The sequence below is a fragment of the Oncorhynchus mykiss genome, chromosome 2 (genome assembly GCF_057628025.1).
Source record: "Oncorhynchus mykiss isolate SJ-2025 chromosome 2, ASM5762802v1, whole genome shotgun sequence".
NCBI classification, from domain to species: domain Eukaryota; kingdom Metazoa; phylum Chordata; class Actinopteri; order Salmoniformes; family Salmonidae; genus Oncorhynchus; species Oncorhynchus mykiss.
The window spans coordinates 40,942,089-41,063,984 of NC_143023.1; the positions used below are offsets into that span (position 1 = coordinate 40,942,089).

Consider the following 121,896-nt stretch of genomic DNA (forward strand, 5'->3'; position numbering starts at 1 on the left):
CTCCCTCATAGTCGTCTTACCACACACACCACACACACACACACCCATACATGCAAGCACACACACCTGAACAACACAAAGCCTTCAAGTGAAGGACAGGGTTCCCAGCAACAAATCTATCCCTCATAAAAGCCTCCACCTTCCCTGACCCCTATCAGAACATAGTGTCCCATCTCACCACAGCTCTCCAAACAGGCTTGCATTGATTAACTCAGGGGGGGTTCTCTGCCACCCACCTATTAATTATATGGCCTTCATTAACACTGGCCTGATGAATGGCTTCTGCTGGAAAGCCGAGTTAAGAGGTGTTAACACAGCACCTGCCTGCACTCATGTGGCAACTTATTAACCAACAATGACCTTCCACACCGTAAAGCCACTTGCTGTCTATTTGCTGTCTAATAAACAGGCCCCCATGTCTCTCTCCCCTCCCTTGTCCCCTTAATTAAGCCTCTCTGACTTTATTGTGCTTTAAAGCAAAAAAAATGACCCATAAACATTGAACACCTGGAATCAACTAAAATACTGATCGGGGCACACACACCCCCAGAAAGTGAAGTACTCTAGGTGGTTAATGGGCTAATGAACAACCTCTCTACGCTGTAGTTTAATAAGGGGAGAGACCCAGGTATGAGGAGCCATAAGGGTCAGCTTTTCTCTGTTGACATTGTAATGGTACCAGCCAAACACCTCTTAGGCTCTTCAAGACCAATCTGTCGTAATAGTAGGGAAATTCCCACCGTCCCCTCAATGTTTTTTGGAACTCAGGGATGGTTGGACTAGAGTATTGTTAGACATAGGATTAACCAGTTTTATGATTAAGCATCTTTCGGAGCACAATGACTAAAGGCAGTAAGTGATCTGATCCCCAGCCTTTTCTGTTAAGGGCGCTGCATACCTACCTGTGCAAGAAATTCATCTTTAAAACAATAACCAATCTGTGATCACTTTATATACTGTACGTTTCTATTGAAACCAGTGGGGACGGGTTAGGAAACATGACAAGTGAGCTGTAGGACCATAGTTAATTTCTCCCATTGTCAGAATGAGTGGTTTGGGCCAATTGCACAAGTTAGGAGTCAGTGTGATATGTGACTGGATTGGTCTGTTGGTTGCCAAGATGGCATGCTCTCAACAGAGAGAGGCAGTAGGTCTGAGGGGGCCCTAATGATTTGGAGCAGGCTCCCTGAGTGAACAAGGAAAAAAACAGTAGAGCGAGATGGTAATGGCTCGTAATGTGAGGACGTATTTATTTCATCCATTGGCCCAAGTAATTGGCCATCTTTCAGTGTGGCCGGGGTTAAAACGCTGAGTGATGGATGGGAGTTTTGACAGAGGTTAGCCGGCTTCCGCTTTCACTGCAATTCTTCTCTGTGAGAGAAAGCTCCTGTCACTGCTTTAGTAGACTGATCCACTATGAGACCCCCATTCCAAACCCTCCGAGCCACTTTGAGTCAAATCAGTAAGTGAGTATTAAAACCTGAATTGAGAAAAACAAGAGAGCTATTAGCAAGGAGTACAATTCACATACTTCACTGTGTCTGGGGCATTATTCTCTGAATTTGAGGTTAACATGTCAAATAGAAATTCCTCTATGAAATACGACTGCATTATTAGAGACTTGAAATTACTCATGGGGCAGGAGAGTATTAATGTCCATGTCAAACCATTTAGCAACTAATCTTAATGAATATCACTGTTGAAGAGGAATAAATCAAGGAAAACGTAAACTGAACCAATTACGAAAAACTATTTCTATGCTGGTAGGTTACAGAAACAACAACATTTAGAGTAAGGTTTCCTTTTCAATCTATTAAAATGTTGAGATATGATCCTATACAAAATATTTTCAATTGAACATTTAATTGACTCTTAGCTGTGCCAAAGCAGCGCAGAGCAAGAGTAAAATGACTAATTTAATATGGCAAGTAAAGTCAACAGAATGACTTTAGAGATTGGAGTGAGTTTCCCCTGGCTCACAATCCCTCAGGTGGATGGGGGGATGCATTGTACAGGGAATGTAGGGAGGGAGCCATAAAAAAAATAATGTGGTCCAGCAAGCCAACAGTGCGCGCGTGTGTGTGTGTGTGTGTGTGTGTGTGTGTGTATGCTTGTGTATGTGTGTGTGCGTGCATTAGTTAGCTAGTTTGTGAAAAGCAGGTAACCTTGAAGTCCAACCCCTTCCCCTGTGTCCCCCTATTCTTCGGCCTTGGCACAGCCAGTTCCCTGGCAGGTGTACCTAACCATCACAGTGGAAGGGGTGGGGCGGGCACTTAAATTATGGCTTGGGCAAAGCGCTCTTTCACAGCTCCCTGGCCACCTAACCCTTCCAGCTAAATAAATGCAATTTTATGCACTTACATAAATCTAATCAAACAAGGCCTTCTCTCTTATTATTTCATCTGATTCACCAGCGCTCCTTTATGCCATGCATTGTGACCAATGCCAGGACAGCTGGAAAATCAGGAACTGGAACCAAAGACAATCCCTGGACTTTTAAAAATAGAGTCAGATACAGTATACTTTGCTGAGAGCACGCTTCTATGAGTGTTAAGTGTTACTATCTTTATGTAGGTTTATTTAAAGTTAAAGTAAAGCATAGCTAGTCTAAGTAAAGCATAGGTTAGTATAATATTGGGTTGCACCCCCTTTTGTCATCAGTTTTATTTTATTACTTTTGATTTTATTATTTTTGACTTTAGTTTATTGAGTAAATATTTTCCTAACATTATGTTCTTAAAACTGCAATGTTGGTTAATGGCTAGTAAGTAAGCATTTCACGGTACGGTCTACACCTGTTGTATTCGGGGCATGTGACAAATCAAATTTTATTTGATTTGATTTTGGACAGCCTAAATTTGTCAGGGCATTCCTAACATTTTGTAAACTTTAGTCTTAAGTAGCTAAATACTTAACAAAATGGGGGAAAGGATACCAATAAGTGATAGTCTTGATTTTACTTCGCTAGACTAAAAAATATAACCAATCTTAAACTGAAAAAAATTATGTTTTACTAGTTAGTGTTATTACTAAGTGTCTGTTTTTGTCTCTCTTTGTTCTCGTAAGCTGCCATGTCAGCCACAGCTGAACCCGAGAGCAATGCACTGGCTCAGTGCTAAGCGTGGGCCACAGGCATATTAGACGGGACAGGCAATAGTGTTGATTACTCATTGGCCATTAGATTGCTTTCACTGCAGTGGCTAAGCCTCCTGCATCATGAGCTCACTTGGCTGAGCGCAAGATTAGAGAGGGTGCTTCACCCGCCCGCCTTCTACACTCCCCCCCCCCCCCCCCCTATAAAGTTCATCTGGCTCGCCTCAGGTCAGCGCAACAGCGCAACAGCAACAAAGGTTGACTCGCTGTGTAGTCCTTATTACCTAATTTCCTGTGACCAGGATTTTACCCCCTTTCTTTTCTGGTGCAGGGACATGTTTTATGATGGTTATGCATACTTAATGGTCCCTGCGACTTAATTGTTTTCAGGGTCAATTTAGATTGACAAATTCTGTTTATGATTTTAGAAAGCACCCCCCCCCTCCTCCCTCCCCCTCCCCTCACCACTGCTATCCCACTGCTGGCTTCTTAATGATCGGCTGGATTTAGCGGAAAACCAATACAGATTTACGTCCTTACATTAAAAAAGCAACAGCCCCAAACTCACCATCACGTCAACATCACTTCATAGTTAAACAGTGTGGTTCAAAAAGCATACCAGTTCACTCCCAGTCATCTGGTGGAGCTGAAACACTGAGCTGAACACTAGAGCCAGCCTTTCGGGAGGATTCAGGCTAATATCAAGAGTTATAGTCTGGGTTCTCCACTTCCTAATAACCTAGGACTTGAAAGGTGGACAGAGAATAGCATACATAGCGCTGCAGCTTAAAGCTCATTAACCTCTCTCTCCGGCACCTTGCTGAGTTGAAAAGGCTTGGCTGCCTCTCGTAGACACATTCACTGGCAGATAATCAGGTCAACAGCAGAATTAACCAATCTTTTAGATTTGGTCACTGATGCTTGCAGGTTGTAAAAATACTTGCTTTTGAGTGTCATTGTGACTTACGATGATATAGTAGCCGTCTTGTCATTTGGAACAATGAGGGATATTTCGAGAAAGTTAAGGACAAGGGCAAACATCAGAGGGTTTAGTGGCATGATGGCAAGGGAGATATCATGCTATGTAAATCTTACAGGGAACACTATCAATCACTGGCGATGATGTGAAGGCCTGTCACAGATATAAAAGCCAAGATGTAGCCAGTGTAGCAAGGGGGGGAAAAAAATCATTTTTTTCCTATATCTTTTCTGGGTATTTTTTGTTGCTAAAACTTGCATTACTATACAGTTTTGTCGGGGCGACCACCCACATATCATAATATTATGCATACCGGCACCACAGTAGAATACTATATGTATATATATTTTAAACGGTTGTCACGGCCGTGAGCGTACATTTTCCTTTTTATTTAAAATGTCGCCAACAACACAACAAACGAACAAACGAACGAAGCAACAACCATGACACTTACAGGGCTATAGTGCCACTAACAAAAGTCAACTTCCCACACCGAAAGGAGGGTAAAAAGGGCTACCTAAGTATGATTCCCAATCAGAGACAACGATAGACAGCTGTCCCTGATTGAGAACCATACCCGGCCAAAACATAGAAATAAAGAAACATAGAAAACAAAACATAGAATACCCACCCCACATCCCACCCTGACCGAACCAAATAGAGAAATAAAACAGCTCTCTGAGGTCAGCGCGTGACAACGGTTTTAATGAGTTTACAGTTCATATAAGGAAATCAGACAACTGAAATACATTAATTAGGCCCTAATCTATGGATTTCACATGACTGGGAATACACATATGCATCTGTTGGTCACAGATACCAGAAAAAATAGGTAGGGACGTGGATCGGAAAACCAGTCAGTATCTGGTGTGACCACCATTTGCCTCATGAACAGGACACATCTCCTTCACATAGAGTTGATCGGGCTGTTGATTGTGGCCTGTGGAATGTTGTCCCACTCCTCTTCAATGGCTTGGCGAAGTTGCTGGATATTGGCGGGAACTGGAATACGCTGTTGTACATGTTGATCCAGAGGATACCAAAAATGCTCAATGGGTGACATGTTTGGTGGGTATGCAGGCCATGGAAGAACTAGGACATCTTCAGCTTCCAGGAATTGTGTACAGATTCTTGCTACATGGGGCCGTGCATTATCATGCTGAAACATGAGGTGATGGCGGTGGATGAATGGCACAACAATTGGCCTCAGGAACTCTTCACAGTATCTCTGTGCATTCAAATTGTCATATGCCTGCCCATACCATAACCCCACCGCCACCATGGGGCACTCTGTTTACAATGTTGACATCAGCAAACCGCTTGCCCACACAACGCCATACATGTGGTCTGCAGTTGTGAGGCTGGTTGGACGTACGGCCAAATTCTGTAAAACGATGTTGGAGGCAGTTTATGGTAGAGAAATTAACATTCCATTCTCTGGCAACAGCTCTGGTGGACATTCCTACAGTCAGCATGCCATTTGCACGCTCCCTTTAAAACTTGAGACATCTCTGGCATTGTGTCATGTGACAAATCTGCACATTTTAGAGTGGCCTTTTATTTTTCCCAGCACAAGGTGCACCTGTATAATGATCATACTGTTTAATCAGCTTCTTGATATGCCACACCTGTCAGGGGGATGGATTATCTTGGCAAAGGAGAAATGCTCACTAACAGGGATGTATACAAATTTGTGCACAACATTTTTGAGAAATTAGCTTTTTTTGTGTATGGAACATTTCTGGGATCTTTTATTTCAGCTCATGAAACACGGGACCAACACGTTTATATTTTTGTTCATACATTATACCTATCCCATCAAACAAACTATTTTGTAACAAATTCATTCCAGTATTTGTTGCATAATAATTCTGGCTTTATATTATTTGCTACACAAACAGCTAAACATCTTAATATGACTGAATCAAAATGCCTTGATATACAGAGGTTTCCATTCAAAAGCATCGGGAAAGGGACTTATGATTGTATGCACATGCACATTTACGCAGGTGTGTGCTCACACACGTGCATACACACTCACTGGCACATACACGCAGGCAGAGAAGCAGGTTTATTTGTGTGCTGAGCGTGCTGGACCGCCCCTGACCCACATGGTCATAGCAGGTTGTCCTAACAGGGAAGAACATAAATCTCTCCCATGTAGCAGGGCGCTAAAGGCAGCCGTTAAACTGCTCAAACACTGACTGGTGTGTGTTTGTCACAGAGGAATTTTTACAGGAGTTTGTTTTTGAGAATCGTCAACCTACCTTCCTTCTCTTGCCCATCCTAAACACACAAAGCTCATTTTACTAACACACGTGTCACCTGACAGAAATGTATTGTTATTTTTGTCTGAGGTATTTTCCAGACATTTCGAGATCATTTTCGAATAGATTGAAGGTAATAAAGTAATGTGTGTAAAATGAGCTCAATTCTAGCCATTCTTTAGACTTTTAGGTTGATATATCTATCTATCAGCTAACATTCGTTAATACCCATATCATGGGGATCAACTCAGAGAGGAGAATATTCAACTCTCAACCCCCCACCTCCTGCTGTTTCACCCCTGCAGTCATGCGGCCTGGGGGGCACCAGTGGGAGTGTTCTATGCAGAGGGGGTGGGGCATGACTGAGAGCTGGTGGGGCAGGAGGGGGGCAGTGGCAAGCCCAAGGGGTGATTGCTGCTGAACTGTGGGAATGTGGGATATGCTCCCTGACATCTCTGTGTGGATTACGGCTCACGAGCCGTCGCTCCCAATCGTCCGGGCTCTACATCACCCTCCACCCAGGCCATCAGGGAGCAGTAGGCCTGGGCCCGGCCTGGGTTCCTTAGCCCCTCAGCTCAAACCCTGAGCCCCCTACAAGACTGGAGCAAGGGGAGGGGAGGATGGTCAGATGGGTGGGTGAGGCAGGTTCTGTAACAACACGGGGTATCTGAGTGCGCTGCACAGAGGAGTGGTAGGAGAAGAGGGGAGAGGGGGGCTATAGACAGAATTTGGGCCAAGAAAATCTGTCTTGCTCCGATTTACCTCCCATGAATCCTTCCAAGGAGCTAATGCATAAGAAAACTGAGGGAAATCAAATAAATAGAAAGACCTTAAGATGGAATTTGGCCATTTGGGGTGATGTCATTTGTTTTGTGAGCAATATACTGTATGGTGGACATGCTTCTCTGGCTTTGCAGGGGAATAGGGAGACGGACATGCTATATAAATTATAAATGTAATGTTCCACATTAATTCATCATACACACACACACACACACACACACACACACAAGGCACAGTCAGTCTAAGCTATCATGGTTATAGTTGTTTGTTTGAGAGAAGGCATGTACACTTATTTAAAAGGAGTGTTCTGCTGAACTGACTTGACCTTGGATGAGTTACAGTACAGTACAGCGCAGTAGACATGGCCTCAGCAATGATATCAGGTGAAAAGTGTCCACTGCTGTGGTGGTGTGGGTTAGTCATGGCCATTACAGCTAATGCTCGTCATCCACTAAGTCTCATGAAAAAGCATATAATCACAGACCATTCTCAGGACAGGCAGGGCTGTGAAACTGTGACTCGCTCCAGCTCTGTTCTGTCTGTCTCACAATCCCGGCGCATGGAAGGAGGGGGAAGGAAAGGAAACACAGAGAAACCCGAAGTAAAGGAAAAAGGACAGAGTGACAGCAACAAGAAAGCGCTTGAGAAAGAAAAGGGTAATAAATGGAAATGCTCAAATTTGGCTCACAGGCTGTGACCCTCTGATCCAGCAAGTAAAGAGAAAGAGAGAAAGGTACAGACACAGAGAGAAAGGTACAGACACAGAGAGAAAGGTACAGACACAGAGAGAAAGGTACATACACAGAGAGAAAGGTACAGACACAGAGAGAAAGGTACAGACACAGAGAGAAAGGTACAGACACAGAGAGAAAGGTACAGACACAGAGAGAAAGGTACAGACAGAAAGAAAGAACGAAATAAAGAAAGAAAGAACGAAAGAACGAAAGAACGAAAGAACGAAAGAAAGAAAGAAAGAAAGAGAAGAAGGTTGTCTGAGTGCTGTGGTTCCTCAATCAGGCACTCACCCGGCGAGTTCATTCCTTGCATTCCAGCGAGAGGCAGGCGCAAGTCTCACCACTAGGTCATTTGGCTTGATTGACATTATTTGCTACCATTAGCCAATACTATGTGGTTGCCCTCTGACCCCCTGCGAGCGCGTTGTTTGAAACAACTTTAAACAGTTTGTTTTAATCTTCATGGGAAAAAAGCCCCTGGATCCTGCCAGGGCCCCCTAAGATCAATCACCAATTAGAGGGGAGATAATGGAACCCCTATCTTCAATGATTCAACTCTATTCTTTATCTCTTTTTCGTTCAGTCTCTCTCTCTTTCTACCACAAACTCCTTTGCTCTTACAGGCACTCTATCTTGCTCTCTTACAAGCTCTATCCCTCTCTCTTTACCTCTCTCTCTCTTCACCTCTCTCTCTCTCTCTCTCTCTCTCTCTCTCAATCTCTCTCTCAATCTCTCTCTCTTTCTCTCTCTCAATCTCTCTCTCTCTTTCTGTCTCTCTGGTCGTTTCTACACTATGTGAAACTTCTGCTATCAGAATACAAAGATTGCATTGAAAAGACAGGCAAAGATCCACTTTCTGGTCTGACTATGTTCAGATCTGGCTGACCACTTCAGGAGGTGATCAGGGATGCATTGTGTGTGGCTGTACAAGTCTTCCCGAAAACGTGCATTTTGGGACCGAGAGGCACCTTTTCCTGATGTTGCAGGAATTACATTCCTAGTGTGTGAGGAATTTGTTTGCTGGCCTCTAAATGCTAGCCAGCTAGCTAATATTTAGACCGTTTATTCTTTGTTTGGCTAGAGTTATACTAACCGTTTGCAATCCCTTTAGTGTTGCTTGCTAGCTTACTGGCTAGTTAGCAGGCTAGTTAGCTACAGTAGTTAGCTACTGCCATCAGTTAGTGTTGTGTTATTATCATATTTGACCTATTCCACTGTTTGTAGAATGCATACTGCCATTTGAATATAGCGTGGGAAAAGGGAATCCGGACACACTGTGGACACGGTAGACACATTTAAATGTAGGTGTAGATCGAAATTCCATGATCAGAACTTTAGAATACTAAAGCTGCATGAACTGTCAAGTCTAGACAAGGCCTCCTCTCTCTCGCTCTCTCCCTCTCTCTTCCCCTTCTACGTTTACTGCTCCCTCTCCCTCTATCACCACCGACAAAATAATGACCGTGAAGGAAGTTATAAGATGTACGTGTGCGGTTTGACATAACAAAAGCGAAACTCCTCTTTTCTGTTTGAACGACAGACAGAAACCTGTGAGCCAAGTGCTCCCCTTGCCTCATCATACTGATGTAAGTGTGAATGAACGAGGCACAGTGGGTTTCAAATCTGAGTTAAAGCATTTAAAAAAAAAACACAATGAATGTTTCGATTGACAATTCAATCCTACAGTTGAAAGAAAGTCTACCATATACCATACATGGCCTTTGGTTGTGTTGAAACATGTATAATTCAATAGAAGAGGTAAGGAAGGTACTGGTGTTTAAAACAAAAGCAAGGAAAACAACCATAAACTGTAAGACAGTTAAAAAGACATCTAACCTAATTCTTCTCTATTGGTGTTTTGCCAAATAAATAAAGTTGTAAAAACCCAGCTTCGATTATATATGAATGCCTACTTTTTAAGTGTAAAATGTATAACGACTCACGGCATTCCCTCACCGCTGAAAAAAAAATAGTAATGTAGGCCTATTTGACCTTTACATTACAGGAACATGGTCACAGCCCGGTGCGCGTGCGTGTGTGTGGAAATGAAGAACACCTGAGATAAATTAAGTTTGCAACAGGCTGAACTATGACCCTCCCACATTGAGCAGCTGGTGTGAAACAAGGGTTAACAACAGTACCCCCCCCCCCCCCCCCACACACACACACACACACACACACACATCCCACAAAAACCCTAGTCTTCACGCCCAAAAAGAGGGCTGTGGCCTTACATGAGGTGAAGAGAACAGAATGAGGAAGGGAAACAATGTTTCATTGACACACATTACAGGGCTACCAAGGCGAGTTGATTGGATGTGACATCTTACAATAAGCAAAGTGTTTGAGCTCGGGTATAGTCATGTGACTTGATATGTCATTTTGCTCTTGTCCATCAGCGTAGTGTGTCATTATTTTTCCTTCACCCAACCTCTAAGCCAACAGACAGGTAACTGCCAAAATAAAGGAAACACCAACATAAAGTGTCTTAATAGGGTGTTGGACCACAACGAGCCTCCAGATCAGCTTCAATGGTTTACATTGTTTTCATGCTCATCAAACCATTGTGACCATTCGTGCCCTGTGGATGGGGGCATTGCCATCCTATCGGGGCCTAGCCATGGTAGCCAAAACAATGTCCAAAATTAATGGCCTGTCCACCATTTTATGCAGTACATGACTCTAAGCATGATGGGATGTTAAATGGTTAATTAACTAAGAAACCACAACTATGTGGATGCAACTGCTTTCAATATACAATGCACAAAAATATAAACGCAACATGTAGTGTTGGTCCCATGGTTCATGAGCTGAAATACAAGATCCCAGAAATTGTCCATACACACAAAGAGCGTATTTCTCTCAAAATCTGTGCACAAATTTGTTTACATCCCTGTTAGTGAGCATTTCTCCTTCGCCAAGATAATCCATCCATCTGACAGTTGTGGTATATGAAGAAGCACAGGTGCACCTTGTGCTGAGAACAATAAAAGGCCACTAAAATGTGCAGTTTTGTCATATAGCATAATGCCACAGATGTCTCAAGTTTTGAGGGAGCGTGCAATTGGCATGCTGACTGCAGGAATGTCCACCAGAGCTGTTGATCGATAATTTAATGTTAATTTCTCTACCATAAGCCGCCTCCAACGTCATTTTAGAGAATTAGGCAGTACGTCCAACCGCCCTTACAACCGCAGACCAAGTGTAACCACACCAGCCCAGGACCTCCACATCTGGCTTCTTCACCTGCGGGATTGTCTGAGTCCAGCCACAGGGACAGCTGATGAAACTGTAGGTTTGCACAACCAAAGAATTTCTGCACAAACTGTCAGAAACCATCTCAGGGAAGCTCATCTGCATGCTCGTTGTCCTCAAAAGTGTCTTGACCTGACTGAGGTTTGGTGTCTAACCAACTTCAGTGGGCGAGCGGTTTTGCTGACGTCAACATTGTGAACAGTGCGCCCACTGGTGGCGGTGGGGTTATGGTATGGGCAGGCACAAGCTATGGACAACAAACACAATTGCAATTTATCGATGGCAATATGAATGCACAGAGATACCATGGTGAGATCCTGAGGCCAATTGTCGTGGTATTCATCCGCCAACATCACCTCATGTTTCAGCATGATAATGCATGGGCCCCATGTCGCAAGGATCTGTACACAAATCCTGGAAGCTGAAAATGTCCCAGTTCTTCCATGGCCTGCATACTCACCAGACATGTCACCCATTGAGCATGTTTGGGATCCTCTGGATCGACGTGTACGACAGCGTGTTCCAGTTCCCGCCAATGTCCACCTAATTCGCAAAGCCATTGAAGGGGAGTGGGACAACATTCCACAGGCAACAATCAACAGCCTAATCAACTCTATGCGAAGGAGTTGTGTCGTGCTGCATGAGGCAAACGGTGATCACACCAGATACTGACTGGTTTTCTGATCCACGTCCCTAGCTATTTTTATGACACCTGTGACCAACAGATGCATATCTGTGTTCCCAGTCATGTGAAATCCATAGAATAGGGCCTAATTAATGTATTTCAATCGTCTGATTGTCTTATGTGAACTGTAACTCAGTAAAGTCTTTTAAATTGTTATATGTTGTGTTTACATTTTGTTCAGTGTACTTCCGTATTCCTCATCTGCTAGTGATGAGCGAAGGAATGGTTTTTGAGGTCGGTTCGGTTTCGGTTGGATTATTAAAAATAATCCCGGTTTTCGTTTTCGATAATTTTTTTAAACATTCAATATTTCAGTTTTGTATGTTACTTATTATATTTCATTCCTTAAAGTCATCATCTCATCTCCAGTCAGGCAGTAGCAGCCAAACAGACAGACAGCGTTATCTCCATGATCCCCATACTGTACTGTCTTTAGTCATTCTACTTAGCTAGGCTAGCTTTCTGACTAAATCATTTTACTTCAAAGTAGAGAAGCCATACTTTCACGCACTGACTCTATCCCTCTCTCTCATTGTTGTGTTGTGTATAATCCTCTCTCATTCGGTGTATGCTGTCTGTGTGTACCTAACCTAACGGAGCAGGCGTAAAACGTGTATCTGGAACCAAGATGGAAAAAACAGGCCCAAAGTCCCCCATAAACTCAGTCCCTTTTTCAGGACCCTGTCTTTCAAAGATAATTCATAAAATTCCAAATAACTTCACTGATCTTCATTGTAAAGGGTTTAACCACTTTTTCCCATGCTTGTTTAATGAACCACAAACAATTAATGAACATGTACCTGAGAAACAGTCGTTAAGATAACACCTAACAGACGGTAGGCAATTGAGGTCACGGTTATGAAAACTTAGGACACTAAAGAGTACTTTCTACTGACTCTGAAAAACACCAAAAGAGAGATGTCCAGGGTCCCTGCTCATCTGTGTGAACGTGCCTTAGGCATGCTGCAAGGAGGCATGAGGTGTGGCCAGGCAGATGTGGCCAGGGCAATAAATTGCAATGTCCGTAGACGCCTAAGACAGCGCTACAGGGAGAAAGGCCGGACAGCTGATCATCCTCTCAGTGACAGACCACGTGTAACAACACCTGCACATGATCAGTACATCCGAACATCACACCTGCAGGACAGGTACAGGATGGCAACAACAACTGCCCGAGTTACACCAGGAACGCACAGGAACTCCATCAGTGCTCAGACTGTCTGCAATAGGCTGAGAGAGGCTGAACTGAGGGCTTGTAGGCCTGTAAGGCAGGTCCTCACCAGACATCACCGGCAACAATGTTGTCTATGGGCACAAACCCTTCGTCGCTGGACCAGACAGGACTGGCAAAAAGTGGTCTTCACTGACGAGTCGCGGTTTTGTCTAACCAGGGGTGATGGTCGGATTCACCTTTATCGTCGAAGGAATGAGCATTACACTGAGGCCTGTACTCTGGAGTGGGATTGAGTTGGAGGTGGAGAGTCCGTCATGGTCTGGGGCGGTGTGTCACAGCATCATTGGACTGAGCCTGTTGTCATTGCAGGCAATCTCAACTCTGTGCGTTACAGGGAAGACATCCTCCTCCCTTATGTGGTACCCTTCCTACAGGCTCATCCTGACATGACTCTCCAGCATGACAATGCCACCAGCCATACTGCTCGTTCTGGACGTGATTTCCTGCAAGACAGCAATGTCTGTGTTCTGCCATGGCCAGCGAAGAGCCCGGATCTCAATCCCATTGAGCACGTCTGGGACCTGTTGGATCGGAGGGTGAGGGCTATGGCCATTCACCCCAGAAATGTTCGGGAACTTGCAGGTGCCTTGGTGGAAGAGTGGGGTAACATCTCACAGCAAGAACTGGCCGATCTGGTGCAGTCCATGAGGAGGAGATGCACTGCAGTACTTAATGTAGCTGGTGGCCACACCAGATACTGACTGTTACTTTTGATTTTAACCCCCCCTTTGTTCAGGGACACATTATTCAATTTCTGTTAGTCACATGTCTGTGGAACTCTTTCACTTTATGTCTCAGTTGCTGAATCTTGTTATGTTCATACAAATATTTACATGTTAAGTTTGCTGAAAATAGACGCATTTGACAGTGAGAGGACATTTCTTTTTTTTGCTGAGTTTAGTTCTTGACTTGATTTATCTCGTGAAAAATTTGATTTCTCTCTAGAGAAATGGTGCGTTGGGCTCACAAAAACCTGAACTTAATGGAATGGGATATCGATTCCAATTTTTTTTTTTGGGGGGGGGGGGTTCAAAACATACCACTACCAATATCTCTGCTTACATACTGTTTATCCACACTTAATTATCATAAATTGTTATCCAATAGAGCCATTGTCCAGTAACTTTGATTCAACGTTGATTTCATACATTGTGAAAATAATGACACATCGTGAGAATGGCTGCTAGGGTTCAGATAAGCATGAGATTCCCTTTTTTCATCCTATTTATTGAATATCAGTTATCAGTGGAGTTATCGGCTGACACCAATATAGCGTTAAAAGACCAATATCGGCCAATAATATCAGTGAACTGATATATCAGTTGGCCTAGTAATGAGCTTTGTTATTCAATGGCTAATCGTGAACATAGAGCAAGATACACTGAATGTATAGTAAATAATAGTAAATTCATCAAAAGTATGAAATAACACATGGAATCATTTAGTAACTCAAAAATTGTTAAACGAATCAAAATATATTTTATATTTGAGATTCTTCAAAGTAGCCACCCTTTGCCTTGATGACAGCTTTGCACACTCTTGGCATTCTCTCAACCAGCTTCAACTGGAAGGCTTTTCCAACCGTCTTGAAGGAGTTCCCACAGATGTTGAGAACTTGTTGGCTGCTTTTCCTTCACTCCGAGGTCCAACTCATCCTAAACCATCTCAATTGGGCTAAGGTCGGGTGCTTTGTGGAGGCAAGGTCACCTGATGCAGCACTCCGACAGCACTCCGACAGATGTCCTTTCGGTCCACCACCGAAAGGACATCCAGCAACTTGACACAACTGTGCTAAGCATTGGAGTCAACATGGGCCAGCATCTCTGTGGAACACTTTCAACACCTTGTAAAGTCCATGCCTCGATGAAATTAGGCTGTTCTGAGGGCAAAGTGGGTGCAACTCAATATTAGGAAGGTGTTCCTAGTGTTTTGTACACTCAGTACCACATATTTTGTTCTTTAGCATAGAAAACAACATAAACAGCAACATCTTAGTGAGACAGAGAACCTCCTGGGGAAATCCTAGTTGAATCAACGTTGTTTCCACATCATTTCAACCAGAAAATGCAATGTGAAGATGTTGAATCAACATAAAAAACTGAATGGACTTGCAAAAAGTCCTCAACATAAGGATTTTGAACCTAAATCCAATGACGGTGAAATGTTTTGTTTATTTCAAGTTACATTTCCATTAGTTTATAACTCAACCAAATGTAAATCAAAATTAGACGTTGAACTGACGTCTGTGCCCAGTGGGAACCAACATGGTGGAAAGGAAACTGTGCTCCTGTTGACTCGAGCAGCACTACACCGCAAGGAGGAGAGAGGAGCTGAGAGACATTACTTATGTCATGACCTGCGTCTGAAATGGCACCCTATTCCCTATATAGTGCACTAGTTTTGGCCAGGGTCCATCAGACTTTGTTCAAAGGTAGTGCACTATGTTGGGAATAAGGTGCCATTTGGGACGCAAACATGCACAATATGTTCCTTCCTTGAGGTATCGCCTCATTTCCTCGGACAGTTTAAGCACTGTAATTTAGGGAGCATCTTTGTGTGCTGTGGACGTACAGTAGCCTGATAATTGTTTAAATCAGTTTTTTTCCCCCCAGAGAGCCCTTCATGTGTAGAGTGGGGAAGGTTATTAAAAGCCCTTTTCCATACTGCGGGGAACATTCCCCTAGTCTTAGGAAGTGTTAATAAGCTCTCTTTAATACGGTTGCAGCGCATTTCCCAGGTGATGCAAGGCAGTTGTGAAGCATTCGCCAGAACCAGCCTGCGTTGCTAGTTAACCCTTTCTGGTGTAGCCTTTGTTATTTTTAAGCGTTTACTTCTGCTATGGAAATTATAGCCATGAGTGAAATCTGTGTTCTGTGTTCTTCGGGACGGCATAGTGCCGTCGTAGACAGGGGGAGAGCAACATGGAACCAGAATGTAGTCCACCTCAATGATTAGAGTGGAACTGGTCAAAGGGTGTGAGCTTCAAACCTGGGTTCAAATAGAATTTGTTTTACTTTCAAACGTTGTAGCTGTGGAATCAATGGAATACTCCCAAAAGTGCAAGCCCCTCCAATCTGGCAGTTCAGCTGGTTCAATACAATCCTCAAAGTAGCTATTCACATCCAGATGTGGTGTTCTTATGCACATGTGAGAACATGCAGGGTGTGGGTATGTATGGAGAGCGGCGGAGATAGCTGTGGTCCTCTGTTTGTCCTTCTTGTCTCAAGAGACAGACGCTATATCCCAGTGTGACTGAGCCTCCATATGGAACCACTCCACAAAGCAAACAGAAAAGGCTATATCACCAGAGCGAATAGTCCTTTGAGTAATAAGGAGGAGAACTAAGCTGACCATACGACAACTCTTCCAGTTACCGCCCCCAGCTCTCCGAACTGAAACCCTTCTTTCCCCCTAGCAAAATCTACAGCTACGCACATGTACATGAGCAGGTTCACAGGAAGTGGAGCTATCTATCTTCTAGTATTTGTAGGCCTGAGGCCCCCTGCACTTACCCCTTAAACACATGCACTGACTATATGAAAAGTCCACATGAAAATGTTTATCCCACAATAAATTATGACATAGTAAACCATAACTCAATACCCCCACCTGCTCTTTGATCATATAGGATCCCATCTCTTGTCCTCTGGTCACAAACAGACAGGACTGTCTCGCTCTCGTTCTAGCGCTCTCTGTCTCTCTCCTTCCCCCCTCTATCTCACCCTCTCGCTCCATGCCTTCCCTGGCCAGAGAGAAGACAGGGCTGTGTTTGCCCTCTCCCCTGGGATGTAACTGAGAAGCCTCATATCAGCGCCCCTCCACTCTGAGCCAACAGAGCCTATATTACAAAAGATGATTTATAGCCCCTAAATACAGCGGTGAAATGTCTGTAATAAGACAGGGGGCTTATAAAGACAGACAGGTGATTAAGAGCAGAGCAGATCATCTGCCTAGGTCACCGCGGAGAGAGAGACTAGCAAAGTCCCTGTGCACCAGATGTACAAAGGTCTCAAAGGTAAAAGACCTTGGATATTAGGAAGACATGTAGTCAGACACCGCCCAGTGCACTGCACAGGCCCTCGTGGGAGAGTACAATACATAACAGAGAAAGACTGCGTCTCTCTACACTGTACAATAAGCTGCAGCAGCAGTATTTATCTAGGCATGTAATCAGCCCAGACATTGAAAAACAATGCATGCACACAGGGGTCACAGAATTCAATTGGACCACTGAGAAACACCTCCTTTTTCTTCCTGCGTCTGTCTAGAAACCCAGACCGTTTTACTCCTCAACAATTACAAATGGCAACTGTGATGTAATCCAGGACGCACTTCCTTAATTGTGGCATTTTGTTGGAGGGCAGTGGCTCCCAGGGATCATCTGAGAAGCCTGGTCCCCCCCACACCCACTCTCCCTTATCCCCTCTCTCTCCCCTCTCTCCCCCACCCCTTGCCTCCTGGGAGCAGGGACTGAGTCTGGCTTCAGTCACATGTAGAGAGGCAGTCTGGTGGTCGTGGCTGTTAGAGTCAGGCCCTGCTCTACACTGCTTTGAGCTGGGCTGGGCTATATTGGAATGTGTCTGTGCTGTGAGGCGGGGCAGAGGCCCCTCTGCTGCAGACCGACCGAAGGGGGAAAGATCTGATTTAAGTCTGCCCCCCGTGGGACTCGTTGAGCTAATGAGAGGGATACACGTCCCTCAAGCCGCCTGTCAGAGGACAGACCACAGCAGAGATTTCCTCTCCTCTCCTCTCCTCTCCTCTTCACACCTTTCCTCTCCCTCTCTCAAGCTCAGGCAGGAGAATGGGGAAAGCATTATAGTTCATGCATCAGTATAATGGGACTTCTTTAGCAGAAGTGGCCTCAATGCAATGCACAGACAGGGCTGGTAAAGGCCCTGGCTATGAGTCTTGAGGCGTGTGTCAGGCATGGTCGCATAATGATCACGTCTCTCTGTGTGGTCTAAAGAGTTTACTACATCTGGCTGGAATGGATGGTAGAAAAGGACAGGAAGATTCCAGTCCAAAGTCTGCCAGTAAGTCTGGGGCATTTCCCCACTCTGTGTCTGTGTGTGTGAGAGAGTCATACTCACTATGACTAAGAGCGTCTGCTTCTGCAAGCCTCCCCTGGTCCTGCATTGCCTCATCATATACTGTATGAGCTCAAAATGGGTTGGAGCCCCAAGGGTCTCGCTATGGGGACTAGGCTTGGCCTGAAAGCCTGGGAAACATGTAGATACTTGACCATATAGACGCCAAGAACACATATTCGTGTATGCACACACACAAAGACTCACACACACACACACACACACACACACACACACACACACACTCCATACAGCTAGTGAGCTAACAATCAGTCTGGAGGTACAGTATATGACAGGGGGAAAACTGGTCAGAGGAAGACCATCTGTAGTTAAGCAGGGTGGGGAGCGTCACTAATATGAGCAGCAGGTAGCCCAGCGGTTAGAGAGACGAGCCAGCAACAGTTGCCCCCTTATGTACGGAACTTGACCCCTCAAAAGAACAGCTCCCCAGGCACCCTGTGTGGCAGCCCCCCGCACCTCTCCAAATACATGCATGTGTGTCTTTTGGAGGGGTTGGGTTAAAATGGGAAGTCAAATGTTGGTTGGACCTCGCTCGCAAATGACCAATAAAGCCATCTTAATATGAAACACGCTTCCACTTTTCCATCCTCAAATCCCTTTCCTCACAACACATAGTGGCTCTACTCCCAAAATACTGCTTATTCCTCCAAACTAAACATCATGGGAAGCCTTCAGAGGGCACCGATTGCAAGTTAATTATAGATGTAGACAGTACATCAATAATATATTCACAAGTTCACTTTTACTGTTACCTACGATCTACTCAGAGGAGAGATCCCGTTAGGCGTCTGCTTTGACATGTCAGATTGGATCACTGGGGATGAATTGAGGATCGTTCATCCCCATCTATGCCTGTGAGGACCGAACAGGAGGGTTCGAAAGTCTCATTACATAATGAGAGTGTCGTGTCAAAGCCCAGCTCTCACGACATGTCATTCGGTCATTGAGCGGTCAAATTCACACCGGCCCAGAATAAGGTGGGAACGGAGATGAAAGGAGTGAGACAGCAACCGCAGAGAGAGAGAGAGAACAGAAAAGGAGGGGGGGGGGGGGGGGGGGACTGAAACAGTCAAAATTGGCAGGAGATAATTACAGGGGAGAATCCTCTCATGCCACGCGATTACTCTATTCCTGTGATAACCAAGAAATGCCACAGTCAGGTCAGGTCTATAATCTGGCCAGGCTAAACGCTGGTAGGAAAGAGGAGAGCTAAGGGACAAACAAATGCAGTACGATGAGAGAGTTCACACTGTCAGGAGTACATACTATTACAATAGATTGAGAGAGGTCACACTGTCAGGAGTACATACTATTACAATAGATTGAGAGAGGTCACACTGTCAGGAGTACATACTATTACAATAGATTGAGAGAGGTCACACTGTCAGGAGTACATACTATTATGATAGATTGAGAGAGGTCACACTGTCAGGAGTACATACTATTACAATAGATTGAGAGAGGTCACACTGTCAGGAGTACATACTATTACAATAGATTGAGAGAGGTCACACTGTCAGGAGTACATACTATTATGATAGATTGAGAGAGGTCACACTGTCAGGAGTACATACTATTACGATAGATTGAGAGAGGTCACACTGTCAGGAGTACATACTATTACAATAGATTGAGAGAGGTCACACTGTCAGGAGTACATACTATTACAATAGATTGAGAGAGGTCACACTGTCAGGAGTACATACTATTACAATAGATTGAGAGAGGTCACACTGTCAGGAGTACATACTATTACAATAGATTGAGAGAGGTCACACTGTCAGGAGTACATACTATTACAATAGATAGAGAGAGGTCACACTGTCAGGAGTACATACTATTATGATAGGTTGAGAGAGGTCACACTGTCAGGAGTACATACTATTACGATAGATTGAGAGAGTTGACACTGTCAGGAGTACATACTATTACGATAGATTGAGAGAGGTCACACTGTCAGGAGTACATACTATTACGATAGATTGAGAGAGTTCACACTGTCAGGAGTACATACTATTACGATAGATTGAGAGAGTTCACACTGTCAGGAGTACATACTATTACGATAGATTGAGAGAGGTCACACTGTCAGGAGTACATACTATTACGATAGATTGAGAGAGTTCACACTGTCAGGAATACATACTATTACGATAGATTGAGAGAGTTCACACTGTCAGGAGTACATACTATTACGATAGATTGAGAGAGGTCACACTGTCAGGAGTACATACTATTACGATAGATTGAGAGAGGTCACACTGTCAGGAGTACATACTATTACGATAGATTGAGAGAGGTCACACTGTCAGGAGTACATACTATTATGATAGATTGAGAGAGGTCACACTGTCAGGAGTACATACTATTACGATAGATTGAGAGAGTTCACACTGTCAGGAGTACATACTATTACGATAGATTGAGAGAGGTCACACTGTCAGGAGTACATACTATTATGATAGATTGAGAGAGGTCACACTGTCAGGAGTACATACTATTACGATAGATTGAGATAGTTGCGTGAGTAGATGTAACTCAGTGAAAGTGGTGTGTTAGTGGTACACACTGGAACACACTAGTATACCACAACAGCAAGAGAGTTTTGCAAGTAGTGTCCACATGATATAATTGCCCAAAAGGGAACATGGGAGGCTCCAGTGACACCATTTCCCCACCCCCTGACACTCACACATCTAACCCCTCGTACAGAGCTTGTGAGTGAGAAAATCCGTTGAGAACCAAAACAAATGAAGAGCCTTAAAATACAGAGATGGCAGCATCAGTTACACACACACTATTAAAAAAAAAAACGAACGAACAGTCAGATCAGGTTAAGAATAAGATATCCATTTTTAGAGTGACTCATGCAGCCTCTGGGAGGATCGAACCTTATTAAAGCCTCGTAAAGTGGGAACATCTAAGTTACATCTTTAAATATGAATGACCAAAGAGTAACCCACCAATTTAGTATCCATGTCGTCCGGTGATGGACTGGCTCATTCAGTGATTCAGAACCGCGTGGGGCGGCAGGGTAGCCTAGTGGTTAGAGCGGTGGTTAGAGTTCAAACCCCCGAGCTGACAAGGTACAAATCTGTCGTTCTGCCCCTGAACAGGCAGTTAACCCACTGTTCCTAGGCCGTCATTAAAAATAAGAATTTGTTCTTACCTGACTTACCTAGTTAAATAAAGGTTAAATAAAAATGTGCCATGGGAAACAGGTTGCACTGACAAATCACACCAGGGCAGGAAGCTTAACCAGTCCCTCCAGAATTGTACGTAATATTTGCAGGCACAAATGCTTGATTTTGCTGAGGCAATTCTGAGATTTGCAATGATTTGTCCAATTTGTCGTGCATTGACGAGGGAAAAAGTTTAGAGTGTGGCTTGATTAAACCATATTATGCAGTAATGGGTCAGGGATCTGTCAGTTTTATGCAACAATATTGCGATGATTTAACTGTTTTATGCAGAAATACTGTGGTGATTGGTCCAATTTGTAAGCGAAGTAGTATGCAGCGAGTTGATGATTTTGCACGAAAAATTGCAATCACAGAATGGCAGAATCGTTGACAGAATGCTTAATGATGTTCAAAAGCCCCATCACACAGACATGGGAGGAAACATGAGAATTGTGCTTGTGGTAAAGAGAGAGAACACTACACCAAAATGGGTCCGCTGTCAGTGACAGAATCCTATACACATCGGTTGGTTTGATTCAGACCCGCTTGACTTCTGTGGATCAATTAGCACTTTCCCTCAGTAGTAGGTTAGAAAAGGCAGAGTGATCAGGCAGGCGGATTCGACGTCAGGACAGGCAAGGGTCAAAAACCAGGAGGGCTAGGGGAAAACCAGCGACTAGGAAAAATAGGAACAAGACAAACTGGCACAAAGAACCAGGAAACACAGGAATAAATACACCGGGGACTAATGGGGAAAACCGGTGACACCTGGAGGTGGGTGGAGACAATCACAAAGACAGGTGAAACAGATCAGGGCGTGACAACACTGAACCTATGATAAACACCAGTGTCGCTCTGAAGCTCGCTCGCTCGCTCGCTCTCTCTCTCTCTCTCTCTCTCTCTCTCTCTCTCTCTCTCTCTCTCTCTCTCTCTCTCTCTCTCTCGATTGCGCGATTGTTCTCTCTCAATTCAATTCATTAGACTTTGTTGACATGGCAAATTATATTTATTGCGGGTGTACCGAAATGCTTCTGTTGCTGTGAAATACAACAATATTAATGAGAATAACAATACTGCATTAAAGTAATACTAGTAGACCAGTCTCAACACGACTGAGAAGCCACATGACATGGTATGAAAGCTGAAACAAAACCAAAATGGGAAATATTATTGACATTAAATTGCACTTTTCCCTGGCTGTCCCTCAGGTTGTGGCAGGAGGACACATATTTGGCTTTTCAACCAATAAATATAAAACATTTTCTTGTACAGTTTCAAATTCTTTGTACGTAATAATACTTTTAGGAAAGAAGGATTCTCTTAAGTCTGAGTATTTGTCACGGTGTAATAGGAAATGCGCCTCTGTCTCTACCTGTCCCCTGGAGCAGAGTGAGCACAGCCTGTCCTCTCTGGGCAGCCAGGTTTACCTGTGACGACTGGTCACTATAGCCAGACTGTGCTCACTGAGTCTGTACCTAGTCGGTGTTTCCCTCAGTTTTCTATCAATCACAGTGGTCAGATAGTATGCCACCATGTACTGTCTGTTTGGAACATTGAAGATTGCTTAGATGTTTTGTGGTGTTTTTTGCTTAGTGATCCTTTGGTTGGGCCAGATTTTCTCAGTGCTGTCCTGAGGCACTAAATCAAATCAAATCTAATTTTATTGGTCACATACAAATGTTTAGCAGATGTTATTGCGGGTGTAGCGAAATGCTTGTGCTTCTAGCTCCAACTGTGCAGTAATATCTAACAATTTCACAACAATACACACAATACACACAAATCTAAAGTAAAGGAATGGAATTAAGAATATATAAATATGTTGTACGAGCAATGTCGGAGCGGCATAGAATACAATACTTTAGAATAGAATACAGTACATACAGTTGAAGTCGAAAGTTTACATACACTTAGGTTGGAGTCATTAAAACTTGTTTTTCAACCACTCCACAAATGTCTTGTTAACAAACTATAGTTTTGGCAAGTCGGTTAGGACATCTACTTTGTGCATGACACAAGTAATCTTTCCAACAATTGTTTACAGACAGATTATTTCACTTATAATTCAACGCATCACAAATGCAGTGGGTCAGAAGTTTACATACACTATGTTGACTGTGCCTTTAAACAGCGTGGAATATTCCAGAAAATTATGTCCTGCCTTTAGAAGCTTCTGATAGGCTAATTGACATTATTTGAGTCAATTGGATGTGTACCTGTGGATGTATTTCAAGGCCTACCTTCAAACACAATGCCTCTATTGTAGACCTCCACAAGTATGGTTCATCCTTAGGGGTATTTTCCAAACGCCTGAAGGTACCACGTTCATCTGTATAGACAATAGTGTGCAACTATAAACACCATGGGACCAGGCAGCCGTCATACCGCTCAGGAAGGAGATGCATTCTGTCTCCTAGAGATGAACTTACTTTGGTGCGAAAAAGTGCAAATCAGTCCCAGAACAACAGCAAAGGACCTTGTGAAGATGCAGTAGGAAAAAGGTTCCAAAGTATATATATCCACAGTAAAACGTGTCCTATATTGACATAACCTGAAAGGCCACTTAACAAGGAAGAAGCCACTGCTCCAAAACCGCCATAAAAAAAACAGACTACGGTTTGCAACTGCATATGGGGACAAAGATCGTACTTTTTGGAGAAATGTCCTCTGGTCTGATGAAACAAAAATACAACTGTTTGGCCATAATAACCATCGTTATGTTTGGAGGAAAAAGGGGAACGCTTGCAAGCCGAAAAACACCATCCCAACCGTGAAGCACGAGGGCGGCAGCATCATGTTGTGGGGGTGCTTTGCTGCAGGACGGACTGGTACACTTCACAAAATAGATGGCATCATGAGGGAGGAAAATTACATGGGTATATTGAAGCAACATCTCAAGACATCAGTCAGGAAGTTAAAACTTGGTCGCAAATGGGTCTTCCTAATGGACAATGACCCCAAGCATACTTCCAAAGTTGTGGCAAAATGGCTTAAGGACAATAAAGTCAAGGTATTGGAGTGGCCATCACAAAGACCTGACCTCAACGCTATAGAAAATTGGTGGGCAGAACTGAAAAAGCGTGTGCGAGCAAGGAGGCCTACAAACCGCACTCAGTTACACCAGCTCTGTCAGGAGGAATGGGCCAAAATTCACCCAACTTATTGTGGGAAGCTTGTGGAAGGCTACCCGAAACGTTTGACCCAAGTTAAACAATTTAAAGGCATTGCTACCAAATACTAAAGGAGTGTATGTAAACTTCTGACCCACTGGGAATGTGATGAAAGAAATAAATAATTCTCTCTACTATTATTCTGACATTTCACATTCTTAAAATAAAGTGGTGATCCTATCTGACCTAAGACAGGGAATTTTTACTAGGATCAAATGTCAGGAATTGTGAAAAACTGAGTTTATATGTATTTGGCTAAGGTGCATATAACTTTCCGACTTCAACTGTACATATGAGATAAGTAATGCAAAATATGTAAACATTATTAAAGTGACTAGTGTTCCATTATTAAAGTGGCCAGTGATTTCAAGTCTATGTAAATAGGGCAGCAGCCTCTAAGGTGCTAGTGAAGGCTATTTAACAGTCTGATGGCCTGTTTTTCAGTCTCTCAGTCCCAGCTTTGATGCACCTGTACTGACCTCGCCTACTGAATGATAACAGGGTGAACGGGCAGTGTCTCGGGTGGTTGTTGTCCTTGAAGATAATTTTGGCCTTCCTGTGACATCGGGTGATGTAGGTGTCCTGGAGGGCAGGTAGTTTGCCCCCGGTGATGCGTTGGGCAGACCGCACCACCCTCTGGAGAGCCCTGCGGTTGTGGACGGTGCAGTTGCCTTACCAGGCGGTGATACAGCCCAACAGGATGCTCTCAATTGTGCATCTGTAAAAGTTTGTGTGGGTTTTAGGTTTCAAACCAAATTTATTCAGCCTCCTGAGGTTGAAGAGGTGTTGTAGCAAATGCTCCCTCTGCTGTTTCCTGAAGTCTTAGATCAGGTCCTTTGTTTTTTGTTTTTTGAGTGAGAGGTTATTTTCCTGGTACCACATTCCCAGGGCCCTCAGCTCCTCCCTGTAGGCTGTCTCGTCATTGTTGGTAATCAGGCCTACAACTGTTGTGTCGTCTGCAAACTTGATGTTGGAGGCATGCGTGACCCATGGGTGAACAGGAAGAACAGGAAGGGGCTGAGCACGCACCCTTGTGGGGCCCCTGTGTTGAGGATCAGCGAAGTGGAGGTGTTGTTTCCTACCTTTACCACCTGGGGGCGGCCCGTCAGGAATTCCAGGACCCAGTTGCACAGGCCAGGGTTCAGACCCTCTGTGGGTTGGGTTTGGATTAGTGAACTGAGCCTCAGAACCAGCTGACTGAGGGGACTCTTCTCTCTCTCTCTTTCCACATCAATCAAACTCCAACAGCCCTGTACTGTCAGACACAGGAAGTGTCTGACAGTACAGAACCCCCTGAGAAACATCCCCATCCACTAAACAGACACACAGGCGCACACGCAGGCGCACGCACAGGAGCACACACAGGCGCACACGCAGGCGCGCCCACACACACACATGCATGCGCACAAACAAACCACTAAAAACTATTTCTCACACACACACACACACACACACACACACACACACACACACACACACACACACACACACACACACACACACACACACACACACACACACACACACACATACTACAACACACTATCTCTTTTTCTCTCTCTCTCACACACACACATGTGCACACACACACACAAACACACACACACACAGCACCGTAGGGTTGCACACACACACACACACACACACACACACTCACACAAAGAAACTGCTGGGACACACTTCACTGAGCAGAGGTAGCTGGACTGTAGGCACAAACAGTTAACAAATCTCACAGGAGGCAGGTAAAGAAAGAATGGGCCTGCAACAGGATTCCAGGGCCACAGTGCTCCATTTACACTTTCAACTCCCCCTTCCTTATCTCTGAGATTAGCGTCGATAAGAGAATTTTAAACCCAGCCGAGCATCTAAAGCTTCCTGGGGGGTCAATGGCGTGATGAGAGACAGCCATGAGGAGACGGCTGCCTCAGAAGCGCTTACCCCCACCCGCCCGCCCTCCACCCAACCTCCTAACCCCCACCCCATGGCCCCACTCATATGGGGTACCTCATGTGCCTGTGCTCCCCTCCTCTCTCCTTTATCAGGGAGAGGAGGAGAGGGGGGGAATGAGTGGGGCTCTTTCAGATAGCCTTGCATCCGTGACTTCCTTCCTGAACATTCCAGGTTTTGTGACCCTACTTCAAGGACAAAGAGCTAAAACACTTTCTTATTTCCTCAAGATTCAGAAGGACAAGGAAAAAAATAGAGTTTCTCCCCTAGTCACAGGCTGTAAGGGAGACCACGTAAATCCTAGGGGTCAGTGCCCCCCCATATCAAAATATCATAGCAGTGAGTCTGAAATAAAATAACAAAATAATAGCAGTAAGTCTGGAATGAAATGTAATATTTTGTCAGGCAATATTTGAAGAGCTGGCTTAAAGATGTTTCATTCAAGATGTTTCAGCTGGAAAATTAGGCGAGTTTTCGAGATTCCACTAATTGATGGAGAATGTCTATATGTTGTTACTAATTGGACAAATAAATCCCACAGATTGCACCCCCTAATGACCTTTAGCTACAGTGCCTTGCGAAAGTATTCGGCCCCCTTGAACTTTGCGACCTTTTGCCACATTTCAGGCTTCAAACATAAAGATATAAAACTGTATTTTTTTGTGAAGAATCAACAACAAGTGGGACACAATCATGAAGTGGAACGACATTTATTGGATATTTCAAACTTTTTTAACAAATCAAAAACTGAAAAATTGGGCGTGCAAAATTATTCAGCCCCTTTACTTTCAGTGCAGCAAACTCTCTCCAGAAGTTCAGTGAGGATCTCTGAATGATCCAATGTTGACCTAAATGACTAATGATGATAAATACAATCCACCTGTGTGTAATCAAGTCTCCGTATAAATGCACCTGCACTGTGATAGTCTCAGAGGTCCGTTAAAAGCGCAGAGAGCATCATGAAGAACAAGGAACAGACCAGGCAGGTCCGAGATACTGTTGTGAAGAAGTTTAAGGCCGGATTTGGATACAAAAAGATTTCCCAAGCTTTAAACATCCCAAGGAGCACTGTGCAAGCGATAATATTGAAATGGAAGGAGTATCAGACCACTGCAAATCTACCAAGACCTGGCCGTCCCTCTAAACTTTCAGCTCATACAAGGAGAAGACTGATCAGAGATGCAGCCAAGAGGCCCATGATCACTCTGGATGAACTGCAGAGATCTACAGCTGAGGTGGGAGACTCTGTCCATAGGACAACAATCAGTCGTATATTGCACAAATCTGGCCTTTATGGAAGAGTGGCAAGAAGAAAGCCATTTCTTAAAGATATCCATAAAAAGTATTGTTTAAAGTTTGCCACAAGCCACCTCGGAGACACACCAAACATGTGGAAGAAGGTGCTCTGGTCAGATGAAACCAAAATTGAACTTTTTGGCAACAATGCAAAACGTTATGTTTGGCGTAAAAGCAACACAGCTCATCACCCTGAACACACCATCCCCACTGTCAAACATGGTGGTGGCAGCATCATGGTTTGGGCCTGCTTTTCTTCAGCAGGGACAGGGAAGATGGTTAAAATTGATGGGAAGATGGATGGAGCCAAATACAGGACCATTCTGGAAGAAAACCTGATGGAGTCTGCAAAAGACCTGAGACTGGGACGGAGATTTGTCTTCCAACAAGACAATGATCCAAAACATAAAGCAAACTCTACAATGGAATGGTTCAAAAATAAACATATCCAGGTGTTAGAATGGCCAAGTCAAAGTCCAGACCTGAATCCAATCGAGAATCTGTGGAAAGAACTGAAAACTGCTGTTCACAAATGCTCTCCATCCAACCTCACTGAGCTCGAGCTGTTTTGCAAGGAGGAATGGGAAAAAAATTCAGTCTCTCGATATGCAAAACTGATAGAGACATACCCCAAGCAACTTACAGCTGTAATCGCAGCAAAAGGTGGCGCTACAAAGTATTAACTTAAGGGGGCTGAATAATTTTGCACGCCCAATTTTTCAGTTTTTGAAATATCCAATAAATGTCGTTCCACTTCATGATTGTGTCCCACTTGTTGTTGATTCTTCACAAAAAAATACAGTTTTATATCTTTATGTTTGAAGCCTGAAATGTGGCAAAAGGTCGCAAAGTTCAAGGGGGCCGAATACTTTTGCAAGGCACTGTATGTCACTTTCAGCTGCAGAGCAAAGAAAAATAACGAAAGACTGAAAATATTTCAATAGATGAAATTGATCTGTAAAAAAATAAAGCAGAAGGTACTGTACAATGGAGCTCAGTATTTTTCTATTTGGATCACATTGGTCTCTCATCTATTTCAGTTACAGTTTGTACAGAAAGACACACACAGAGAGAGAGAGAGAGAGAGAGAGAGAGAGAGAATGTGTGTGTGTGCATGCGTGCATGCGTGCGTGTGTGTGTGTGTGTGTGTGTGTGTGTGTGTGTGTGTGTGTGTGTGTGTGTGTGTGTGTGTGTGTGTGTGTGTGTGTGTGTGTGTGCGCTTGCGTGTGTGTGAGAAAGAGATAGTTTACTGACCCTCTATCCTCTGGGGATGCTGTCAACTGCAGGCTAATATTGATCTGTATGAAGTGATGCTGAGTCTGAGGAACTAGCATGCTCGCTTTATTAGCCTCGTCTCGTTTTGGATTTGACTATGAAATGTTCTGGGAAGTTCACCAGAGAACCAGAGAGCAACTCATCCACCAGAGGACAATTCATCCTGCCAGTCATCTAACCATGAGACATACTGTATGTTGTTGGCATATGTTAAACAGTTCCTTGAAACCTCAAACCACCTGCATTGACCATTTTTTGCACTAACTTTCTTGCCATTGACTATGCACACACACTGGACTCTACCCACACATTCACAAAGACTGACACTGACATCCTAACACACACACACACACACACACACACACACACACACACACACACACACACACACACACACACACACACACACACACACACACACACACACACACACACTTACCACATACACTGCTGCTACTATCTCCTATCTATCCTGTTGCCTAGTCACATTACCCCTACCTACAAAGGCTCCGTAACGGTAGCTAACTTCGTTCCGTACACATGTGAGCAACCGTGGCATTCAAACAAGGCTGCAATGAAAACTAAAGGGACTGTGGCGACTGTGTTGGCATAAAAATCCTGGGTGTGAACTAAGTCTCGATTCAGCATTGATTGACATGGTAATGGACCAATAGTATTGGAGAAAAGTTGAAGAAACGGACCGCGCTGACACTATGTTAAAGTGTGATGTGTCAAGACATAACGTATGCATTATTCAACTCACTCTGTGCCATACAGCCTCTTTCCACCAGATGTAGCGCTTCTCTCGCAGATTAAAAACAAGAAATGATCAATGGTGAGTTTACAGTTAATTACTCGTGAGTTCATCAATAGTTAATTCAATCAAGAGCCATAATGACTCTCAAAAACCGTTGACACCCACAGTTTTTAATTGTGAAGATAAATTTAGCGCCACCCTAAAAACCCTATTCAAATTCGACACCAACCTTCAAATAGGAATGTAAAATGAGACATTATAGGGTTATGGTGTTTAATTTACATTTTAGAGGTGATAAGTTGGACAAATCGAGTGAAAAAAGCTGTTTCCCCATAGAACATATCTCCCCTTTCTACTAGGATGCAGTAGCTTTCGCTTCCCCACCTGCCATTTTTAAAAAGACCCGGTGGAGTTCCATTGCCTTCTTCAATCATGCAGAGACGGGCAGCAGGAAGGTCTCGTCATTGATTTTGCTGGAAAGGGGAGAAATTGTGCTATACAATGGTATTCATATTACAGTTGACCTGGAAGTATTACGTTTTTAGGGTGCTAAAATAAGGTCACATGTATGGACAGCGCGATGTACAAAAGTGCGTTATTTACCGTTATTGGTACTCACTGTACGGTAGCCATGTTACACTATTTTTACTTGTTATTGTGATTTGTCATTCACCGTGTATTTATTCCCTGTGTCACAATTTCAATATAGATATATTTTTTTCTTTAATTCTGCATTGTTGGGAAAGGACCCAGAAGTAAGCATTTCACTGTTAGTCTACACCTGTTGTTTTACAAAGTGTTTGACAATCGATTTGAAACAAAATGACAGTGGAGTCAACTGTACATGTGGACGTGGGAGAGGTGGCATGGAGACAACGGGCGCCAACTGCACTGAATTATTTTCGGGGGAAACCAACTGACAGCGGACAGGGTCGGCATTCGGCACCATAGAGATTTATCACACCACAGGGTTCTCACAAGGCGCACGTTATTTCAGAATTGGGTTTTCTCCAACAGCAGGGAATAGCTAGGTGCCCATACTCATCTCCCCTGCCTTGGGCACATCCTTACATAATGAGGATGTTTTTAAGGGAGTCACAGGGAAACCCGTGTCATATCTACAGGTCCGCCACACCTTCCTATACTCTTCTTCTCCTCCACTCCAGAACAACAAGTCTCGGAGTCAGTCCGTCAGTGATTCATCCTTCAATTCTGTCATCTCCATTCAATGGCACACCCTGTGCCCAGGGCATAATTAAATAACGTTTTCAAATAGTGAATGAGATTGCAGCTGCATCCTCATGGAACGCACCTCTCTTGCTCTGAGCCATCTCCTGTTCACCAATTGGCTCTCTCGCTCGGATTATCTTGCTTTTGGACTGGCACCAGCAGTACCACTGGCAAATCATATTCATCCTGAATCTGATACCCCCCCCCCCAAAAAAAAATCTGCCCCCTCACCAACCACCCGCAGGGGCCGCACCATGTTAATTTAATCCAACAACACTTCCTATAGCAGCCTGTTAATGTCAGAATGAATTTCCTCTGCGTTCTCTGTAACCCAGAAAAGAGCACCACCCTACCACTTTGCCAGGAACCTTCCTTGGTTTAGTGTTTCCCAACAAACGGCAAATATGCTTCAGTACCAATAAACGTACCCCTGATATTTATTGGGCTGTAATACAGGTATTCCCTCCCTTCTCAGCAAAATCCCCCCCCCCCCCTCCCCATCTCCTACACAAACACACACACACACACACACATGATCATGCACATGCACACACACACACCGGCCACAAGATATTTGCAATTCTAATGAGGGACAGAAGATTAAAGGGCTGTTATGTTCTGCGTTACAGTACTTGGGTAAGCTTAGTGTGATTGTGAGAGGTGAGGGAGAGGAACACAGAGGGAGGAGGTTGAGGACGCTGCTTGATTAAAGAGCTCTTTAATATCTAACCTTTGACTGCACTAAGAGTCATTTTAACACAGTGCTGCCCAGACCTCATATGCCATGCTATTCATGTGTATGAAGGGTACACTGGGGAATGAGAGGTGTAGGGTGGGTGACGGGTCCTCAAATTTGACCTGGAAGTCCTCTACTTCAGAATATCCCTCTCAGACATGTGGGAATGCTGCAGTAAAACCACTGAAGGAAACTGGCGGTAATTATTCTGTGTATAATATTACTCTGTGGACCGACAGAGAAGGCAACATACTACACCTACACTGTGCTATGAAGGAAGACAATTTGCACATCGGGAGAATTGGGCTTACCTGAACGCACTTTGTCTTTGGTAGTTCTTTCTATGGATTAAAAGGTTTGTTTTGCATAGAGTAATGTATAATGTATAAAACTTCCCTTGCCTTCCCTCTATGCAAAACAAACCTTTTAATCATTTTTATATATCTGTGTCCAGTATGATGGAGGTCAGATGTAGTTTTGTGAGCCAATGCTAACTGGTTAGCAATTGCGCTAGCGCTAGCTAGCGACTTCCTCCAAACTGTACACAGATACAGAAAAATGGTATCCACGAGTTTCTCCCATGTGCAAATTGTCTACCTTTATAGCAACAGGCTACCTTTGTAGCCTGTTGCCTTCCCTGCCGTTCTGCAGAGTAATATTCCCCACAGAATATATTTGACCTTTAATTAACTAGGCAAGTCAGTTAAGAACACATTTTTATTTTCAATGACGGCCTGTTCAGGGGCAGAACGACAGATTTGTACCTTGTCAGCTCGTGGGTTTGAACTTGCAACCTTCCGGTTACTAGTCCAACGCTCTAACCACTAGGCTAACCTGCCGCCCCTGTTGGTGGTTATACTGCAGCGTTCCCAGATATCTGTGTCAGGGATATGAAATAGAGGACTTCTAGTTCAAATTTGAGGACCCGTCACCCACCCTACACCTCTCATTCCCCAGTGTACCCTTCATACACATGAATAGCATGGCATATGAGGCAGCACTGTGTTAAAGTGACTCTTTGTGCAGTCAAAAGTTAGATATTCCAGGGCTCTTTAATCAAGCAGTGTTCTCAATTTCCTCCCTCTGTGTTCCTCTCCCTCACCTCTCACCCTCACATCAAGCTTACCCATGTACTGTAACGCAGAACATAACAGCCCTTTAATATTCTATCCATCATTAGAATTGCATACACTTTGTGGCCTGGTGTGTGTGTGCGTTTGCGCGTACATGTGTGTTTGTGTGTGTAGGAGATGGGGGTGGGCATTTGGCTGAGATGGGAGGGAATACTTGTATAAAAGTCCAATAAATATCAGGGGTACGTTACTTGTTTCTGAAACATATTTGCTGTTTGTAATCCCAAAGTATCCCTTTAAGTAAACAAATAATAGGGCTACAACAAACAATACCCACCTATTCAGTTTAGACTAAAATGTCTCCTCCACTAACCATCCTTAAACATGGCCAATATCTGTCTTGTTGTTCACTTGCGCTTTTTACCAGTTGGAAGCAAAGAATTATACATTTTTTAACTAACACAATAGCGTAAAATGTTTAGTTGTCTGAGCAGCAGCACATACATTCCTACAGTACATGCATAGAGGACTTCCGGCCACGTGACTGCCTATTTTCCCCTTGTTGATTTGATATTGCATTTACTAGATACTCTTATCCAGAGTGACTTACAGGATAAATTAGGGTTAAGTGCCTTGCTCACAGGCACAGCCACAGATTTTTCACCTAGTTGGCTCAGGGAGTTGAACCAGCGACCTTTCGGTTATTGGACCAGCACTCTGAATTGCTAGGCTACCATGCCACCCAGATTGAGATTTGAGATGCTAATCAAAACAACTTATGTTTCCGTAAGTACATGCAAATACTGTATTTCTTTTTTACATTTCTAAGTGTTTGGTTACTATTCTGTATCGTTCCAAGGTTAAGATTAAAAATTCTGAAGGTTGGGCATTAACTCCGATATTCTCAAGGTTAGGCATTAACTCTGAATGGTTAAGGTAAGAGCTTAAGTTTGGGTTAGGTTTAGGCTTAAAACAAAAATATCAAAAGCAACTTCCTATTGCTGCATTCAAACATGCAACCTGAGGCAGATAATCACACACATCCGCCATCCCCATCCACCACGGCATAGTAAAACCAAAGCCCACTTGAAGGTAACAGCACTCACTGTTGCCCCTAGCGGCAGGTTTTCACGTCATCTCCTGACGTCCTCAGACATGGATGGACATCGAATACTGACTTGTATCACGGGTGACCTGCCTGGGTAGGGGTGCATTTGCTTGTAGGTTATACTTGTTAATTTCAGTATAGATTGGCCTACAAATCAAATACTAGCATATAATGCACATATAGGTAAGTTTATATTAGAAACTACTACAAATAAATATGCAAATGTGCAACCATGGTTACTCAGTCAGAAATAATGTCAACCCTCTGAACTGACTGAGGTGTGTACAAACACTTATTTCACACCAAAACAAGTTTACTGCTGAAAATATCCACATCCTCTCCTTGAGCCCAACCCAGACATTGTTCTATGGGTCCCCTCTCCCCTACACCCGCAAATAGTTGCTTATCAATACTCTTTCAGCCCCCTCATCAATCACACAGTAAAAACTCTTTACTTCTCCGGAGCAACAGTGGTTTCCTCGCAGGCTAGTCTGTTGCTAAGGTCCGGCAACTGCTCTCCCTTTCCTGCCTGCTGGCCAGAAGGCTAATAAAAATGTCCTGGTCATTCAGGAGACACCCAGTGAGGTGGGAAGGTGCAGGGTCACAGATTAGGACAGCCTGGACACCACTGGTATGAGGGGAAGGGAGTGGGAAGGTCCCGTTGTAACTGGACCTCCAAACTCCCAGAGAATGATAAATAACATATAAAGGAGACAGTAAAACACAACTATTGCATTAAGTCATCAGCTAAAGTTAATTAGAAAATGTATGGGGGTTTGATTGAATGGGTCTCATGGGGGTGATCACGGAGAGGAGGCGCAGGCCAGCCATAGACAGTTGTCCGTGAGCGGCCCTGGCCGGCAGTGACTCACACACATTCCCAGGAAGGGGACCTGGTCTGTGTAAAGGCCAGTTGAGTGTGGATGATTCATTCTGGGGCTTTATAAAACCAAACCAAAGGGCGGCTGTTGGTCACTTATCCACAGTGGCCCCGATGAACATTTTGGACATGTTACCGCAATGTTCTGCAGACAATTGGTTTTCCCTCTCTAATGAGTCAAGGTTCATGTATATTTCTGTGTTCTGAAAATGCGTTGGATTGGATTTTGTTCCTGTACCATATGTTTGTGTCACGTTCCTTTGCTTGGTTGGGTTGGTGCAGTTCACCACAAATTCCTTTGATCACCAGGCTTGAATGAATCACTGGAATGAATAGGTGTTCCTGTTATAATGAGAATCCATAGGAAAACATTGTGATGATGATATAGGAGGATATTCCCACTGGGCACAAACTGGTTAAATCCCCCCCCAAATTCACCATCATTTGTCAATGTATTGTGACGTGGAATCTACGTGGAAAATAGATTGGATTTAGAAAAAAGTCGTCATCATAAACTGTTGTTTTGTGAAATTTCGACCACAGGATTATGTCATAATGGAAAGCAACTTTCAACATAGACAAACCATGTATAAAATATGTTGAATATTTGCCTTTGTATAGTATAATTAGTATAGTAGAGTAAATATCAGCATTTCAAAAATAGTCTGGGCAGCACCTCCTACTGGAGAGTTGAGCTATCTACAGCTATCCCATCCAAGGTTTTAACTAAGCCCTGCTTAGCTTTGATATTTTTCACTGACTATTACCTGTCTGCTATCGTGAGAATGATTGTTGAGAAATCTCCACTTAATAGATGTACCATTTCTGTCAAAGTCATTCCAAAGGCTAGGTGTAACAGAGCAAATTAAATGTAACCATATTGGTTCAACCATATACAGTATCATCAATAATGCTATTGTTTCAATTCAGCCCAGGATTAAACAAAATAGACCATACAGAAAGGCCTAGGGTTTGAAGCTTTGGTTGATATCAAATGGAATTTACAAGTTAATAATAAACGTATTGGATTCAAGTCTTCATCGCAACCAAAAATCTAAGTTAAAGAATAGGACTAAATCAAATCAAACTGTATTTAAAGTGCATGTGAATCCAACACGTGAATGATTCATTTGGAGACCAACTGGATTTAAAGCCAGACTCAGTGGCACAGATGGAACTATCCGAACAGAAGATACATCTCCTTCAAATGTTGATATTTGGTAGCATTGACAACCAAACAATATTCAATATCACTTTTGCATTACAGTAAATGGCCTATTAACTTGTCGAAAAGTTGACAAATGATATGTTGGGACTCACTTCTCCATCTCAACCAAAAATTACAGTTAACGAATAGGATTAAGCCAGTAGCTCAGATAGAACTATCTAAGCAATAAATACACCTCCTTTAAATGTTGACATTTGATTGCATTGTCAACCAAATACAGCCAAACACAATATTACCTTTGTAATATTACAGTAAGTAGCCTACAGTTAAGGCTATCTTACAAACTAATATAACAGTATTTATTCAACCTTAAAATGTGTAACACATCATGGCCACGTTTTGAGGTTACTGTAACAACAAATGTCTTCTCACGTAATCATAGAAGGTGTGCATATTCAATATAGCATGCAAAGGTTGCAGGTCTGTGGAAATATTCACAGATGCTATAATAATCTGCAACGGCATTGGTCACTTGCACCATGTACTTTAATGTAATCTCATCTGCAATCCAGGTCATTTGGTTGTGCTATTAGACGAAGCACAGTGATTACACATTAAGTTGTTGTATAAATAAACACAATATCTGACGTTGTATTCCCATTTTAAGTTTGATGTGTTTTTAAATAGTTGAAATCATAGTGATCACACATTGGGAATTAAACAAACTTCTGGCTGTCTTTCTGAGTTTGTGAAAATAGGTTGTAATGTCACATTTCAGTTGAATACATTCAGTTGAACAACTGGTATCCCCCCTTTCCCTTTCCATTGATCAACGTATCAACCAAATATTACCCTATTCTCCACGTTGAAATGATGTGGTGTTCCCAGTGGGCTGTGTGTGTGTGTGTGTGTGTGTGTGTGTGTGTGTGTGTGTGTGTGTGTGTGTGTGTGTGTGTGTGTGTGTGTGTGTGTGTGTGTGTGTGTGCGCGTGTTCATACATGTGTGTGTGTGTCTGTAATAAGGGATCTGTTGTGTCTCAGACAGATGGCTTTGTGACTGATTTTGAGTGTTAGGTTGGAGCAATGCGGGCAATCAGTGTATGTTTCTTTACATTTTAGAGCCAGGCTGTTGTTGGCCCCCCGTAACTCAATACATACACACAGACAGACACTATCACAGACACACACATACATACAGAGATACACACATTCGTGCAGTCAAACAACACACACAGAAATGCCTCTGCCAATTTGATCCCATGATTTAATCTTATTCGATATGTACTTGATATTATAAACTGGGTGGTTTGAGCCCTGAATGCTGATTGGCTGACAGCTGTGGTATAAATGTACTGCTCTAATTACGTTGGTAACCGGTTTATAATAGCAATAAGGCACCTCTGGGATTTGTGGTATGTGGCCAGTATACCACGACTAAGGGCTGTGTCCAGGCACTCGGCGATGCATCGTGCCTAAGAACAGCCCTTAGCCATAGTATGTTGGCCATATACCACACCCCCTTGTGCCTTATAGCTTAATTAAACCAGCGGGAGCCACATGTTTTCAATGTTTGTCTGATGGTCGCTCTTGGTGAATTCTCCATGTTTTATTTCAGAGTAAAGGGGACAGAAAATACAATTTCTTGGTATCATGTTATAATGTCGAAATCACTCTGAAGGATAATGGGGAAAAAGAGGGGGCATAAATCTTCCCTGGTATGGGTTGCAGGGAAGGAAACTGTTATGTTGAAGAACAAGAAGCACATGTAGCGAGCAAGCTACCAGGAAATTGGTATAGTCTTGTATGATTTTATAGGGATCTTGGGCATGCCCTTCAGATTAATTAGGATGTGGAGTGCGGAGGTATTTTTTACAGGAAACTAAGTTTGGAACCCCTGCTGTCTGCCTCAGGGCTCCAATCGTGAGTCAAAAACATGGAAGACTTTGTAACCACAGAAAAGGGGATAATGCAGGTCATATGCACCCACGGATACACACACATGGACACACACACTCTCACACACACACAAACACGCACACACACATATGTGTGTTTACACACACATGTAAATGCACACAGTCTCCAACAAATACAAAAGTATAGAAAGATTGTGGTGTTTGTCAACATTCTATGGACCGTACTCATCCAGGTAGTAAGTACATAGTCTATGGGATTTATGACCTTTGGGTTTCAATAACATGGAGTTTCCAGTAAACCTATTTAACTGGGAGACCACACCACACAACAGTTGTTTGTTTTTTTACGCCTTGGATATGTTGTTAAGGAAATGTTTGCTAATGACAACCCATGCCCACTGGGGAGGGATAATATCTTGGTCTAGTACAGATCATTTATTGATTTGTTCAGTTTGTAGTGTGTGTGTGTGTGTGTGTGTGTGTGTGCGTGCGTGCCTGCGTGCCTGCGTGCGTGCGTGCGTGTGTGCGTGTGTGAGTGTAATGCTTTAAGCCATCCGTAAAACTTAAGTACTAATGCAGAATCTCAGAACAACTTTCCTAATCTAGTACCTGTCTCTATTACATTATCCCTTTGTGTGTTGTCTACTGCCATGTGCAGGGTTTTCTCTGCCCACCCAGGTAGTTCTTCAAAAGTACACAGTGGTAACTTCGTCTTCTGTGTACTCAAATATGGCACTTCGGAAATGCCTTTGATTAATCGCAATCTAAATCAAACAGAGTTTAAAATCGTAGTTTGCAATCCTAATTTAACAAGATCTCTACGAGAAGTCAAATAGAACTGTGTGTGTGTATGACCCATGGCACTCTCAACATAAAGGGTGACTTGTGAATGGCGAAGAGGAAGACGATCGTCAGAGTGTGTAGCACAGTGTCAGGACAAGCAGTTTCTAAATGTATGTTTACACAATCTAATGCACAAGGGGAAAAGGGCTTTTAATGTTTCCGGGTTTATTTATCCAACCCAGTGCCTGGCTAGGAGGAAAACCCCCACACACACCCCCACGCACCCGAGTACAACCACGGCCTCTTTGCAGTCTCACTGTTCTCCCACCTCTTGCAAACCCTCCCATGACATCACAAACTCGAATAGACACCCCATAATCTGATTGGCTAAGAGCAAAATATGGTTAGTGTAGGAAAAAACATGCAGTTATCCCTCTTCACAGTGAAGTGGGTTTTTTTTCTTACAAGGGAAATAAAGAGTATATTGTACAGTATATAAGAGCTATGAATCTGCCTCAGTAAGAAAAACATTTGCCATATTGGAGAAAGTCACTTTACAATTGATTACTCCTTTACTTGTGTAATTGTATTTTTATATGCAGTCAGATGAAGAAAGGGAAAAATGATGTGACCTCATTTTGAAGGAGAATAAAGAAATCTAAATTATGTAAGATAATACCTAAACATCTGCATGCATCTGTTTCACATTTCATATGTAATCTGAATGTTGTAAAAAAAAACAAAGAAAAAAAAACATCCCATTGCCATCACTGAGCACTGAGCAAAGCTCTCGATCCTGATTTCTTGTGTCTAGTTTTTTATTATTATTTGCGTACTGTCTGACGTTTCTGCTAAACTGTTAGGGGCTAGTAACACAATCATTTCGCTGAACACACTAAAGTGTATATGCGACCAATGACCTTGATTTGATTTGATTTAATGCACCTCTCGTGACTCGCGAACTCACTCCCATACAGTATGCACACACTCCTGCACGCACGCACACACACACACACAAAGCGTAATGTTGTAAATACCCCAAAATAATCCTTTGCTGTCAATCTGAGCAGGGCTCTAATGTGACAATTGTAACTTGCACAAACACACACACACGCACTCACGCACACACACACAAACACACACACATGCACTCACTCACGCACACACACACAAACACACACACACACATGCAGCATCTCTTATACCCTGCACTGCTTCCCATACTTCCCACAAGTTGATGTTAATGGTTTCTTTACCCGACATAGAATCCTCCAGGCAAACATGTCATGCCTTAGCTGTTGTGACTGAGAGCAGTACAAGCCACTGGCTGCATAACATAAACACTTGAGCCATTTTACGTGGCCAACCAGCAGTAAGTGGATAGTGTTGGTCCTCGGACTGAAGAGTTGTAAAATCGACATGTCTATAAATCCACACTTTTATTGACACAACTGAATGGCTCCAATGCTTTTGTCAGTTCGTTTACTGTTATTTTCTAAGAATTCTGAAATGCTTGTCGCATTTTGGCAATGGTTCTTTGGCTTGCTGTGTTTTGTTTGAGGTAGCAAATTGCAACATCTTCCAGCAGAAGTGGAGAGAAGACTAAACACTGAATAGAAATCCCAAGCTCTAAGTACATGGGTCACCCAGGGGTCAGGGAGTCAAGCCAAATAGACATGGCTAAGTCCTCACAGGCCCTCTGGTCGATCCTCTTCGGGATGTGACCTTGTATTGTGTAATAGCGATGATGGTTCAGATATCATGCTTCAGTTTGCTGCAAGACACCACACATAACAACTACATCAATCATTGACAATTAGAATGACATTTCGCAATATGCTGTCCCATTATTCTGTCTCGTCATTAGACCTCTCATCATACGTGTAAAAGCGCCTCAGTGTACTGCTATTGGAGGGCCATACTACCGATCTCTCTCTCTCTCTCTCTCTCTTTCTCTATCCCATATTTTCTTTCTCTCTTCATCCATCTTTCCCCCACCTCCCCCCATGTTAAGCAGATGTGCCCGTCAGAGGGCACCCTGCTGGCAGTAGTGGTGCATCGCCTTGGAGGGACGAGAGGAGCAGCCACTGCCGGTCAGCCTGGCGGGAACTCTGGAATGCCCTTCTCGCTGACGGCTCATACCAAACCCACCAGGAGCTCTTAGCCTATGCCATCATCATGGCTAGCTAGCCCATGGGAAAATACAGCCACCACTACTTTCTCCAAGGTGGATGGAGGCATGTGTTCTTTTGGCATCTGTGTGTGTGTGCGTGCGTGCTTGTGTGTAGGTATTGTCCAATGGGAAGCGTTCCCACCCAGGCACAGATAAACTGTGCTAATTGGATGTAGTATGTGAACTTCCATGGGCATTCTTTGGTTATGTTGATACAAGTTCTTTTTGGTTTTCTTGCTGGGCTGTTTGTGAACTAGTGAGGCAATCCTCCTTACTTTGACAGATCCATTCCTCCACACACCCACAGTCTCTCTGTCACAGTACACTTGCTCCTCCTAGGAGAGACCAATGGAAGAAAAAAAAAGATGTGATCCAGTGATCTACCATCCATTTGACCAATTATACTGCTTCTGAATAGATTTGTTGTAGTTGCTTGTGGTGACAAAATGTGTCACCCATAATAACTCCATTCATATCTCACATTACAAATTCAGGGGTATTTACTTATAGGGAAACCCAATACTTCCATTGATCAGGTCTGTGAGGTGAGCGGTTAAGCATCCTAAATATGACCAGAGCAATTTAATAGGACTCATAGACATTTAAATGGACCTGTGTTATGAAACCATACCCATTAATGCAGGCTTGTTTAAGGGTTTTATTAAGAAAAATGAAAAGGTGTTGCACTACCGTTCTGATATTTTTATGTTCTATTTTTACGAGAGCTAGATTTGTTTCTGTCTCACTCTCTCTTTTCTTTCCTGATTCAGTTAACATTCACTTTACTGCCTCTGTTCCGGAGTTTTCTCTGAGAGCCCTTTATTGTTCACCAACGGTGTGTTGGGACACAGAATACTCAACTAGCTTTGCACTGGGCAAAAACTGGTGGAATCAACATTGTTTCCACATCATTTCAATCAGAAAAAAATTCAATCAACGTGGAAAACTGATTGGATTTGCAAAAAGCCATCAATTTAAGGGAATTTCATATTTGTTCTAATTTCGGCATTCAAAATATATTTGTTTCAAAGGGGACGTTATTGCACCATTAGAGGCGTATTCAGAAACGTATTTCATGTATTGCTGTTAAATGATTGCTGGGATCATCTTGCAAGAGAGTTAGTCATAAAAACATTGTACCTGTCACGTTCTGACCTTAGTTTCTTTTTTATGTCTTTGTGTTAGGTTGGTCAGGGCGTGAGTTGGGGTGGGTTGTCTATGTTCCTTTTTCTATGTTATATTTTCTACGTGTTTGGCCTGGTATGGTTCTCAATCAGAGGCAGGTGTCGTTTGTTGTCTCTGATTGAAATCAAACTTAGGTAGCCTTTTCCCACCTGTGCTTTGTGGGTCATTATTTTCTGTTTAGTGTTTTCTGCACCTTACAGGACTGTTTCGTTTTTTTCACGTTGTTATTTTGTAGTTCAGTAAATAAAACAACATGAACACGTACCACGCTGCGCTTTGGTCCACACCTTCTTCATACTACGACCGTTGCAGTACCTTACTGCAGCAAGTCATTTTGAGAAAGTAAGCTTTTAATGCCCAGAACTGTATTATACATCAGATACTAACTACCCTGTTGCTTTCACTTGGGCGTTGCTGCTGAACTTGGTAGATCGGTTAGCATCTCTCTGCAGAGAGCCAAGTTCTTCCATCAAGATGCTGGATATGGATCAGTTTTATTTGACATTTTCATTGTTTTCAATGTTATGCTTGTGATGCAATCCATTTGGCCCAATTTGTTACAAGCAGATTGTTTTTACAATGAAATGGAACAGCTAAGCATAGCTGTTATTGGTTTAACGACTTGACTGAGACGTTGATGAACTAAACCAAAGAACCAACTTCTCAGGTTGAAAACGGCTAATGTGGCATCGATATGAGTTAGGAACATTTATTCTAGTGTCAAAATTGACTACAAAGTGTAAGTAGGATATTTTTGGTCATAAAGTCAGTATAGTCCAAAACTGAGATGTGCAAGATGGTTAAGGAAAAAAGGCTTAGTCAGGAAATAAGGGTACACTTGAATGTTGGGTTGGATACAAGTATGTCAAAAATCATGCCCCCTTTTGCCCAGTAACACATGTTGGCAATGCCTAGGGAGAAATTGTCATGCACAGAGAAACAGCTGCAGTGATTGCTCTCTATCTTCTGAGGCACTGAGTATTGTGGACAGGTCTGTCTCATGGTCAGTGCTCTGCGCCTCGGACTTGTTCACATAAGACAACACGTCACACATTGTTTTTACTTGAGAAATACTGCACCAAACATCTTGGCTAGATGTAAAATTGCACGACTAAAATCTCGGTAAAAACGTCAACATGAATTACTGATTTCTTGATTTATATTAGATTCATTCTGACTATTTTCAGGAAGTGGCACTGGCTATGTTGTTGCTACGGTGCCTTAAGAGGCACAAACATCAGTGGCTGCCAGGGTATGATAACACACCCGTATCAAACCATACCCCGAAGACTGAAATCACATTTTTTATGATGATCAGCAGAAAAACAGATGCGGAATCGGTGTGTTCAGTCGCTTTTTAAAACGTACTGTTAAATGTAAATATATCTACATACCAACTTAAGCAGTGGAGAAGAGGAAGTGAAGGACCATACTCAGTGAATTTCATAAAAATAAAAATATTGAAAATTTTTAGATAAAACTATACTAAATGTGTTCACATGTTACCAAATAATTTATTAAAACACACTGTTTTGCAATGAAGGTCTACAGTAGCCTCAACAGCACTCTAGCATGAACTGACGTGTTGTCCACCCAATCAAAGGATCAGAGAATAAATCTAGTACTGAAAGATTAAGCTATAGCTAGCTAGCACTGCAGGTGAGTAGTTGACTCAAAGCAAGAGAAAGACCATCGTTGAACAATTTTGAACAAATTAAGTTCCTCAAAAATGAAGACCAAAGCAAGAGAGAGAGATATACAGTACCTGTCAAAAGTTTTAGAGCACCTACTCATTCAAGGGTTTTCTATATTTTTCTATTTTATACATTGTAGAATAATAGTGAAGACATCAAATCTATGAAATAACAGGTATGGAATCATGTAGTACAGCTGATGTGTTGTGCATTTAAGTCCAGGTGAGAGGAGGAGAGCGAGAAGGAATACAATGTGGCTGCTATGAAAGTGATCTGTGTTTACGTGTGATCAAGGTTGTATTCAATTCTGTTGAAAAAAACTGTTCTTAAATGGAAGCAAAAGGAACAAAACCTGGGATAAATATATCAGAATTTGTCAAATGGAAACTCTAGTTTGCAACTGTTGGACACATTTTTCTCTCAACCTGTTTGCACCTACATTGTAAACTTTCATTCATAGGTTAGGTTGTAGCAACGTCATGATGATTATAGGGCAAATTTGTGTATCATGTAGTAGCCTAACCCTATCACTGTTAAATTGAGCTGGGTGAATGGAATATGAATGACAGTCATCCAATATGCTGTTATGGAAATATGGCCATTTTCATGAAAAAAAAATGATCGTCCTCCCTCATCTTAAACGACACTGACCACCACTGGATGTTTTCATATCACAAAACACATTTCCATCCACAATTTTTATGTGTGTAAAGGCATGCTGTATATATTTTTAAATGGTACAGCTGTGATGGAAACCGCAAGTTTCGGTCCAAATGTATAAATGCCTGTTTGTTCACCATGGTGGGATCTTTTTGTGCCGGTTAAATTAAGTATGCGACAAATGGCGTTGGAAACGCTTTATGCGCAAATACTGATACAATAACCATCATATCGAACTAAACTTGGATTCACACAATGAAATGGTGTGTGGTCCACCCACTATAACTTGTGAAAACATGCAGTTTATTAGGTTACAGATCAAATAAGTTATTATGAACTTCAGAGGTGAAAGTGCACAGTGATGAATTTGATGCTCCTTTCCAATAAATGTTGAGGGTCTTATTCTGGTGACATGATGATCGATGCTTGACTGCCATTTGACAAATACAAATATTCTCGCTCTTATCCATAATAATATCCTAATGTAGGCTAGCCTACCCGCACAGCCTACTCATCTGTGAGCTGTTGACTAGAGCACACGTGCCAAAACCAGAGTAGGCACATTTGCTATTTAACAGTTTTTGTGACAAAACTATGGGTATAGTTGAAAATGCAATAGAAACACATTGAACTTTAAATTTTAATTCGGTATATGAAAACTTAGTGTGCACTACGTCATAAAGCACTGATTTTTTATCTGCAACAAGTCCATTTGGTGAAAACACACCACTTGTGGAAGAATTTGCATGTTTTCTTCATGCGGATTTTAGAATATTTGCATTAAAAATGTCCACCAACTGGATGGAAACCTAGCTACTAACATGTTAATTTCTACATCAGCTTGTGACAGTTTATTAACACAACTAATGGTTTAATGTAGAGCAACTCAGCACCATCTGTTAGGGGGTAGGGGGGTGTGTGTGTGCATGTTTAAGGCCAGGGAGAGCAGAGAAGGTGGGTTGATGTGGAAGTAGTCCCAAATTAATCTGATTCAGTGCAATATTCTTGCAATCCTAGAAGGTTGAAGAGAAACTCCAGATCTTAATTCAGACTTGCATTTCAAGCCCCCTCTGAAATAGACAAAGAGCTAATTGGTGAAGGCATCTGGATCCTGTGGCAGACCAGGCAGGGCCATACCATGGTGTACATTCCCATCCAACACCCGCCCCCCTCCTCCCACTAACATCCCAGCAACCACCCCCAGTCTGTTTATCATACAATCTCCAACACAGGATCAAACATGAAAGGATGAGTGCTCACGAGAGCCTTTTTAGATTTTGGGGAAATGTGACATCTCTGGAAACATTTAGCCTGTCATTCCTGCTGGTGCTCTTCAAAGAGCGCAGAGAGGAATGAATTAATGTTGCTTCTGTACAAACATACTTCCTGTCCTCCACATCCCCTGCTACAAAGAATGTCTGATCCCCCTTTCATAATGGAACTGAAAGACAGATTATAGGGCTGTATTGTAATGGGGTAGCAAATCATTTTTCATTTGGCACGTTTATCAACCCTGTGTATCAACTCTTGAGCTTGAATCACATTAGGGTTTTGTGAGGCTCTTTGCCATCCAAATATTATATTGTATCAGAGAAACAAATGGCAGTTCATTCTAAATACAACTACACTTTAGAACGTGTATTTGTCACATACACATCAATTAGTAGCTATCCTGCCATGCAAAAAGCCTACACCAAGTTCTGCACTTCATACACCAATGTGTTTTACCATAAATAAACTCTAAAGATAACTTTAAGACTCTGCTCTGTATCACAGCAGCATTGTGACTGAGTAGCTAGCTTCCATTTGATGCCAAAGTGGTTGGTGAGTCATTGGCCCAGTCTGACACGGACATAGTCTTCAAGAGCAGGATGAGATTTGTCAGTCAGGACTCAGTGAGCACAGGGTCAAGTGGAGCAAATCAGACATCAGATCCAGACCGACCTGGAGCTCTGAACATCTTCACTGAAACCAAGCACGTTACACACTCACACACACAAACAAGCACTGATGCACGCATGTACACACACACACACACACACACATAGATATATACACAGACTCACACATACAGACACACACGCTTGCACAGAGAGAGAGAAAGGAATGCTGTTTGCTCACTGTTTGCTCACTGTTTTCTCACTGCACTCGTCCATGAAAAAAATGTCCATCTCAGTTAGACATTCTCTTCTGTTCTCTCCTTCTGTTCCGCAGCATGTCCAGCTACCACTGCCCCTTCCCACCCCCCTCCCCGCACCCCAACACCACCACCACTTTACCAGCACAAAAAGATACGGCACGGCACTTTCCTTTTCACCCTAGCATGCAAGCCCCGGCCCCCACCCCATTTCTCCCACCTTTGTATCAGTTGAAAGGCATATGGTTACTGCCATTTGATTCCACCGGCTGAAAGTGCCTTTCACTTAACCGCAGTTCACAAAGAGGTCAGACTAGAGCAAGCCGAAATATTGTGTGAGAGCTCTTTTTTTGTTTTGCTTAAGCTAAGAGATGTGAGAGACACAAGAATAGAAAAAAAGAGTGAATACCTGATAAGGTTACATCTGGTCAAACAAAACTCACTACATTCCTCATGCCATAAAAGACCACAATACTTTATGTCGCTCTAAGCAGAAAGTGGTATTTGAAGGAATTAATCCAAATAAAAATCTAAAGTTATGGCAACTACATATCATATAATTGAACTTTGATTAAATGCCCAATTTGAACCATGTTGGATGTCATAACATAAAGCAAAAATGATCCTGAGGTATTACGCCGTCTAGAAAGAAGATCTGAGAACAACAGTGGCTACAGTCTTTCTGTCTAAGTAATGTCATATGGTGACATGTTCAGTGACCGACGAAGGCCTGACATCTCAAACATCATGTCACAATGGAAAAATCAATCAGCAATTTGACATTTTTTCCCCCAGGATTGATTAGAGAGCGGCATCAAAAATGTCACTGTGGTCACTCTGTGTGTAGCACGACAAGCCTGTGCTTAGGTCACAAAGGCCTCTGGGTCCTCTGGGCTATCTAGTCTCGCCAGACCTCTTTGTCTCCGTCTGGTAAATGATTCATATCAACTGTTCCTCTGCTGACCTTGTTTGTTAAAAGACTTGTACCTGACAACTTTCCACAGTTTGTTCTCTGAAGAGAAACTGTTGGTGACACGCACAAGCCTTCTCCTGTTTCAAAATGTCTCCTTGTGTTGGTTATGACTTGTCAAATAAGTTCAGCACTTTAAAGCTCTTTGGGTCCCCACTGCCTGCCATATAGTCTCTTTTGTAAACCTTAATAATTGTAGCCATGACTCGGAGGGGGACTTTTTAGTATGTAGCCCTGTAATTAGACTGCTGCTCATCCATCAATTTATGGCCAATATTTTGCTAAGGCATAAAAGCTACTGAACTGTAGATTTGATTCACAGTCCAACTTTAGGGGAACCGCACCAAAACAGCCTCTGAAAAGAAACCACAGCAAGAGACCTCGGCACATCAAACACGTCACTGAGAACCCAAAGAGATTACTGTTGGAAAAAAGTTCACTGGTCTTTACTGTTTGCTTTTTTACGATGGTTACTTTCAGCAGGATAACATTTGGTGTGAATGTGTCATAGTTGGTTTGATTCTCTGCCTGATATCTGTCCACAGACCAGGGGCTCTCCGAGGAGGTCTCCTCAGTTTACTCCCTCCCGTGAAAAGAGGCTGTCGGCCAGCCTGGAAGCCTACCTATTGGAGGGGCCATCAAACATGTATTTTTCTTTTAGACTGCTGCCAACAACCTCGGTGACCATATAGGCCAGCCCGGTAGGAGGAGAAAACTGCTCTTGAAACATTTTGACTTACTCCTAATTTGAATATGCACTTTTTTTCCCATGTTTCATCCACTTTAGGGGAGAAGCCTTACAAAAACGTAACAACTCCTGAACTTCTCATCCTTGTGTGTGTGTGTAAAAGGGAAAAGGGGGTGGGAAGGGGATGGCATTCCTGAATAGAGGACTGAGTTGCACCATAAATCTGTCTCTCATCGGGAAGACAAAATGAAAAGGGCCCCCGTCATAAAACATCTGTAACAGTTCCATCCGCCACCAACGCGTAATGGGGTAATTGCTCTGAGGGGGCTGGGACAGCGTGAAGCCTTTTACTCTCTTTTGTACACCATGCAGTGTGTGTACGTGCTCTCCTGCTACCCAACCCACCACCCCATGACACAAGAGCTATAAAACAGACAGTATCGGAGAATCCAAAGACTCCAAATCCAAATGCTTATTGAGCTTTGCCTAGAAAGACTGTGCGTGTGTGTGTGTGTGTGTGTGGGGGGGGGGGGGGGGGGGACTTAGCAAACTGTCAAAGACCTGGGGTATGTTCCCCTTGCTCTGTTGCTTTGGTAACAGACAGGCTCATCCAATCTGAAGCTGCATTATTGATGTCTGATCTTTTCTGGAGGCTGGGCCTGGGCGCTGTGTCTTCCACACCTCGTAATCAAGCGTAATTGAGGTTAACTGTACGGCGTGGCTGAAACGCTAGACAGGTAAGCCGCAACGGCTCATGATTAATGTAGTGTGTTAGTGTTCTGGGCTCTGACCTTTTGAGATACCCCAGGCACCATTTTTAAGTGAAAGCTTTGCCTTTGCAGAGCTGTGGAGTTGGCCATCAAGTATTCCTAACACCCCACCACCCTGCCCCTCCATCTCCTACTCAGTGAGATGCTAGTCTTCCTGAATCGTTGCCCCTGACCCATGTTAGTTTTTCTCCCTGTCTCGTTTTACAGTACAGAACAAAGACCTCTGTCTGTTTCTCCCATCTGGTCCATTGGTTTAATCAGGGGCTATGTTCTCACTAAATATGAATCAAACCAGGTTAATGTTCTATGTTGAAATGATTTGATATGGCTACCTGATGTATGGTTTCCAAATCACTCTGTTGGGTTGGACAAGCTCCCCTTATGGTGTGTGCTTGAGGTCTTGACCAATGAAAAGCATGCCCAGCCCCCTGGCAAATCATCATCCTCCTGCCACCACCACTCCCTTTGCTATCACAAATGTGAATTGACAGGGAGGTCGTGTGCTGGCTTTGCATAAGCATTGTCAAACATAAGCATTGTCAAAGTTACTGAGAAAATTTACTCTGGTCTTCAGCACATTCAGATTCACATACAAACACACACCGACACTAGTCAGTCTCACACACAGATACTCAGACACATGCCCTCACAAAAAAACGATCTATACGCACACACAGGACAAGCGCTCAGTGAGGTGCATCTATTTGCATATGCTTATATGTCTACGGTAACGCCTGTGCTTAAGCCTTTGGTACACTGTCAATTTGAGGAAATGTTGCTTTCCTGGCAATAAGACAGTTCACCATCAGAGACATACTCCTGGTTAGTAGCAACAAGATGAAGAGAGATGAAAGGGCACTCTGGGACATTCCTTGAGAAAATAAACAGGCGCTTGAAAGGTGCCCCCATATAGATCAATCAACATCACCCAATTGACATTCTGTTTCTGGTGGAGTCTTCAGTCAGTGCTTTTATTTTAAAACCTTTCCCTCGGGATCAAGTCTTCCAAACGCCCCTCCCTCACCCCAATTTACAGCACCCCTCGCAAAAATCTATCCATGCTCCAATTTGATTTGGGATATTGAGATAGGATAGATAGTAAAGTATAGAGGGCCTCAAAGGGTGTGATGTAATACAATTAGCAGGTGATCTGCAGGGAAGTGGAGGTGTCCGCCAGTCTGTCCCCCGTATGGCCTGATGGTACCCCTGATGGTGGGGTAGGGTGGGCTACCATAGGGCCACAGAGGGTCCTGGCTAACCTCCGCAGGGCTGGAGAAAAAAGAAGCCCAGCAGATGCCCCATCAGATGCCCCATCAGAGGGAACACCGTAGTCCTTTGTTATGCTACTCCTGTGCTTTCCTTTTTTTTCTTACTTAGTGAGCAGCTGCCAAGGGCAACCACCTCTCTTTACAGCATCTCTTGTGAGTCAATCGCAGGAAATATAAAGGTTAAAATCATGATAGATAGAAAAGGGTTCAATCATTTCTTCTTTTCTCTCTCATTCCCTCTTGGTTGCCCCGCTCAACACGCTCGACTGTCTGCCTCAGAAGAAAATAAGTATATGGACAAAATGGGACCTCTGGCATTAAGGCACAAGCAAGTATATTTAATGTTTGGATCTGCCCCTGCCTTTGTGTGCAGGCCAGTGGTTCAATGCAGGGTGTCAGTGGGGGTCAGTCCAGGCATCTGCCGCTACTCTGCAGCACTCATCTGCCCATCTGTGTATGCTGCTGTCGTTCTGTCTTCCAGCACACGCTCACACACACACACACACACACACACACACACACACACACACACACACACATACACACACACACACACATTACACAATATACATGCATGTTCACTCTCACATTCAAATATACTTGTACACTCTAAACCAACACAATGCGTGTGCGCACGCACACACTCTGGGGTTCTGAGTATTTATTTTCTTTCATAGGGAAAGAAACCACCTTGCACTGGCCTGTGAGGTAAAGGGGAGGTTGGGGGAATGAGCCACAACCCAGCCAGGCTCTATTAGATGCAAGGAATTAAAAAAGGAATAAGGAGGAATCTCTTTCCAGAGATAAACAGAAATCTCTGAGAGGAGAAACAGACACTGAAAATCCATGATAAAGAAATTCCAATTTGATGTCATCAATAGTGTCATGAACAGTTTGAGTTCAGGCCTTTGCACTGTCCAAGCATTCCCTTTCCCTGCATCCCAAATGCAGCCATTCAACAAATCACAATGAGAGTTCTCGTACTTAACAAAAATTATATCATATTTCACTATGCCAATTTCCCTATATACTCACTGAAAAGTTGCTTGCAGCCTAAATGTTAAGTTTGATTTATCTCCTCACTGCACAGTTTATGAGGACATCACTGATAACAGTGGGGTTAGGTATGGGGGAAATGTCTATCTCTATTGGAGCCAACTTGTGTTTTTAGACATTGGAGAGACTCCCGGACGGTTTGGAGAAACACATTGTAGATCTTGACTTTGTTATCATGCATCATCATGGACCATGAAGAGGCGGTCCACAGATGTGGGGTGTCAAGGCTATTTGTGTTAAACATTCTCCGCATATTCTGATGAAAAAGGAGCTGTGCCTTTGCCAATACAACACTGGTTAAATAAATATATTAGATAGAAATGTTAAACAAGGCACTCTCTCGGAATGGCTTCGCCATACTGGTGACTAAGACAATTATGCATCTATGAGGACGAACCTGTTATTCTTTATGAAACCATTAAAGCTAACGAGTGAGTGATGGAGACGACTAAACTAAAGCATTCCTTCCTTTTCATCGGCATGCAACCATTCTCAAAACTTCCTCCATCAACCCAGCGTCCAAACCAGAGATATAATGCCTGTGTCCAATAAGATAAAGGGACCTAAAATGTAAGGGGAATTGAAATTCCAAGTCCTCATTTTTCACAGAAGCAGCGTACGCCATCTCACAGGTAAGGTAAGAGCATAGAGGACATTTGACTAATGGCAGTCAACTTGTCACACACATTATGTCTTTCCTTTTAGACCTGTGTCTGGGTTTAAACTTGTACTGCACGTCTGCTAGTAAGGTGTCAACATGCTATGGGTATCACCAACAGACTGCACTTTAGGGGAGTTAGCAAGTAGGACCTGGCATTAGCCACATAGCATCCTGATGCTATTCAATGCTGACACACAGACATAGCCTAAAGGGCCATTTGGTTTTTGCTCAGGGAAGTGGTTGCTGTGTCAGTCATTTGCAGGGGCAACTAAAGAGTGCACTTAGTGTCCTCTCTTTCCCCCTGCAACCATGCGGGGAGTGACATGATACTGTACAAGAGCCTGGACAACGTATAACATTTCAAAGTAATTTCCTAATTGTTTCCAGGCCAAGGTCGATAGCCTATATGGAAGCAATCCCTGCTTTCAAACTTTTTTCATCCTCAGATTGGGAAACATTAAAGTGTTAAGTAAACTTGACCCAGGGGGGTGGCTAATTCATTGGGAAATAGCTGCGGTTCATCCATTCAGCACCATATCAGTGACAGTCAATGCATTTCCTTCTACTTGAATGGCCACCACATGTTAACATAGTTTTAGCATCGCGCTGAGCCGGCAAAACACTGAACAATGATACTCATTGTCTGTTTACATGTTAGTGAAAACACTAAATTATCTTGTGGCTTGAATCAGAGAGCCCTATGACTTCCAATAAGTTCATGACCTACACAGTACCATTAGATCAATCATAGCCTAAAGTGCCTTCAGAAAGTATTCAGACCCCTTGACTTTTTCCACATTTTGTGACGTTACAGCCTTATTCTAAAATTGATTAAATAAATAAAAAATCTCAGCAATCTACACACATTAGCCCATAATAACGAAGTGAAAACAGGTAATGTTTTTTTTAGAAATGTTTGCAAATGTATTCAAAAATATAACAGCAATACCTTATTTACATATGTATTCAGACTATTTGTATGAGACTCGAAATTGAGCTCAGGTGCATCCTGTTTCCATTGATCATCCTTCAGATGTTTCTACAACTGATTGGAGTCCACCTGTGGTGATTTCAATTGATTGGACATGATTTGGAAAGCACACACCTGTCTATATAAGGTCCCACAGTTGACAGTGCATGTCAGAGAAAAAAACAAGCTGTGAAGTAAAATAAATTGTCCATAGAGCTCCGAGACAGGCTTGTGTCAAGGCACAGATCTGGGGAAGGGAACCAGCATTGAAGGTCCCCAAGAACACAGTGGCCTCCATCATTCTTAAATGGAAGAAGTTTGGAACCACCAAGACTCTTCCAGTGTTGACCGCCAGGCCAAACTGAGCAATCAGGGGAGGAAGGGCCTTTTTTCAGGGAGGTGACCAAGAACCCGATGGTCACTCTAACAGAGCTCCAGAGTTCCTCTGATGGGAGAAAAATGGAGAAGGACAACTATCTCTGCAGCACTCTACCAAGCATGCCTTTATGGTAAAGTGGCCAGATGGAAGCCACTCTTCAGTAAAAGGCACATGACAGCCTGCTTGGAGTTTGGCAAAGGCACCTAAGGACTTTCAGACCATGAGAAACAAGATTCTCTGGTCTGATGAAACCAAGATTGAACTCTTTGGCCTGAATGCCAAGCGTCACGTCTGAAGTAAACCTGGCACGATCCCTATGGTGAAGCATGGTGGTGGCAGCATCATGCTGTGGGGATGTTTTTCAGTGGCAGGGACTGGGAGACTAGTCAGGATCGAGGCAAAGATGAATGGAGAAAAGTACAGAGAGATCCTTGATGAAAACCTACTCCAGAGTGTTCAGGACCTCTGAATGGGGCGAAGGTTCATCTTCCAGCAGGACAACAACCCAAATCACACAGCCAAGACAACACTGGAGTGGCTTTGGGACAAGTCTATGAATGTCCTTGAGTGGCCCATCCAGAGCCTGGCCTTGAACCCGATCAAACATCTCTGGAGGGACCAGAAAAAAGCTGTGCAGCAACGCTACCCATCCAACCTGACATAGCTTGTTAGGATCTGCAGAGAAGAATGGGAGAAACTACCCAATTACAGGTGTGCCAAGCTTGTAGCGTCATACCCAAGAAGACTCGATGCTCTAATCACTGCCAAAGGTGCTTCAACAAAGTACTGAGTAAAGGGTCTAAATACTTTTGCAAATGCGATATTTTATTTTTTATAAATTAGCAAACATTTCTAAAAACCTGTTTTTGCGTTGTCATTATGGGCTATTGTGTGTAGATTGATGAGGGAAAACAACAATGTTATCGATTTTAGAATAAGACTGTATAGTAACAAAATGTGTAAAAAATCAACGGGTCTGAATACTTCCCGAAGGCACTGTATATCAACTCCTACCAATAAGATGAATGCTTTGTTTACATTGCATACATTTTTAAAGGAAGCTGAACTCCATTGCCACCACCACTGAGTTCTACTGCATGAGTTCTACAACAACTATAACTCTCAATGTCAAACACTTCGGTGCTGTCACCAGCAGCACTAACTATAATCCTACATGGGTAGAATGATCTGTATCCTCTGCTAGAAATAAAACACCATGCCTTGCTAAAAGCTAGTTTTGTAATTCAAGCACATTTAATGGTTAAAATTTGGAAGTACATCGTGGATTCATTGTGATCCGATAAGACTGATATTAATGAAATATGCATAGATAGGGTTGAGCAACAGAACACTATACAAACAAACAGCATATCTGCTTATATACAGGCGTTGAAAGAAAGGGTAAAACAAGTGATTATTTTTCCATAGTTAATATAATCCAATGATCAAAGGAGACATTCTTCTCACTTCTTATTTTGGTCAACATGAAAAAATGCACAAAGGCCTGATTGAAGTGTGAATTTTTACCATTATTCAAATCAAATCCATGTAGACCACTTGATTTAGCATGATATGTACAATAACGTTAGGTACTGTAATTAGTGTGATTCATATCTGTAACTTCATTAGAAACAAGCAGAGTTATAAATCACCTAAAAACGATGTTTTCTCTCTGTCACAGAGGACCAACTCACAGATTTCTGGGAAATTAATTATAGGGGGGAGTTAAGTCATCCGAAGCACAAGAGTGTTGGATGCACCTCAGAACTCAGAACCTAGGTAATTATGAGGTAGACATCAATAATGGTATTTTCACCCTCAACATTTTTTTATACAGCTTAAATTACTCTCGTCAATGTAAGAAATATATGATTATCATGAAACTCTGTACATCACAATTAATAAAATTATTATAGAATAGATATTATAACGATTTGAGTGCATTTAAAGTATGTACATTTACAAAGAAATGCCTTTTGTCATTTCTTCATAAGTTGCACTTGTAAAGTTTTAACTATACAAATATTTACAGCTCAAATAATGAACAGCAGTGCATTCAAAGCTAATGTGCATTTAAATATCTCGTTTGCGAGTCTTTTCTGGTCAGTCGATTATCAGGAAAAAAAAGGTGTTCTTCCTGACTACATGACATTGGCGCAGTCAGTTGTGGAAGTGCCTTTAGTAAAGATGCAGACGTTGAAGATGCAAATGTTTGTCTTGATTATTTAACGTGGCCTTTGGTGTCCCCACGTGCTCCTGTGCGCAACCGGGTCCAACTGCCTTTCAGTGTGCCTTCAGCAAGTCATCGAAATACAGTCAGCTGTCAATGGCAGGCACAATACGAATGCCTATGTCCATGTCCATGTTAAGAATCGTCTGTTTAGTCTTGCATTCGATGCCCGAGGGCTGTGATGACTCGAGCGCGCACTCCATTCTGATGAAACAGGACGCACAGGGAAATCTCTTGTAGGCATGTCTGCGCTATCTCTTTTCCTCAGCGCCCATTGTGTGTTTGGTAGATTACATTCACCTTTTAGAGAGAGAGAGAGAGAAAGAGAGAGAGAGAGAGAGAGAGAGAGAGAGAGAGAGAGAGAGAGAGAGAGAGAGAGAGAGAAAGAAATAGATTTGAAAGAGAGAGATTGGAGAGAGGGGGGGTGCTAGGGCCGATTGATAACGCATCAGAAGAGCTCGATAGTTTCAGCTGGACACTGGCAGTGAGCCTGGAAACACCCGCTACAAATGAGTCCTCTTTACAAGACCGTTGCAGGGAGCTGCAACAATGCACAAGGGCTATCCCGTGACTGCGGCCTAGTTTGAACAGGTGCATTCCACTGTGCCCATTTCGGACAGAATCCACTGATGGAACATCAAGAATTCCAAGTCTGCTCAGAAAAATTACAAATAATAGCATATCACTAGTATGTTGATACCCACTCCTCTACTGCGGACTAATGGTTTATGACGACCTGCCTATCCATGTCCGGGCCTCGCAAAACAATAGACTATGCTCTTGAAAAACATATCAGATGGACGCAAATGTAGGCTAGGAGTAGGTATTAGTTTAACACAACAATTGGACATCTAAGGCTATGTGAGATTGTACGGAGTTTAAATTTGATCAAAAATAAATATGCTTGCATAGGCCTACGCTACAAATGATGTCTCTCGCGGATCCCTTTTGAGTGAAGTTTAGGCGCACCATGATATGGCAAGAACGCATGGGTCTATATGCTTAAGATATGCCACAACTTTCATATCCTGACCTGGACCGAGTGACTTATCTTTGATTTTGCGGGGTTTAAATACGCAGAAGAAAAGGACGCTACCTGCAGCCACACTGCTCTACCACCATGTCCTCATACTGTTTGTACACAACGTTATTGCCCGAGTCTATGTAAAGAATGCTGATGGGACTGAGTTTGGTGGGAACACAACAGCTAGGAGGTGTGCTATTGGGATCCATTGAATTCATGAGAGTTTGAATGATGGCATGGTTTGTTGGCTCTAAATGCGATCTCAAAGGGAAGTCGCACACGCCCTCACAGTGGTACGCCTCGTAATCCAATGGCGCAATGATCCAGTCATCCCACCCTAGCTCTTTGAAATTAACATGCAGAGCCTTTTTGCTGCATCTAGATTTGGACTTTTTGCCATGTCTTTTCCCATGCCGATTGTTCAATGCAGTCCTCCGTCGGCGCCTGGCTTTGAACCGCAGGCCCCTCTCCTCCTCCGACCTGCTCCCCGATCCACGAGACCTGATCTTCTCTTTCATTTCGTTGAACAGGTTCTCCCTTTTCTTGGACCTGGTGTAAACCACCAAGATGGCCTTCTCTTGCTGAGTTCGACCGGTTCTGTCAAATCCCATCTGTTTTAAATCGATTTCCATTTCTGATTTACCAAGAGTGCCCTTGAGCTGGAGACAAAGCTGGCTCCCCTGGGCAGAGTGATGCCGGTTTTTAAACATTTCCCACACGTTCAAAACCTCCCATCCTGGTTTTCGGGAATCCAGAGGATCAAGGGATCTTGCATCCAGTAGCCGTTCTGATCGACAGGAGAGTAATTGAATGTCATAGAGACCTGTCGGGGACGTTTGCAAATCCCCGGGTACTTTTCTAAATATCCTTAATTCAGCTCCAACCAACTCCTCTTTGTCTGAAAGGGTTGAGACATCAAACAGATACTTTTGTCTTCGCAAAGGAGAGTGCAAGAGATCGTCTGCAAGATAAAAAGAAATAATTGCAGTCAGATTCACTTAGGGTGTACAGTGTTCAGGAGAGGGAGTGGGAGGAGGAGGGTTCACATTCTCACAAAAAGGCCAGATCCACTGGCCTTCTTTCTTGTTTTTCAGTGCCCATTCAAAAGTCGAGCTGAGACAAACTACGACTGACACGACATTTCTGAGCAGAAAGGGTGCATTATAATTTACTGTATAATAACCATCTTCACTCTTAACATCAATAATCAACAGATGCAAACTTAGCAGAACAACTACCATAACAACTACCATAATAATTAATTATTTAGATTTGCCCATTATGCATAATATGATAAGGTAAGATGAGCCTGTTTGAATCAATTTATTTCCATGTTAGTAAGATATAATTGTTGAGACAGTAGCCTGAATATTGTAGGCTAAGCCTATGATCATAATACAACAGCTGGCAATTACCTTTTTCGGTCTCTCTCTCTCTCTCTCTCTCTCTCTCTCTCTCTCTCTCTCTCTCTCTCTCTCTCTCTCTCTCTCTCTCTCTCTCTCGCTCTCTCTCTCTCTCACACACACACTGTCCTTTTGGATCTTATACCCGTTCGATGTGCAAAATACCGTTCAGTAGCCTATAATCCTATAATTTTGCCCTGTACTTTAAATGTTGTACATTTTTACTATTAGATCAGACTCGAAATATAGCCTATGTATTTTAATTATTTTGGGGAGAAATGTGAAATTCGGAAGCAAACTTCAATTGAATTGTCAATTGAATCTTATCATCATTTTTGTATGTTAATGTAGGCTATTGTTTTCTAATAACGCCCCAAATGAATCACTTCAGAGAATAATTTTCTTTTTCAATGTAGGTCTATCATCACTAAACGAAGAGCCTGATTACATTTGTGACTATTTTATCAAACCAGTTTATTAATTATTCTTTGCTTGGGAAAAATTACTTCTGAAACGATTATCAAAGTTGTGGAGCATAGAAACGAGGGGCCTAGTGATATGACGGGAGGGGATTCTGCCAGACTCAACCGACCGAAGGCGACATAGGTTACTGTACACTCAACTGAACAATACACAATTAATATATTACTCCCTGCTCGAGACCCACGAGGCCCAGGCTACACATTTTTGATCCCAGCGAAGCAATGTGCTCTCATATAAGTTAAAATATTGTTAATTTCTGCTGTAAAGGGTTTACTGGCGGTATGCAGTGTTTTTTTTATTTTATATCTAAAACCCAAGGTTTCATAAAATACATTAGAGCTTTTAAAACACAGTTTTCTAAAGATTTTTCGATTACTTACGAGACATTTAGATTTTTGTCATATTTTATCAGTCAAATATAATTATACATAGGCATAATAGGGTAAATGCTCAAAAAGGCTGAAGTAAAAACGAATCTGTTTTACTTTGAAGGCTACCATGAATAAATGTGTTGCCCAAACACAGTGCGATTTTCTTCAGCATTCACGATAACAGGAAGATACTAGGCATAAGACAGATCAACCTGTGGTCTTGGGAAATATCAATCAAATGTGATTCCGTCCATCAAATTAAATGCACTGGAAAATGTGTTCCTTAATAAAAACAACATTTGTGGGTAGCCTGTTCTAGGCCTAAACAATTGCTCCCTGTGTATAGGCTATTAATCTATAAATCCAACATAGATGCCATATTTCAAAATAATATGAGTTTATTCGAAATAGATATTTGAATTTGGTTGCCAATACTTTCCCCCCTCTGTGAACCCTGCATAGTTTAATAGTAAACGTAGAGTGAAACCTTGTGTTTGTTTCAGTAACTTTGCGCGTATGGTCTGCATTAAGGTTTTTTATAAGACCTCAAACAAATCGTATACAAGGTCACCAAATAATTAACAGTTCTGAATTCCCCTCTTCCTCATTAAAATACTTCCCTGCTTATATTTCATCTCCTCTTGCCAACGACAACATTCCCGGTTCAAAAGTGCTTGGCCTGATTATGCTGACTTTAAGTTACAGCGCAAATCTGTTTTAAATAACTTGACAATGCAGTTTGTTGATTTTGAGATATGATTCGACAAAATTAAGATACACATTTCGATTCACCTCATTTGCTTGGAAAATATAAACATTTGGACATAATGGAGCTTGTGCGTAATTTACATATTTATCTGACCAAAATATGAACGATACGGCGTCAACCACTTATGTTAGGCCTATTGTTGTATTATCTGAGGTTGTGGACAACATATAACATTGATGTTACGCTTTCCTCTATGTATTAGGCTACGACTTTCTAAAGGCTGAGAAAGAGAGCGAAGAGAGGAGCGAAAGAGAGAGAGAGACTTCTAGTGCTGTGGCTTCCGAGGCCAGCGAGCACCATCTGCGTTTTAATGAGTTACTTCAAGTGCCAAAAGTAATTTTCATACATTTGGTTTATTCTTGTCTGACCTTGCGACCACAACGAACATAGGGACGTCTCCTATTCTGTTTTGCATAAATTGTTTTCATTTTACCTGCAGAGGGGAAAAGCTACACAATATAAAATATTTCAGTTTTATACAAAAAATGTAGTCTATCGTACAAGTGTTTCCAAAAACAGCTGTGCGTAATAGCTGAAAAACGCAAAATTCAAATATTACGCACAAACGTTGTCGCTTGAGTATTACTTTTCGGACTTTTTAAAGTGCAAAAAATAGTATGTTGTAGTCTATTATACAATACAACTCAACACTCGAGGGCCTGGTAGAATCTTAACAGAAACCACCAATGTGCTGAGAGAACGGAATAAAAAAATATTTTCAGCAATTAAAGTGGCGGTCGCACAGCGAGGTACACAGTAAAATACTAACCACTTCGTAGCGAAGGACATGGTCTTACATTTTTTCCCTTTGTTTTTGGTGATGTGCCATTGGCTGAGCTGGGTCATTATGGGAGAATAGACAGTATTTGATATGTTATGACATGAACACTCAATTAGATCACGAGTTCAAATACTCCAATCAGCGGTTCGATGCTAAGCAACCATCAGAGAGTCCAGAGAAGGGTCAGAGCCAGTGACACATCAAATCAAAATCAGGGGGAAAGTGAGGCTTTTTCACCAAATCAGCTCTATGTTACAGATGGGAAATAATGCCAATAATGACGTTAACTGAATATATTTCTCCTCTAAAGATAAAGCTGACTTACATGTGTTCGGTTTGTTGGTGTTTGTCTGCTGTTGTTTGTCTAATCAAATCCGTCAAATCAATTGGTTACAGAGTTAACTGTCCCTAATCACCTGCAGCCAACCACCTGCAGCCCACCCTAACCCATTAAAATATAACAGTTTATTAACTGCAGAGTTGGCCATACAGATTGCACTGATGGCATGAAGATCTGTAACACAAAATGTTAATTCCTATCTTGATGCAAGCCAACTGTAATTTCCTGTTTGACGTGTTCACTGAGTCCTACACCAATGTGTAAATTAATGCACAAGTTCTGTGGAAATATAACTTTTTCTATGAGTATCTCAATTGGCCCTGTTTTGAGTCTAGTCTGACGACAAGGCAAGGTTTGAACAGGATGGGTTTGGTGCAAGCGGGGACTCATAGAGAATGATTTACTACCTTCATGTAGATAGGGCCTCAATTAGTGTTTTATTGTCGTGTAACCTGGGGGTCAATGTAAGTCTAATATAACTTTATACTTTGCAAAACTGACGTACTCCTATGGCTCTTTAAACTGTGTCCCAAGGGCTCAAATGGAACTGAATGCGACAACAAAACGTAATGCGTCCCTCATAAACGGTCCTAATGCTCCAGTGCAACTAAAATCACTTTTAGGCTGACAAGATAATTGCACTTTAGCTTGTGAAATATCGTTTTATGCATTAATTAATGGTACATTTTACAATTCAAGCTGTTAAATATTTAGATTGGATCACATCTAAATCTGCACCAAAGAGTGATAGGCCAGCACACTATTTTGATGTGGTTATTTTATGTTATTTTATGCCAGTCTTTGTGGGTCAAGAGTAGAACAGGAACACAATTGTTCCACATTTCAACTTGCAACTCCAGCATGTCGTTCAATAAGAGAGACATTGTAAAATTAATAGTTTATGTTATTGTGAAAGGGGCTTTATTTTCCAGATTAAAAAATGCATACCATGGCTGCAGCGATGTGTGCAAATCTAGAACAAATGTAGCAAGATTCTCACTTGGTCGTATGCAACGGTAGTAGACTACATAGCTAAGTCATTTTAGTTGAGACCAACCTGTTCCTCTGTCCACAAAACTTGTTATGGTGTTTGCAGACTTTGAGGAGCGGAAAAAACTTGCGTTTAGTCCGAGTCTCTCTGCAGCCGAATACGTCCTGTATATGGAGAGCATGTAATCGTGGGGCACAATTGCGTCCTTATTAAAGTCTTCTCCGTGATGGCTTAAGATAGGAGAAGATGCGAAGATCTCTTTGGGAAATTTGGTTGACCTTTGTCCATCATGAAGGATCTTGGCTCCCTTGTTTCTCCTTGGCACAGAGGGAGATATGATGGCAGCTGACTGAAAACATGGTATATTCCAAATGAAGATCAGTAACATATATAACGATAGTACTTGAAATGCGTCCATGGTGGTAGTGTCCCAAATATGTTTCAAAGCCCTCTCCACAATGAAGCGATTTTAGATAGCAAGAGCTGAAGATAGACTTCGCGTCAGAACTAGACTTCTGCGTTCCCTTCTCACCAGAAAAGTGCGTTCGCGCCCTCGACATCGCACAAGAGCCGAGACTGTTGAATCAACAGAGAAACACGCCCACTTGCAGACGCTCATGTAGGCTACTTGTTGGATAACTTTCCCCAGTCTTTCTATGGACGTTGAGACGGAAGAGACATCTCCGACGGCCGAGGAGTCGTGTCTCACCGCCATAAGTTACGCCACAGGATGCCAAGTTTAAAGGTACAATAACACGTTGACAAAGGTCAAGAGGTGGACAAAGATTTCAACAGAGCAGAGGTCATGGAACGTTCCAACCCAGCTGACAGAGTAGCCTATTGGCCTATATTGATGAATGTACCCAATTATCTAAGACCCCCTATAAACTTTTATGCACGAAAACATGAAGATCAGTGATTTATACATTTTTTGGGGCCATTTTGTTTTACACCTTAGCAATAGTTCAGCTATTTGGGGCGATGTTCTACATCCCTAACGAAGGTCACAGATGCAATTTTGACTTTTCAAGACAAAGGGCCTCGGTTATATATATATATATTGTATTTATGTCCGTAAACCAAACTGGCAATGTCCCCGAGGGCATCAATAGATTATGAAAGTACCGAAGAGAATATGTTCCATTCAATAAAATATATGGCAAGAAGAACACTATTCATTACGCTATTCAGCCTCTCTTTTTGCTGTACTCTACCGACCTCCAACGGTATTTCCGTGAACTGCAAGTGGCTTCAAAATCATACGAACCATACTTCTCTTAATATCTAGGCCCACTTGATGAAGACATGATAATAATTTATCCTCAAAAATGTGTCATTCAGATCATGATAAGGCCACCATGTCTCCAGATAAAGGACTTAATGAAAATCCCTTGTGGAAATCTCCACTCTTGAACGGATTAGTGTTAAGATGTGTACACAGGCCTTGTCAGTAACATATTGACTAACTGTGGTGTTAGTAGGTCAACAAACAGACAAGGTCCTTCACAGTGATAAGATGTCAAATTGTTATGAGACAGGAAACAACTTCACAATGTTTGATAATGCATGCAGGCGTTGATGCATGCACTAATTGTGTCTGCCATAGCTTTTACTCTGTGTATGTTTAGGACTATAGCCTATTTCTATGCAGACCCTATTTCTAATGACAGTTGGGTAAGATTGGATCCAGGGGATCCACCTACCGAATACCGTACCTACTTTTTGAAAAACTCCACAAAATCCATTTCTGATGCTGATTTTTTGTAGTATGTCAAGTTTTCGCTTTTATCTACATTACCGGTCAACAGTTTTAAAACACCTACTCATTGTCTATTTGCAATACTATAAATTGGTACGTGGAGGAATCAACGTGATTAAATCAGTCCATAAAATAGCATGTGGTTGAAATAGCATTATTTGGTATTCCTTTGTCTAGCAGTACACTCCAGCAGAGGGCAGCATTTGCCCACCATCGAGCTTTCACTCTTTAAATTTACTCTTAAAACACATGGACGGGGTCAGTATTTTATTCCAAATGTTTCAAATGAGAATAGGCCTTAGATGTCTCACACAATTAAGTAGCCGTTGGTCACAGGGGTAGGCTACTTTAATCTACTCAGTATCCTCCACCTCTTTGACCTGGGCTTTTTGACAGCCTCCCTCCGCTGCATTATGTTTTTCATCTCTGCAATCTGAACATTGAGTTTGGATAGCTTGTCCTCAAATAAATGTTGCTCTCAACAGCCAGTCACCCACGAAGCATCGTTACCCATCGCTCCACAAAAGCTGCGGCCCTTGCAGAGCAAGGGGAACCACTACTTCAAGGTCACAGAGCAAGTGACGTCTCCGATTGGAACGCTATTAGCGCGCACCACCGCTAACTAGCTAGCCATTTCACATCCGTTACAAAAGCAGATTTTTTTTTAATAATACAAATTGAATTGTGATGTCTTGCGAAGGATGCACTGCAGAGTCTACTCACAGGCGCTATCCCACTACTGGACGGACCCTGGGATTTGAGCTGCTTCTTTTCCGACCTGGGCCAGTGCAGCCCACCGTAGACGATCTGGTGGGCCCGGGCTACCCCATGAGTACTATATCGACACTGAATTTAGTGCGGATACCCGTTCGACATAGAACGCCAACCTCAGCTTCCGGGGGACTTGGGTTACAGGCACGCGCCACCGCGCCCGGCGCCATCCCCAGCTGCAAGTAGAGGTGATACCGGGAGTAGTGTGTGACTCCATTTCAAATGAACGCTTACAATCCTTTTCAAAGTCGACGAGTAGAACTAAAGACTATATAGTTTTCTATAAACTAGGCTTCAAGCGCTTCAAATTACCCTCAGATTTGACAATATTTTAATAGAAAGTCGGAGTACAGAAAATCTCTGATAGTCATTTTTTTCTCTTTGTAAGATGATGGAAGGTTATCTGTGCTGCTGAAGGTTGTAAGAAATAAAGTAAGGTTAATGCATTTATGCTTTACCAAACATTGTGGAAGAGTACAGTAACAAAAAAAACACCTTGAACCAATGAGATTGTAGTATTGTATTTGTATTTTTTAAATTTTAAAACAGTTACATAAATGCAATATATATTTTTTGAAAAATCCTTCATTTATTTTTACTTTTGCTAAGGCAAAAACAAGATTTGATAAACACAACCACATAATTTCTCTATGCGGATTTCATTCACAATGGACAGAAAATAAAAACCAAACGTAGACCTATCATTCACATTACCCATATTTTGCTTTAAATACATTGATTAATGTTGCCAATTATTCACCCTTACTGTTACTTTAGAAATATGAATTATTTTCACATTATAGTCAAAGACATAAATAACTGAATTTCTGTATTGACAATATTGTAAGACACGTGGACAGGGTGAGTTCTTTATTTCAACTGTTTCAAATGAGACAAGTAGGCATTGATCACAGTAGTGCATTCGAATGTTCTGGTCACTGCTGCGAAGCAGCTCAGTATCCCCACCTCGGGATTTTTTTTTTTGACAGCCCCTCTCTGATGATCTGCAATCTGAACATTACATTTGGAGAGTTTTGACAGTTCCTTGACCTCAAATTAATTTTGCTCTCAACGGGCCCTGCTGCATTATACACTTCATTCATCAATCGGGAGTCAGTTGAACCATAATCTGTGTTTATAGGATACGTTGAATATGGCGATTCTATTCAACCGACTCCCGTAAACCCAGATTCTGGTTCAGGAGTCAGTAGGCCCTATAACTCTCAGAAGAACAACAGAAGGTAAACTGATGACGAGTTTGGTCGACTGGTTACTGTAGAGGGAATTTTCATCCTTGAAGCAGGTTTTTTTAAACAAAACAAAAAAATGATAAAGTAGACTGGGTTTCGATGTCTTGCCAAGGCTGCACTATCGTGTCTACTCACTACTAGACGGAACCGGGGCTTTGACCTGGTTTGTTTCCGACCTGGGCCGGTGTACCCCTCTTTAGACGACCTGGTGGTCTCGGGCAGGAGCACCATATCACGAGCAAACTTGGTGCGGACAGCCGTTCTGCATAGCGTACTACAGCCCAGAGCTCATCAACTAACTCGATTCGCCAACTTCAGCCTCCCAGTGACTTGGATTACAGGGACGAGCCACTGTGTCAGGAGAAAAATGTAGCTGAAGGTAAAATTGATAAAAGGGGTAATCTGTGACGTCATTTCAAGAGAAGAACTAAAGACTGGTTGTCTATAAACTAGGCTTCAAAACTGTCTCAAATTACCCTAAAATTTGATATTTTTTTCATACACAGTCGAAGTACAGAAAACGTCTTATGGTCAGTTATTTATCTTTGTAAGAGGATGGAATGTCTGTGATGTTGACTAGCATGTTGTAAGAAATAAAATCACGTTAATGTTTTTATGCTTTACCATACATTTTGGAAGAGCACATAAAACCCTCCACTTGTAACTGATAATAAGATTGTATTTGTATTACTTTATTTTAAAACAGTTACATGAATTCAATATAATTTTCAGAACAAGCAATATTTTCATTTTAAATCTGCTTAGGCAAAACATGATTTGATAAACACAACCACAGTGTCACGTTCTGACCTTTATTTCCTTTGTTTTCTCTTTATTTAGTATGGTCAGGGCGTAAGTTGGGGTGGGCAGTCTATGTTTGTTTTTCTGTGTTTGGTTTCTGTTTCGGCCTAGTATGGTTCTCAATCAGAGGCAGGTGTCGTTCGTTGTCTCTGATTGAGAATCATACTTAGGTAGCCTGGGTTTCACTGTTAGTTTGTGGGTGTTTGTTTTCCGAGTCAGTGTTTGTCACCACACGGAACTGTTTCATTGATGCACGTTATTTTTGTTTTGTTCGAGTGTTCAGTTGTTTTCGTAATAAATCATTATGGACACTTACCAACGCTGCATCTTGGTCCGATCCTTACTCCTCTTCAGAAGAGGAGGAGGAATGCCGTTACAGAAACACCCACCAACCAAGGACCAAGCAGCGTGGTAAAGGACAGCAGCAGCAGCGGCAAAGTACACAGGACTCTCGGACATGGGAGGAGATTCTGGATGGCAAAGGACCCTGGACTCAGCCAGGGGAATATCGCCGTCCCAAGGCAGAGCTGGAGGCAGCAAAGGCGGAGAGGTGCTGGTATGCGGAGGCAGCACGGCAGCGCGGCCGGAAGCCCCAAACATTTCTTGGGGGGGCCACACAGGGAGTGTGGTGAAGCCAGGTAGGAGACCTGCGCCAACTTCCCGTGCTTACCGGAGAGAGAGAGGGACCGGGCAAGCACCGTGTTATGCGGTGGAGCGCACAGTTTCCCCAGTGCGTGTGCATAGCCCGGTGCGGTACATTCCAGTTCCTCGTGCCGGCCGGGCTAGAGTGGGCATCGAGCCAGGTGCTATGAAGCCGGCTCTATGCATCTGGTCTTCAGTGCGTCTCCTTGGGCCGGTGTACATGGCATCAGCCTTACGCATGGTGTCCCCGGTTCGCCAGCACAGCCCAGTGTGGGCTATTCCACCTCGCCGCACTGGCCTGGCTACCGTCTTCTGCCTACAGGTGCTCCCACCTGTTCAGCGCTGCCAGAGCCTTCCGTCTGTCCTGAGTCGCCAGAGTCACCCATCTGTCCTGAGCCACCAGAGTCTCCAGTCTGTCCTGCGCCGCCAGAGTCTCCAGTCTGTCCTGAGACGCCAGAGTCTCCCGTCTGTCCTGAGCCGCCTAGGTCTCCCGTCTGTCCTGAGCCACCAGAGTCTCCCGTCTGTCCTGAGCCGCCAGAGTCTCCCGTCTGTCCTGAGCTGCTAGAGTCTCCCGTCTGTCCTGAGCTGCTAGTCTCCAGTCTGTCCTGAGCCGTCAGAGCCGCCAGTCTGTCCTGAGCCGTCAGAGCCGCCAGTCTGTCCTGAGCCGTCAGAGCCGCCAGTCTGTCATGAGCCGCCAGTCAGCCAGGAGCTGCCAGAGCCGTCAGCCAGCCAGGAGCTGCCAGAGCCGTCAGCCAGCCAGGAGCTGCCATAGCCGTCAGTCAGCCAGGAGCTGCCAGAGCCGTCAGTCAGCCAGGAGCTGCCAGAGCCGCCAGCCAGCCAGGAGCTGCCAGAGCCGTCAGTCAGCCAGGAGCTGCCAGAGCCGCCAGCCAGGAGCTGCCAGAGCCGCCAGAGCCGTCAGTCAGCCAGGAGCTGCCAGAGCCGCCAGCCAGCCAGGAGCTGCCAGAGCCGCCAGCCAGCCAGGAGCTGCCAGAGCCGCCAGTCAGCCAGGAGCTGCCAGAGCCGCCAGACAGCCAAGAGCTGCCAGAGCCGTAAGTCAGCCAGGAGCTGCCAGAGTCGTCAGTCAGCCAGGAGCTGCCAGAGCCTGTTCTGTTCTTCTGGTGTCTCTCTCCATCACCTATTCTTCTGTTGCTGTCTCTGTGTCTTGTCTGGTGTGTCTTTTTAGTTTTGCAATCCAAAACGGTCAAGGGGATACTTGAGTAGCTTAACTTGTTTTGTGCCTGTGTCTTGGTCACACATCATCCTCTTCCCTACCATTTGGCCCTAGCTGCTGCTGTTCTAAGTGCTCCACTGGCCTCCTGTTCTCATCTGTCCTCCTTCTTGGCTCATCTGAAAGGTAGCAAGGTAGAGGTGCAGCATGTCCTTAGTTAGTTTTAAAGGGAGACTGCACTTCCTGATTTGGCTTCATTTTAGATTTGGTTAATTAAGAAATGCTAGAGGCCATGAATAAATTCAAACGTGAGTTGGTTTTGGGGTGTAGTTTGACGTGGGTGTCTGGTGTGTGTGTGTTCGCAGATGGGAAGAGTAAGCCAAATTATTTAGCCAATTATCTTCAGCCGGCTGGTGTGCAACCTGACTTTGACAGACATTAAATTACACAATGTAAATGAGACAATATTTTCATGTTGCACACCTTTAAGTTGGGGCTTGCACTCTTTCGGGAAGAAGTTTCTGAATATCCAGACTCTGACTGAGTGACAGGCATTTTGCTGAGTGATGATGTTGACATCTAACCGGTGCTGCAAGGGTGGGCGAGGGGTCAAGGGACGTGAGTGGTCCCCTGCGATGTGAAATTTCGATCAATCACAGCAGACACTGTGTCATTCTAGGGGCTTCTTTCAGTGCCTTCTGCCTAGGGCATTATATTGTATTGTTTATTTATATCACAAAAATAAGTCTTAGAAAAATTCTGCATAGTGCAAGTGATGTGTGGTTATGGAAACTCATATCAGACTGAAATATAAGGTTGACGGCTGGAGCAAAAAAAAGGCCTAATGATGCCACTGCTCAATTCCTGTACTCGCCCAGTGACTTCAGCACCATGGACAGGAAACTCTAAACCGCGCCCCAATCATACTGGCATTGCCTGAGATGCAACTATATTGTTTCAACATGTAGATATGTTGTTGTTATTTCATGCATTTCTTGTTGTCACACACCCTGATATTATTGTCTGTGTCATTCTACATAGGCTATGGGAGGTGGAAGTAGGCGATTCCAGGACGGAACAATCATGCCTGCGTTATGTAACCCAACACTGTTCGAACATTGGTCATATTTGACTTCGAGAGCGCGCTGTCACTGTTGGTGCGTGTTTAGCAGCTTCATCCTCGTCCAATCCTGTGTGCACAGTGTAATTTCCACATATCAAAACACAGAGTGGGATGGGCTCGACAGTCAGACTCGTGATGAACACTGGAGTAACGAGGGACTCGTTGTGGTGTCCGTGATTTAGGCTACACCCGCATCATTTGCAACTGGGGGAATCATCACCAAACATCCAGGCTAGTACAATTATATGTTTATGTAAATAGTTGGATGAAAACATTTAGGAAAAAATAGGAATAGGAAAAAACGATACGCATGTAATTCTGATTTCAAGCTAGCCCATGATGTTGTTTACTTTCCCATTTCTCATCACAATTTGCTATCCATTGGCATATTGTCGTATTTAGTTAAATTCGAAATTATGATTGTAAAATACATGTAATTTAGTTAAGCTATTGCGAATTAACCAAATGTTAAAGGTGGGGCTGGTTGAAAAAATGGTCAGGTTAAGTTTGAACTCATACATCGCTTGATCATATTCAGCACCACGAGACGGTGGACAGCGCCAAAGATTTCAACTGCGTGTTAAATTAATCCCATGGGCGACCATCCCCATATGCATTGATATCTTTCTTCTGGGATTACAAAACATATTTTGGTAGCTATATTTCAGTAAGTTTATGGGCTAGACTATATGTTTTGCATTCGTTGCTGGATTTTGTGAGAATGGTCTAAAATCATTGACAAACCATTAAGAATTCATAAATGTGGCGGGAAACTTGATTTTAGGCCTGCCTTTGATATTCAACTTGGGCAGAGCAGGTTAGAAAAAAAAGAAATAAAACTACAATAACCTTCATTCAAGTCACCATGAAGCACATCACATACTGTAACCTCTACATGGACAAACATGGTCAGCATTTGCAGAAACTGATATAAGGATATCAAGGAACATTTTGCCATTATAAATTGGCTGATGTGAGCCGTCTGTATTCTCTCTGTAAATAATGTGTATTTAGAGTATTTAGAGTGTATTTAGAATGCACTGAATTGGATGTTATTGACCACCAATAGCAAGTGAAAGCTTTTACACCTTGCCATTGTTATGGGTCTTTTATGGGTATTTACACACACCATAAGGTTCAGGTTGATAAGGATAATCTATGTTGGATTTGGGGAAAATCTATCAAAACACTATAATAGAACTGGATATTTTCAGATGTGGTTTTATTGGAGAAACTGTAATGTATTCCTTTGTGAACATTATCAAAAGACAGAAAATTAGACACCTTGAAACACAGCTTCTATCATCATCCTGAATGCTCACACATGTTTGCATGTACACATACACACATACACAATATGTAATGTCCAATAAACTTATGTTCTCTGTTTTTATATGGTTTTAAATATATGATTATGTGCCATACCATATGTAAACCCTCTCAGAGGAAAATATTGGATTATATCATGCTTCTTACAGTTGACTGCCCGAAAGTGCACACTCAAACCAAGCAGGCAGACTAAATACAGATTGATCAGATTAAGGACGCAGTATCGTGAGATAATTCCCAGCTAAGAAATAACCTTCATGTCTTAGTGCAACGTAAAAAAACAAATAAAACTACTTGAATTAAATGAAACCATTATACCCACTAAATAGGCTTTCATAACTAAATTATTTATCTTGTTAAAATATGAGCTTGCCATACCCTGTAGATCTGTGCAGCTATTTAAAGGCCCAGAGGTCTTATATATTTCCACACTGTGTTGGAAAAATACTGTGAAATTGTGAAAATTATAATAATACACTTTTAGTGTAAGAGCTGTTTGAAAAGACCACCTGAAATGTCAGCCTGTTTTGCTGGGATGGCATTTTGGTGACACCACCAGGTGTTAAATATGTGAATAGACCATGTACAAAGAGCGTTCCAAACCTCTCTGCCAATGACAGCTCATTTCAGTTTTCCCCTCCCCACCCAGACAGTCCTAGCTACATTTTTGTTTGAGAAATTGCTCTTTGCTAAGAAGCTATTTTTTGGACCATTTTCATTTAAATCAATCACAGCAAGGTACATAAATTGTTACCCAGAAATGATTTGATATTGCGATAAACGACTGCAAACCACTAGAAGGGATGAGTAACGTTGCCTGCAGAACAGAACATTATGTTAACTTCCAAAGACCTTAGCCTGGTGGGCTAACACAGTCTTGAGTTATGCAGAACACCCGGATTTGATACCCAGTTGATTGCGTAAGTTCCAGCCGTAGGACCAATGCCAGGAACATTGTGAACAACACAGCCAGGTCACCCGTGATACAAGTCAGTATTAGACGTCCATCCATGTCTGAGGACGTCAGGAGATGATGTGGAAACCAGCCACAAGGGGCAACAGTGAGAGCTGTTAGTCTCAAATTGGCTTATGTTTTTGAAAGTGGACAGGGATGGGGATGGGTGTAAGCATCTACCTCTAATGCCAAAGGTTGCATGTTCAATCCAGCTATAGAAAGTTGTTTTTGAGATTTGTTTCCCTTACCTTAACCATTAAAAAAAAAAAATCCTAACCTTAAGATTTCAACGCTTGGGAAACATGGACGAATTCTGACGTGAGACTGTGAGAGCTTGTTGCAGATGGTCACGTTGTTTTGCATCTTATCTACTGAGAGCATGCATGGGCAGGCTTAGATGAAAACATCTCTCTGTGAATCTGAGGCTGTCAACCTTCCACCCAGGATTCTATCTGCTAAGGGACCACCTTTACCTGCAAGGGAAATGAAATATTTTGAAACGGAGTGAAAATATGCGCTTCTTATTTGACAAGTCCAGGTAGTCTCTCACCGTTTCAGTCCGTTTTCTTTGATCTTTTCTTCTACCTGGGTCATTCCTCATGACCCAGGAAAAGGATATTTACAAGCCCTGCTGAGATTCAATCAGCATTGAGACACTGTATGGACATTATATGATAACAACTATTGAGTATAGTAATGCACAAACTTGATTGCATTTTCCTGACATTGATTGCTGCTGATGTGCACAGAGACAATGGCTCACGTGCGCTTGCTCATATGGGAGCACACCTGACCTTGTTGTAACACTCCCCCCACACTGCCCTAGGCCACACCCAAAGTAAACCACATTGACCTTTGTTATGTTGCAGGAGGAAAACCCTCCTATTGCACGCTTGTTAGATGCAGAACTGTCTGCAAATTTCATTGGCCCCATTTAGCCTGTCTTCCTTGCAGTAATTTTCCTCTGTTGCTAAGTATGTTGCTAGGGCATGGTTTGGTTGGTAGCTCTGAGACTGTGCCTGCTGCCTAATCTGATTCCACTTTGAAGCTGTGTGCCAGCTATCCAGAGGCGGGTAGAAACAAAAGGAAAACATATCGAGGCATAAAATGCTGGCATACTGCTGTTTTATTGTGATGCTCATGACACACTTCTCAGTTGCCTTAAGAGGTACAAAAAGCTGAGCTAATTTCAGGTGAACTTTTGGGGTGTTCTCATATCATATCAGGGCTGTAGGACCTAGAAGACTAAAAGTGCCTAAAATCTGATATAAAACCTGCCTTCAAGTATAATTTTTTTGTGGTTTAGCTGTTTAACTTATTTCTTCACTCTTACGTGCTGAAAACATACCTGTAGTGTAAGACATGATAGTCACGGTACACAGTGTTTTTCAAGATGGGTGTTTGCTTGGGGACAGGGACAGCAGATGTCCTGAGCTACATTTACCAACATCCTGGGTGCCATGCAGTCAAAATAAAGAGATACAGTCCAGATGCTAAGGGGGGAAAGTCAGGATTCAGTAAAGTGATAACGAATCAGAGCTTAGGAGTCAATTCCGTCATTTGTTATATAAAAAAAAGAGAAGATCAAACACGTTCACACTTACATAACCAACTCCTTAAAGCAATGATGCTAAGAGAGGCACAACATTCAACAGGAGAGGAGGAATGGATAAGGAATTGAGTGATGTCATAATGTGCAGTCAGGCATTATGTGAACCATGATTTATTCAGCCATCAAACATTAATAAAACATACCATTTTGTGCATGTACTGGAGCCTGGATGTCTTTGTATGTCTATGTCAAAATGGAGAGGGTGAATTCAACTACGTGTATAGGGTCTGTGAAAATCAATATAAACTCAAAACACCATACACTATTATTCTGTCATTCTTATCTCAATATTCAGTGAGCGGTTTGCCGGTGCTACTCTCTGGTGTCATCTTGTTGACAGCAAAAAGGCTATTTGGCACAGGATCCCAAAATGGAAGAAATGTCATAATTCTATTATGTTTTTTTGGCAGAATGAATCATGGCGCTGAGGAAAACCTTAGTCAGCCCCTCTCTAATAGATGTGCCCCCGCACTTTGATTCTGTACATAGCCTCGCTATTTTTTTTACTTAACACTTATTTTTCTTAAAACTGCATTGTTGGTTAAGGGCTTGCAAGTAAGCATTTCACTGTAAATGTCTAAACCGGTTGTATTCGGCACATGTGACAAATACAATTTGATTTGAGATGTTTGAAGATGCTGCTGTGTGCTTTCCACCTAGTGGGACATAATTTATTCATTCATTTCTAAATGAAGAGTTAGAAACACACCCAGATCCTCTCTGCAGCATCATTCACAACTAGATAATAGAGGTTGTATTTAGGTTGTATTTTCTCTGGCACATGCATGTGAAGGACTGTAAGCCTGGGTTTTATTGGATTTAAGAAACGGTCTCATGCCTTTGTTCCATGTTTGAGGAAATACATGCAAAATATTTTAAAGTAAAACAAAAATGTTTTCAATCTGGTAGCCTATATTTGATGTGGGGCTCACTGGTTTAATGACCAAGGTCCGGTCAGTATCTGTGCCATCTGTGCCAGGCAGGGGTGGACGTAGGCGGAGGTGACATTATTTACATAACCAATTTCGGAGAGTCGGCCTTGTTCGTAAATGGTGCAGTGCCAGTGTGCCACATCAGGATGCCTTGGACAGAAATACATCTCACCGTTACTTTTCTCACAGATCCAAAGGGGAAAACACAGCGTTAAGCACAATGGGACCATTCCAGGAATATGAGGTGGGTGTCATGGCAACACTTTGAAAGTTGATCATTTTTAATCTTAACAATTCCACTAATATTTTTGTTCAAATTTCATGAGAATAAAAGTGATAGCATGATAATCTAATCTAGACTGTCACATACGTAGACTATAATTATTTAATGATTGTGCTGCTGGGACAGAGCTAATGTAGCAAGGCAAAAACAAAATGCGCAAAGTTGTATTTACACACACCGAATCACGTATGAATTTGATTTGTTCTTGTGGCAAAAATTAAAGTGCTGAGTTGTGATAGTTGTTATACCTGTATGGTTCTCAGGAAAAGAAGTCATCAGGGAAGGAAAGCCCCCGCAGCCGCATCCCACGCTTGATCCTTCATCCTTTCCACCCTAATGGGAAAGGGTCACCCTTGTCTGAATCACCCATTTCAGAGGAGGAAGGTAAGGACCGTGACATCAGCTCGGACAACTCCAAACGGACCATCAGCTTTTGCTCAGGTAAGTTGTTCCCGTGTTTCAGATCAAGGTTAAGGTGCATCATAAAAGTCTAAAAATAGTTATTCTAATCTCACTAAATTGATCTGAAAACATAAAATGAATAGGAATTTGCTTTCACTTGTCAGTATTGTCACTAGCAGCCAGGGCAGTACTGGCAATGGCAGATGGGCTGGTCTATCTTTAGCCCAGTGGGCCTTCCTAAATCTAATTTGTGTGTGCAGAATTAATGGCCGCCAGTGTGCTAGAAATGCCCAGGACGATTTCTGATCCAAAGGTTCAGTCCCTCTTAATGATTGACTGCTGTGTGTTCCATGCATATTCTTGGCTCTACCTGTCTACATAGATGACACTGGCTGCCCCAGTAGTCAGTCTGTGTCCCCCTCCAAAACCCTGTCAGGGTCAGACAACAGTCCACATGGCTCCCCCACGCCCACTGCAGAGTGCAAGACCAAGGTGAAGAGGGTGAGGTTGATGGCAGAGTGGCACGCACCACCGCCGAGGCACAAGAGGGAGCAGCGATCGTCCACATTGCCCAGAGGTAGGCCACTGCAGGGAATGGCTTCAGGTTTTTTTTGTAGGTGGGGTTAGGAGGCACGTACATACTATAAGGGCACAGGGAGAGACCCAGATGTAGACACGGGAGGCAGATGGTTTGAGTCTCTGATATTTATTATAATCCAAGGGGCAGGCAAGAGAATTGTCGTGGACAGGCAAAAAAGTAAAAACCAGATCAGAGTTCAGGAGGTACAAAGTGGCAGGCAGGCTCGAGGTCAGGGCAGGCAGCATGGTCAGGCAGGCAGGTTCAGAGTCAAGGCAGGCAAGGGTCAAAATCGGGAGGACTAGAAAAGCAAGAGCACGGAAAACCACGCTGGTTGACTTGACAAGAAGAACTAGCAACATACAAACAGGGAACACCAGAATAAATACCCAGGCACTAATGGGGAAGACAGGTGATACCCAGAGGTGGGTGGAGACAATCACAAAGACAGGTCACAGACTGGCTCCAGGTGGTGGGGTTACTAGCAGCAAGACGCCAAAGTGTTGTCTCCATGTCTTGATTGGTTCGCGGCGATTATCCATTGGATTGGGGATGAAACCCAGAGGACAGACTGGCCGATGACCTGATAAGGATGCAAAGCGCCTTCAAGAATCGGGAAGAGAACTGAGGACCCCGATCCGAGATCATGTCGACCGGGAGTCCATTTGGAAGACGTACTGAACCATGAGCTGGGCCATCTCCTTGAATGAAGGTAACTTGTGAAGAGGGATAAAATGGAAAACCTATCCACCACCATCAGAATGGTGGGGTTACCATCTGATGGGGGGGGGGGGGGGGGGGGGGGCCCAGTGACAAAATCCAGGGAAATAATGGGACCAGGAGCAATGAGGGACAGGGAGTGGCTGAAGGAGGCCAGACGGAGCTGCACCATGCACCATGCATGCGACAATGAAGGCTGAGACATCAGGAGCCATAGTGGGCCACCAGAAGCATTGTCGGAGGAAAGCCAGGGTACGACGAGCCCCAGGATGACAGGTAAGCCCGGAGGAGTGAGCCCATTCCAGGATTTGAGGCAATGTCAAATCAGGAACGAACATCTGGTTAGCCAGGCCCCTCCCAGGGTATGGCTGGGAACATTGTGTCTTACGGACCAGAGCCTCAATACCCCAAACAACCAAAGCCACCAAACATTAGGCAGGGAGGATGTCTCAGATTCAGAGGGCATGGCAGTGGAATTGTACAGATGGGAGAGAGTGTCCGGCTTCATGTTTTTGGAACCTGGGCGGTAGGAGATGGTGAAATTGAACCTGGTAAATAACAGGGCCCAACGAGCTTGCCTTGGGTTGAAGCGCTTGGCATTCTAAATTCTAAAGGTCCATCCATACCAAAAATGGATGTTCCACCCCTGTCAGCCAGTGCCTCCACTCCTCCAGAGCCATCTTAACCACTAGGATTTCCCAGTTCCCAATGTCATAGTTCCTTTCCACAGGGTTGAGACATGAAGGCACAGGGATGAAGCTTATGGTCCTGGACAGATCGCTGGGAAAGGACAGCCCCTACTCCCACATCGGCAGTGTCAACCTCAACCACAAACTGATGAGTTGGGTCCGGATGGATGAAGATGGGGCAGTAGTGAATCGCTGCTTTAGATCCCCAAAAGCCTTGTCCGCTGCTAGAGACCATGTGAATGGTACCTTGGGAGAGGTGAGTGCAGAGAGGGGGGCAGCCATGTTGCTGTAGCCCTGAATTAAACTGCGGTAGAAATTAGCAAACCCCAGAAACTATTGTAGCTGCTCCCTGGACAGAACGAGAGAACCAGGATGTCGTAGGGGTAGACAAAACCACGACTCAACATGTCCCGGAGCACATCGTTGACCAGGGCCTGGAAGACAGCGGGCACGTTGATGAGTCCAAACGGCATGACCAGGTACTCAGTGTCCACCAACAGTATTGAATGCCATCTTCTACTCGTGCGGATACGTGAAGGAGACAAGGTGGTAGGCATTCCGAAGGGCCAGTTTGGAAAAAATGGTAGCCCCCTGGACAGGTTTGAAAGCTGAGGAGAGGAGTGGTAGAGGGTAACGATTTTTGAACGTAATGTCATTGAGGCCCCGGTAATCAATGCATGGACGCAGGGTCTTGTCCTTCTTCCCCGCAAAGAATCCTGCACCAGCAGGAGAGTCAGAAGGACGAACGCTCCCAACAGCCAGAGAGTCCTCTATGTACTCCTCCATGGCCTTGGTCTCAGGACCAGACAGGGAATATAGCCAGCCTCGAGGTGGTGTGGTGCCCAGGAGGAGGTCAATAGCACAATCGTAAAGACGATGTGGAGGAAGAGAGATAGCACGAGCCTTGCTGAAAACCTCCAGGAGGTCATGGTACTCTGCAGGAATGGCAGAGAGATCCAAGGCTGTACTCAAACCTGGAGGCAGACATTCCGGGGAAGGCTGCGCCGCCTTCAGGCAATGTGAATGGCAGAACATGCCCCAACCCAGGACTGAACCCGTGGTCCAGTCAATGTCAGGGTTGTGCTTCTGGAGCCAAGAAAATACCAAAACAATACGGATGTGGGGAGACTCAATGAGGAGAATCTGTATTGACTCACTGCAGTTTACAGATACCTGCATATTAATGGGAATTGTGCGTGACGCTTCCAATGTAGCGGCCTTTCAGTGCCCTGGCATCCATGTGAATGGAGAAGATTTGAGTAGGGATACTTAGTTCCGATACCAGGGTAGCAACCATGAAACTCTCATCTGCCCCAGAGTCAATGAGCACCCGGAGAGACTTAGACTGGCCTCCCCACAGCAAGATCACATAAAAAGTTTGGGTAATGGGAATTAGAGGGTTCCCAGTCAGGCTCACCAATGTACTTGTACCTATTAAGGATTCAGGTCTCTTCACTGGGCAGGTGGCTATGTAATGTCCTACAGCAGCACAATACAGACAACTATTAGAGCTTAGCCTGCGTGAATGTTCCCTAGGCGATAATCTAGCTATTCCCAGTTGCATAGGTTCCGGTGTATCCAACTCACCTGTCGTCGATGATTCGCGAGGGAGCTCGGGTGGCCTCAAATCATCTCGGAAAATCAGCCTTCTGGGACTTCCGGATTCCTTCGGAAGTGAACAAGCCGCAGCGGCTGGACGAGTGTGACATAGGTCAGACCTCTCACACCTGCGTTCCTGTAGATGTCCATAAATCCTAATGGTGAGGGCGATGAGGGAATCGAGATCCACTGGTAACACCCAAGCAGCTAGTTAATCTTTTATCACCTCTGATAATCCGTGAAGGTAGGTATCGAATAGGGACTCCGGATTCCAGGCACTCTCGGCGGCCAATTTACGAAAGTCAACAGTGTAGCTTGCCACACTACGGGAGTCGGCAGGGTAGTCTAGTGGTTAGAGCGTTGGACTAGTAACCGGAAGGTTGCAAGTTCAAATACCCGAGCTGACAAGGTACAAATCTGTCGTTCTACTCCTGAACTAGGCCGTCATTGAAAATAAGAATTTGTTCTTAACTGACTTAACTGAATTTTAAAAAAATAATTCAAGATGTTTTTGGGCCACCTCTCTCGCGGATACCAAAGAATCAAAAAACCTTCCTCACCTCTGTTTGAATGTTAAATGATGAGATTACCCATTACAACCTCTGCCACGAAGTCTTCCAGATCATGACAAATAGCGGATTGTTGCTCCCAAACTGCCGTAGCCCAGGAGAGCGCCCTTCCCGACATTAGCGTAATAATATACGCTATTGTCGACCGAGCCAAACATGGCTGCAACTCAAAAATGAGGGAGCACTGAGAAAAAAAACCCTGGCAGATTCCACAATCCCCAGAATATCACCCCGGAGGTGGTAAGCGAGGTTCTCTGGGAGCCGGGGTAGGCTGTACAAACCCACGACTAATAGTAAAAAGGTTACTGGGTGGTGGTGGTGGGGGGGAGGAGACACGGGAGGCAGATGGTTCGAGTCTCTGATATTTACTATAATCCAAGGGGCAGGCAAAATAATGGTTGTGGACAGGTAAAAGATCATAAACAAGTGGCAGGCAGGCAGGCAGTATGGTCATAAACAAGTGGCAGGCAAGGTCAGAGCAGGCAGGCAGGCAGGCAGGCAGGCAGGCAGGCAGGCAGGCAGGCAGGCAGGCAGGCAGGCAGGCAGGCAGGCAGGCAGGTGAGTTCAGCGTTAAGGCATGCAGGGGACTAGCAAAAGCGAGATAAGAAAAAGCAGGCACATGGAAAACCACACTGGTTGACTTGACAAGACAAACAGGGAACACCGGAATAAATACCCAGTGACTAAATGAGTGACACCTGGAGGTGGATGGAGACCATCACAAAGACAGGTGAAACAGATCAGGGCGTGACACATATGGTGTCCTAGTAGATCTTAGGCTTTCCTCTCAATTCTGATTCTGTTTATATTTATTTGTTTGATTGAAGTACTTGTCTAACTATCAATTGAAATAGATCTAGAAAATAGATCTACGTCAGATTAAAATATATATGAAATAACCATGTGAAATGGTTTCTTGTAGACCAGGGTTGGGCTCAATTCAAATTGAAGGCAGTCAATTCAGGAAGTAAACTAAAATCACAATCCAATAATAGAAAAACTGGCATTCATTTTCAATTACTTCTCAATAAACTCAAAAGTAGAAGCTATTTATTTCAAAAGTTTTTAAATGTCTGCATTTTAAATTAAAATAATTTATTGATTGACTGCCTTTAATTCAAATTGAGCCCAACCCTGATTTCTACATGCTTTGTGTGCATACACAATCTGCAAAGTATTGTTTTCATGTAATTTGAGCAGTAGAAGGTAAGCAACAATGATTTGCTTGGTGAGAGAATGGGAGAATCTCAATTGCACAACACCGATTGGAGGAGACAGTCAGAGTGGCAGGACCTCTGGCTTTCTCATCCAATGGTGTTTGAGAAGGAGGCGAGACGCTGTTACCATTTTGTTTTTTTATGAGAATGCAATTGAGATTAATCGAATCCCCTCAATGTTGGCATTCCTCTGCACAGACGTTGCTGACGCATGCCAGATTTTTAAAAGGCCTGGATAACTATTTTACATATCAGCTAACCACATCATATGACATATGTTATAGCAATCTGGTGCCCACCTATGACAACATCCTAAATATCTCTCACAGTGTACACTTGTTCACTTCCCTTCATGGATTTGAAAGGAACTGACTGGTATAAGAAATATGGTAGAAACTTCCTCTAGCCCGTGCCTACACCAATCCAATGCTTTTACATTTCTGGGGAATACTGAACGAGTGCAGGAAGAAGGAGATATTATTGGGACGCATTCAATGGTTGTGTTCCCCTGCTCAGACATTGTATGCATTAATCAATTGTTGCATGACACTTCATCAACTGTGCCTTTGGGCACCAGATTGCTATAACATATGTCATATGATGTGGTTAGCTGATATGTAAAATAGTTATCCAGGCCTTGTAAAAATCTGGCATGTGTCAGCAACGTCTGTGCAGAGGAACGCCAACATTGAGGGGATTTGATTAATCTGGCCCGGGCACCCCGTTTGAAACCCACATTGATGTTGGCTCAAAACAAAAGTGACGTAAATAAGCACGTGGAGTATTGAGTAGGATTCTGTGTTTTCACATGCAGAAGTTATTGCTTTTGATAGAAATACTTTATCTGCCTTCTAAATTAAAAACAGTTTGAAAATTCAAACATATACTATATGGAAAGGAGATTGTTTCTGGACCATGCGCCATGCTGCCTTGTTGACGACATGACCGAGCAGCGCAGATTACTGTTTGATTTAAGCAGGGCACTCCTCCCTCACTCCTTTTGCCCGTGCAGGTCACGGGCCATGTACTGGTGCCCCCCGAGGCTCAGCATAATTGAATCCGCCCAACGACTTGAGCAAGGTTCCAATCCAGAGAGGCTGCTGATTGGATAATTAATGTTGGACCTGAGGTTTTTCAATTTGGCTGATTAGTAGTCGTTAACAGTCAGACTTCACGTATTGGTTGGCAGCACATTGTACCTGCAATTGACTCACTCAGCGTTGAAGGTTCCGTTTTGTTGTTAGTTCATCACAAATTCACAGTGAGCACTTTACTATGGTTTTATCAAATGGAAAGAGGTGCAATTCAGTGTGTCTGACTGCAGGTAGCGAAGCAGACTTCAGCTCCTCCAGCAGCACGGGCAGCCTAAAGAGAGGGGAGTGCCTGGCCCACAACGCCACAGGGAAGAAGATCTCCTCACGCAGGTGATATGGGGTGGCTCTGTTTCTCTACTGCCTCCATTCTAAAAGCAGACGCTCCATTACCAATATCTTACCCCACCAGTGTGTGTTTACATTTAAAGGGCCAGTTTCCCAGACCCATATTCAGCCTTATCCTAAACTAAAATGCACTTCAACAAAAATGTAATTGGGTCTGGGAAACCGTTTCAAAACGTATAGCTCTGCTATTTCTTTATTGCTGTTTCTTTTCCTGCTGGTATGTTTTATTTATGAAAAATTACAATAAATCCTTCCCCAATGATAAATGGACATTACAAGACTGTTGTGGAAAATGTAATCTCCTTAGGCAAAGCTAACTACTGCATGTATCTTCCCACAGTCGTGGTGCCCACATCAGGAGCCTCCCGATGTTCAAGCTGGCAGGGAGCCCGTCAGCATCCCATGATGCAGAGCTCTATGCCCCATACAGGACAGTCCCCTCATCCACCAACAGCAGCAGCAACTCCAGCCCCAAAATACCCTCCAGGTAAACAGCCATGTCACACCCATACACTGGCCAGTTCCAGAAACAACCTCCAGTGTTACCCCTTCTGGTATTTTTGTTGCCATATTGCTTATGTGGACAGGGCCTAGATCTGAAATGATTGGATAGCTCAAAGCAGTATGGCAATAATTCCGCCTAGCCTATCAAAGTACAAGAGCAACTACCATGTTCCTATCATTTCAACATGAAATTCCCTAGGAAGAAGGGGCTAGGGGTCCATTTTGTAATGGTGCATCTGTTGCTCTGGGAGGGGTGGGCGTTCACTAGGTGGGGAAATGGTGGATGGATTAGGCTCTATGCCAGGACTGTCCTCTCCTTTTCTGAGACAGGGATTATATCGGTCAGGATTGGGCATGCCAAGATTATATCATTTTATGAACAGTCTGGATTTTGTTATTGTGTCTGTGTGCACGGGTGTCAACCTTGGGTTTATAGGAGAGGAGGAGGTCATGAATATTTCATTACTCAGTCAATAGCCAGACTGGCTTGCCTGGCTGCATTCCTGCCTTTTCTTCCCCCCCACTAACTGTCTCACATTTGGTGGTAGTGCTTCTGGGATCTCGTGTTGCTATGTGGCAGAATATTCACTCGAGGGTTCCTGTGCTGCCATGACGGCAGCACTGCACGAACAAGCTCAACCTTGCCTTTCTGCTCGGACTGTAAAATGACTAACCAGAGCCCTCTTGAATTCAGCCCACAGGCTTAATGTGAGTCATTCCCTATGCAACACAATCCCTACTTATGTATCTTATGCGGACGTGAGAACGTCCATGACTGCATTTCTGTTGCTACAGGTAGTTCCCCCCCCCCCCCCCCCCTTGTTCCCCGCAGCTCTCTTCTGCCTGGCTGGGTTTTGTGTGATGTCCTTGTTCTTTCGCTACGTTCTGCTAGCCTGTTCTATTTCTGTCAGGGATGCAGAGACTCCCATCAAAGCACAAGTCCCAGGTTGTTGCTAGGATATAGTGCTAGCTTTTAAGCCTGTTTGTAAGAGGGGCTGCTCTGCATATTAGCCAAATCCATCCTCTGACACGTTTCATCATTCTTCCTTTAGGCCTGATCACAGGGATATTTCAGAACTGCTCATGTATAATTGTTTAATGTACATGTAGTCAATATAAAAAGTTTGAGGTATTTCAGGGAATTCTCACGCGAAAACACGGTTAACTTGTAGACTACAGCCAAGCAAATGTAAATTGGGCTTTCCCTCATTGCTTCCCTATCCATCCCTGACCGCTTTTGACCAACCTGCCATTTTAGCTTTTTGCAGCATGAAGTTGGCTGGCTGGTTAGCTTATGTCCTGACAGTGCTATCCCCAGTCAGACAGAATCGACTAAGTAATAGCATTGCCCAGCAGCTTTTTTTTCCTCCCTAAAACGAGCTGTTTTGCGTCATGCACGTTGCACCAATCCCTTTATTTTTTTCCATGGCCTAGTTCCTTCCCCAAATCACTGATGGAGCCTCCTGTAGATGGGGCTCAGCACTGCTCGTTGTACTGAACACCGTACAGGATGGTGTGTACAATACATGGGGTGTCTTCTTCCTCAGTATCCATGTTGAGAAAAAGATGGTGTCTCACCAGCAGAACATACAGTATGTGATTCAGGGAAAACGTGTCATTTCCTGTCTCCTCTCCCCATAAGGATGCCCCCCGGACGTTACCACTCCTGTGGGGACAGCCATGGGCTCAGAACCCCCAATCCAGAGCAGTATCTCACCCCCCTGCAGCAGAAGGAGGTGGCCATTCGCCACCTGAGAAGCAAGCTGAGGGAAGCGGAGAACATCGTCCATGACAGGTTACCTTCTCAGTGAACAGCTCATGTTTAGCTTGTTTCCTAAATGCATCCCATAAGCGTACATTCCACCTACAGTGTAGAAAAACATTGCAATCCTGCACAGCTGTAACTACTAGCTTAACACTATTTTCTCCTTCAGGGAGTCCGAGATCGAGGAGCTCAAGTCCCAGCTGGGCAGGATGAGGGAGGACTGGATCGAGGAGGAGTGCCACCGTGTAGAGGCGCAGCTGGCCCTGAAGGAGGCACGCAAGGAGATCAAGCAGCTCCGGCAGGTTGTGGAGACCATGAAGAGCAGTCTGATGGAGAAGGACAAGGGCATCCAGAAGTACTTTGTCGACATCAACATCCAGAACCGCAAGCTGGAGTGCCTGCTGCACAGCATGGAGATGGCCCAGAGCGGCTCCACGCTGCAAGACGAGCCAACCATGGACTTCATCTGTGGTGACTCCCCTGTCAATGATAAGCAGGGGGAGGTGGGTGACCAGGCGGTGGAGGAGATGGCAGACTGTGGGCTGCTGGTCAACGACAACCTGGCACACATGCTCATGTCCACAGAAGTGGACTCTAGCGGTAAGCTACGCTGCCACCCAGAGGCTGGTCCTGGGGTGTCCACTCTACTCCACAGTCTGGAGGAGGAGAAGATCGCACCACTGCCTCCACCACCCTCCAACACGTTCTGTTGCAGCACACTCCCCTTCCCTGCTCCAGAGGAGAAGGCCGTTCAGACCGAGATGGTATCCTTCCCTCCTGACCTGCACACCCTCCTGCTGCAGCTGCTGAAGTTCCATGGTGGTGCAGTTGGAGATGCTCTCCTTCCAGCTTCTACCAGCCTCCTAGAAATCCCAGCACAGCAGGGCCCAGACTTGGCCCCTATCCCGTCCACCTTAAGCCTGCCTAGCTCCTGCCAGCCCATTCCAGTTCTGCCAGTGAGCCCTTATATGTTAAGTAATTCAGGGTTGTGTTGCTCAGACCCTGAGGTGGTCTCCATGCGCTTCATGGAGGAGCTGGATTTTGAGGTGAGCAGTGAGGAGCCCTGCAAGGCCCTCGGGGTGGCTGTGGTCAACAAAAGCTATTGGAGCAGCAGCTTCCTTGTTGATCTTGTTGCTGTGGCCGTACCAGTGTTGCCCACAGTGGCCTGGCTGTATTCCCGGCATGGCGTGGATGGGGCGGCGCCAGTCTACAACATCGCAGCATTGATCCGGGGCTGTTGCATCATGGGATTGCATTCTCTCCGTCATGTCACTCATCATGGGGCAGATGTGTAACGGTCTACGACCCCTGCGTGCACAGCCCGTCCCCTCCAATTAAAGCACTTCAACATTCGTTAATCAAAGAGTATTTGAATATTTAGTTTTTCTACACTTGTGAATATTAATGCTACAGTTATTACTTTAGGTTCCCACGTGGTTACTTTGCACTGTGTACAGTTGTTGCGGTGAGTTAAGTCATTGTTTATGGTGAAAGGATTTTGTTAATTGTATTTATTTTTCCTCTGTTCTCTTGTGTATAATCTGAGTAGGTGGTTATGCATCATTGATGTCCTGGGCTGGCACTAGTTACCCCTACTTAAAGCAGCCATGTTTTTTTTCTGAAAGTATTAGGATTTCTGAGGGTGGGGATGAAATAGAATGTTCGTTTGAACGAGTGTTTGTAGTGGTTTATGTTCCAAAATAATCTTAAACCTGCAGCCAAAGCTTTATTAATGAACGTTCACTCTTTATTTTTCTACCTGGGAGTAGAGCGTACATGTGTAACAAATTGATAGGTGTCAGACCAACGCTTCAAGACAACTCATACTTGTTTGTGCCTGAGCTACTGTGTGTAATACTCATAACATCAAATGTCCTAATATATTTACTATTAAAGCATGATAATCCCATCCATGTCTGATTCCTCTTGGGCGTGTTCTGGTGCCAAGGGTTTAGCAGACTTTAATCCCAAGCATTTTATAGTGAATATACATTCTAAATGGCATATATCCACAACTCTTCTGTTTCATTGTTCTACAACCAATTGAGATGTGTTGTCCTCATGGGTGCCATTTTCAATTGGTGATTTTCAGCTTCTCTTTAAATGCCAACAAGAAGGATATTTGAGTGAGCAAATTAAACAAAATACTTGGATTTACTGTTTAATCTCCGGTTTAGAAGGGGATCCTTAATTGCAAAGCCACATGTCTGAGGCCAGCTCTGAAAACAGCAGAACACAATGTTCTCGGCCCTGAACGCGAGGGCACATGTTTCTGCATCCGCACAACAGCTCTTAACTACGGAACAAGTTCACATTAATTAAACAGAGCTCTGTCTGAGCCTTTGCATATTACGCTGAACCAAAAATAAACACTGTAGTGTTGGTTTCATGAGCTGAAATAAGATGTTTCCATGTGCACAAAAAGCTTATTTTTGAGCCCCTGTTAGTGAGCATTTCTCCTTTGCCAAAATAATTAATCCACCTGACCGGTGTGGCATATCAAGAAGCTGATTAAACGGCATGATCATTACGCAGGTGCACCTTGTGCTGGGGACAAAAGGCCACTCAAATGTGTAATTTTGTCACATGACATCTGTGGCATTACATTTTGAGGGATCGTGCAATTGTCATGCTGACTGCAAGAATGTCAACCAGAACTGTTGCCAGAGAATTCAATGTTCATTTCTCTACCATAAGCCACCCCATAGTTGTGGAGAATTTGGCAGTATGTCCAACTGGCCTCACAACCCCAGACCATATGTAACCACGCCCGCCCAGGACCTCCACATCCGGCTTCTTCACCTGCGGGATTGTCTCGTCCTCACCAGGGTCTTGACCTGACTGCAGTTCAGTGTTGTAACTGACTTCAGTGGGCAAATGCTCACCTTCGATGGCCACTGGCACGCCGGAGAAGTGTGTTCTTCACGGATGAATCCCGGTTTCAACTGTACTGGGCAGATAGCAGCGTGTATGGCATCATGTTGGCGTTGTGCCCCATGGTGGCGGTGGGGTTATGGTACGGCCAGGCATAAGCTGCTGGCAACAAACACAAATGCATTTTATCGAATTCACAGAGATACCGTGATGAGAACCTGAAGCCCATTGTGATGCCAATCATCTGCCGCCATAACATGTTTCAGCAAGATAAATCACAGCCCCATGTCACAAGGATCTGTACACATTTCCTGGAAGCTGAAAATGTCCCAGTTCTCCCATGGCCTGCATACTCACCAGACATGTCACCCGCTGAGCATGTTTGGAATGCTCTGGATCGACATGTATGACAGTGTGTTCCAGTTCCTGCCAATATCCAGCAACTTCACACAGCCATTGAAGAGGAGTGGGACAACATTCCACAGGCCATAATCAACAGCCTGATCAACTCTATTCGAAGTAGATGTGTCGTACTGCATGAGGCAAATGGTGGTCACACCAGATACTGACTGGTTTTCTGATCCATGACCCTACACCCCACAGGTATCTGTGACTAACAGATGCATTTCTGTATTCCCAGTCATGTGAAATCCATAGAATAGGGACTAATTCAGTTATTCAATTGACTGATTTCCTAATATGAACTGTAACTCAGTAGAATCTTTGAAAGTGTTGCATGTACATTTTTGTTCAGTGTTTATCAAACAAAAAATGCAATGGCTTTTTCAGGCTGTGTTCAATGTCCCCTGGGCAGTTTACAATGGAAGTGCATTAGACTTGCCAGAGTGGAACTTCAAGATGGTGGTGGTGCAAGATGGTGGTTCTGAGTCCGACAATCTTTGAAGAAAGGTCATGCCACAGATCAGCAGAGACTGTTTACACACACAGACTATGTTTTCACATGTCACGATACATCTATGTTTGTGTGAGGATTAAAGTAAATCTAATCACCTGGCAGACTGATGCATTGAGACTGGAGTTGGAATGAGAAGTCCCATGCGATGCTAAATAACCCATTTCCCCTACTGCCATATGGGGTTGTTCCGTTACATAACCATGATCCTCTGTTCATTAGAGTGCAAGCAGACTGATGAATCATTCCATCTGCTGTAATCTCTCTCTGCAACCAGGCCTGGTAGCAAAGAGAAGGAATAATCAATATGGGGAGGGAGGGTGGAGTCAAGCTGCATTCGTTACCAGTGGGAATTTACCACATTCGAATGGCCCTCCAACAGGTAATTACTAGTGGGGAACTCATTTATCATCCTGAGCTCTCATTTCTCTCACCTGCTGACCTCTGACATAAACTACTAAGGAAATTACCTTGATAACAGCATTTTCGGCAGTTAAATGCAATAAAACTTTATTTATAAAATGCTATCTATTAATATGGTTTTTGAACATAATTTGTTTACAGGCATGATAGCCAAACTTTTAGTTTATGGTTTACTCAGCTTGTTGGCCATTAGCCAATTAGCATTTCTCAACGAGTTCATAGCATGTGAATGCATTCAACTGTTATTTATGACTTCACAACTGGCAAATTCCCACCTCCCACTTGGTTACGAATGCAGCATTAGCTGAGTTCAGGGCTGTCTCAATTTGTCTTTCTTTGAATCCATGCATCCTATCTCCCTGCATCCTTCTCAATTGTACTTGAGGAGACGGACCAAGGTCCCTCCCCTCTGACCTTCTCCAATGCATTTTGAGGAGGGGAGGCGATCGGATGTGAGGAATCAAGGAAAGATGGATTGAGATAGTGCCAGAGAGAGCTAGTAGTGGTTAACATACCAGCAGGATAAAATATGGATAGTTTACTTAGAATGGCTATTACTGACACAGATGAGACAATTACATTTTTACAATGGAAAAATAATTATAATTCTGCAGGAACCGAGCAGATTATCCCTCAGCGATGTCTACCCCAACTCTTCCCGAAAAACTGATGAGTGAGACATTTAGTTCCCTAAAAGTAGGTCATGATCAGTCTTTGAGTGGTTTGGTCAAGCAGGGGTGTTTTTGAGAGACATTGAAATTGTGATGATGTTGTTACATGTCTGACCTTGGATTTGAAAAGCATTTGAAAGGAATTTGCCTTGCACAAGATTAAAATGCCCTATTAATCTACTTAGAGAACAAGCATATCTAATGACACTGGGCTACAGGCACGTAAAAGGTTTATTCATAATGGGAGTTTTTCCTAATGCAATAAATCATGGGTGGTTCAGAGAAATAATATGGCTTGAGTGAATCTTGGGAGGACATTTTATTCCAATACTAAAAATTCACACAAGTATGAAAAGAGCAAAAGTGATTTAATCTTGAAATTCACTTGCTTCATTGGTTTTGTATCTTTGTTTCTGTCATGACTCTAATATTGGTTAACATTTAGACACAATTGAAAAGGGATCCAGAGATTTACCATAGAAAAATAAAGAATGTGCAAAAAAAGAGATCTTTATTGACAAAGAAAAACATTTTCATGTATCCCCATCATGCTGACTTTGATAACAATTGGAAGAAGAATTTGCAAAGAAAGCAAAAGCACAAAGGTCAGCAGTATTTTCATAATTGTCTGTGGCTAACAATCTCTTTCTTCCTGATCCAATGTTCCATGCAATGGGCAATATAATACTATCAATATTCTTTATTATCAATATCATCGATATCAATATTCTCTGCAAAAAATAAATGAATCCCTCATTTACCACAAAGCCCCACCTAAAATAACCATGAAAACACCAATGTTTAAAAGGTATCGTTCACTTAGACATTCAATATAAAAACTACTTTTGCCAGAATCCCCATATTATATACAGGATACCCCACTGATGGTATAAGGAAAACACAAATTTGGAAAAGGTACTATCAATTGTTATTCTAATCCAACAGGTCTGTTTGATTGCAAATGCCTTATGTCAGTTCTACAGCGCCATCTCTGCAAATATGTTTCTATGGCAACTAGACCCTTCTGCTTGACATTCCAGTCTCATACACCAGTTGCTGGGCACTCGCACACAACACACACTTCCTTCACAAAAAGATCCACTTGATTCGACACCGATTGACCATACCAAAATCATATTGATACGTAACAGGTTATTGGTCCAGGCAATGGAAAAGGCTTTAACTTATGAAATATTTTGACTGATTCTGTTATTAACCATCTGCAAATTAAATGAGGAGGGGAGCACAGAGCTTTGCATCTTTTTATTTGCTATGATCACTGATCAAGGATGTGAGTTGGCCATGTCTGATAACCAAACTTTCTCAGATAACACAGAGACAGAGTTTGTATGCGTTATGCTACATTGAACGTGTAAAATAAAAAAATAAAAACACATTCAACATAATAATAAAAGACAAAAGTCGTTAGAGTCGCCGCTTCTATTTTGGTGTATTAAAAAGCAGGGATAAGAACAAACAGGAAAATGTTTTGATTATTCAAGACGTCAAAAATGTTGAGCCTGGCCGATCAGTAACCATAGGATTACCATAGGAATCCACAGCCAACTCTTGAGTAAGGCTCAATTAAATTCCCAAATCCCCTTGACAGTGTCCACACCCTCAGTCTGAAACTCTTCTTTTAAAGCCTTCAATTCAAAAATGTGCAATTCAGCATATTGAAGGCTGTACAGCAAAAGTACATCAGGAATATCAAGCAACGTCAATGAGAGAATGTGTTTTCGAACAACGATGACGAGAAACGTAATTAAAAAGCACAATAACCAAGCCAACAAAGGGATGTATGTAACTGATACACAGTGAGACTTACATTTAATTACACACCTTTGTCCTTCATGTTATAAATAAGACAAATGTCATAGAAATAAGTCTCTTTTGAGACTCCACTTGTACTATAGGTACCAGTATATTTACACATATTCCTGGGAAATACAAATGGACAACTCAAAACTATCTACCTGAACCCAGTGTCATACTTAGCCAGAGTGACATTTGATACCCAGTCTCTGACATAGGGCATTACCAAAGGGCATTGCGCAGAGTATGGTAGTGTTCATTCAGCGCAAAACAGAAGAAAATGGACTGAATCAGGGAGTGACTTCCTGGACTTGTCAGATAAGAAATACTCATTTCCGTTTTCCGTTGCGTGCCCTAATGAACACATCCCAGGAATGAAGTGCCTTCCGATAGCTGAATGCAACAGTCACTGAACAAACATCACACTGGCCAAGCCATGCCTCAAATGATGGCTGGTGGACAGAGATTTATTTTAAATGACCGCTTTGTGGAGTAGAGATGATCTTCGTGTGGAGATGACTAGAGGATGGCATGATGAAGTTTGTCTCAGTGTTTCTTTTTTTGCCTTCTGGCTCAAGGGACGAGTGCTCTAAAAAATGTTACGAGAGCTTGACAGCAATCTTCTGGTCCTTCTTCATCATCCTCTGAACCTCCTTCTCCATCTTCTTCCTCTGCTGTTCCATGGAACGCTTTTCTCTCTCTGCCATCTTCTGTTGTCTGGAAGACATTGAAACGACAGAAAAGGGTATGAGTTTAAAATGATTGCAACAAACCTCATTACTAAGCTTTTTGAGAGAGCAAAGGTGATGGTTCACAGAGGTAGAGAGAGCAAAAAACCTCACAAAAAGTACTGCCAGACAAGTCTCCCTGAAGCCAGAATTTTCTTTGTGAAAATAATGCCGTTCTTTCGTGTTGAAGCTGTTGAACATTCTTAATATACTGCCATCTGCTGGATAACAATTAAACTTTTAGATCAACTATATGACAGCAATATGACACTGAACATGACAGGAGTTTCACATTGAACTAGGGCTGTCCCCAACTAAAACAAATATTGGTCGAACTTGAGTTGTCTAGTCTAGTTCTAAATGTGTATTCTTCCATAAAATGACACATCCTATGTGTTTTAACCAAATCAACTATACGCACTGAGCTTGTCTGATGCTTTAAGCGCACCGTTTGATGAGATAATTAAAAGATACAAATGACTAGAGGGAGTACGACCGCATTTGATTTGATTGTGTAGGGCAGGGCTCAGACTTGCTGCGCTGGTAAAAAATAAAAAATGACAGCGAGTGACTGTGTGACTTGCAACCATTGTCTCCCTCTCCTCCCTGCTGTAGTGAACACCACAGAACAGCAACAGTGTTTGTTGCGCTGTCCATGTTGCTGAAGCTGCAACATAATTACAGCCATTTCTGACTGAAAAGTTCTGTTACTGACATCCCTAACTTGTTTAGGAGAAACATGCCCTATTCCCTCAACCCTTGCTCTAGTTAGGTGACAAATGTATGCATCACATGCACGTGACCAATGGGGCCTGACCTATAGCATATTATAATCACATCAAACAATTGGTTATAACAAACTCTGAACATGTGACAGCAAAATGGATGCAGAGGACGGGACAAGTAAACTCGAAACGAGGGGAATGTTTTAATGGTTGCTCAGGAGGTAAAGGGGAAGTCAGATGTGTGGAATAAATGTTACTTTTTGTGGAAAATATTGGAGATCAACAAAAATGTTTTATTTGTAAAGCCTTTATCACAGCAAAGACTAAAAACAGTCGCATTCATTTGTGAATGCAATTTCCGAAATGGAACGGTTTATTTATTGTTTACAGTAATAATTTAAAAACGAAAATGCTTGATTGCATATCAAATCATGAATGATTTGTATGCTGTGTGATGACATGAACAAATTAATGATTGATACAGTAGCCTATATAAAGTATTGAAATACAGGCCTAAGTAAGTTACGGTATAAAGCCTAAACAGGATGAGCTCTTAACTCCTAACTCCGTTGCTGCCTCCGCCCATTGTTCTCAACAGTGGTGTAAAGTACTTATGTTTTTGGGGGGTATCTGTACTTTACTATTTATATTTTTGACAACTTTTAATTCACCACTTTCGTAAAGAAAATAATGTACTTTTTACTCCATTCAATTTCCCTGACACCCAAAAGTACTTGCTACGTTTTGAATGCTTTGCAGGACTAGACCAATTCACGCACTTATTAAAGAGAACATCCCTGGTCATCCCACTGCCTCTGATCTGGCGGACTCACTAAACACACGCTATGTTTGTAAATTATGTGTGAGTGTTTTAGTGTGCCCTGGCTATCCTACATTTTTTTTTACATTTATAAAACAAATACAATAAAAACGGTGCCATTAAAGGTATCTTTTACAATTGGTTACTTTTTTCACCATTGGTTCTTGTATAATGACAATTACAACAATACTGAATGAACACTTTTAGTTTAACTTAATATAATATATAATTACAATCAATTTAGCCTCAAATATATAATGAAACGTGTTCAATTTGGTTTAAACAATGCAAAAACAAAGTGTTGGAGAAGAAAGTAAAAATGCAATATGTGCCATGTAAAAAAGCTAACGTTTAAGTTCCTTGCTCAGAACATAAGAACATATGAAAGCTGGTGGTTCCTTTTCACATGAGTCTTCAATATTCCCAGGTAAGAAGTTTTAGATTGTAGTTATTATAGGAATTATAGGACTATTTCTCTCTATATCATTTGTATTTTCATATACCTTTGACTATTGGATGTTCTTATAGGCACTTTAGTATTGCCAGTGTAACAGTATAGCTTTCGTCCCTCTCCTCGCCCCTACCTGGGCTCGAACCAGGAACACATCGACAAAAGTTACCCACGAAGCATCGTTACCCATGGCTCCACAAAAGCCGCGGCCCTTGCAGAGCAAGGGGAACAACTACTTCAAGGTCTCGGAGGGAGTGATGTCACCGATTGAAACGCTATTAGCGCGCAACTCGCTAACTAGCGCGGGAGTTGATAGGCTTGAAGTCATAAACAGCTCAATGCTTGAAGCACAGCGAAGAGCTGCTGGCAAACGCACGAAAGTGCTGTTTGAATGAATGCTTACGGGGCTGCTGCTGCCTAACACCGCTCATTCAGACTGCTTTATCCAAGCATATACTTAATTATAACATAATAACACACAGAAATACGAGCCTTAGGTCATTAATATGGTCAAATCCGGAAACTATAATGTAGAAAACAAAACGTTTACTCTTTCAGTGAAATACGGAACCGTTCCGTATTTTATCTAACGGGTGGCATCCCATAAGTGTAAATATTCCTGTTACATTGCACAACTTTCAATGTTATGTCATAATTACGTAAAATTCTGACAAATTAGTTCGCAACGAGCCAGGCGGCCCAAACTGTTGCATATACCCTGACTCTGCGTGCAATGAACACAAGAGAAGTGACACAATTTCCCTAGTTTAATATTGCCTGCTAACCTGGATTTATTTTAACGAAATATGCAGGTTTAATAAAATATACTTCTGTGTATTGATTTTAAGAAGGGCATTGATGTTTATGGTTAGGTACATTCGTGCAAATGCGCTTTTGTTAAATCATCCCCCGTTTGGCGAAGTTGGTTGTCTTTGTTAGGAATAAATAGTCTTCACACAGTTCGCAACGAGCCAGGCGGCCCAAACTGCTGCATATACCCTGACTCTGTAGCACAGAACGCTAAGAGAAGTGACAATTTCCCTTGTTAAAAGAAATTCATGTTAGCAGGCAATTTTAACTAAATATGCAGGTTAAAAAAAGATATACTTGTGTATTGATTTTAAGAAAGGCATTGATGTTTATGGTTAGGTACACATTGGTGCAACGACAGTGCTTTTTTTTCACGAATGCGCTGGTTAAATCACCCGTTTGGCGAAGTAGGCTGTGATTCAATGATAAATTAACAGGCACCGCATTGATTGTATGCAACACAGGACAAGCCAGATAAACTAGTAATATCATCAACCATGTGTAGTTAACTAGTGATTATGTTATGATTGTTTTTTATAAAGATATGTTTAATGCTAGCTAGCACCTTGCCTTGGCTCCTTGCTGCACTCGCATAACAGGTAGTCAAGCCTGCCACGCAGTCTCCTCGTGGAGTGCAATGTAATCGGCCATGATCGGTGTCCAAAAATGCCGATTACCAATTGTTATGAAAACTTGAAAATCGGCCCAAATTAAATCGGCCATTCCGATTAATTGGTCGACCTCTATTCTCAACACCAATATGCCGGTTAACTTTGATATTACTCACATAGCAACAAGGTCTAGGAAAAGGCGCCAATTCAACATTGCACATATGTGTTCCAAAACCGCAGAGAGTGACTGCTATCCAACACGGGAGAAAGCGCATTTGTTAGAAAATAATATAATTTTTTATTAATGTTGCACCATTGTTCTTACGTAATATAACCATATATATTTTATTTCTAGATGATTTTGTGGTTCCAACATTGTTTCAACAGTTTGGGGAAGGCCCTTTCCTGTTTCAGCATGACAATCAAATCCAATGTATTTATATAGCCCTTCTTACATCACGCGATATATCAAAGTGCTGTACAGAAACCCAGCCTAAAACCCCAAACAGCAACCAATGCAGGTGTAGAAGCACGGTGGCTAAAACTCCCTAGAAAGGCCAAAACCTAGGAAGAAACCTAGAGAGGATGCCCCCATGCACAAAGCGAGGTCCATACAGAAATGGTTTGTCGAGATCGGTGTGGAAGAACATGACTGGTCTGCACAGAACCCTGACCTCAATCCCATTGAACACCTTTGGGATGAATTGGAACGCCGACAGTGAGCCAGGCCTAATCGCCCAATATCAGTGCCCAACAACACTAATGCTCGTGGCTGAATGGAAGCAAGTCCCCTCAGCAATGTTCCAACATCTAGTGGAAAGCGTCCCAAGAAGAGTGGAGGCTGTTATAGCAGAAAAGGGGGGAACAACTCCATATTAATGCCCATGAGATTGGAATGAGATGTTCGATGAGCAGGTGTCCACATACTTTTGGTCATATAGTGTATATGTTTGGTCTCATTGAAATAGAGTAGGCTGCCAATGCATGGGTGAAGAATCACTGGCAGTTATCTTTCCAAGGAAATGTACGACCTGAATATGATGAGGCTATAGTTTACTACATTGCCTAGAAATAAATATTTATAACCGATATTTGTCTTAGTCTGAAAATCTTCCCACTCATAAAAAAGTTAGGCTATAAAAATAGCTCAAGAGAAAGTGCAAGTCTCTCCAACTCTGCTCTCTTCAAACTATGTCTAGCATATTGGCTGATACAGCCCAGTAATACCGATAGCTTAATATAATGGGACATGCAAGAATCTCAGGAAATTTAACCTAAGCTATTTCCTGGGTTATTTCTGCACATTTTGATATTGCCTAATGGTGCAAAATTGCTGGGACCAATGCTGGCAAGCGAGCTGCATCACATATGCCTAAAATAACATTGCAGGTCTGCAGTTGGGTTCAGAACCAGCTATGAGGTAGCGGTTGGGAGCAGGATGAAGCAATCAGTCCCGCGCAGACTACATTGAAACCCGTTCCACTGCTTTTTCCCCCCACATTCTTCCCCTCCAATCAGGGACTGATTTGGACCTGGGACACCAGGGTAGGTGCAATTCATTATCAGGTAAAACAAAAAACCAGCAGGCTTCGGACATTGTAGGGTAATATTTGAATACCTCTGCTTTAGACAATATAGTAATAATAATAGAAAGTGCTATCACCTGAGCACTAAATCGGCCTCCCAGGCAGCATCTGACGACTCATCCTCCCAGGCGTTGGTATCCTCGTGCCAGGTATCCATGTCTCCAAGCTCAGACTGTGGGACAGAGAGGAGGACAGGAATTCAGTCAGGACACAGTCACTGACACAGTATAGGATGGCAGTGGTGACCTAATCTCCATTAGCAACTATTCTTCACACCGCTATAAACCTTAATTCAACCTGAATACAGAGAACTGTGGCCCTGGAGGACTTGTGCACTCCTGGAAATGTGCACTTTTGGGAATGAACAAATGTCACAGCACTGGTCCAACTAAAGCAAACTACTTTTGAGATGGTGAACTAAAAAGAAACCCAGACTTCATCATAGTGCAGTTGTGAGCTGGTCTGTAATCCTTGGAACAAGAAATTGGACAGGCGCTGGCTAGCTTCTCAGCTTTTGGTGGCTGAGGTTTTGAAATCTGGAAACAGTGGATGGAGCAGTGCAACCCCTCTACAAGCCTCTCCCAAAGCCCCTCCCCAGCACGTCCCCTTTCAAAAGTCCACCTATGTTTACAATCCAGGCTGTACAACAATTTTAGGATGTTATCAGTGACCATTCAAGTTTTTTTTTTTTAAACCCACCCTAACTTCAAATACCACCTCTGCAAAATCAGTATTCATCAAAAAATAATTAGTGACACTAATCCATCGTACAAGGAGCTCACCTCACCCCCATCTTAGAATCAGCAGAGGTCAACAGATGATAATATAAATGTTAACAGTCTATCACAAGAGACTAGTGGTACAGTGCCTATAGAAAGTCAACACCCCCTTGAACTTTTTTCCACAGTTTGCTGCCTTAAATGTAAGAAGAGATTCAATTAGACACAACCTACTCCACAGTTTTAAAGTGAAAGTTATAGAACATTTTCCAAATTAAGAAAAAATTGCAAAACTGAAGTATCATAATTGGATAAGTCTCCACCCCCATGTGTCAATACTTGGTGGAAGCACCTTTGGCAGCCATTACAGCTGTGAATAACTTGGAATAAGATTCTTCCAACTTTGCACAACTCTTAGGGCAACATATATTCATTGTTTTTGTCAAAATTGCTCAAGCTCTTTACATTTGGTTGGAAATATTTTATGGACAGCCATATTCAAACCTTGTCTTCGATTTTTTTTAAGCAGATTTAAGTCAGGACTGAGACTAGACCACTCAGTAACACTCAACACCTCTTGGAAAGCCGTTCTAGTGTGTCTATCCCAGAGTTAGGTTTTCAGAAACTGAAAGAAACAACATTGCATTCACTCCATATTCCTGGCCTGTATGACAAAGTGAAAATAAATAAGCTTGTGTAAAAATAAAAAATAAATCACTGCAAATGATCCACTCTGTTTGTAACGAGGCTGTTAAGTAATATTAAAAATGACAGGGTTGGGTCAAATCCAATACAACACAAAGTGAAACCCTCTCCATTTCCAAGTATTGTGGTGGCAGCATCATGTTATGGGTATGCTTGTCATCGGCAGGGACTGCGAATTTTGTCAGGATCAAAAAGTTAGAGGAAAACCCGACTCAGTCTACTGTAACCCTAAACCTGAGATATACTTAACCTTTTTCAGGGAGACAATTACACACATTTTAATGCCAAAGACACGCCAGAATAGCTTTCCAAGAGGTGTTGAGTGTTCCAGTGTGGTCTAGTCTCAGTCCTGACTTTAACCTGCTACAAAAGAATCTAAGACAAAGTTTAAATATCGCTGTCCCTCAATGATCCCCAGCTAAATGTTATGAGTTTGAGCAATTTTGACAAAAACAATGGATATATGTTGCCCTAAGATTTGTGCAAAATTGGTCTAATCTTATTCCAAATAATTAACAGCTGCAATGGCTGCCAAAGGTGCTTCCACCAAGTATTAACACAGGGGAGTGGAGACTTATCCAATTATGATATTTCAGTTGTTTTTTCTTCATTTAGAACATTTTCTATAACTTTCTTTGACTTTGAAAATGAGGTGTGGTTTGTGTAGCTCTGTAGGAAGAACAAAATAAAAAAAATAAAATAAAAAATGTAATTTTATGGGAGCAAAATGTGAAAAAAAGTTCAAGGGGTTGTAAACTGTCTATAGACACTGTACATTGGTCGGTGGTACACGAACTCACAGATGGCTGGATGAAGGAGGTGTCCTGAGTGGCTGCCAGTCTGCTGGAGAAGCCCGCACTGCCATCGGGTACCAAGTAGTTGAGTGGCTCCCTCTTCTTCAGCACAATCTGGGGTGGGGACAGAGCGAGAAAGGAGACAAGTTAAAACTACTAAGACTCAACAATATGATATGGCATGACTACAAGCAGCAGCGTGGCCAGCGATATTGTCGACAGAGTGTGAGGCAAGAGGCTGCACTCATCATCACCAATACAGATACTGTTAAGCATCAGCGCATGTGCACGGGAGTTTTCTTCACTCTCTCATGCCATGTGATAGCTGGGTGATAACAAAATGTTGAACAGTGCAGCCTCGCCCATTAGACAATTTTTGTTTGTGTTGGGAATTACCCTGCTCCTCCCTTTTGGTAAATGTATATTGCTAAGTCTACCTTCAATTAGTGTTGAGAAGTGCACTTAAAGCTGGAATCTGTACTTAGTGAAAATGCCTCTTCCATTTGGGATACTTGAACAACAAACACGGTTTCCCCCCCCCTCGGACATCATTGCATGCGCATCACACCACGCTGCAGGACACTCCTCTCCTGAGTTTCAACTAAACTAAACAAAACAAACACAACAACAAAAGATGCTGGGGCGAACAGTGGCACTTTACACAGATTTCAGCTTGAAATGAAGACCCAGCCTACTTTCTGTGTTTTCCTGATGGTGGGAGCCATGTCTTTGAAGTAGTCTGGTTCCTCTTCCTCGCCAGGCTGAGGTGGCACGTTGCCGTTACCGCCCTCGATCTTGATACTTGTGGGACCTTCTTCATCCCACGAGCTCCATTCTTCAATCTCTGGCTGCACAGGGTTTGGTTAAAGGTGTAAATTAAGTTTATTGTAAAAAATAATATGACAAAAATAAAGAGAAAGCATTTAAGTGTGCCACAATGTAAACACTGACTGTTGGTTGCACAATAAATGTTTGATGATGTAATTAATGACAACAGGTTTGTTAGGGATGTAAAGGGAATCGACTAAGCACTTGCCTCATGTTAGCAATAATAGGCTGTAGCTTATAAACTTGTATATCACTGACCTGTTTGGGCACCGATGAAAAATCAACCGTAATTGGAAGAGATATCTGATCGCCGCTTAGCTTACGCAACCTCCCAGATCTATGTCAAAAAACACAATGTGCTTACCATCAAACTGTGGGCCACCACAAAAACATACATTTTAGAGCAAAGGCATTCCATGGGATGCAATTTTCACATGCAAATAGGATTTCATTTCTATGCTAATGTGTTTGTTGTCCTCAAGGAATAACGTTCCAGGAGATTAAACATACATTTCAACCAAGTAAAATGACTGGAAATCCTACACACTGTGGCTTTAAGATGTGTCAAAATCTATCCAGACATAGTTTGACACGGCAAAGGGTTCTAGATCAGTTTTGCTTCTTTCAATTCAACATAATGGTTGTTCCTTACCTGCACATTAACCTTCTGAAGAATGAAAGGAAGGTTGCAAGCCATGTGCAAATCTTGAAAAGGCGAAACTGAGAGATGGCCATGGTGAAGTTGAGCTAAAAGGAGGACATACCATTGTTCACAAATCCATTGCATTTATATTCAGAATTTTCCAGCAAGACTGTCATCAACATCTATCTAATAATGAGTAAGCTTGCTAGTTGTTATAGCTTTTGTCATTAGCATAGCTAGAAAGTTAGCTAGATATTTTCTTCCAGGTTACTTCTTCCTCCTGGCAAGTTAAAGAATACACAGTATGTGTCACAATACCCATAAAACCTAGTGGTCAAATAGGGAAACGGTTCCAATTGTTCTTCCACCATTAATACATTTTTCCCATAGAGGATTTTAGAAACACTTAAAATAAGGACTGTATTTAGTGTAGGCTTACCCTGGCATGATGTTTTCATAACCGTGTAAATCTCTCTAGGACAAGGTGACTTTTATCAATATATCCGCCTGTATTTACCCACCAAAAATGAAACGCTAAATAGCTGCCAATGTTGCTATCATAAATAACTACAAGTGTCAAGATGATCTGGATGACTGTTAAATTGGGGCAAAGGTAAGCAATCTCTGGATTAACTATCTAATGTTAGCTAAATGTAGTAATGAACAAATTGGCTACATTTCTTTAAATGAGAAATTCTGTGAATGGTCTTGTGCAAGTTTAAAAAATGTACAATGTCTGTCAGCAAAGGTGTCAGCTGGAGATGACATGCAGGAGCTTGCAGGGATTAAAGAAGTCTTGAGGTATTGCTCTCCTGAGGAAGAGTACCTTATGATAAGCTGTTGACCGCACTATCTGTATTATTCGTAGCCGTCTATTTACCAACCACAAAATAAAGCTGGCACTAAGACCGCTCTCAACCAACTCTACAAGGCTATAAACAAACAAGAACATTCTCACCCAGAAGCAGCGTTCCTAGTGACCGGGGACGTTAATGCAGACGTTACATCAGTTTTACCAGCAGGGCACATGTTCAACCAGGGGGGGTATCCAAGACCATCTTTACTCCACACACAGAGATGCATTCAAAGCTCTCCATTTGGCAAATCTGACCATAATTGTATCCTCCTGATTCCTGCTAACAAGCAAAAACTAAAGCAGGAAGTGCCAGTGTCTCGCTCAATACGGAAGTGGTCAGATGACGCAGATGCTACACTACAGGACTGTTTTGCTAGCACAGACTGGAATATGTTCCGGGTTTCATCCAATGGCATTGAGGAATACACCACCTCAGTCATCGGCTTCATCAATAAGTGCATCGAGGACGTCGTCCCCTCAGTGACTGTACGTACAGTGCCTTGCGAAAGTATCCGGCCCCCTTGAACTTTGCGACCTTTTGCCACATTTCAGGCTTCAAACATAAAGGTATAAAACTGTATTTTTTGTGAAGAATCAACAACAAGTGGGACACAATCATGAAGTGGAACGACATTTATTGGATATTTCAAACTTTTTTAACAAATCAAAAACTGAAAAATTGGGCGTGCAAAATTTGCATTTGTGAACAGCAGTTTTCAGTTCTTTCCACAGATTCTCGATTGGATTCAGGTCTGGACTTTGACTTGGCCATTCTAACACCTGGATATGTTTATTTTTGAACCATTCCATTGTAGATTTTGCTTTATGTTTTGGATCATTGTCTTGTTGGAAGACAAATCTCCGTCCCAGTCTCAGGTCTTTTGCAGACTCCATCAGGTTCTTCCAGAATGGTCCTGTATTTGGCTCCATCCATCTTCCCATCAATTTTAACCATCTTCCCTGTCCCTGCTGAAGAAAAGCAGGCCCAAACCATGATGCTGCCACCACCATGTTTGACAGTGGGGATGGTGTGTTCAGCTGTGTTGCTTTTACGCCAAACATAACGTTTTGCATTGTTGCCAAAAAGTTCAATTTTGGTTTCATCTGACCAGAGCACCTTCTTCCACATGTTTGGTGTGTCTCCCAGGTGGCTTGTGGCAAACTTTAAATGACACTTTTTATGGATATCTTTAAGAAATGGCTTTCTTCTTGCCACTCTTCCATAAAGGCCAGATTTGTGCAATATACGACTGACTGATTGTTGTCCTATGGACAGAGTCTCCCACCTCAGCTGTAGATCTCTGCAGTTCATCCAGAGTGATCATGGGCCTCTTGGCTGCATCTCTGATCAGTCTTCTCCTTGTATGAGCTGAAAGTTTAGAGGGACGGCCAGGTCTTGGTAGATTTGCAGTGGTCTGATACTCCTTCCATTTCAATATTATCGCTTGCACAGTGCTCCTTGGGATGTTTAAAGCTTGGGAAATATTTGTGTATCCAAATCCGGCTTACACTTCTTCACAACAGTATCTCGGACCTGCCTGGTGTGTTCCTTGTTCTTCATGATGCTCTCTGCGCTTTTAACGGACCTCTGAGACTATCACAGTGCAGGTGCATTTATACGGAGACTTGATTACACACAGGTGGATTGTATTTATCATCATTAGTCATTTAGGTCAACATTGGATCATTCAGAGATCCTCACTGAACTTCTGGAGAGAGTTTGCTGCACTGAAAGTAAAGGTGCTGAATAATTTTGCACGCCCAATTTTTCAGTTTTTGATTTGTTAAAAAAGTTTGAAATATCCAATAAATGTCGTTCCACTTCATGATTGTGTCCCACTTGTTGTTGATTCTTCACAAAAAAATACAGTTTTATATCTTTATGTTTGAAGCCTGAAATGTGGCAAAAGGTCGCAAAGTTCAAGGGGGCCGAATACTTTCGCAAGGCACTGTATGCTCGCTTTGAGGCAAGCAACACTGAAGCATGCACAAGAGCACCAGCTGTTTTGGATGACTGTGTGATAACGCTCTCGGTAGCCGATGTGAACAAAACCTTTAAACAGGTCAACATTCACAAAGACGCTGGGCCAGACGGAAATCCTAGGATGTGTAAACAAAGCATGAGCGGACCAACTATTAAGTGTCTTCACCCAACTTACATTTTCAACCTCTCCCTGACCGAGTCTGTAATACCTACATTTTTCAAGCAGACCACCATAGTCCCTGTGCCCAAGGAAGCGAAGGTAACCTGCCTAAATGATTACCGCCCCGTGGCACTCATGTCGGTAGCCATGAAGTGCTTTGAAAGGCTGGTCATGGCTCACATCAACAGCATCCTGGAAACCAATTTGCATACTGCATCAACAGATTCACAGATGACGCAATCTCAATCACACTCCACACTGCCATTTCTCACCTGGACAAAAGGAACACCTATGTTGCAAATGTTGACTACAGCTCAGTGTTCAACACCATAGTGCCCACGAAGCTCATGACTAGACTAAGCTAAGGACTGGGACTAAACACCTCCCCCTGCAACTGGATCCTGGACTTCCTGACGGGCCGACCCCAGGTGGTAAGAGTAGGCAACAGCACCTCTGCCATGCTGATCCTTAACACAGGGGCCCCTCAGGGCCGTGCCCTTAGTCCCCTCCTGTATTCCCTGTTCACCCATGACTGCGTGGCCAAACAAGACTCCAACACCATCATTAAGTTTGCTGAGGACGCAACAGTGGTGAGCCTGATCACCGACAACAAACTCTCCCTTAATGTGAGCAAGACAAAGGAGCTGATCGTGGACTACAGGAAAAGGCTGTCTGAACAGACCTCCAACATCGATGGGGCTGAAGTGGAGCGGGTCGAGAGTTTCAAGTGCCTTGGTGTCCACATCACCAACAAACTATCATGGTCAAAACATACCAAGACAGCCGTGAAGAGGGCACGACAAATCCTTTTCCCCCTCAGGTGACTGAAAATATTGGGCATGTGTCCCCAGATCCTCAAAAGGTTCTACAGCTGCACCATCGAGAGCATCCTGATCGGTTCCATCACCACCTGGTATGGCAACTGCTCGGCATCTGACCGTAAGGCGCTACAGAGGGTAGTGCAAACGGCTCAGTACATCACAGGGGCCAAGCTTCCTGCCATCCAGGACCTATATATTAGGCGTGTCAGAGGAAAGCCCAGAAATTTGTCATAGAGTCCAGTCACCCAAGTTATAGACTGTTTTCTCTGCTACCGCATGGCAAGCAGTACCGGAGCGCCAAGTCTAGAACCAAAAGGCTCAACAGCTTCTACCCGCAAGCCATTAGACTGCTTAACAATTCACCTTCTACCCCCCTCTCTTGTACACTACTGCTACTCATAGTTTGTTTGTTACCTATGCATAGTCACTTCGCCCCCACCTACATGTACGGATTACCTCAACTAACTAGGTACCGGTGCCCCCTGTATATAGCCTCGTTATTGTTATTCTTATTGTGTTACTTTTTATTTTAGCCTACTTGGTAAATATTTTCTTCTTCTCGAACTGCACTGTTGGTTTAGGGTTTGTAAGTAAGCATTTCATAGTGAAGTCTACACTTGTTGTATTTGGCGCATGTGGCAAATAAAGTTTGATTTGTAGTTTTGTCTACTTTGATGCTACTTTGCATTTGAATCTGAGAGTAAATAGTTTAATGTATTGGTAAGTCACATTGTCAGAGATATCCATGGTTATCAAAACATCACGCCAGGGTAAGCATACACAAAACACAGCCCTTATTTTGTGTTTCTAAAGTCCCATATGGGAAAAATGTGGGCTTGAAAAACGATTGGAACAATTTCCCTGTTTGACCTCTAGGTTTTATGGGTATTGTGACACCACCACTGTGGTGCTCTATTGCTGCATCGTCTTATGCCCCATTCAAAACAACTGAGAACTCAAAAATATACTAGGTCAGTGATCTTCAGGTCGGTGCTCTGGAAAGAGGTCCGAGTTCCCGAGTTAGATGACCGTTCAGATCTATTTTGTCTTTCGTATATCGTTTTTTTTCCTGAGTTCCGAGTTGTCTTGAACGGGGCATTCTTATCAAGTCTTAGGTAGCTAGATTTTTGTCTGAAACGGATATAGGAAGGTAGCCACAGTTCATTGTCTTCATAGCTAAAATACAGACACTCACCGCACAGATCAATATGCTTGTTTAGCTGACAGCTGGCGAATCAGATGTGGCCGTCCCCAGAATTCATTTATTTGGCTAGCTTAGCAAATGAGCATACCGGTATGCAACGTATTTTTCCTTATAAATCTCACTCTAGAAACAACACACTTGCAATAATGATACCAGTCATACCACAGGCGTATGTGTCTAACGCTGCTACCTAGTATCTGTTTTCATAATTTATTCCAGAAACATTTATCGCTTCTTCATAGCCTCATGGCTGCCATCTTGAAACAGAGGAGATGATGTGGAACTAAAGCCGGGGCAAGAGGCACCCTCAGCATCGCTGTGCATTTGTCTTCTGCCCCCAATGGTAGAACACATCATAGGACTTTGGCTTTATTTGTCTTCCCTGAACGAGCTGTTATGTGAAATGTAATAAGCTAAAACAAAACAGTATTTGGTTAATAAAAGCATAAATGTCATCCAGGCAAACTGGATTTATTATGGCCAACTAATTAGGGCACCCCGTAGCCCACTAACACATTGCAATATTGCAGGGATCATCAACTATATTCAGGTCCGCACGATTTCTAATTGAACCCTTGGAACGGATGGTCAGATGGCCGGAGTCCCGGAGCATAATTTCAAATCATTTTCATCGAAGTGGGAGGAGTATTTCGAATATTTGGGGGCGTAGTCAACCATATAAACTGACCAATGAGCTTACGAAGTAATTGGAAGTGGTGATTTTTAAACTAAGTGTGTTATGAACAAACATACGTTTTTTTGTAATGAAGTATAATTCTTTCACGTGAAAGTACATTTGTAGAAAATGTGAGATTCGTTTTAATCTAATGTACGGTGTAAAAAAAAAAGTGATTTGGATTGCTTTTTAGCTTTGCACGTCTTTGTGCTCCGCAACGACCCGTAGCTAACGTTATTAGCTAAGCTAGCTTTGCTTTGGCCAGACAATATGCAGATGGTTAGATACCTAAAGGCGTTAACTTAGCTACACATATCCCAACCAGCTGGTTATTTACACCAGGGTCCGTTTTCTGCTTGTTAATTCACACATCAGAAGTATATATCGCACTATAGCGTAATGTCATATTTGTGTGTATAGATAGCTAGGCTCACAGTAACGTTAGCTGCCTCAACATATTAGCTACATTCTGCAGAGATGTTGGAGGAGGAGCATACAGACAGACAGCACCAACTTGCCATGTTATGTCAGAAGCTCGACCGAATTAAAACAAGATATTTAATCGAAGGTAATAACACGTTTTAATACGTTCCATGGCGAAGACAAAATGCGTCATATATTGTACATAATGATATGCCCGTATATAAGACCACTAAGTTTGCAAATACAGTATCAGTCAAAAGTTTGAACACCTACTCATTCCAGGGTTTGTCTTTGTATCACTATTTTCTACATTGTAGAATAATAGTGAAGACAAACTATGGAATCATGTAGTAACCAAAACTGTAAAATTGCCTTGATGACAGCTTTGTACATTTTTGCATTATCTCAACCAGCTTTATGAGGTGGTCACCTGGAATTCAATTAACAGGTGTTCATTGTTAAGTTAATGTGTTGAATTTCATTCCTTCTTAATGCATTTGAGCCAATCAGTTGTGTTGTGACAAGTCAATACGGAACATTTCAAGAACTGAAAGTTTCTTCAAGTGTAGTAGGAAAGAACATCAAGCTCTATGATGAAACTGGCTCTCATGAGGACCACCACAGGAAAGGAAGACCCCAAGTTACCTCTGCTGCAAAGGATAAGTTCATTAGAGTTAACTGCACCTCAGATTGCAGCCCAAATAAATACTTTACAGCGTTCAAGTAATAGACACATCTCAACATCAACTGTTCAGAGGAGACTGCGTGAATCAGGCCTTCATGGTTGAATTGCTGCAAAGAAACCACTACTAAAGGACACCAAGAAACACGAGCGCTGAAAATCTGTCCTTTGGTCTGATGAGTCCAAATTTGAGATTTTTGGTTCCAGCTGCTGTGTCTTTGTGCGACAGAGTAGGTGAACAAATGATCTTTGCATGTGTGGGAACCACACATGAATTGCGTGAATTTCGATATGCAATCCCATCTGGTTTGCGCTTAGTGGGACTATCATTTGTTTTTCAACAGGACAATGACCCAACACACCTACAGGCTGTGTGAGGGCTATTTGACCAAGAAGGAGAGTGATGGAGTGCTGCATCAGATGACCTGGAATCCACAATCACCTGACCTCAACCCAATTCAATGGTTTGGGATGAGTTGGACCGCCGAGTGAAGGAAAAGCAGCCAACAAGTGCTCAGCATATGTGGCAACTCCTTCAAGACTGTTAGAAAAGCATTACTCATGAAGCTGGTTGAGAGAATGCCAAGAGTTTTCAAAGCTGTCATCAAGGCAAAGGGTGGCTACTTTGAAGAATATTAAGTATTTTTATTGCTAAAACATTTGGTTACTACATGATTCCGTATGTGTTAATTCATAGTTTTGATGTCTTCACTATTATTCTACAATATAGTAAAAAATAAAGAGAAACCAGTGAATGACTAGGTGTGTCAACTTTTGATTGGTACTGTAAATGGTCACCCACTGTCTTTTTTCCTCGCATTTTCATGCAGATGAAACTGATAATATCAACCAGGCCATTGGCTCAAATTCCCCTGAAACGTGTCTCGCATATCTGATGGATTTGGAGAAGAAAGGAGACCCTCACTTGGATCCTAGTCATCTCACAAAGCTTACAGACTTCTATACCCGTGTATTCTCAACTATGCCACTGGGAAAACACTGCAAAAATGAGAGCTATGCCAGAATGCTGGTCAGATTTGCAGAGCTGAATGTGTGAGTGATCCGTGATCATACTTTTCTATGAGATGGTTGAGCCTTGTTTTGCAACATGTTCCTCTGTGATTGTACTTTAGCTACATCAGTTAAAAATACAATGTGTAGGGTGTATTAATAATATTTAAAGTGGCAATCTGGGATTCGGGAAAACAACAAAGTGGGTGCCCTGACACTTTTTGGTTAGCAGCTGAGGGATAAGGTTAGAGAAATTTAACCACTCAAATTCATGGATGCAAGGACTGACCATCCATGAGTTCAAAATTATAGTTTTATCCATGTTTTGAAGCTATTCAGTCTTTGTTTACAATTACATGGTTTACAAATAAGTTTAGATGTTGGGTTCTGATGGATTACGACAGTTGAACTAAGCTCATGAGAAATGTATACTAGTAAATGTATTTTCTTCCAAAAATCAATGGCTAATTTCCTAGTTTAAATCCAAAAAATGGATGTACCAATCCCAGATTGCCCCTTTGCAAAGAGCTCTTTTTAGTATTTAGTTTAGGTCTGTCAAATGAGTCCTTTAATATCTTTCAGAATCCAAGACACCAAGGGGGCAGAGGACAACTTCAATGTTGCGACTACACACTGCCAGGATTTTGCTTTTGTCCACATTGCACACGCTCAGTTTGAACTGTCTCAAGGTAGAGAGATGCACAACAATCTTAGGTTTGACTGTCGTAGATGATTTATACACACAGATGACACAATTTGGGTTATTTACTAAACTTTAGCTCTATGGATTTACCAGCTTTCTCATATTGATAAATACTCATACACCCATAGCAACTATTGTATCTCTAACATCTTATTTATTTACTGACGATACATGCATCAGTCCAATCTGTGAAGCTCACATTCAGAAACTCCATAATGCTTCAGGAAAGTACTATTGGTAGGTAGCCTAGTGGTTAGAGCGTTGGGCCAGTAACCGAAAGGTTGCTAGATCGAATACCCGAGCTGACAAGGTAAAAATCTGTCATTCTGCCCCTGAACAAGGCAGTTAACCCACTGTCTCCCGGTGAGTTGTCATTGTAAATAAGAATTTGTTCTTAAATGACTTGCCTAGTTAAATAAATGAAAACATCTAGTCAGTAAGTTTATTTTTTATTATTTTTTACTCCCCCATCTCAAAAGGCAACACAAAGAAAAGTAATTGGATACTTCAGAGGGCCATTGAACTGAGTGCCAAACCCAACGACCTGCTGGAGGCTGCTATGCAGAACTTGACTTTGGGCAAAGCAGAACTTCTTTCCTCTGAGGATAAGGAAAATGTACCAGGTTTGTTTTTTTATTAACCTGAAGACCATCGGGGAGGCAGGTAGCCTAGTGGTTAGAGCATTGGACTAGTAACCAACATTTTGCAAGATCGAATCCCTGAGCTGACAAGGTAAAAATCTGTTGTTCTGCCCCTGAACAAGGCAGTTAACCCACAGTTCCTAGGCTGTCATTGAAAATAATATGTTCTTAACTGATTTGCCTAGTTAAATAAAGGTAAAAAAGAAAAAAATCTTGATTTATATAATAAATAAATACATGACCATGTTTCTTCAGCCTAGATTTTTTTTAATGCAATCACAGCTTTTATGCTACTTTTGTGTACTAGTACTGTATATTAATTGTCTTCATGTTTTGTCAAAACTATTTTTCCTTCAGTCTCAACTTATAATACACATGGTTCTGCGAAAAATGGAACAGAATTTCGCAAAGTCTCGAGAAACTCCGACGGTACAGGCGACTTGCAGCTTTCCAGTATTTTTTCTTCAGGGTAAAAGAAGTGTTTTGTTTTTTACAGTTCCAAGTTCTCACACCAAGCTTCTCTCTTTGTTTTCCTTTACATTCTTCTATTCTGTCTCGTGAAAAACAATTGACACAGGTCTTCTCATTCTCTTAGAACAATGGAACCACGGAATGGACCCCAAGAGGACAAGGTTCCAGCTTGGAGGTCTGGTTCTCAACGAAAGAGAGCCGTTGGCATGGTTAGTTTTTATTAGTAGTAGTGTTGGGGTGGGGGGGTGGTGGTAATTGATACAGTTACATATCGCAATATTTTTTGGGATAATATTGTATCGATACTTTGACAAGTATCGATTGTTTTTTGTTAGGTAGCGTTAGCTAGTGCTAGTTGGCTGTACCTGCGGCAAAACCCGGATACTTTTCATCCTATAGCTTGTTCTCCATATTATTTTTAAATAGTGAGCCAACATCTTGTCTCATCTTTTTTTCATGACTGATCAAAACTTGTTTTTTTTATTATGGCTCTCTCTTGTCTCTGCAGCAGACATATAATGAGGGTTATGTTTGGAACATCAAATCGCAATTAAATCACAGTATCGAATCACAATGCATATAGAATCGTGAGAACCGCAATACATACCGTATCGGTACCTAAGTATCATGAGAATATCATATCGTGAGGTGCTTGGCATATTCCCACCCCTAGTTTTAAAGTAGTTTTTCTATCACTTCTCTGGTTTTAAATAATATCCTGTTCTTTATTATCCTGCCTCTAGGCAGGGAGAGAGAGCAGTAGACTACAGGCAATCTCAGAAATGGATGATGATGACAGTGATGGAAGACAAGTGAAGATGGAGGCTCTCATCTCAAGTAGCTTGTCCAGGTAAGCATTCTTTACCGATGTCAAGGGAACACTATCAGAACACACAGGATTACAAAGCCTAAACTGATGAATGGAACTTTGTTTTAGGCAAACTTCTGGTTCAAGTGCGATGTTATCCTTGTCCTCGGCCAAGAAGCGTGTTGAAGATGGGGATTTCCTCAATCTAAAGGTTTGTGAATGAAAATCCCCACCTTTCAGTGGTAATTATAGATTGTTGAATAATTTTCTAGTGCCTGGCCCAACTGTTTACAATTATATACAATAACATGGAGAGCAGAGCATAGTAAAGTGACATCTTACATAATCTTATTTTAAAGACTGGAGTTGATTGGGACAGTCATATATATCATTGTTGATTTGCTCTCTCAGACACCTATCATTAGCCCTGAGCCATGCCCATGGAAGGACATGGGAATTGTGGACTCCACCACTACACTGCTGCACAGGCAAGATAGGAGAGATGACACTAGGATGGAAGGTATGTACAGTACCTTTACATTGAAGTGAAACCATTTTGGCCTAGTTGATGACGGTGCAAAAATGCTTGTTTAGTGAGAAGCATTAGTTGGCGCACACCAACATATTCATAGAGGTGCGCACTAACGGAATGGTAAACTTGGGGAAAAAATGTATTCTCACGCATATCGAGTTTATGTTCTCTGCTGTTTCAATGGTAGATACCACTGACAATATAAACCAGATAATTGGTTCCAACTCCCCTGAGGCTTGCCGGATGTATCTGACCAAGCTGGAGAAGAGGGGCAATCCTCAGACAGACACCAACCTTCTCCTAAAGCTGAAGGACAGCTATTCCAGAGTCTTCTCCAGACTGCCATTGGGAATGTACAGCAACAGTGAGAGCTATGCCAAGATGCTGGTCCGATATGCTGAACTCAAAGGGTGAGTGTACTTCAGGATGTTTTTGGGTATAAAAAAAAAAACTGCATATATTCACATACGTTATCCAGTGTTCTAGAATTGGTTTGATGACTGTATAATTTTTTACTTTTTAAAAAAATGTCCTCTGTAGCATTGATGACCCAGATGATGCTCGGGACAACTTCATCGTTGCGAGATCCAACTACAAAAGCTTTGCCTTTGTGCACATAGCACATGCTCAGTTTGAGGTTGCTCGAGGTAGATTGCTCTTTTTTATTTTTATTTTACATAAACGATTGTGCATAATATATGATTTAGACACTGAACATTTATATTTTAATACTAAAGAGATTTTTGTTCATATTCTTCCAAAAGCTCAGGTCAAGAAAGGCACGTCAATACTACAGAAAGGCCTCCAGGTGAACGCAAAGCCCACTGAACTAATTGAGACTGCAATGCAGAAACTAAAAGCTGGGAATTATCAGTTTCTCCCCGCAGAAGACCGAGAGAGTCTCCCAGGTAGGTTTCATTTAAATGTAGTCAATTATGCTGTATGTCTTGGTGGTGTTCATTAGGGCATGAAATGGAAAACAGAGTCCCTCTCTGTTTTCTCCTGTTTGGTACCAAATGAACATGACCCTGTTCATCCTGATTACAAAGTGATAACGGCTTCAAGCTTAAAGCTTGCAAACCTGATGTAAGTTTTAGTTGAATAGATGCCTTATGTGTGTTTCTTTTTTTAGAGCCACTGTCTCACGGGTCATTGAGTCTGTCAAACTATGGTAGAGAGAGGGAGCCGGAGATTCCCACCCGTTTACCTCTGAGCCAGACACAGCCCAAACCCTCTAGCATGGAGCTGTCTTCAGGGTGGAAAATACCAGCCCATGTAAGCAGAGTCGTGTCTCCAGAGGTTTGTCTTTCCATTTTATTTTTGGGGTTACAACTATGTTATCAACATAGAATGTGCTGGCATCAAACTCCAATTTAGTTTGTTCATTCTTAAGACTGAGTTAAAACCTCTCTCTTTTGGCCTCTGTTTTGACACTCAATACTTATATTTTTGTTTTCTTTTGGGTTCTTCTATTTTAACCTCCTGAGTTTAACGTTGTGTGTGTGTTTGGTCGTCATCAGGAGAAGCACACCCCTCCTGATTTCACGCCCATTCCACGTCTGGTGGACTCTCTACCCACCCCATCACTTCCTCTCCCGTCCAGACTCAACCCACCCGTCGCCTGCCAGATGCCCAACTACAAAGACACCAGGGCCAACAGGTGAGGGGCTGGATAGGACATGTATATAACATAACAGCTCTTGTACAATGATCCTAATCAGCATAATCTAATGATTCTATTTCAGCTCTTGAGATATTAGGAAATGGTATTGTCAGTGTTGGGGATTACCAATTACTTCCCATTGCAAGAAGTTGAGCTACATTAAAGCTGCCCTCAAGAAAAATATAGTTGAACTAAAGTTACTTTGAGAACTACCTTGTGGAAAAATTATCATATTTAAATCTGAACTGTCATAATGCAAATTTAAGACTGTCATCCATACTGTGACATGGCGTAAGTAACAGTCACGGCAGACAGTGTAGTGAGATCTGTGAGTGCATTTAGTCTTGGAATCCAGAGGAAAGATGGGAAGCACTTTCTTTGACATTTGAATTCCCCTCTCTTCACAGTTACTTTACCCCTGGGGTCAAGAGGAACTCCCCATATGCGGGCCCTCTCTCAGCAGCCCATAAAGCCGGCCCTGCCCAGCAGCAGCCGTGCACCCCCCTCAGCCAGGTGTCCTATGCCCAACAGACCCACCAGGTAAACCACAAATGCCATCCATGGGATTTCCCTGATCACTTGACCTGAACAGGCAAAACGCAGTCAGGTCAGGAGGAACAAAGTCATGGCCCTAGTTATGTTCTCTTTTTGTGAGTTTGCTGTTTAAATTATAGGCCTATTGTCAAATGAAATGTGGACTCTATGGTTGAATGACTCTGCACTTGTCTGTTACTTCAGGGTTCTGCCGTTGCTCTCTCAAACGAGTCCATTGTGATAAAGGGCAAACGGTTCCTCGTCCTGAAGATGATTGGCCGAGGTGGATCCAGTAAGGTAGGGGTTAGTTGTCTTGTTCATTAGGGCACAATGTAACAAAAGCTCTCATAACATTGTGCAACGGAAAACAAAAAACAGACAACTTACTTGTTGGACAATTTAAGATGGTACTTCCCTGTTTCAATTGGTTTGAAACCTGAAGATACCAGGGAAGTACTACAGGTGTTTTTTGGGCTAATTGGATGTTTTTTCAGCTGGTTTGATGGTAGGTTCTCTGTCTTTTCAGGTGTACCAGGTTCTGGACCAACGTAATCAGCTGTTTGCTGTGAAATATGTGAACCTGGAGGAGGCCGATGCCCAGACAGTGGAGAGCTACAAGAACGAGATAGAGCATCTCAATCGCCTGCAGCAGTACAGTGATCAGATCATCAAGCTGTATGATTAGTGAGTGTTCACTACTCTGACTTATTCAGCTAGGGTACATTTATTATATTTTTTGATGAAAATGCATACACATACGTATATATCCAAAACATAAGAAAAACTTGTGGTACTGGTACGTACATAAAAATAAAATACACATGGCCTAAATAAAATTTAAAAATTAAGAATAACACAACGTATTTCAAATGTGTTTGTTTTTTTACCCCATTTTCGTGATGTCCAATTGGTAGTTACGATCTTGTGTCATCAAGTGTCATCAATCTTGTATCAACTCCCCAACGGGAGAGGCGAAGGTTGAGTCATGCGTCCTCCGAAAAATGACCCGCAAAGCTGCACTGCTTCTTAACACCTGCTCGTTTAACCTTGAAGCCAGCTGCACCAATGTGTCAGAGGAAACAGTTCTGCTGACGAGTGAAGTCAGCTTGCAGGCGCCCGCCACAAGGAGTCGCTAGAGCGCGATGAGCCAAGGAAAGCCCCCTGGCCAAAACCCTCCCCTAACCCGGAAGACGCTGGGCCAATTGTGCGCCGCCCTATGGGACTCCCGGTCACGTCTGGCTGTGACACAGCCTGGGATCGATCCCCAGGCTGTAGTAACGCCTCAACACTGCGATGCAGTGCCTTAGACCACTGTGCCACTCGGGAGGCCCCGACACAACGTATTTTGATTGTGGTCCTCTGTTCCATCCCACTATACATGTCATGTGATTCCCAGTGAGCAGTGCTTTTTATCTCTTTTATTCCAGTGAAATAACCAACAGCTACATCTACATGCTGATGGAATGTGGTAACCTGGACCTCAGCACCTGGCTACGCAACCGTAAAACTATCAACCCGCTGGAGAGGAAGTTATACTGGAAGAATATGCTGGAGGCAGTCCAGACCATCCACAAACATGGTTATTATCTCTCCATCTATCTTGACCTCTGTATCTCTCTTCATCAGTATCCCTTATGTTTTCTAAGTTCCTCATACCCAAGCATTGCAGTCTCTACGACAAGCCTTTTAACTTTTTTCTGTAACTTTTTTTTTGTGTAGGTATTGTCCATTGTGACTTGAAGCCAGCCAATTTTGTGATTGTGAATGCCTCGCTGAAATTGATTGACTTTGGCATTGCAAACAGCATCCAGCCTGATGTGACAAGCATTATGAAAGATTCTCAGGTAAGAGCACAACCCCCATCTCCAACTGTAGTTAATAATGTATGTGTACATAACCAGAAGCTTTCCAGAATAAGGATATTGATCTTCAAGAAAAAAATCCTAAACACAGGTTGGGACCTTGAACTACATGCCCCCTGAAGCCATCAAAGACACTTCATCCCAGCCAGGGAAGGCAAGCTCTAAGGTGCGCTGATGTCCCTTCCTTCTTATCCAAAACAATGTATTTTTAATACATGCATATTCCATATGAACTCATTTATATCAATGTTGGAAGATTATGCATGTTTAATGATGTATAATGAATCTGTTGATTTGATTCATAGATTAGTACTAAAGGTGATGTGTGGTCCCTTGGTTGCATCATGTACTGCATGACCTATGGGAAGGCTCCATTCCAGACCATCACCAACCAGATCACCAAGCTACACGCCATCATTGACCCGACCCATGAGATGGAGTTCCCTGACATTGCAGAGAAGGATCTGCTGGATGTGTTGAAGGTGAGCGATTCCATTCATTCTGCAATGTATTGGCTTTTTGGTTGAGTTTTGATTTAGTGTGAATGACATGGATACATGGGATCTGGTGGGTTATGTTTTTTTTCCCTACCACCAGAGGTGCTTGGTACGAAACCCAAGAGAGCGGATTTCCATCGCGGAGCTGCTGGAGCATTCATACCTAAAGCTTCAGTCTCAGCAACAGTCACCTGTGCCAGGTACATAAACGCGCACACATTATGCATATTTATACCTCATACCTGCCATAATACCAAGTGTTTTTATTTATTTTTTTAAATAAAAGAAATTATTGCACCAACTTTCATTTTGTCTGCCTCCCTATCTCCTTTCAGCACCTCCTGACAATAATGATCTGAAGAGGATCCTCAACGAGCTCGCTGCCTTACAGTCTCCCAACAGCATTGCCAGGGCTGCTAATGTAAGCATGACAATGTGGAATTTCCAATAATAATTGTCTTATCGTCGTTTGCTTTAACTGACTGGCGTCTTCTCTGCAATCGACAGAACTTGGCGAAAATGTGCAACAGTGGTCGGAAACTGGACGCTGCAGGGTGTGTAAAGTCATCCAGCCATCTCAACTGGAAGATGTAGATGCTCCACTGATGGCCTAAAAAAAAACAAAGGGGTCAGCAGATGGGACTCCATTCCTAGCCTAAGTCGAGCTTTACCCAATAGATACACTGCCCATTCCATGCTTCAGCACAACCGGAAAAATACATGCTGTTTGGCAGTACACTGGCCCTGTTTGAATACTTTGAAAATGTTTCCTTCCCCTTTTTAAAGTAATCACTGATCTGTCATGTCTGGAATGGTGAAAGCTATGAAGTGGAACCTTTGCTTTTATTCTATCCAAGTATGTTAGATCAGTGATAACACAGAGGATGGGAGGAAAGAAGGAAGCATTTGAACTGTTTTTAAGCAGGGTCCATAAATGCCCTAGAGAGCTCTACCATCTCCATGTTTTATTCTCTCATGTCTTCATGACTTCCCCTTGCTCGCATCTTGAAGGATACGGATCTACACTTTTTTTTCTTTTTAAGATGGACACTTTTTTTGTGTTTCCTTACTTTGCACATTTTACTGTACTCTCAAACATGTAACTACAAAAAAAATGCTCAACAAATGAACTAGCTAACTGTATTATTGATGTTTATTTCTTTCAGCTGTCAATTTCATCTGTAGTTATTTATAGGTGTGTATACAGTATACAGTATATACAGTATATACAGTTGAATTCGGAAGTTTACATACATGTTTACATACATGTTAGCCAAATACATTTACACTCAGTTTTTCACAATTCCTGACATTTAATCCTAGTAAAAATTCCCTGTCTTAGGTCAGTTAGGATCACCACTTTATTTTAAGAATGTGAAATGTCAAAAATAGAGTGATTTATTTCTTTCAGCTTTTATTTCAGTTTTTATTTCTTTCACATTCCCAGTGGGTCAGACGTTTACATACACACAATTAGTATTTGGTAGCATTGCCTTTAAATTGTTTAACTTGGGTCAAATGTTTCGGGTAGCCTTCCACAAGCTTCCCACAATAAGTTGGGTGAATTTTGGCCCATTCCTCCTGACAGAGCTGGTGTAACGGAGTCAGGTTTGTAGGCCTCCTTGATCACACATGCTTTTTCAGTTCTGCCCACAAATTTTCTGTAGGATTGCGGTCAGAGCTTTGTGGTGGCCACTCCAATACCTTGACTTTGTTGTCCTTAAGCAATTTTGCCTCAACTTTGGAAGTTGTCCATTTGGAAGACCCATTTGCGACCAAGCTTTAACTTCCTGACTGATGTCTTGAGATGTTGCTTCAATATATCCACATAATTTTCCTTGCCATCTATTTTGTGAATGCACCAGTCCCTCCTGCAGCAAAGCACCCCCACAACATGATGCAACCGTGCTTCACGGTTGGGATGGTGTTCTTCGACTTGCATGCCTCCCTCTTTTTCTTCCAAACATAAGGATGGTCATTATGGCCAAACAGTTGTATTTTTGTTTCATCAGACCGACCAGAGGACATTTCTCCAAGAAGTACAATCTTTGTCCCCATGTGCAGTTGCAAACCGTAGTCTGGCTTTTTTATGGCGGTTTTGGAGCAGTGGCTTCTTCCTTGCTGAGTGGCCTTTCAGGTTATATCGATATAGGACTCGTTTCTCACATTGGATATAGATACTTTTTGTTCTAGGATTGATTTGCACTTTTTGCACCAAAGTACGACAGAACATGTCTCCTTCCTGAGCGGTATGACGGCTGCATGGTCCCATGGTGTTTATACTTGCATACTATTGTTTGTACAGATGACTGTGGTACCTTCAGGCGTTTGGAAATTGCTCCCAAGGATGAACAAGACTGCTGGAGGTCTACAATTTTTGTTTGGCTTTTTTCTTTTGATTTTCCCATGATGTCAAGCAAAGAGGCATTGAGTTTGAAGGTAGGACTTTAAATACATCCACAGGTACACCTCCAATTGACTCAAATTATGTCAATTAGCCTATCAGAAGCTTCTAAATCCAGGACATCATTTTCTGGAATTTTCCAAGCTGTTTAAAGGCATAGTCAACTTAGTGTGTGTAAACTTCTGACCCACTGCAATTGTGATACAGTGAAATAATCTGTCTGTAAACAGTTGTTGGAAAAATAACTTGTCATGCACAAAGTAGATGTCCGAACTGACTTGCCAAAACTAGTTTGTTAAACAAAAAAATTGTGGAGTGGTTGAAAAATGACGTTTTAATGACTCCAACCTAATTGAATGTAAACTTCTGACTTCAACTGTGTATGTATGTGTGTATATATATATATATATTAATACTTGCACTGGTAGGATACAAATAACTGGAAGTCTTGAATGAATTATACGTGAAGCTGCTGAATGGATGGCTCTGACAATATAAGATGGGCTGATTTCAGTATATGGTAATAATGCTGTCTCAAATTGATATCAAAACCAACCAAAGGATTTCAGCACCAGATCAGCGAGAGCTTTGAATACTGCATGCACCATTTTCTAATACCTCCATCAGCATGACTGTTCCATGCTCTTCATGACACCAGACATATTCCTCTCTTTTTTTCCACCTTTTGCACCCAGGAATGGTTTCCACTAGATAGCACAGCCACAAAGTCAAAATGAGCTTTTGTAAAAATTCATGAAAAACAAAAATGTGCTTTTTGGACTTTAAGGTTAGCAGTGTGTTTAAACGGGTCATTAGTAGACTTTTTACCTAAGCACAGTCCTTAACTTGGGCAGGAGCTCACTGGAAATGAGTAAAGGATTTTATTCTGCTAGAGTTCCTGAGCCTCCTATAGAAAATTATCTCAAAAGAATTGAGTTCCTGCACCTAAATATAAATGAGTACCGCCACGTATTTCAGCCCAAGTCCAGCACTGGCCTAAACATGCATTTATAGTCAGGAGGTAAAATTCACAGAAAGCAGTGGGGAAGGGGTGGGAAAACAAAAGGGATATATGGTATATATTGACAATAATACATTTTATTTGGCAGATGCCTTTCAGGACACTCAAGAACATCTTACATAAAATCTGCTACTGTAAATTAAATCTATTTAATTTAGATCTATGTAATGAATTAGAATTTTGCTTTATTATATACAAGGTAAATACAAAAACACTATTTTAAAAACTATCAGCTTATTTTTAGAATAATGGCCAGGTTCTGACACGTGTCACTTCACACTTATACCATGTGCAGTGAACAGTAGCTATTGCTGTGTAGGCTACACATCGTTAGATAGACTCACAAGGCTAGCAAAAACAAGGGGCCAAACAAAGCTCACTGTTCAATGTTTTCAAGAGGCAGTGTATAGAAGATGATGTTGGAGCATGTGTCAAGTCATTTGATATCAGTGATTTTGCCATGAAGGGCCTCCAGTCCCCCTCTATATCAATCACTGATTCCATTGATCTAATCGAGGGCCTTAAAGACAGTTTCAGTACATTCAGAGGCAATGATCACCACTACAATGCTGTTTTTATTCAGCACTTTTAGAAATCATGAAACACTCTTCTCCACTTCGACTTGCACTCCCTTCCTCGGCTGTGAAATTACCATCAGTCAAGTGAAAATAAAATGTTATTTCAGTTTATGCTCTGATTTGCCTCAGGTAATAGGCTACAACAACTGGCCTATTTCTTCAATCTTTTATACTTTCTCCGGAACATGAAATTTGTTTGTACCTCAAGTTCTGTGAGGTGGAAGGAATTCCTTTATTCTCCATGAAAATCTACTCTCTCTATACTGTGTGGCCTGGTGGCAGGGTCTTCTCAGGAATTTACGACGTCTCTCTGACCACAGCAACCTAGTTAAAGGAGGCAAGGTTGAGTTGGGTGGGTTGTCTATCTTTGTTTTTCTATGATTTGGGATTTCTGTGTTTGGCCTGGTATGGTTCTCAATCAGAGGCAGCTGTCAATTGTTGTCCCTGATTGAGAACCATACTTAGGTAGCCTGTTTTCACCCTTGAGTTTGTGGGATTCTGTATTTTACATTATAGCCATTACCATATATATGATTAAATATTATCTGATGTTGGTTGTGTGAGGTATCTGCATTTGTGCACTGGAGCATCATTATGAGATTAAACAACTGCTTGCTACTTGCCTGTTTGTGTGTGTGACAAGAACTGCGTAACATGGTGTGACCTGCATGTTGCAAAACTGTAGATAACAGCCCAGCAGATGCTTTGTCCTTGTGTTTGTATGTAACAATATTGAGCACATGGTGTGACTTGCTGTATCTTACAAAGTTGTGATAGGGAGGGGTGGTCATCTCGAGGTTTAACTGAGCAATGACCACAATAGCAGGAATGACCACAATAGCAGGAACTGAGCAACTGTTATAACTAGGGGGTGATACCAGAACAGTAGGAATACATCGACGGAGGGAGGACTTCAAGAAGCGCCAAGAGGCGGGGACCCGCCTGAGCGCCTGCGATAGGCTGAGCAAGTTTAAACCACGTCCAGTCTCTAATGTGATAGGCCAACAGATGGGTTGGAACAATGTCTATCACAGTATAAGAACACTGTTTACATACATCTTGTCAGTTCTCTGTTCTGCCCTGCGTGGTATTACAGTGAGCCCGTATATACGAAAGTTGCATTTGCCATTTATTACTTAGCTAATAAAAAAAGACATAGTATACAATCGGTGACTCATTGTTATATTTATCCTGATACCAGATTCGAATTTACGCAACTCTAACAAGTTGTGGGTGATTATTTTCTGTTATGTGTATGTCTCCTTTCAGAACTGTTTCGTTTCTCCTTTGTTAGTGTTCTCGGTTTAATAAATATATGATGAACACTTACCATGCTGCGCTTTGGTCTTCACCTCATTCCAACGATGATCATGACATGCTGTACACAAATTAACATTTCTATTGTCAAGAGTTTTGGTTGCACACATGTACATTCTCTTGATTAGAAGATATGTACTGAAAAACCCAATGTAAACCTAATACACAAAATGTTTTAATAAATATCTTTAATGTCTGAGGTACAGGAAAACAAACACTCACTTAATAGGGCTGACCTCTGACCTCTGTTCTGACTTCCTGGTGAGGCCTGATCACCCTAGCTAGAAAGACAGCAGACATTATTTTTGTATTTATTTATGGGCTATGTAAAAACAAATATTTAAGAAGAAGTGTATAATTTATCAATAGTCTTAAGTGTGTTTCAGACCACAAGAAGGACAGAGAGAGAGAGACAGATGTTTCTAGTCTATTTTACCATTACCTTATGGGATACAATTATTTCCTCATGGAGTTATCAAGAGATAATTTGATTTGTTATTCTAATTAGTTTATTTTTTATTTAACAGGCAGTGCCGTTTTTTGTTGTTGTTGATGCATGAATCAGGGTGTAAGTCATGTGTCCAAAGGGGTAATTACTGGTGCCCTGGTGCCCTTTGGTAAATAATACCGGTCCCCTAAACTAAACTGTTGTTCTGGTCTGACCACAGATGGTATGGAGATGGGTGGAAGATAATTCTGCCGAGAACAGTGTGAACCTCAACACCCCCTCTAACTGGCTGAAAATGGTGTTCAGTATGGTCCTTCACTTCTACAGAGAAACCTGAATCCGAGCCAGCAACCTGTACACAGAATCCAGAAGCTATCAACTTCCTATTCTCTCATGCTTTTTCTCTCAGGAGTGTGATGTGGGTCCACGTAGAGTGAGCATGGAGAAAATCCAGTCTAAACTTCTCTCATGCTGCTGGCGTACTGGTAGGAAAATGGACAAGACATAATGGACTGTAAAGGACACCGGCGGCTCAGGTGAGAGACATTATCAACGGCCATCCACTTCAAATGTACCATTAAAAGGACAAACTGAAACACTATCTGAAGAAGAACATGAAGAAATGCCAGGAAAGGAAGGATGAGTGCCGGGGACGGAGGGGGTGGTCAACCGTGCCTGTAATTGATTTAGGCTTATCCAAAATTGTTTATTTGGATA

The 121,896-nt window shown here is 42.7% G+C and overlaps 4 protein-coding genes and 2 pseudogenes across 4 annotated transcripts; 2 read left to right on the plus strand and 4 right to left on the minus strand.

Moving 5' to 3' along the window:
- Positions 1–54,504: 54,504 nt before the first annotated feature.
- Positions 54,505–62,239, minus strand: LOC110489843 (growth/differentiation factor 6-A). The gene is made up of 2 exons (XM_021562789.3): positions 61,728–62,239; positions 54,505–57,484 (listed from the first exon to the last, which is right to left on the minus strand). Exons 1-2 carry the CDS (start codon positions 62,077–62,079, stop codon positions 56,592–56,594), a joined length of 1,245 nt encoding a protein of 414 aa, XP_021418464.2. The 5' UTR covers positions 62,080–62,239; the 3' UTR covers positions 54,505–56,591.
- Positions 62,240–64,117: 1,878 nt separating this feature from the next.
- Positions 64,118–64,356, minus strand: LOC149985102 (signal recognition particle RNA; annotated as a pseudogene).
- A 1,168-nt stretch (positions 64,357–65,524) lies between these two features.
- On the minus strand, positions 65,525–65,803 carry LOC149985103 (signal recognition particle RNA; annotated as a pseudogene).
- Positions 65,804–69,082: 3,279 nt separating this feature from the next.
- Positions 69,083–85,681, plus strand: LOC110489853 (syntabulin). The gene is made up of 8 exons (XM_021562800.3): positions 69,083–69,406; positions 74,193–74,247; positions 74,550–74,727; positions 75,071–75,265; positions 81,384–81,483; positions 81,839–81,985; positions 83,645–83,797; positions 83,937–85,681. The coding sequence occupies exons 2-8, from the start codon at positions 74,224–74,226 to the stop codon at positions 85,060–85,062; spliced, it is 1,923 nt and encodes a 640-aa protein (XP_021418475.2). The 5' UTR covers positions 69,083–69,406; positions 74,193–74,223; the 3' UTR covers positions 85,063–85,681.
- Positions 85,682–89,137: 3,456 nt separating this feature from the next.
- On the minus strand, positions 89,138–105,253 carry LOC110489860 (receptor-binding cancer antigen expressed on SiSo cells). The gene is made up of 7 exons (XM_021562812.3): positions 104,900–105,253; positions 99,893–99,987; positions 99,499–99,577; positions 99,108–99,260; positions 98,419–98,526; positions 96,272–96,366; positions 89,138–91,180 (listed from the first exon to the last, which is right to left on the minus strand). The coding sequence occupies exons 2-7, from the start codon at positions 99,973–99,975 to the stop codon at positions 91,063–91,065; spliced, it is 636 nt and encodes a 211-aa protein (XP_021418487.1). The 5' UTR covers positions 99,976–99,987; positions 104,900–105,253; the 3' UTR covers positions 89,138–91,062.
- A 340-nt stretch (positions 105,254–105,593) lies between these two features.
- LOC110489869 (dual specificity protein kinase Ttk) lies at positions 105,594–116,551 on the plus strand. Its single transcript, XM_021562824.3, has 24 exons — positions 105,594–106,152; positions 107,520–107,742; positions 108,283–108,389; positions 108,883–109,026; positions 109,402–109,513; positions 109,640–109,724; positions 110,259–110,365; positions 110,453–110,534; positions 110,735–110,843; positions 111,043–111,265; positions 111,396–111,502; positions 111,620–111,763; positions 111,988–112,154; positions 112,376–112,515; positions 112,926–113,058; positions 113,257–113,349; positions 113,579–113,736; positions 114,480–114,631; positions 114,772–114,896; positions 115,006–115,080; positions 115,220–115,396; positions 115,512–115,611; positions 115,747–115,832; positions 115,919–116,551. The coding sequence occupies exons 1-24, from the start codon at positions 106,062–106,064 to the stop codon at positions 116,003–116,005; spliced, it is 3,027 nt and encodes a 1,008-aa protein (XP_021418499.3). The 5' UTR covers positions 105,594–106,061; the 3' UTR covers positions 116,006–116,551.
- The last annotated feature ends 5,345 nt before the right edge of the window (positions 116,552–121,896 follow it).

Excerpts from the sequence above, each read along its gene's own strand:
- LOC110489843 (XM_021562789.3), bottom strand. The coding sequence starts at position 62,079 with ATGGACGCATTTCAAGTACTATCGTTATATATGTTACTGATCTTCATT. Across the intron at positions 57,485-61,727 it reads TTTTGTGGACAGAGGAACAG|ACGATCTCTTGCACTCTCCT; the intron begins GTTGGTCTCAAC and ends TTTATCTTGCAG.
- LOC110489853 (XM_021562800.3), top strand. The coding sequence starts at position 74,224 with ATGGGACCATTCCAGGAATATGAG. Across the intron at positions 75,266-81,383 it reads ATCGTCCACATTGCCCAGAG|GTAGCGAAGCAGACTTCAGC; the intron begins GTAGGCCACTGC and ends GTCTGACTGCAG. Across the intron at positions 83,798-83,936 it reads GAGAACATCGTCCATGACAG|GGAGTCCGAGATCGAGGAGC; the intron begins GTTACCTTCTCA and ends TTTCTCCTTCAG.
- LOC110489860 (XM_021562812.3), bottom strand. The coding sequence starts at position 99,975 with ATGGCCATCTCTCAGTTTCGCCTTTTCAAGATTTGCACATGGCTTGCA. Across the intron at positions 99,578-99,892 it reads TTCAGAAGGTTAATGTGCAG|ATCTGGGAGGTTGCGTAAGC; the intron begins GTAAGGAACAAC and ends TTTTTGACATAG. Across the intron at positions 98,527-99,107 it reads CCATCAGGAAAACACAGAAA|ATTGTGCTGAAGAAGAGGGA; the intron begins GTAGGCTGGGTC and ends TCCCCACCCCAG.
- LOC110489869 (XM_021562824.3), top strand. The coding sequence starts at position 106,062 with ATGTTGGAGGAGGAGCATACAGACAGACAGCACCAACTTGCCATGTTA. Across the intron at positions 110,366-110,452 it reads ATCTCAAGTAGCTTGTCCAG|GCAAACTTCTGGTTCAAGTG; the intron begins GTAAGCATTCTT and ends ACTTTGTTTTAG. Across the intron at positions 111,266-111,395 it reads CGATATGCTGAACTCAAAGG|CATTGATGACCCAGATGATG; the intron begins GTGAGTGTACTT and ends TGTCCTCTGTAG.